At 36.3% G+C, this 144,179-nt stretch overlaps 1 protein-coding gene across 4 annotated transcripts; it reads left to right on the top strand.

Annotated features, from left to right (window-relative positions):
• Window positions 1–70,693: 70,693 nt before the first annotated feature.
• HRH2 (histamine receptor H2) lies at window positions 70,694–119,629 on the top strand. Of its 4 annotated transcripts, XM_051978979.1 has the most exons (5): window positions 70,694–70,907; window positions 98,478–100,269; window positions 101,680–101,736; window positions 116,229–116,358; window positions 118,067–119,629. In XM_051978979.1, the coding sequence occupies exons 2-3, from the start codon at window positions 99,188–99,190 to the stop codon at window positions 101,681–101,683; spliced, it is 1,086 nt and encodes a 361-aa protein (XP_051834939.1). In that variant the 5' UTR covers window positions 70,694–70,907; window positions 98,478–99,187; the 3' UTR covers window positions 101,684–101,736; window positions 116,229–116,358; window positions 118,067–119,629. The 4 variants fall into 4 exon arrangements, 3 of the variants coding, with proteins under 3 accessions (XP_051834939.1, XP_051834938.1, XP_051834940.1); XM_051978978.1 differs by lacking the exon at window positions 101,680–101,736; XR_007950807.1 differs by lacking the exons at window positions 98,478–100,269; window positions 101,680–101,736.
• Window positions 119,630–144,179: the final 24,550 nt, after the last annotated feature.

The raw sequence follows: 144,179 nt of genomic DNA on the forward strand, positions 1-144,179 counted from the left end.
CCCATCAGCTAGGTAACTGGGAAGATGGTGAATGTATTCTTTGTAGTAGACTCTGTCAGTATGGTTTCATGGTTTTCTTGAGCTTCATTTAGCAGCATCTGGATCAGAACAAAAGCAGCAGATAGTAGGAATGGTCCAAGAATCAGCTTTAGGGCAAGAGTTTTGATAGGATAACAAAGCAAGGGATTTGGGAGAAGAGGATAATCGAATTGAACTAATTCATCAATGGATGAAGAGAAAAGAGTATAGTCTGTGCAGGAATAATAGCTGGGGGAAAATTATGGGACTAAAGGAATAGGCATGGTGAGGATCAAAAACAGGTTTTAGGGTTGCAAGGCCGAAGAAGAGATAAAATGTCTACAATTTTGATCCATAAAATCATAACAGACTCTACAAATATTAAATTGGAATACTTATGGGTGATGGCAACATCAAGGTTGTGACCATCTCGGTAATAAGTAGTAACAATAATAATTAGTATTTATAGAGCACCTGCTATGTATCAGGCATTATGATAAGTATTTTACAAAAATTATCTCATTTGATCCTCAAAACAACCCTGTGTGATGGTTGCCATTATCATCCCTACTTGATAATTGAAAAAAACTGAGACAAAATGATGACTTGGCTAAAGTCAACTATATAAAAACCATCTGGTCATAATTTGAACTCAAGTCTTTCTGACTCCAGGCCCATTATACTAATTAGTTGCTTGTAATTACCCAAGCCTCTTTATGTGTTGTTGAGGTAAGTTAAAGATGTCCATCATAGGAAATGATAAGTTGAAGAAGTGAGAGATTAGGACTTTTGAGGAAGTATCAATATGTATGTTGAAGTCCTCTAGTATGACAGTATGAGTTGAGAAGGGAAAAAAAAATTATGGCCAGGCATTGAACTCATTTAGAAAGTAAAAAAGAGTGTCTTGGAGGTCTGTAAACAGCAACTATTAGAATCTTGATTGCCTAATAATTAAGTATTAAATATACCTCAAAGAAGGAGAAAGTATTAAGAGATGAAGGTTGTGCTTTCTCTCTTTAGTTGTGGCCATCACTTTCACCCCTCATGTACTTCCTGCATTTTTCCAGAAGCAGAACAGACAAAGCACCAGACTTGAAACCTAGGGACATGGACTTGAGTCCTGCCTCCCACACTCTCAAGTTAGGCAACTAGAGGTGAATCATTTAGTTTCTCCAACTATTTATCTTTTATCAGATTTGTGATTTCATCCATAATAAAAGGACCCGATAATAAATCACCTCTATCAACAAAGACTGGTAGCTTTGGGGCCACTTAAGCCTTTGAGAGTGACCTGAGATACTGAGAGAAGTTAAGTGATTTTTCAGAATCACATAATCAGTCAGGAACAGAATCAAAACTCAAATACAGATGTTTCTCACTGTTTATTATTCTATGTTGTCTCCTTTCTTCATCTAAAAATTGGGAATTCTCATCTTGCACTAAATCCCTGAAGATATTGTTATAAGGAATGTTTCTAGGATTTTTAAAGCTACATATAAAGATGAACTATTATTATTAAAATCACTGTTGTTCTCATATAGCTACCCATAAAGCATAACTCAGTAACAATTCAGAAATGTCAAAATCAACCCCTGCTCCCAGAACACAAGAAAACATTCAACCTCAAAATGGAATAGCTAAGCCCTATCCAATTTTAATTTTTTTTTTATTTTAGAGACAATCAGGATTAAGTGACTTATGCAGGGTCACATAGTTAATAGATATCTGAGTTCAGATTTGAACTCAGGTCCTCTAGATTACAAGATCAATGTATTGTCTACTATGTCATCTAGCTGACCCCAGACACTTATTCTGAAAGCTGAAAATCTGTTTATCTCCAGACATTGCCACGATAATTCAAATCTCCTTTGTTGTTGTGTGGTTTTGTTGTTTGTTTTGTTCATGTCCAACTTCATGATCCTGTTAGGGGTTTTCTTGGCAAAGATACTAGAGGAGATTGCCATTTCCTTCCCCAAGTTATTTTACAGATGGGGAAACTGAGGCGAACAGGATTAAGTGGCTTGGCTGGGGTCACACAGCTAGGAAGTATGAGGCTAGATTTGAACTCAGGTTCTCCTGATTCCAGGAGCTCTGTCCACTTCAGCACCTATCTAAATACAAATAAATGATAAAAGAGGACCTGAAAAAACCTAAGAGAAAAAAGAACTTTAAAAGATTGACAATAAATTTGCTATACTTTTTCTTTTGCCAATGACTTCATTGTCATTTGATTTTATCTAAGCTTCTAATTGTAACTGAAAGAATTTTTTGGGAGGTTTTTTTGGTTTGTTTTTAGTTTTGTGGCTGGTGTTCCCTATTCTTCTTTATAGATTCAATCAAATGTAAGCTCCTTGGGGGTTGGGTTTTTTTTTTTTATTTTGATGCATTTATATCTTAATTTTTCTCTTGGTATCCTCAGCATTCATCATAATGCTCTGAATATAGTAGGTGCTTAATAAATGGATTGATTTTTCTCATGCAGCATGATAAATGTGGAAATATGTTTAGAAAAACTGCACTTGTTTAATCTGTATTGGATTACTTGCTATTTAAGGGAGGGGGTGGAGGGAAGGAAGGGAGAAAAATTTGGAACACAAGGTTTTGCAAGGGTGAATGTTGAAAAGTATTTTTTCATGAATTTTGAAAATAACCATTATTTAAAAATTTTAATCGATTGAATTACTACTAGGCTGGAAGGGCCCTCACCGGGCCAAGCATATTTAGAAGCTAACATAAACATAAAGATCAAAGTTAGGAGTTGATCATGGGCATTTTATCCACCTTTTATGAGGAAAAACTCTTCTCATTCACTGATACTTCTCCCAGGGGTCCTTAAACTACGGCCCACAGGCCAGGTGCAGCAGCTGAGGATGTTTATCCCCCTCACCCAGGGCTATGAAGTTTCTTTATTTAAAGGCCCACAAAACAAAGTTTTTGTTTTTACTATAGTCTGGCCCTCCAACAGTCTGAGGGACAGTGAACTGGCCCCCTATTTTAAAAGTTTGAGGACCCCTGTTAGACTAATAAAATTCTACTACTCTTACTCCCCTCATCCCTGAGACATTGAATTCTATGCTACCAAAGAGCAAACTCCTCTCTTCAATTCCTGTTGCTCTCTTCTCCATCTCATTCCTACCCAAAAATGTTCCACTTCATATATATATGTTATTTTCCTTGTGTGTCAGAGAAACTTTTCCTCTATAATTTAAAAATCCCCCTTCAACAAATAGCTCTTCTCCTCATGCTACTTTTATTTTCTGTATCTCAATGAAATCCGAATCTTCCTCCTCTTCCTCTCCTCAGATGATGGAGCATCCCCCATGGCCTTTCTAGTATTGGTGACACTTTGTCCAATAATCTCCAACTCAGCCCCAGAGTGAATCAGAATATTATTTGCTCCCCTTGACACTTTCAGACTGTCTCTACCATGATTTGTCATTAACCTCTTCTCCTTTGAGGTTCACTTTATCTAAATGAATCAATCAACCCATATCCTTTTCTCTATTATCTAATGATTCTTCCATCTCTGTGATAGTCTCCCTCCTTTCTTAGTGAGTTCAGTATCTGGCTCATAGTCTTCCTCCATCCCAACTTCTGGCCAAAACTAAAGGACTTTAACATGCAGATTGATGTTCCTTTCAATACCTTAACCTACCAGTCCATTTTACCTCTTATATCCTAATCTCCACTCCATTCCACAAAGGGATGATCACATTCTTGACTTTTCTGTGATATCTCTAGTCACCTTAAACATGATTCCTCTCCACCTGCTCTGTGGTTAATCATAATGGCCTATTTGCTGTTGTTTATACACAACAACAATCCATCTCTTGACTCCATGCCTTCATACCAGATATTTCCCATTCCTTGATTTTATTCTAAAATGATAATTAGTGATACTTGTCTTCCCTACCTAATAAATGGTTTTGTAAAACTCTGAAAACCTTAGAGTTATATAAATATAAGGTATTATCATCATTGTGATGATTATTACTATTCCCTCAACTGTGTCAACTGGAGCAATGTTTCATTAAGACAAGAGGCCAGTCAATCTCAGCAGTGTTTCGACTGGATGTGAGCCAAGACTCAGAAATAATAAAAGCTCTCATTTTTCTAGTGCTCTGCATCTGTTCACCATTTTGATCAATGACTAGAATGAAAGCAGCAATAGCCTGTTTATCAAATTTGCAGATGGCACAAAGCTGGGAGAGATTGCTAGAACACTGGACAAAAGAATCAGGATCTAAAAAGATTTCTCTCATCTAGGATGATGGACTAAGCCTAAAAAGATGAAATTTAATGAAAAGTGAAAAAGAAAACAAAAAAATTAACAATACAAAAACAGGATGGATGGAATGTGATTAGACAATAGGACATGTGAAAAAAAAAAAAAGCTGGACTTAGTGGCATGTTTGCTCAATATAAGTTAACAATATGTCATGAGAACCAGGGAAGCTAGTTAAATCTTAGGCTAATTGGAGATGTTTAATGTCCAGTATGAGGGAGATTCTACTGCAGTTTGCTTGACCAGATCATATCTGGAGGATTATGTATACTGGATGTATTTTTGGAAGAACATAGACAAACAAGATATATCCACAGGAAAATGATCAAATAAGCAGAGTAAGAAGGCTCAGCATTTTAACACAATAATACATAGTAGATATATGACACATTTTTATTAACTGAGAATGTTTACTGATTGTCTGGAAACAATTTTATGCAACATATAATTGACGAAACTGTAAATGTTTTGTATTCTCAGAAGAGAAAAGTTGAGGCTGGAAAAAGAGACATGGTAGCTATTTTCAAGTAGTTAAAGGGCTGTCATGTGCCAAAGGAATTAATCTTGTTCTATTTGATCCCTAAAGGGCCTACATGAGGTACAATGATGTTTCAACTAGCATAGGGTCTACAAAAACTTTCTCCACCATAACACTGTGAGATAAATTATTAGATATTGTCTTCATTTCATAGATGAGGAAGCTGAGGCTCAGAGAGTTTACATGGCCAGTAAATGCCAAAACTCATCATTTTGATTATTGAACTTTTACCACAATAGCTCTATAGCTTTGAAGAAACCACAAAGAGGAAACTTATATTCAACATAAGCAGAAACTTTATAGTAAGTAAAAATATGTGATCATGAAATTTACCAGTTCTTCAACTGGAGACTAGATGAACCCTTGTCAAGGATGTTATTTAGAGGGGGTTCTTGCTGGGTTTGAATTAGACAATATATCCCCACTACGGTCTTTTCCAGTTCTGAGACAATCAAACTGGTCTACTTGCTTTTTACTATATACTATATGCCAAAAACAACTTCCAAACCTCTGTATGTTGGTCACTTATGTCTGGAATGCATGTTGTCATGTCTTCATAGCAAAATCCCCAGCTTCCTTCAAAGCATAGTGCCGGCATCAGCTCCCTTGCTCCCTTTCTTGTTCTATCCAGGTGTTAGAACTCTCTCCTTCATATTACAAATAATAAGAATAGCCAACATTTATATGGTACCTGGGCAGATAGATGGCACAGTGGATACAGCACTGGACTTAGAAACAGGAAGATTCAACTTCATGAGGTCAAAATACAGCCTTAAACACTTACAAGATATGTGATTCTGAGCAACTCACTTAACCTTTTTGCCTCAGTTTCTCATCTAGAAAATGAGTTGGAGAAGAAAATGGCAAACCATCCAGTATCTCTGCCAAGAAAGACCCAAGTGGAATCATGAAGGGTGAGACATGACTGAAAAATGACTTACGAACAATTGTGTGGGCTAGATAGTGTGCTAAAAATTTTAGAAACGTAATCTTGTTTTATCCTCATAATAGCCCTAGGAAGTAGATGTTCTCAATATCCCCATTTTACAAATAAAGAAACTGAGGCAAATAAAGGTTAAGTGACTTATCCAGGATCATCATAGTTATTCCTCATACATATTGTTTTCTTAGCTCCATTTACTTTTCTTTATATCAATTCATGTAGGTCTTCAATTGCTTCCTCTGTATTCATCATACTTGATTTCTTATTCTGAGTATCAAAAACCTAGTTTGAGCCCATATCTTCCTAATTACAGACCTGTGCTATCTGGCAGTTTTTTAAATACTTTAACTTCAGTTCTCAGATATATGTTTTATTTTTCCTGTCTCCAGTAGAATAGAAACTCCTTTTGTATTTGCATAGACTAGGACAGCATCTGAACTAAAGGAATAATAATAGCTACAGGGGCTACGATTTCCCTGGTAAGGGAAATTCCATGGTGAAGAAATTTTCCTATCAAGACAGGTCAGCATTTTCTTTGAATTTGTGGTATTAGAGTTGTCCAGAACACTGAGAGATTAAGTGACCACGCAGTTTCTATCAGAGACACGTTGTAAATTCAAATCTTCCTGGCAACAAGGTCAGTTCTCTACTATATCTACACTAAGCTCTCTCCACTCCTAGGTCATAATAAGTAATTTATAGATATTTATTGAATCAACTTGAATCAAATCAACTGTCTTATTTGAGCCTTAGAACAGCTCTCTAAAGCAATAAGAAAGGGGCTATGACTCCACTTTTACATAGGAAGAAACTTATACTCAATCAATCAGCCAACCAATAAATTGGCACTATGTGCCAGGCACTGTGGTAAGCACTGAAGATACAAATAAAAAGCAATAAAAGACCTTGCCCTTGAGGAACCTAATTCTAAAAGAGAGACAACAGATATGAATTGGAACCTAGGAGACAAACACAGAGTAGATAGAAGACAGTTCTTAAGAGATTGGCACTAATAGAAGGAAGGACCAGGAAAAGCCCTCTAAAGCAGGTAGCATCTGAACTGAGTCTTGAAGGAAGAAAAGGGCTTTAAGAATCAGAGGTGGAAAGGAAAAACATTCCAAGTATGGAGAACAGCCATTTTAAAAACTTGGAGATAAGAGAGTGTCTTGTGAGAGGAATGCCAGATAAGCTCATATGGCTAGTTCATAGAATCAGAATGAACACGACAGTCCCGATCATACAATTAATAATTGCATATCTGGAATTTGAAACTAGATTTTTCTGACTACAAATCTAAGATGCTTTGTGTTGTACTATGATGCCTTTCATAATAAAAACTCAGAATAGGCAAAGGAACTAGATTTGTTTTTTAATTGATAAAGGGAATTCTTAACTGATAAAACTCAACTAATGCAAATCAGTCTAGGCAACTTATCATTTTAAAGAGATGCTTAGGGTGACTAAGTGCTGCAATAGATAGAGAGCTAGATCTGGACTAAGTAAAATTCCTCTTTGTAAGTTCAAATTCAGTCTAAATACCTGTGCAACCCTGAGAAAATCATTTAACTCTATTTGCCTCAGTTTCCTCATCTGCAAAATGAGCTGGAGAGGGAAATGGCAGAATACTCCAGTATTTTTTGCCAAGGAAACCCCAAATGGGGCCATGGAGAGTTGAACATAATGAAATAATTGAACAACAACAATAAGAGCATTGAGATGTTAAGTGACTTGCCCAAGGTGAACTCAGATGTTCTTGGCTGCAAGACCAGTTTTCTCTCCTGCAACTCCATATTAGAAATAATCCCTATTATATAGAATGAAGCATTACAGCATTTATTGAAACAGAATTATCTCTTAAGCATCCTGTCCCTCCTATTCCCTTGAAACCCCACTCACTTGAGATTGAAATCATCTGCAAGCTAGTTATTTCCACGGCAACCAGCTTCATCAGTGGGAGCCTGAAAATCAAAACAATAGCTTGAAAATTCATGACTGGCACAAAATTAAACAATGACACTGCAGCTGTGACCATTAGTAGCTTTTTAAAACCCTGTGCATTTTCACTACAAAAAGGCAAAATTAGTTGACTTGAGAGGTAGAGATAGGATTAGTGTGGTGTCCTGGCTTGGGCATTTAGAAAGCCCTAACTCCACCACTTATTATTGTGTGAACATGGAAAAGACAATCACCTTCTTTGAATCTGTTTCCTCCTCTCAGAAATAAGAGAAATGGATATCCAGGATCTTCTAGATCTAAAATCTTTTATCATTCTGATCCTTTATTCTGCCTCTAACACAGAGCTGATAAAAAATCAAGTGCTATAATGTATGTGAAAGTTCTTCATTGTCCCAAAAAGCTCAATACATGTGAGCTGTTATCATTTATCAAAAAATAATTGTTTCTATTAATTAATACTAATTAATATTATAAATTATGAATTTGAATCAACTAAGAATATTATTAATTTATAGCTTATTAATAATGACTTTGAGTTGCCAATAGTCAAAAACTTTTTAAAAATATGCAGTTATATCTCTGATATTTATAAGCTGTTTGCTGTTAGGCAAGTTTCTTTTCCATTCCAGATTTCAGTGTTCTTATGTATAAAATAATGCTTTTTCTAGGTTCTTTTGTCTAGGCTCTTTGCAGCTCTGATAATTTATGTTCTATCTTCTGAGATCCATTCCACCTCAGAAATTCTGTACTATAAGATCACTTCCACTTCTGACATTATGTGTTCTGTATTCTTCAGTTCCTTCTAGCTCTTACATTCTTTTTTTTTTTTTTTAATCTTTAAAATCTTAAACTCCATAATTCTAAAACCTGGGGACAATCTTGATTGTTGATGAAGAAAAGAGATGGTACTAATCCCCATTTGGGATCCTCCATTTGGAGGCCATGTCTTTCTGTTCAGGCTTCTCTCTACCTTCTTCTCAAGGCCTTTTCTTTCCTTCAAAATGTCACACTTCCATTCTTCTCAAGCTTTTCCAGAGGCCAGGACAAAGAACGGAAGATGAGTCAGATGGAAAATGTGAAGATATTCTATAGGCCAAGGGACAGATTAGTTGTTCTGGGACAAAAATTAAAGCTGAAACCTAAGCTAACGGAATGAGCCTGACCCCATACCTCATAAGACTAGAGAGAAAAGAATGAATTGTTTAGCATTCAATGATAGCTCTTTTCTACCAGAAGGATGTAATTTTGTTTAATATGTTTATTTTCCCCAGTTACATGTAAAACAAATTTTTTTACATTTGTTTTTAAAACTTTGAGTTCCAGATTCTCTCCTTTTCTGTATAATCACACTTCCTATTAAGAAGTTATGCATGTGAAGTTATGCAAAACATTTCCATAAAAGTCATATTATGAAAGAAAACAGATTCCCCCCCAAAAAAAAAAACACTCAAGAAAAATAAAGTTTAAAAAAAAGATTATGCTTCAATCTGTATTCAAACACAATCAGTTCTTTCTCTGGGTATGGATAGCATTTTTCACTATTAAGTCCTTTAAAGTAGTCTTTAATCATTATATTGCAGAGAATAGCAAAGTTGTTCACAGTTGATCATCCCACATTACTATAACTTTGTACACAGCAAGCATATTTCACTTTGCTTGAGTTCATGGAGGACTTTCTAGGTTTTTCTAAGAGCATTCTGCTTATCATTATCCAAAGAACAATAATATTCCACAATAATCACACATCACAATTTATTCAGGCTACAATTTTAGTAACAGTTTTTTTTTTTTTTGTGATATCAGTCAAAAGAGCTACCTGGTTTGAGTGATGGTTCCCCCACAAAGATATGAATATTGAAAAGAGACATAGGCAGTGATATGGACAAGAAATGAAATTATATTAGGGCAGTGAATAGAATGCTAGAAATGTTTAGAAGTGCAAATTCATTTCACCAACCATGTCTAGCCAACCCTGGATCAGATCATGTTTAATATTTCATCCAACAATCCCCAGGACCATTTTTCCATCTGCTCTGTTACCATATACATATCTATGCTCTCCCTTCCCACCTCCCATTTTCCTCCTCCTGTTCTAGGTGCAACAATCAAATCAATAGTACCATAGCTTCTGGAAAAGGGGGGTTAATCAGGTGATCAAGTACAGATCTACTCATCCTCCCAGTTATTTCTCATACCAAAACTATCTTCTTTGGCCATCATTCCCCAATATGGATTGTTTCCTCCCTAGTAGAATAGAGTTCGCTTAAGGACAAGGATGGATTTTTCACTTTTGTGTTTGTATTTCCAGAATTTAGCACAGGGCCTTTTACATTGTAAGTATTTAATAAATGATTTTTCATTCACTCACTTCCCATTTCCGATGCTAACTATGTGATCTTAGACAAATTACTTAACCTCTCTGAAACTGGGTTACTTCACATGTAAAATGAGAACCTATTTGTGAAGCTGAAATGATATAATTATCCAAAGCACTTTTCAAATCTTAAAAGTAATGTGATACAGTCTGCTATCATAATAACTGTTTAGTAGTGAAATGTGAGAAGTAAGGCTAATGATAACACATTACAAGAGATGGAACTAATGCCACCTGACACATGGGTGTAAATAATTTAAGTGTAAATGCTTATGACATGTAAACAATATCATGGATTGGACAAGGTTTAAGAGTTTGATTGACAATGTAGGAATCAAAATGCTGAGACGAGTCAATACAATTTTAATTCTTTTGTTAATTAGACCCACTGACATTCTCAGCTAGTACAAGAAAGAGCTACTCAGGTCAGGATCCTTTTTCTTAATGCATTCCCATCTTCTTCAATAGAGAATCTTCCAAGTTTCTCAAAAAATTAAGTTGAAACAAGTATATTCCTTTCATTCTCTGTTTGGAGCTTCCAAGGCCATGAAAATTACCTTGAGACTTTGGTAAATTTTAAGAATGTACTTGACAATACTGAAAGGGACAAGAAGAGTTGGTAACTTTTATTCTGCCACTATCTCTGCCAGCATTTACAGATCCTTGTTTGCTTACACTTTTTATCTATTAAACATTGTAAAATGTGTAATATTGCCAATATTTACTGGGTAAAGAGTCTGAGCAAGAAATTTGCCCTACTTGTTGCTTCTCGCATCTGAAAACTGATCTTTTGACTTAGTGCCATTGCAGAGCCCCATGCCTCGAATGCTTTCCTTCCTCTCCTCCACCTCTTAACTTCTTTGGCTTCTTTGAATCTCAACTTAAACTCTACCTTCTGCATGAGCTTTCCATCTGAGATTCTAGCCCATAATCCAGTTCACTTGCATTTCATGGCATCACCTCTGTGAAGTCTTGGTCCTCTTTGAGAACGAAACAAACAACCATCTGAGGTTACCTCTGTATATATTTTTGTATGTACCTAGTTATTTACATGTTGTCTCCCCCATTAAGATGTGAGCTCCTTGAGGGCTGGGATCATATATTTCCCTTTTTTGAATTCCAGGCACTTAGCACAGTGCCTGGCATATACATATTAAATATTATAAAAGTGTTTCTTGACTTACTGACACTGGAATCCTTGAGACATCAAAAGTGGGACAAACCCCCAGTATGCTGGAAAGACCACATTATATATACTATACTGCCCATCCCTGCCAATAGTGCACTTATAGGAATTAAAGGCATAAATAGATGGGTTGTAATATATATCTTTAGAAAGAACTTCTATTTTATAAGATCACAGATCCATTTGAATTACTTATTATATATAATCCACCATTAATCACAAGTCTGACCATATCACTCACTCTATTCAAAGACGATGATTCCCTATAGCCTCTAGGACCTAAGATTAAAAAACTTCTGAGCTCATAGAAAATAGGGTCCTCACTGCTCCTTTTCCTGTATTCAGCTACATAATCAAGACTAGATTCAGTCCTAGACAGCTATTTTTTGTGAGAATGGTTTCCTTCTTCATATTCTTTGACCTGTCAACTTCTCCACTTTGAATATAACATTTCTGGATAATTTTATAATAATAAATAAGATTATGCCTACATAAATAGTTGGGACAGGGTCACTATGATATCCAGATAGAACGAGAATCCTCCTTCTCTACTTCTCACTGGAATCACAAGAAGCTACCTTAAAAGATAAAATCCAAAAGAGACAATATAGAATCTGTTTCTTCCTTTAAAAGATATAGCAACTGCCTCCTTGCCACCATCTTGGATTGAGGATTGACCAAGTGACCATTAAGAGGTTTCTACATCATTCCAAAATGACAACTATTTTCATGGCTTGACCACTACATAACCCTAAAATTCCAGGAAATTGATCATTTCCAAAAAGCTCAAGCAATGGACAATCATATTTTAAGGTATCTAAAAGTTGGGTGCTTATTCCATGGAATTCCTGTCTCCCTCCCTCCTCACCTCCCATCCCTGCCAAAAACCTCTTCAGCCTCTGCTGCAAAAATATAAAGCAAAATCTTTATCCTGGCATTTGAAGCCCTTTACAATCTGTCTCAAGTTTTTCTCTTCAGGCTTATTATATATCATTCTCCCTTTCACATTTTTTCAGTCTATCTGACCTACTTGCTGCTCCCTGTAATAGCATTAAATCTCCTGCCTCTATATATTACACAGGCTATCTTCCATATAAGGAATATTCTCTTTCATTCTTTAGCTCTTGGTATCCCTCTACCTTAGTGGACCCCCAAAATTACTTTGTATTTTTTGTATTTGTATTACCCCCTTAGAAATTGTAATGGAAAGACTTCCCTCCTTCTTCAGAGGTAAACATGTTCAGGAGTTCTTTCTATCAGGCAGAAGGAATCTTAATTGGATGCTAAATCAGAATTCCATGGATATAATGGAATGATTTTTGCCACTCAGCTTTCTTCTTCCTGCTGTTCCTGATATATAAGGGTGACTTCTCTAAACCCTGGAGGGAGGAAGTGGGGAGGTTCCCTTAACCTCCTAGACAAGCCTGTATCTTGGATGGTGACACCTCCTATTTGTTTCTTCTTTCTTTTGGTACTTGATACTGGGTATCAAAAGCTACGAAAGCAATTGCATCAGCAACAGTGGCAGAGAGAGCAGCCAAAAGGGAAAGAATCATTCACAGAAAGAGGGAGAGAGATCTTTGGAGGAAAGATTTTTCTTGACACTGATCAGAATGTACTTGGTGCCGTGTTCTTTTCAAATGTCCTGATGAGACATATATTGCTCTCTCAACTGATTGTAATCATTCTATGCTTTATTGTTTAGTGTCTCCTTTCTTGTGTGGGGATAAAAATGCCTGCTCCATCCTTGATTTGTGTTTCCAGAGTACTCAGGGCATTCTCCTTTTTACTTCCTCCCACCTTCCCTTTCTGAGGAGAATCCTTTAGACTAGAAATGAAAATAGAATTATTCCTCAGGAATCTGAAGTGGAAGGGATTTAGAATAAATGTTGGGAGCGTAATTCCCTTATTGAGAAAACAGGTGAACACAGATCAGTAAAAGCAGAGCAAACCATGAGGACAGGTTAAGAACAGGGGTTGGCAGAGGTCACCCTCAGCCTATTAGTGCCTGCCTAACTGGTTAGTAAATTAAAGAGGAGGAGAGAGAGAGGAAGGGAGAGAGATAGAGATAAAGATGAGAGAAAGGAAGAGAGAGAGAGAGAGAGAGAGAGAGAGAGAGAGAGAGAGAAATTCATTTACCTGTGAATCTAATTAAATGTAAATCTTTTGAGAGTAGGTTCTCAGTTTTCTATTATAGACTCCCTCAGCATCCATTATAGACTTGGCACATAGTAGGTGCCTAATTAATTATTGTTGGTTGGTTGATTCATGAATTAGTCAATAAACATTCATTAAATGCCTATGATGCCCCACACTGTGCTAAATTCTAGGAATACAAATATAAAATATGGTCCCTACCTTCAAAGAACTTACAGTCTAATAGGGGAAATGCATATAATCCTGGTTAGGGAATCTACATGCATGTATGTAATAAGTATCACATGTACTTAATAGACCAAGCACAGAAACTATATGCAATATATAACATTATGGGTTGAAGTCACATAAAAAGTCCATATAATATTCCATTTGTAGGCACCATCCAGGACATATGTAACTTTTTTATTTATTACCCCCTGAAGCATTATGTACAAGCCCAACCATTGACCAGATAGTCCTGGTACCTTTATGTATTTCTGGCATCCTCCAACCTACTGTCCTGTAGGCCCGATCTAGGCTGAAGTCTAGTTCAACTATTAGAGAGTTAACTCTGTAAAGAGGTTCTATTCCCTCAGGGTAACCTTGTTGTTGTTTAATCATGTCTGACTTTTGAGTCTATTTAAGAAGTTTGGCAAAGATACTGGTGTGATTTGTCATTCCATCTTCAGCTCATTTTGCAGACAAGAAAATTAAGGTGAACAGCGTTAAGTGGCTTATCCAGCTAAGGTCACACAGCTAGTGTCTGAGGTCAGATTTGAACTCAGTAAGATGAGTCTTCCTGACTCTAGATCTGGTGCTCTATCCACTGCACCACCTCACTGCTCTTGGAGTCTCTTACTGTTGGAATATTAAATTAGAAATAGGAGTCAGCCCTTCCCTCCCAATCAGTACTGAGGTCCTCCTGAGACAAGACAATTTGAGCAGTCCTCTCCATCCTTTAACACACAGTTCCCTCCTCATCTGGATCTTAATCTAGGCTCTCCCCATGTGATCTTTTTCTGATGTCAATCATATAGGAGTAACTATTCATTGAAGCTCTACATCACTTGAAGGCTTATCGTCTAGCAGGTGTTCCCTCTTTCCCTTCTGCTCCCTACCTCTAAATACTTGTAGTATCACAAGAGTGTGTTATCTAGGATTCGTTTATAAGAGAAAAGAGGATGGAGCAATTCAGAATAAGGCAGGAGGGGAAAGCCATTAATGGTTCACATAAAAGAAAATGCCTCGGTTCAAGACTGGACAGCCAGTAAGCTACTGAGTTCCCCCAACCTAACTTGGTCCATGCTCCTCCTTGGTCTAAGAACTCCTCATCATGACATCTTACATGGCCCATAAGAAAGCAGAAGAATAAATCATAGGATCCATGACTGTCTAGTGCAACTCTCTTATCTTACAAATAAGAAAACTAATGCCCAAAAAGAGAAGTAATTTTAAGGACATACAAGTAGTAAATAACCAGGGTGCTATTTGAACACGGGGCCTTTACCTCCAAATCCAGTGCTTTTTCTGCCACCACCCCACCTCCCATCACCACCACAACCACCGCCACCAACAGCACAGCTGCTTCTCTCAAGGGCATAAATCTGAAGTGAGCTGCAGCCTCCATTTTTTTGTGTCTAGAACAAGTTGTTCAATGCGGCTGCCTCCACGCCTACAGCTTTTTCTATTCTTGCTGCAATGAGGGCAATTTACATAAATTGCATATAATTTATTCCTTTGGGGTGGAAATTAGATGTAGAACTACAAAATCAAAAGGGTACATTAGCATGTTAACTCCTGGCCAAGTCTCCCAAAGAAACCAGAGTTGGGTGTGTTCTAGGCAAGCAGTAAAGAGAAAGAAAGGACCAAAGGAATGGTCAGCAACTAATAGAATCACATATTAGGTGTTGATTCTTCTCCCAGGACCAATGAGGGACTCACACCTATCACTAATTACCCCATCTCTTTATATTTATGTGAGTTCAACTAAGAGGGCAAGGCAGCTGAACTGTGAGAGCAGAAAGACTTCAGCTGCTGTCCATATCCCCAAGAAGCTTACTAGCCAGTCTGAAACTAATTATAGCAACCAGATCAAAGCAAAAATAGCCCAAATCTTTGGACTGTTGTTTCTTAAATTGCAGGTATAAAAATAATGTTATTGAAGGAGCCCAGAGCTAGAGATTGAAACCATTGAAACCTAGTCCTAGCAAAATGTGCAGATTTTCCTTATGCTTGTATTCCCTAATGCTGTGCAAGTTTATGATTAAAGTCTTGTGTACAGAAGTCTTCTGCAAGCTGCCCAAGATCTAAGAGACAGAGAATACCAATGGGTTTTATAGATTCAGTCGCAGCTATTTCCTTGACATCAACATCTGAGCCCTTTCCCATTTTCTCAGACATGTCTGAATCAGCAATCAAGGGATCTTGATATCTCTCAAATTTAGGAGTCATAAGGAAAGAAAAATTGAAAAGGTAGCATGTTGTGCTGGCATTAGAACAGAAAGGATGATGAGAATAAGAAGGGTTCCTCAAAAAACCAACCCAATAAGTCAGAGACTTTCACACCCTGGGAATTTCATCTACCCCATGCAACATTTCTTTTCAAGATAGATATTGTGGTATAATGTGGACAAAACATGTAGAAGTTAACTTACTTGGATTCATACCTCAAGTCTATTGTTTACTAGCTATGTGATCTTGAACAAATCATTGAATCTCCCTAAAATTCAATCTTTATATTTATCTGGTGCACACTGAACCAGATAATCTCCAAGGCCTCTTCTATTCTAAGATTCTATGTATATATATATATCACTCTTCTTCACTGGAACTATTTTGGCATCTGTAAAATGGGGATAGCAGCTTTTGAACTGCCTTCTTGACAAACTTGTAAATTAAACCCCCAAGTTAAAATGAAATAAATAATGCAATTTATGCATTTTGTCATATCTTTTCTATGCTTGAAAATTTCTGGTGTCTTTCATTGCTTAATAAGCAAATATTAAACTCAAGCCTAAGCACTCAAAGTTTCCCAACTTGAAATTGGTACTTTTTCCTACTATACTAAATACAGACTCTGGTCCTAAGATCATTTGAATTCAATCCAGGAGCCCTTACTATAAACCAATACAATTCTATCTTCTTGCTTCCATCTAATATTCAAATCAGAATCAACAATTCAACAATTCAAATCAGATCAAATAGAAGGTTTCTGGTGTATTGGATAGATCCTAAATTAGATGTAAAACTGTCCAAGTAATCACTCTGCCTTCTTTATGAGGGAAAAACACTCTCTCCTCAATCTCCTTTTGGACAACCTAATTGTAAAGAAGTTTTCAGACCTAAATCTATCCTTCTGTAATTATAGTAATCCTTTCCACTTGCAATTTTCCCCATTGTGACTTTGATATATCATGGGTCAAAATCGGAAATTAAATTGGCATTTTGGGAGAGTTTTGCAGAAGCCACAGATAATATGCAAAGGCCAGCAGATAACACAGAAAAAGTTTAGGAACTCAGAAATGCATAAAATATATGTACAGTATTATATACTATCTCTTTTAATGCCATAATAATTCAGACTTTTCTGGAACACAGGGAGGGCCAAAAAAAGTTATGTGAATTTTTCAATTGTAGGGATTATTATACCTATAACTCCCTATAATGAAGAAAGGATATTCTTCCTATTTCTGTCATCTAGGGACAAGCAGATCAAGTCTAACCCTGACTCCATTCTACAGACCTCCAAATATTTAAAATCATCTATCTGGTGTCCCATAAGACTTCCAAGTTAAACATTCCAAGTTACTGCAACTGCACTTTATATGGACACGTCTGTAAATACTCTTAGCACCCACAATAGTCCTCTTCTAGATGTGCTCCTAAAAAAGAGAGCATCCAAAACAAATATAACATTTCTTCTCAAGAGAACAAAAGGGTCCACAAAGTACATCCCAGTGACTCTAAGAACATGGAAGGAGATGTAACTATTAAATGGGGTGAGACCTCCGAGTTCATAGGTGCCAAGTAGGTGTAAAGATTTTAGAGTAAAAATTCCAGAAAAAAGGCTCCAAGTTTTGAATGCTCCCAACTGCCACAGATATAAAGGGAAAGTGAATCTCTCCAAAGTTCCTTGTCTTCCTTGACTGTAATATTAGAAATTGACAAGAGTAGAATTTCCTGCTGAAAACATTGTCCTCTGAATTGATCTGAGTAGAACAGCTCATTTTCTCTGGTGTATTCTATTGTCAATCCTAATATGAATAACCTCTCTGCTTCCTGTTTATTACTCACTTTGATATAAAAAAGGGTTTACCAGCCATCTGGGATTGTCTTTTGAATAGCCAGAATTTGGTGGGAGGAAATAAATTGGTAGAGCACAAGCCAACTATGGCCCTCCCTTTGAAATGAACATGAAAAGTGGCTTCTAGTCTGAATTTCTGAAAGAAAGCATTATAGCCCTAATCTACAAATATTGAATAATTGGTAAATAGGTCAAATTATAGTATAATTACTTTCTTGAAGATGAGAAAGCAAAGGGATGATCCAGCTATGAATTCTGCCTTCCCTTTCTTATGCTAGGTTCCTGGTGGTACAACCTTCTGCTTACCTTTCAAAGGGAAATCTCCATTCTTCAGAAAGAAATTTGTGACCAAAGATGAACTAGAGACCATTACTGATCACAAAATAGAAAATTTTGATTATATCAAATTAAAAAGCCTTTGTACAAACAAAACTAATGCAAACAAGATTAGAAGGGAAGCAACAAACTGGGAAAACATCTTTACAGTTAAAGGTTCTGATAAAGCCCTCATTTCCAAAATATATAGAGAACTAACCCTAATTTATAAGAAATCAAGCCATTCTCCAATTGATAAATGGTCAAAGGATATGAACAGACAATTTTCAGATGATGAAATTGAAACTATTACCACTCATATGAAAGTGTTCCAAATCACTAGTGATCAGAGAAATGCAAATTAAGACAACTCTGAGATATCACTACACACCTGTCAGATTGGCTAAGATGACAGGAAAAAATAATGATGAATGTTGGAGGGGATGCAGGAAAACTGGGATACTGATGCATTGTTGGTGGAGTTGTGAACAAATCCAACCATTCTGGAGAGCAATCTGGAATTATGCCCAAAAAGTTATCAAATTGTGCATACCCTTTGATCCAGCAGTGCTACTACTGGGCTTATACCCCAAAGAAATACTAAAGAAGGGAAAGGGACCTGTATGTGCCAAAAAGTTTGTTTCAGCCCTGTTTGTAGTGGCTAGAAACTGGAAAATGAATGGATGCCCATTAATTGGAGAATGGCTGGGTAAATTGTGGTATATGAATGTTATGGATTATTATTGTTCTGTAAGGAATGACCAGCAGGATGGATACAGAGAGGCTTGGAGAGACTTACATGAACTGATGCTAAGTGAAATGAGCAGAACCAGGAGATCATTATACACTTCGACAACGATATTGTATGAGGATGTATTCTGATGGAAGTGGATTTCTTTAAAAAAGAGGCCTGAGTTCCAATTGATAAATGATGGACAGAAGCAGCTATACCCAAAGAAAGAACACTGGGAAACGAATATGAACTATTTGTATCTTTGATTTTCTTCCTGGGTTATTTTTACCTTCTGAATCCAATTCTCCCTGTGCAACAAGAGAACTGTTCGGTTCTGCAAACATATAATGTATCTAGGATATACTGCAACATATCTAACATATATAGGACTGCTTGCCATCTAGGGGAGGGAGTGGAGGGAGAGAGGGGAAAAATCGGAACAGAAGTGAGTGCAAGGGATAATGTTGTAAAAAAAAATTACCCTAGCATGGATTCTGTCAATATAAAGTTATTATTAAATAAAATTAAGGAAAAAAAAGGAAATCTCCATTCTTCAGAGACAGTTGGACCAGTGTTATGGATATAACCTGCCAGCAGCTGCTGGGTACTATGGGAGCCACCTGCTAGTGGCTGCTGGGGATCTAATTCTGACCAGCAGAATAAATCCCTTCATGTAAAAGGATGATAACAATACAAGGAGACTGAGAGGCAGTTGAATTCTCTGACCTCTCTCCTCTTCCCTCTAGCCTCTAATTTATTTCATTCCCAATTCACAAGCAACATCTATGTCAGTAAAGGCTGACTTGCAATTCCTTCAAGTTATGATTCACAGCTGTGGGGACTCTCAGGAATTGACCTGCCCCTTTGCACTTAGGCGTGATCCTTAACAATTCCTCATTTCTTGTTTTATGGGAACATGATTATTTTTCCCCCAACAGCATGGTCAGTAAATTTGTCCAATATTGTGAAGAGGCTGTTATCTGAGTCCACATACTGAGGAATGCAAACAGCACTATCAAAGTCTTTTCCATCCTATTCCTCAGGATGGTTGCAGGGTAAGACTTTATAGCAGATGTTGAATCTTGTGAAATGTCACAGAGGCAAACTTTCTGACAAATGGAAGAGTAAAATTGTAGTCAGAGTAGCCATTTTTCATAAGAACCTCACCAGTCTCCTGGCTTGGCACATTGATGTATTAATCCATTTTAATTACCAGGTCACTTCTTCCTTTCCTTCCCCTCAGGTTACCAAAGGAACTCTTTTGGGAAGATCCTACTCATGAATAGCTCTCAAGTGTTGCTGCTTCTTTGTTTCTTGTGTTTCTTATGCCCACATTGGGCGCCATTTGTACGGGAGCCACCTACTAGTGGTTGCTGGGGATCTAATTCTGACCAGCAGAATAGATGCAATGTGAGATCTATATCTCACATATCTAGATGTGAGAGGATGATAACAATACAAGGAGACTGAGAGGTAGTTGCATTCTCTGACCTCGCTCCTTTTCCCTCTTGCCTCCAATTTATTTTATTCCCAATTCACAAGCAATATCTGCATCAGTAAAGGCTGATTTGAAATTTTTTAAGTGTGTTATACTCATAGTTGTAGGGGATTTTGGAGAATTGACCTGTCCCTTAACAGGTCAAGTCACAGACTATCTCTACCCATGTCAGTCAACCTGTACCAGTATTCATCATATTATATAAACATGGTGCAGACTGCAAGATATAGTCTGATCGAGGAGGTACAATGGCATTATCATCTTCCTTGTTCTAGACATGATCCTTACCTTAACGTTGTCTAAGCTTTGGCTGATCCATCTCACTGTGCAGTCATATGGAACTTAAAGGGCTCCCAACACTCTGAATTTTGTTTCTTAGAGTAAGGCTATACTTAGGTTTGAATTACTATGGCTCAGATCTTTGAGTTTATTAATGTGATGCCATAGATTTAGATTTACAGCTGCCAAAAAAAACCTCAGAAACCATCTAGTTCTTCTTTTTATATGATGAAACTATAGTCCAGTGAAACCATGAATTTCCCAAACCCATGTCATCTGACTTCAACCAATTCAACCAGTATACTTTCCACTCCATCAATTTGTTATTGTTCTATAATATCTTAGTTGTCTGGGGCATTAAGAGATTAGCTAACTTGCTTTGGTTACTTAGCTAGGATGTATCAGAGGCATATCTTGACCCAAGTGTTCTCTTTCCCAGGACAATCCATTCATCACTGCACCATATTTTCTCTTCACATGTGAGTATAGTAAAGAAATACATACTGTAAATAAATAAATAAATGAATGAAAGTTTTTCTTTTGCAATTTCACTGCCTTAGATCAATCCAAATTTCCAGTACATCATAATTTCTGTATCCAACATATGGGACTTGTTCTCATAATTGTTTCGCCTATAATTCTATTGCTTCCTCAATTTAACACCAGCACATTGAAGGTACAAAATATATCCTTCTTTTGCAGTCTCTACCCATCCAACCCAGATTTTGTTTTTCTTGCTTTTTAAATGGGTAGAAAACGAGAGGTGGAAAAGAGATCACTCCAAATGAAAAATTAAATTAAATTTCTAAAAAGGAAAGGCTTCAATAGAATAGAATTTCCTAACCTATAGTCCAGAGAACCCAAAGTGATCTATATATAGATTTTGGGTAATCTATGAACTTTAGATGGGAAAAAAATATGTCTTTATTTTAATTGACCTCTAACTAAAATTTAGCATTTCCTCCAATTATCTAAAAAACTTTATTCTAAAACAGAAACTATAGGCTTCACCAAATAGTCAAAGAGACCTATTAAAAAAAAGTTAAGAATCTCTGATGAAAAGAATGGTCCTTTAACTAAGTCTTGAAAGAAGCAACTGATTCTAAGTGGTGGAAGGGAGGAGAAAGTACATTTGGGCAGAAGGCACTGGCAGTACAAAAGGCACAGAGATGGAGATGGAACCAATTTGACTAAACCACAGAGTGAGGGCAAAGAAGGTTCAGCCAAAAGCTGGAGAGAACATCTATGCTTGTGACTTCCCAATCTGGCTCCAGTCTACCTATCCAGGCTAATTGCACATTATTCCTCTTCACTCACTCTACATTCTAGCCAAATTGTCCTACATGCTGGTTCCCAAACATGACCATTTTTATGCCTGGGTACAGGCTGTCCCCTCTATCTGAAATGCACTCCCTCCTTACCTTTGCTTCTTAAAATCTTTAGATTCCTTCTAAGCTAATTCAAGCCCCACCTCCTACTATGTGAGACATTTCCTGATACCCACCAGTTTTTTTCTACTCCCTCCAATATTGCCTTATATTTATTTTTTAATTTATTTAACTGAGTATAGTGATTCCCCAATATCTTCCCCAAATAGAATATAATATTGAAAGTAGGGTTTGTCTCAATTTTTCCTTTGCATATTCAGTACTCCACATACTACCTGATATGTCACACATGCTTAATAGATTTTTGTAAAGGCAGAATAAAAAATTATTAAATGAAAATAGAAGTTACAACAGAAATACATTGTCTAATGGAAGAGTCTCTTTGGGGGAATGGAAAGTGTTAGTGGAACTAGATGAGCTAGATTGCATGAATGGCATATAAACTGGCCTCTTCCTCATTCCCTATTTTCCAACCTTCATTCCAAATCTTTTTCCCAGTATTCAAAGCTATCTACATTATGACTTCACTTAACCCTTTCTGGCTTTATGTCTTACTATACCCCCTCCATGCACTCTTTGCTGTACACACACCCTCCCTATAGGTCCTGTACTTCCCACCTCTATGACTTCACAGGTACAATTCCTTCTTTGTTCCCCTTTGTACTTTTCCATACTTCAACTGATTTATCAATGCATGTCAAACACTTCCTACAGTGGAAAGAGTACAAGACTTGAAGTCATGGACCTGAGTTTGAATTCTAGTTCCAATAAATACCAGCCAGGCAGTTATGCTAAGTCTCTTCCTTCTCTGAGACCTTACCTCTGTGATACATAAAAACTCAAGAGACATAATTTCCAGATAAATAATCATTACAATAATTATTGCTAGTGGATAATTAATAAAAGGAGTCAATTGTACTCTTAATGCCAAATACCCTTCATGTAATTCATTCAATTCTTCTATGCTTTTAAAAGAGTGAATGTTCCTAAGAATGGTAATCAACTATAATTGGTTAATATTCAATGAGAAGATAAATATTATAATGAGAGGTGGACCTACTTTAGTGAGAGATTGGGGAGTGTGACTTTGAAAACTCAGTCTTTAACAAAAGAAATTTATATCTTATCCAGACTATCCCTTCATAGGGGAATCTAGACAAAAGGAGGTCTACCTCTACTTCAAGGAACATAGCCAAAATTCACCTTAGATTTAATTCTTTGTAAAGTGTTCTAGTTGGTTAAGGTCTCCCACCCAGAACCAAAGAGCATGTACCCTAGGGTTCTGGCCAATGTCATCCACCATCAATGTCTTTCAGAGACTAAACAATCTACAAGCTTCTGAAAAAAATCCTGTACCAATTCAATAATTGGTTATTAATATGAGAGAGAAATAATCATTTCTCTCTCATCTTTAATAATATGTATGTTAAATGCTTCATCTAGTTTTTGCAAAAATATTCTTTGTAATCTTAAAAGCACTATAATTTATACATAATTTATGATATGAATTTAGTTATAATTAACATTATTTTGCATTATTGTTAAATTCCTTCAAAACCCAGCTCAAATATAAGCTTCTTTGTGTAGTCTTTTCTAATTCTCTTACTGCTATTCCCCAACTCATCAGGAATAATATTTTCTTCTCTTGATTTCCAATTATATTCTGCATTATAGCTGAAGAGAACAAATTCAGGAAAACATGAAATTTGTATGAACTCATGCAAATTGAAATAATGATTTAAAGTTATAATGAATAATCTTGCTCTCAAAAACTTTTTTTATATTTGATAGTTTGGAGAATTTTTTCTCTTTCATTTTGTGTTTTTAAAAGGTAGCAATGCTATATAAACTAAACCATCATCACTATTTCCAGGTAGGATTTAACTTTAGATACCAATGAAGACTGCTTCAAACCCAGAACCCAAAAACTCTACTTTTATTGGGGTCTTCAACACCATTATTGAGGGTATAATTCCTGTGAAGAAGGAGCCAACCTTACCATCATCACTACCAAACCCTAACTGCCGTTGATTAGCCCAGGTAAACTAACCAAGAACCCGAAGCCTGGAAGTACTTCCTCTCAGACCACCAGACCCATTTCTAGACAGTCCCTACATTTATCATCTTGAGGATGATCCCTTTAAAGCAGACCTAATGACTACTTCTATACATCCTAAAAATCCTGCCTCTCGGTTATCCAGTAAATAACCATTTATTTAGTGTCTACTGTGTGACAAGAATTGTGCTAAATGGAAAGAATGGAAAAGAAAGGCAAAAAATACTCTCCTTTCTCAAGGAGGTCACAGTCTAATTGGAGAAACAATGTATGAACAATGTTGAATCACTATTTGTAAAAACTGCTGGGAAAATTAGAAACTAGTATGGCAGAAAGTAGGCATAGATCCACATCTAATACCATATCCAGGGGTCCTCAAACTACAGCCCATGGACCAGATGCAGCAGCTGAGGATGTTTATCCCCCTCACCCAGGGCTATGAAGTTTCTTTATTTAAAGGCCCACAAAACAAAGTTTTTGTTTTTACTATAGTCCGGCCCTCCAACAGTCTGAGGGAGAGTGAACTGGCCCCCTATTTAAAAAGTTTGAGGACTCCTGCAGATAAGGTCGAAATGGGTTCATGATCTAGACATAAAGAGTGACATTATGAACAAATTAGAAGAGCGTAGGATAGTTTACCTCTCAGATCTGTGGAGGAGAAAGGAATTTGTGACCAAAGAAGAACTATTGATCACAAAATAGATAATTTTGATTATATTAAGTTAAAAAGATTTTATACAAACAAAACTAATGTAGACAAGATTAGAAGGGAAGCAATAAACTGGAAAAACATTTTTATATTCAAGGGTTCTGATAAAAGTCTCATTTCTAAAATATACAGAGAATTGACTCAAATTTGTTGAGTCAATTGGAGAATTCAAGCCATTCTCTAATTAATAAAGGATCAAAAGATATGAACAGAAAGTTTTCAGATGAAGAAATTAAAACTATTTCTAGTTATATGAAAAGGTTTTCTAAATCATTATTGATCAGAGAAATGCAAATTAAGACCATTCTAAGATACCACTACATACCTCTCAGATTGGCTAAGATGACAAGAAAAGATAATGATGAATGTTGGAGGGGATGTGAGAAAACTGGGACATTAATGCGTTGTTGGTGGAATTGTGAATGGATCCAACCATTCTGGAGAGTAATTTGGAACTTTGCCCAAAGAGTAATCAAACTGTGCATATCCTTTGATCCAGCAGTGTCTCTACTGGGCTTATATTTCAAAGAGATCTTAAAGGAGGGAGAGGGACCCACATGTGCAAAAATGTTTGTGACAGCCCTTTCTGTAGGAAACTGAGCAGATGCCCATCAGTTGGAGAATGGTTGAATAAATTATAGTATATGAACGTTTTGGAAGATTATTGTTTTATAAGAAATGATCAGTAGGATGATTTCAGAGAGACCTGGAGAGACTTACATGAACTGATGCTCAATAAAATGAGCAGAACCAGGAGATTATTGTACATGACAACAACAATCAGGGGTCCTCAAACGACAGCCTGCAGGCCAGATGCAGCAGCTGAGGACGATTATCGCCCTCACCCAGGGCTATGAAGTTTCTTTATTTAAAGGTCCATAAAATAAAGTTTTTGTTTTTACTATAGTCCTGCCCTCCAGCGGTCTGAGGGACAGTGAACTGGCCCCCTATTTTAAAAGTTTGAGGACTCCTGAAGATTATGCAATGCTCAATTCTGATGGACATGACTGTCTTCAACAATGAGGTGATTCAGACCAGTTACAATAATCTTGTGATGAAGAGAGAGGATTGTAGGAACTGAGTGTGGATCTCAACCTAGAGTTTTCACTTTTTGTTGTTGTTTGCTAGCATTTTATTTTTTTTCTCTTTTTTACTTTTTGATTTGATTTTTCTGTGCAGCAAGATAATTGTATAAATATGTATGCATATATTGGATTTAACATATAATTTCTACCATATTTAACATATATTGGACTACATGCCATCTAGAGGAGGAGTTGGGAGAAGGGGAAAATTGGAACATCAGGTTTTGCAAGGGTTAATGTTAAAGAATACCCATGCATAAGTTTTGAAAAATAAAAAGCTTTAATTTAAAAAATGTTCATATGAGATATATACAGGACAAACTGCAAACAACCACAAAAGGAAAACACTTTCATTAAGGAAAATCAACAAAGGCTTCTTAAAATAGGTAGGACTTTAGCGGGGACTTGAAGGAAACCAGGGGAGCCAAGAGACAGAGATGAAAAGAGAGCATGCCAGATATGGGGGAGAGACAGATATGAGAAAGAGGCAGTGAAAATGCTCAGAGTCAGGAGATGAAGTGTCTTGTATTAGGAACAATAAGGAAGACAGCATCCAAGAATACATGGGGGTAAACAAGTTATAAATCTAGAATGGTAGGAACTTAGGTTTAGTGCTTTGAACACTAAATAGGAATTTATATTTTATTCTGGAGGTGAAAAGGAGGCACTAGAGTTTATTGCATAGGAGGTAACAGTTACAAACTTGCCTGCAAGATTAATGTAATAATTTTGCAATAGTCTTTTAGTTGGTCCCTCTACCTCAAGAAGAGGTTTGAAAGAGGAAGACCAGTCATCAGGCCATTGTAATACTCCAAGTATGAGGAAGTGATACAATGTAACAGAGTGGTAGCAGTATTAGAGAAGAAAAGAGAGAGAGCTATTATAAAGGTAAGATCAACAGATTGGAAATGGGGGAGTGAGAGAGAATAAAGTGCTGAGAGGAGAACCTAGGTATCAAGTCTGGATGCCTGGAGGATGATGTTATCCTTCATAATAATAATGAAGTTTGGAAGGTGAAGGGTTTGGGGAGAAGTATGATTTTAGTTTGATATTTAATGTCTATGGGACATTCAAGATGACCACTAGGTTATCAGATATGCAAATCTAGAGGTTAAGAGGAAGGACAAAGAGATAATGGAACTCAACACATATAGATTTGAGAATCATTTTCATGAAGATGCTAAGTGAATTCATGGAACTTGATGAGATCATCAAGTAAAATAATACAGAGAGAAAAGATGAGGTCTCAGGAGAGAGTCCTGGGAGACATTTATCTTTAGTACATATGATTTCAATAAAGATCTAGCAAAAGAAATTAAGGATCAGTCAGACAGTTAGGAAGAGAACCTAGAAAGAGAAGAATATTAAGGAGAGATCAATAGTGCCAAGACTACAGAGAGATCAGGAAAGATGAAGACTGAAAAGTTGATTAGATTTTGTAATTAAGAGACCATTGGTAACTTTGGAGAACACTTTGGGTTGAAAGATGAAGTCAAAAGCCAGGCTGTAAAGAGAGAGAAAAAGGAAGTAGAGGCACTCATTGTAAATAGCCTTCTAAAGTTTAGACACAAAAAGGATACCCTGACAAGAATAAAGGGATTAAGCAAAGGTGTTTTTTTGAGGATGAAGAGATATCAGCATGTTTGTAGTCAGTCAGTTAGGAGTCAGGCAGAAACTGAAGTGAGAAAATGGGGATGACACAGCATGGGGAGAATCGGCTGGATAAGTTCAGATGGAATGATATAATTTGTGTATGTAGATGGGTTTCTCCTGGCACTGAGAAGGGCCATCTCTTTATGGGAGACAGGAATAAAGGAAGAGATAGTGGAAGAAAACATTTGAGTGATGTGAGATAAGGAACAAGGAAGACAATAGTATTCTTGGCAAATGGCCCAATGCTTTCTTTGGAATACAAGGCAACCAAGGTTCTTAGTTGAGAAAAGAAAAAGAAGCTATGGGAAGTTTGAGGAGGCATGAAAAATTTTGGAAAAGCTTCTGTGGTGAGTTGGATAATGAGCTAATTATAGAACTAGAAAATATTACCTTTTCACCATGATGGCCCAATTGAAATTATGTGATATAAATTTTTAGTGAATCCAATCAACATAGTTTCAAGATTTTTTTCTAATTTCATCCAGCTGCACATCCAGGAAAAAAGGCAGAAGATGATAGGAGTGATCCAAAGCTGAGAGTTGGCAATATTGGTGATGTGATGTGTAAGAGGAAAGAACAGTGTAGAGTTGAAATTGGTTCACCAAGGATCAAGATGGAGAAGAAAGAAGCGTGTAGTCAGTGTAGAGATGATGGTCTGGGAAAAAACTGAGGGACTTAGATATTAGAAGTCTTGGTGAGGACAAAGAACAGTATTTGGAGTTGTAGTACCAAGAGAAAAGCAGAATGATGATAAATGATAAATAGATGATAGATTAATTCAGTTACAGAATTTTGAAATTTTGTACATGGAAGTAAAAAACTTAAGGGTAATGACAAGATCTTTCTTTGTGCCTGAGGTCAAGTGTGGGAGTAGATCATGAAAAAGTTGAATAAGTTGGGGAACTGGGGGTGTTTTGAGGTAGCATCAATATGTTTATTGAAGTACTCCTCCTGAAAACAAAAGTTGGGAAAGAGAATAAGAATGTGAGGTAAGCATAACTCATTAAGGAAAGAAAGACATGTTAAAGAAGTGGTTCTCAAAGTGTGGTCCAGAAAATTCTGGGGGGGGGGTCTCTGAAATCTTCAGAGGACCTACAAATTAAAATTTAGTTTTTATTTCTAATATGATAAATATCATTAACTATAATTCATGTAAACAAAGACTCTTTAGAGAGATACTCAATAATTTCTAATAGCATAAAGATACTGAGAACAAAAATTTGAGAACCACTGTCTTAGAAGATGATAGAAAAATACCAAAATATTCTTGGGTGGTAGACATGGATTGAAGGAAAGTTTAATGAGTGATGGTGGCAGAGAGAAAGCCTAGAAATGTCAATAGGAGCAAGGAATATCCCCATCTTGACCAGTGACTGAAGAAGAATGAGTGAAAATCCAACCAGTGCTGAAAAGAATTGCTAGAGAAGCTTTGTCAACAGGAGGGAATCATGTCTCAGTGAGAGCCAGAAGATAAAAGAACTGGGAACAGAAAAGATTTAAAACAAAAGCAAGTTTATAATCTATGAAGTAGTCATTCCATCAAGCACAATGGAAGAGGTAGGTAGGTAGGTAACCTCACAGTGGGGCAATAAGGAGGGAAAGGAGGTGTTAAAGAGTATACGTATAATGAAACAGATACAATGGATATAGGAGGATGAAGTTTGAATAATGACAGATGGAGAGTCAGAATTATATGATGGGGATGAAATGATTGTTATTTAGAGTCTGTTATTGATTGAGGAATGAGTTTGGGTAGGTTATCAAATCCCTAGCAGGTTGAATTCTAAATGGAGTACTCTCAGGGCATTAGACAGTTCAGAAAGGGAACTTATATCAGTTACAGATGGAGTAAAAATTTTATTTTTCTCTATAGAAAGGCCAGTCCGGAGACAAGTGGAGAAAGAAAAATGAAATAACTTTCTCTCCTTATCCTAAAGGCAATAAGGAGTGAGCTGAGGAAACTGGTATCCAATGGAACAGTGGCTCTAACCCTTCCTCCCTTTCAGGGAGGAGCAAAAACTACTGAAGACCCATAAAAGAAAGTTTTCAATGCCAACATCTTTGACACTGCCAAATGGTTAAAAATCAGAAGAAGATAAGGCTTTATCAGTGGAAACAACATTAAAGAAAATGTTTTATCATCTGCTTTATCTCTGTGTCTTAAAGACCATGAGATCTTTACATCTGACTTGCATCTGAAAACTTTGCTTGTTGTTTCTGCCAGTAAAATGTAAGCTCCTTGAGAGCAAGTACTGTATTGTTTTTCTAATGGCATTTCCAGAACTTTGTATATAGTAAAAATGTATCACTTTTTTTTTTTACTATTTCATTTATTCATTAATGAGAGAAAGTTCTCTGTTAGAGACAGAAAAATGAACACATCAGATAATATAGATGATATAAAAGCAAAAGATACCAATAAAAATATTTCTAAAAATTAAAGTTAGCATAATTAATATTATGAGGATAAACTTCATGAGTCCTTTTGTGTTTTCTTATCAAGTTATGAAGGTGATGCTGAGCACTTGAAGGCCATCCCAAACAAGGGCAAGCTCTGGTAGTCCTAATCAACTAGAAGGGATTAAAATATAGTTACTGACAAAGTGGCATAATGGAAAGAACCTTGGGGTTCCAGCTCTGTCACTTTCCTCTCTGGACCTCCTCTGTAATATAAGGAGGCTTCAATCAGATAATTTGAAATTTCCCTCCCTGTTCTAAATCTGCTATCCTGTAACAGACTGTAAGTCTAATATCCCAAGATTAGCCTGCATAAGTCCAAGAAAGCCTCATTGCCAAAGAATTAGCCAATAGTAGAATATTTTTTCTTTGCTACAGAAATGCCCCCCCCCCAATTTTTTTTAATTTACTAAAGCATGAAGGGATAATAGCATGGAGAGATCACCTAATCCAACCTCTTTATTTTCTGTGTTGTGAACTGCACTATTGAAGGAGCACCCACACCAATGAATTCATGCATCCAAATAAGATTTTGAGGCTCTACTCTATATTTTGTCATCAACACTAATTAAGTGACTACTGTATATTGATCATCATGTTAAATATAAAGTTTCAGACACTGACTTTGTTCTCCTAAATATCAGGTTCTTGTAGGAAGATATAATATACATATATCATATATAACACATAATTATTTTGGGAAACCATGATTACCTTCTATGTGGAAACAACTCCTTTACAACTTTTTAGAAACTTTTTATGAATTGTTCTAACTTAATATCCTCTTAGTCTATAGCCAACTTGGTGAAAAGTGTCTTCTAAAAAACTATGGAGCCTAAATGCAGATTGAAGCATATTATTTTCACATGTTTTGGGTTCTCATTTTTTCCCTTTTGTTCTGATTCTTCTTTCACAACACAACTAACGTGGAAATATGTTTAATATGATTGTACTTGTATAATCTATATCAGATTGCTTGCCATCTTGGAGAAAAGGGAAAGGAAAGGAAAATTAAAAATAAAAATCTTATAAAAGTAAATGTGAAAACCATCATTACATGTAATAGGATAAAATAAAATACTATTAAATTGGAAAAAGAAAAAGAAAAGTACTTTCCAACTTAGCTCAACTGATCTTCAGACTTCACCGTGCTTTTATCCAAATAACTGAAATACAGCAGAGAGGATTAAGAACTGACTTTGAAGTCCAAAAGATCCAGATTCCTCTTTTGACAAGTTGCTTCACAGCTCAGTATCCTGGACAGCATTATAAGATGATCAGTTGCAGAGTGATCACCTGCATTAGTAAAGGAAGTTCCTCATCTAGACATTCTTAGTACCAATGATACCTCAAGTCTTATCCATATCTCTAATAATAATTGAATTTGTATCATATATTAAGGTTTATAAAGTGCTTTCCTCATGACAAACTTGTGAAGTAGGCAGTATAAACATTTTTGAAACATTTTTAAAATGAGTAAATTCATTTTGGAGAAACCAAATGATCAAATCACAAAGCTGAAAAGCATTGGAGCAAGAATTCATGCAATCTCTTTTTCTACTATAGGCAAAACTTAACAGTCAGAGACAGGGGCAAGGAAAGGACGGTACCTAACTCCAGTGTCAGATTGGCCTTGAACAAGGAAAAGGAATGTCTGTGCTTAGATTGGTAGAGTCTGGGGTACAATAGTCTAAGGCAAGCAGACCAGTAAAAAGAGTGAAATGAAATCTTTCTGGGATACCAAAATTAAGGACATGCCAACAGCATGTACATTTCTTTGGCAAAGTAGAAATGTTTAATCTTAGCATTAAGAAGAACAACTAGTTTAAAAGGAAGTTATCAAGTAGCAGGTGCTTCTCAATTTTATCAATCCTATGTAACTTTTACCTGTGACTTTTTATAAATCACCTATAAATGAGTTATATATCCATCATGCTGCAGGCTTTCTTCTGATTCTAGTAATATTTCAAGGATATCAGTGCAGTACACGAGTTATCCTGCTATCCCTGAAATCCCAAAACATGACTATCTTTCCTGGGCCAGACCAAGTAAATTACCACAACAAGGGCTCAGAAGAGTATAAGTACCATTTGGGATTAATTAAATGACACAAGTGAAACAACTAGCAAGAATACATCATGGTTGAGGGAAGCTTCCTGTGTTTTCCTCATTCCCCTGGCAAGGAAACCTTCTTAATATCCAGGGAAAGAGAGGCAACAGTACACATGTATGTGGAGCTTAATTATGCCAAAGAAGCTGCTACCCAAGAGTTGATGCTCTGGTACTTTCGTATTTGCCCCTTAGTGTGAGGCAATAACCCACTAGACTCCTGCTTGTGATCCTGGCTCTGCCTTGCCTTCCACAAACCTAGTTTAATTATAACTATACCAGAACTCTGGCAGGCAACCACTACACCAGATCATCTTTGTTTGCAACTTGGCAATCCTTTAAAAAAAAAAAAAAAGTCAAATGGATAAAGGACACACTGACCTAAAAGTTAAAAAATCAAAATTCCGTCAATTTTATCCCTAACTCATTGTGCTTCCTTGGATGAATTCCTTCCCCTCTCTGAGGCTTAATTTCTTCATTTGAAAAATAGGATGATCTCCATAGTCTCTTGACTTACTACCCATTTGAAACTAGACAGATCATTTCACCATTCACAGCATTCATTTGTTTTTGTATAAAATTAAGTGGGATGGACTATTTGATCTCTAAAATCTCTTTCAGCTCTATACCTATAGACCTAGGTTGACAAAACAGGCCATGTGTAGTAATTCTGTACATTTGAGTATTTGGTAATGCCAACAGCCCAGGCTATTTCCAGTCAGCTCTCTCTGACTCATTTCTGAAGAACTCAGACCTTTTGGAGATGATGAAACAATCCCCTTAAAGGCCACTAAAAGAAGATGATAACTTGAGTAGATCTTTAAAAAGAAGTGACTCTGCTTTTCTCTCCCTATTACTCTAATTTTAATGAATAGTTTAATAAGGGGATGGAGAGAGAGTTGCACACATTCCCCATCCACAGAAGTATGTTGGTTCCTTCTACATGGCAGCAAGAGCAGGAGGCTCAACAAGTGTGAGCTTGAGCCCAGGACTCTGATTGGCACTCCCAGTTTGTGTTCCTTCACTGATCAAACATGACTAAATGTGATCTTGTTACAAAAGCATTCAGTCTTAAAAAAAAGACCTTGTAAATTCAAAGGTCCAGAGATACTGGACTATTGTACGGTGTTAAGAATAGTTTCTGCATTAAAGAGACACCAGAGAAATAAATGGAACCCTTGGTATCTTGGTCTAGCTTTTTGGAAGATATGGACTGGGAGAGAATTATTTGGACCTTACAAAATTGATAAATATAAATATGAAAATGCCTATTCAGTAGTCGCACAAACTGCATTATGACTGAATGTTTCAAATATTAACCTCCTAGTTATGTCATTAAAGCTATGTCCATTAAGTTTTCTGTCAATAAATACCTGCAAGTTTGAGGTATGTTAAGCACCCCTTCTATGTCTTTTAAACAAATAATTATCCCATTTCTGATTCATATTGTACATTGGGAACATTTTTACCATCTCCTCAGAGGATCCCAGAAATAAGGCAAATTTAATCTTTAGTAATTTTTCCCCAGAAGGCCAGGGTGTATAATGGGGGTATAATGACAAAAAGTATGATTTTTTAAAAGTTTCTAACCCCTCCTTTTAGGTAGTCAGACCTCTCTAGGGCAGAATATAGTCTGGTTGCATGAGTTTATAGCAAAGGGTCTCTTGGCAGTTGAAGAAAGGACAAGAAACTCCAGCCTCAATGGACCCAGAAGCAATAGTCTGATTGACTGATACAGCTCTAAGTCCATCTAAAATAAACCTATACTTTCTATTTAATTAGTCAATCAAAAAGCCATGTCAGGAATATGAGGATTATGGCTGAAGTGTCAGCATGCATACAAATGCAAAGGACTTTTAAAACCAAAGAAAGAAATGTATATTCTAAGGTTCTTCATTCAGGCATTCTAGGATTCTTCTCTTCTTCCTTCCCAGATAAATTCTATGCCCTCCTCTCTGCAATCATTCAAATTTTGCCCACTCAGACCTCTTGGCTTGAACACATGAACATAAATTCCCTCAGAGCAGCCCTATATGAAGTGGGGCCCTAAAAGGAAGGAGGCCATGGGAAAGGTCAGTTAGCAGAGACTGAGTGACTACAGGTTCCCAGGGAAGGTAAAAAAGCAGAGAAGGAAAACCAGATTTAAAAAAAAAGAAGAAGAAGAAGAAGAAGAAAGAAAATTAGTTAAAGAAAGAAAGAGGGAGTGAACTACTTCTGGACTCTGACCAAGTTCTGGAATCTTTCACCTTCCTCAAAGGTGCTTCACCTTTCCCAGCTAGTATTCAGCTGATTAAGAGGCGCCTAGCCCCTTTCATTAGTGGGCACAAGGGCAGAAAGGCTGTTGAGACTAAATTACTCAAACATGCCAGCAAACACAGGCATGAGACTGAGGGGAGAAGAAAAAGAATACATACATAACATACTATACATAGGCAACTCAGAGTCATTCAGAAAGAACAGAGTGAGGAGACACCTCTCTTTGGCAGAAACCTGACTAAAGCAATAGATCTTGTGGGTTTAGTTGGGTATTGTTTTTTTGTTTTTTATTAATCTTTTTCAACCCAAGGTAAAAAAGCATTTAGATTTTTAGAACACCTTGTTGAAGCCTGAAGGTCATACTTGGGAGTAGAAAATGGGCCAAAGCAAGTTGTTATTTTAAAGCCTGTGGCTGTGCTGCCCTTCAAAACAGCTCACACATCTGGTCTAGCAGAAGTGTGATAGGCTGAGCAGGAAGGAAATGGGACTTGAAAGCCAGCACTGCGGTTAGAGCTGGAAGAGAATTCAGAACATAGAATCTAAGGGGGGGACCTTTAAATACAGAGAGACCTTAGAACACAGAGCCAAGAATGAATACCTAAGGAGACCTTTAGAAAGATAGGTCACAACTGGAAAGAACCTTAGAGGTCAGTATTTTAGAGATTCTTCAATTTATAGAAAAGGAAACTGAGGCCCAGAGAAAAGTAACTGGGATCCAGGTTTACTAACTGCCAATCCTGTATTCATTCATTCATTCAGCATCTACTAAGCACCAGTCACTAGTAAGCACCGAGGATCCAGAGTTTTCATTCTAATGGGAAAATATATATGGAGAAGTACATGTATACATAAAGTACATATAAAAATGCATACATGTTTCGTACATTAAAAAATATGAAATGTAAATGAAGCAAATACAAGGCAATTTGAGGGGCAATGCCATTAGCACCTAGAAGGGCTAAGACTTATATGTTAAATGCTTTCAGTTGTGTCCAGCTCTCTGTGAGTCCATTTGATGTTTTCTTGGCATAGATACTGGATTGGTTTGCCATTTTCTTGTCCAGCTTATTTTACAGATGAGGAAGCTGAGGCAAACAGGATGAAATGACCTGACCAGGTTCACTCAGATAGAAAGTGTCTGAGACTAGATTTACCTCAGAACCTATACTAATTTCAGACCCAGTACTTTATCCACTGAACTACCTAACTGCCCAAGGTTTATGTAGAAGTACCTATCATTTGAGCTGAGCTTGAAAGAAAGTATTCACCTTACATAAAGTGGAAGTAAACAAAGAGGCAGTACAAGCATGAGTGACAGTAAGAAAAGACACTGAGATGGAAAAGTAAATGTCTTATATGAGGGAAAACAAGTAATAGATCTATTTAGTTGAAACTAAGGCGGCATTAATTAGAATAATGTGCAATAAACCTGGAGAGCTAAGTTGCAGCCAGATGATAAAGGGTTTGGCATATGAAACGGGGGAGTTAGTTTTTTATCCTATAAGCAATAAGAAGCTACATTTTGATCAGAACAGCAACATGGTCAGTGTGTATATATATATATATTATATATATATATATATATATATATACACACATATATATATGTATATATATATGGAATATTAATTTGACATCTACATAGAGCATAATTCTTTGGACCTCAGTTTCTCAGATGTAAAACAAGGGACAAAGATGATCACAAACCCCTTCTAGTTCTAATATTTTATGAGCCTACAAAGCATGGGTTCTAGTCCCAGCTTAATCTCTAACTTACTGTGTGACTTGGGACAAGTCACTTTTCTTACAGGGCTATCAACTTCTCCATCTATTAAAAAAGAGAATTGAAGCAAGATGCCAAATGTCTCTTCTAATTCTGATCTGCTGCAATTCTGTTATTCTATGTTGATTAGTAATGTGTCAGACCCCTCTGGTATCCACTCTACCAGCTGATTAGTCCGGCTTACCAATGATGTTCTCGTCTAGTCTCCTGCAGAGAGATATAATCAACAGTCATGATTTCCTTTTAAGGAGGAGTCTTGCTTTCATTGTCTTTAGATTCTGCCTGTTCCAGTCTATCTGCCCTTCAGCTGTGCATATACGTGCTGCCCAGGGACAGGATTTAAGGAGCCAAAATTCAGAGTTGTTGGCCTTAGCACCTAATCCCATGCTGTCCCCTGGGGCTTTGCAGCATGCTGATTTTTGCTTAGTACTGATTCCATTGGCTTTGGACTTGGGAGGAGGGGTCACACTAAAATAGGAAGGACACTCATCTTCCTAGGATCTATTCCAACCCCTTCATTTGACAGATGAGGAAACTGAGGCCCATAAAATTGCCATCCAAGGTGACACAGTTACTAAGCAGCCATTCCAGATACTCAAAGACTCCAGAATCGGTATATTTTCTTACATCATTGGGTCATTGTCTCTCTTAAGAATAATGTGATCTGAATATCATTCCAGTTATTCAGGCCCAGCAAGGCCTTTTGAATAAAAACAGTGAAAAAAGTGTTGAAACTTTGAGCACTGAACTTGAAATCAAGAAACCTGAATTCAGAACTCTGAATCTGCTACTTACTTTTGTCAGCTTAGGCAGATCACTTAACCTCTGTCAATTTCAGTTTCCAGATCTGTAAAATAAGAAGTTGGACTAGACAGCTTCTAAGGTCACTTCTAGCTCAAAATCTCAGAGCCTGTAATGCTCCAGACAATGTGCTAAACATTGGGAATACCAAAAAAAAAAAAAAGCACAGTTCCTGCCTTCAAGAAACTCACAATCTAAAACGGGAGGAGAGGGAACAACCATAAAAAGAAGCTGAAAATAGAGCAGAGAAAACAGAGCACACTAGTGTACAGAGGCATGTGAAAGTTTTGTGGCTGTGGTGGGAAATGATCTAAAGAAGTATGAGTTATCGAGTTGATTTCACCTTTCAAAATGGGAATTTCTAGCGACCATGAATTCTGGTAACTTCAACCAGGTATAAAATGATGAGATTTTTCTAGGTGCCATACTTAAAAGATGAAATATCAGGGAAGAGCTCTCCAATATCTACCCTCTATCTTCTCCAATCAGAAGAAGGAAGGGACTCAGGGACAGGAGATACTGAGGAGATGTGACTTTCAGAATTGATTGTGTCTTGCAGAATGATGAGATCCTGTGTTATAAAGGCTTTACCTTTAAAAAGCTGATTGTTTTCTGTTCTGGAGGAATATTTTATTCTATTTAAGAAGTGATGATGATCACTATAATTAATGTTTTTGATTTCTTAAATTTCAATATTTACAAGTCCCTTTCTTCACAACAAACCAATGAGACAGTGTAAATGTTAATACACCCATTTTGAAGCTAAAGATTAACTGATTTGCCAAGGATAACACAGATTGTGGGTGCTAGAGGTGATATTTGATTTTGACTTATCTAAATTCCAGAATCCAATCTATTGTCCTATATTAATACTTTAACTGAACCATAATTCTTTTTAATCTTTCAACAAAAGGGTAAAGAGAAGGAAGATAAGTTATTTCAATGAAACCATAATAATAGAAGTGGAATTTTTTTTTAAACCATGATCAAGAAACTAAGTGAGAGTGGGATTACAAAATGGACCAATGAGTTTGACCGAGAGTTGACAAATTTTCATAGGGGAAATCAGAAAACATGAATTTCAGCTCTATTTTTACCACCTATGTGATCTTAAGTGCTTCCCATTTGTAAAACAAACAGGTTGAATTTGATGATTTTTAAAGTACTTTAGAGCTCCAAATACTACAATTCAATCCCAAATTAAGAAAACACAGGAAGGAAGGTTTACAGGGACAAAACACATTCTCCTATTCTGGACCTGTAAAAGAGTCTAATATTGTTGTAGATGGGTAGTTAACTATAGAGATTAGGGTAGCTAGGTTGTACAGTGGATAGAGTGCCAGGCCTATAGTCAGGAAAATTCATCTTGATAAGTCTGGCCTCAAAGACCTATAACAGTGTGACCATGGGCAAGTCACTTATCTCTGTTTTCCTCAGTAAAATGAGTTGGAAAAGGAAATGCCAAGCCATTCCAATATCTTTGCCAAGAAAAACCCTAAGAAGATCAAGAAGAGTCAGTCATAACTGAAAAACAACTAGTTGGATTCTTTAGAATTCTATATGCTATTGTTTAGAATAAAAGAATTCTATTGTTTAGAATTCTAATAACTTTTTCTTATATTATTTCTAAATTTTAAGATTCTCTTTTTTTGTAAATAGGGAAGCAAAAAAGGTTACAGACTGGAACTATGGTTTCCTTTTCACTGGAACATCCTAGGTAAAGAAATTCTCTCTACTTTTCTACATCCCTTCAGCATCTTCTCTGCAATTTATAGTCTTCCCTTATAAATAAGCACTACTACATGCTAGACCTCTAGTTGGTCTAGAAAATGTAGAGAATAAAAAGAAAGGGAAAGGAGAAATGTAGTTACTAGAACCAAATTGCAGTGGCAAAAAAATCAGCAGAGTTAAAGAGGGGCAAAACAGGTCTCTGAACCTAACAAGTGAAACAGATTCAAACTCAGGTTCAGACTCAGGCTGGCATTAGGAATAAGAGAAGATTCTAAAAATAATGAAAAAAAAAGTGAGGGACTGAGAAATCATACCTGACTTCAAGCATTAGTTGATGTACTTGGAAGCCAACTTGAATGAGCACAGACCAAACCTCAGTCCATTGATAATGAAAACAATTTAGAGATCATTGCAATATACCAGGGGTGAGATGATATCAGCCTGTCTTTATATAATATAAAACATTAGAATGTAGTCTGAATCACCTATGTGAAATTTTAATTGGTAGTGAAAGTTAAGTAATCAAACTTTTAAGTATAATATCATTTTTAAAGAAAATTATTATTTTAAAAGGCTTATTTAAGATAGCTATATCAGAAATATAGGTATATACTGGTAGAGGTACAGATTATTTCCCTATCTAAAATGTAAGCTCATTGAAGTAAAGATCGATTTCATTTTTGTCTTCATATCTCTAGAATGTAGCACAATATCTGACATTTAGAAGGTACTCAATAAATGCACTGTACTTGAGTGACTGATTGAACTGAAGAGGCAAAATATAGTGAGAATGAAGAGGAGACAGCAAATACCCAATTTTAAAAATCAACTGTATAATTACAAAATGAGAGAAACGCAGCTACATGACAGTTCCCCTGGGAAAAAATGGGGGATTTTAGTGGAATTCAAGCTTAGTAGGAATCCAAAACTGGCAGAATAATATTTTTTTTAAAAAAAGATAATTTCAGGCTGAGTTTTGAACAAAATAAATAATAGCCTACGTAAGGCAAAGTGATCAGATACTCATAGGGGACAATAGTAACAATGGCTTAATAATATAGATTTCAATTTGCAAAAGTGTTCTGCATACACTAAAACTCCACAACAATCCTATAAAGTAGATAGTACAGGCATTATTATCCTCATTTTACAGAAGAAAAACTGAAATTTTGAGAGATTAAATAATTTATTCAAGATCACACAGCTATTATGTGTCAGGGGTAGAACTGAGCTTAGCAAAGGAGATATTCTACCCACTAACCACAAGATTTAAGTAATTTAATGAAGATTTTTTTATGTACACAGTTAAGTATTCAAAAGCTATTATCTATGTAGTCACTTTGGTTCCCTCCCATTCCCAATTTGGAATCACAGTAAATCTAAAGCAAAAAAGCCCATACCATTCAGTCCCATAGTTAGGAATGAATATTTCCCATCCCATCTTATTGCCCTCCTCTAAGATAGTCTCACTAAGTGTGCAAGTTCTTAACTTTTTTGATGTCATGGACCCCACTGACAGTATCATGAAGTCTAGTCATTAGAACTCTTCTTAGATCACTGTTTCTAAATATATGAAGTGCATAAGAATACATATGAAATCAAATATATTGAAACATTTATTAATTTTTTAAATTTATTAGCTTCATTCTAAGAACCTCTTGCCTTAAGAATATAGTTTCTCTGCAAACAGCAGTAAGCCTTTCTCCTTCTTTTCTCTGGATGGTCAGATGGATACATCTTAATCAATAAGTTTTATTATTACTTTAAAAAGGATATGAGCATCAGCTAAAATAACAGTATATAAGGATCATGAGGTAGTCACCAGCTGATCCCAGCTAACAGAGAAATAAGTATGTCTGCCATCCCTCATTCCTAATATCCACTTGTCAATTCTTGACCAGTCATGCATTCCAATAAATTTATTTCCAGCTTAAGTACTTAACTTTAGTCTGTTGGGATGATCAGTTATATCTTCTCCCTTAATCATACCCTCGCTAGAATATTGCATTCATTTGAGAGTGCTACATTGTAGGAAAAGTAATGACATGCTAGAACACACCCACAGAAGAATAACCTGAATAATCAGAGGACTAGAGACCATGCCTTACGATGATTGTTTGAAGGAACTGAGATATTTAGCTTGGAGAAGACTTAAGAGGAGAAGAGAAAACATATGATCATTATATGCAAGTATCAGAAGGACTGAGGTAAAGCCAAGATGGCAGAGAGGAGCCAGGAAGGTAACTGAGTTCTCCCTAATCTCCCTCAGAAACAAGGTTAAATCAGGCCTCCAAAAGCATTCTGGAGTGACAGAATCAAAAAAAAAAAAAAAAAAAAAAAAAAAAAAAAAAAAAAAAAGAGTGAAACAATTTTCCAGTCCAGGATAATTTAGAACTTCAGTAAAGTTTGTTTCACTTGTCTAAAATGGGAACAGAGTTCAGCATAGACAGTCCTGGGAAAGGCTCTTAGCCACAGCACAGATCAGCAACCTTGGCTCCATGGTCTTGGATAAGCAATTGTGAGGACTCCAACGCCAGCACAGAAAACAAATTGCCAGCTCCAGAAACCTGGGCATAAGTAGGCTAAGCCATGTCAGTACCTCAGGCCCTGGAGCAGAAAGCCAGTGACCAGGCCCCTGGTTCCTAACACAATAAGTTTGGAACAGCACCCTCTATGCCCCAGGAGCAGAACTCAGCTTTATAAATGAGGAAAAAATAGAAAAGAAGATTACTATAATGACAGGCAAGATCCAAATACAAAAGCAGCAGATGACAAAAATGTCAAAATCCCTACATGTAAAATCTCAAAGGGAAATTTGAATTATTTTCAATCCCAAAAAGCCTTTTTGGAAGAGCTCAAAAAGAATTTCAAAAATCAAATAAGAGAGATAGAAGAATATTTGAGGAAATAAATGAGAGGTTTACAAGAAAGAGTCAACAGCTTGGTAAAGGAAGAACAAAAATGTACTAAAGAAAAACAATTCCTTAAAAAGGAGAATTGTACAAGAAGGTTAAAGAGATATAAAAGCTAAGTGAAGAAAATGATTCCTTAAAAATTAGAATTGGGACAGTGAAAGCTAATATTTCATAGACAACAAGAGTCAGTTAAATAAAATCCAAAAAAAAATGAACAAAATCCTTCATTGGAAAAACAACTGACCTAGAAAATAGATCTACTAGATATAATTTTAGAATTATTGGATTAGCTAAAAGCCATGGCAAAAAAAAAAAAAAGAGCATGAATAGCATCTTTCAAGAAATTATCAAGAAAAACTGTACTGATATGCTAAAACCAGAGGGTACTAAGTCCTTTATTTCTTCAAATTGGAATGAGCTATCTCAACATAGAATAAAAAGCTTCCCATAAAATGGGCTGCATCCATTTGTAATGAGCCCAAGTGAAAGCTTGACCATTTAGTAGGGGTATTGTAGGGAGATTCCTATTCAGATAAGGGTCAAACTATTGCCTTCTAAAGTTTGTCATAGCTCAGAGAATCTGTGAAATGTCAGACATTGCAAAGTCTGTATTTCCAATGACTTTGTGAATGATGACATTCTAGGATCATAGGACTTAGAAATAGAAAAGACTGAAGTCCAACTCCCTCTTTTTAAAATTGTCTGTCCGATATCACATAACCAATAGCAATGCCAGTACTTAAATCCAAATCCAGGGATATTTTCATTACATCACAATAGATGTAGGATCAAGAAGAAAGGAAAGGAAGGAAACAATTATTTATATGGTCCCTACAAATTTTCTTGTATTTGAAAGGAAAGAAAATAGTCAAAGATGACACTGACGTTTCAGGTCTAAGTTATTGGGAGGATGATAGAGACATTGACTGAAACAGTGAGGTCAAAGATAAGAAAAAATTGGGGAACCCTATGTTGTGAGAATTTTGATGTGCTCATTTGGGGCATTAAGTGACAGTTGTGAGAGCTTCACCTATTCATCAAATTCACCATTCAGGCAGTGACATCTTACAGACAAATGGAGATGCAACACTGGATATTGGGAAAGTGGTAAAGGTTGGAAGCATAGATTTAACTACCCAATCATTCTTTATCAAGAGAGAAGTTATGATAGTAAATAAGTTAATGGAAGGAGTATATTTTTTAAAAATGAATGGCCTGAAGTTGAAACAATGAGAATAAAAAATGGCATGTCCTCCCTACTATCCTCTGGCACAATTAGGAATATCTAGCATAGAGGTTTCCAGGCTCAACTATATTCACAGAATGTCAAAGTCAGGTATTGTGAAGGAATGAGGCTATAGAGTCAGAGAAACATCCCTGAGAATTGTGAGGAAAGGCCAGGAAGTTGGAGGAAAGGAATCAGAGAAGAGAAAGACAGAGAATTATGAGAAATATGGCTACGAATTGGAAAGAAGGTATATAATTATGATAAGTTCATGCAGATAATTATAGGGGACAAAACCAGGAAATCAAAGGGATGGAGCTAAGTGAATAGAGGGGGGAAGGACAGAAAAATTTGGGTGACAAGTCCAGAAAACCATGGCAGAAAAATCACCCACAATCTAACTGCTACAGATTTCTTTTTGGTCATCCATCCTCACTCTTCCACTCTGGTGTTTCTCAAGGTCCTGTTAGCCATTCTCTAAGGGCATCACTTTGCCATTATAGTCTATGAATAACATTGATCCATGGTTACTTAGATGCATATCCTGCCCTGAGAACTCTAATATCTATAAGGCTATTATTATCCTAATTCATGATGAGATTTCCAAGACATAATTGCATTTAGCCTTTTCACTCTGGAGTATAAGGAATAGGAGAAAAGAAACAGGAGAAAGGAGATGAAAAAAATAAGAATTGGTGACCAACCAGAAACAAGATTTTGTATCCCTTTTGTCATACTGTCTACTTTCTGATGACTAGTCTAGTTGTACAAATAAGCCCATTAATGTCCAATTAATGATGGAGTATTTGGCCGTGGCAAGCAAAGATATACAAATACGAAGTGATTCTCATTTCTACATTCTTTCTGTAGTAATGGTAGCAAAGTTGTGCAAAAGGAGGCAGCACAAGAACCATGAAGCATTTAGATCATGAGAAGCATTAATCTAATTGTTCATATTTGAAAGGAAAAGGCAAATCACTCTAGTATCTTTGACCAAGAAAACTCTAGATGGGATCATAAAGAGTAGTAAATGACTGAAAGGACTGAATAATAACAAATATATGTTTGTATATGTATGTATATATGGTTGCATGTGTATCTGCATATCTGTATAGCTTTATGTTTATTGTTGTTTATATTTATTGATACTATACAAACCAATGGTTTTAATATTTATTTAATTATAAAGTAATCACTACTGGAAAAGGACATTTTTCTGCTTTATTATATAATTAATATTTAATGATTTGGTTTGAAACATTAATTACCTAATAAGAAAGAGATTTCCACTTTATTAGTGAGAAATTAATTATCCAAACATGCCCCTATATCTCTTTAGACCTCTGGAAAATAAAATTAATTATATGCCAATAAGTTGAGTGGCAAGCTAAGGTTGGGTGGCCCACAAGTAAAGATGGTTAGGCCCTAGTTTCTATATGACCTGATTCCTATTGGATCTTTTTCCCCACTATACTGCAAGGGGGAAAAATGACCCAAAAAAAATTACCAATCTATATGCCTACTTTCCCAGATATAAATATATGTCTTAGTGTGTATATGATTACAAATATATACTTATATATCATATATATATGTGTGTGTGTGTATATATATACTCTAGAGCCTTTTCTTAATCTCTTTCCTATAACATATTGTACACCTACCATCCATTGTCCCATGGATGATACTCATTTTCATTTTTTCAAATGCTATCATTTTCTAATACTAACAGACTTACAACAATGTGTTTAGAATATCAATCCTAAAAAAAAAGAAGGAATTTTAGGAAGAATTTAGGGCCACTAAAATAACTCTGTAACTTTGCAAAAATGATCCATGAGATTACGTGTGTGTGTGTGTGTGTGTGTGTGTGTGTGTGTACGCATGCAAATTGAAAGTATCCTTGTTGAGAATATTGGAAAGAAATAATCAGGTTTTTGCAAGTTATGTTATAAAATAGACATTATTTTTACCGACTGAAAGGTAGAGAGAATGCAAGATCACATATTTATTCTTTGTTAACTACCAAAAAAAAGTATTTGATTCAGGAAAGAAAAACACTATCTAGAAATCTAAACACTTTCCTAGAACAACTATCTTCTACATATGCATCAAAATTACATAAGATTCTTTGAAAGGCATGAAAATACATATAAGGTGGTTAGACAGTCCTCTGATCATAAAAATTAGACACAGCATAAAATGTATTCCTGTTAAAGATGCTGACTACTATCATGGAAGATATCTAGGGCAGAATCCAAATTAAAGGGAGATTATTTATGGTTAGTGAAGTTTCCCAAATGCTCCTGGAGTTTTGCGTATGAGATTGCCCTGCTTCAAACAAGTCCCACAACTTTGTATATTCCTGGATGAAATCTATAATCACTCAGTAGAGTTTTGCATAAGTACATACACAGGAACAACCAAATGAGTGAAGAAATCCTGTTTATCCAAACTATGATATGTTATTAATATAGACAATCTATAGAGCTCACTCATCAATACATAGATCTCAGACAAACACTGAGAATAATTAAACAGAATTAAACAGAAAAACAGATTGGACCTTTAGAAAATGGCAGTTATTTTAATAAACTTAAATTTCTCCCTAAAGTCCCATATTTTTTAATATCAACATTTTATTGTATGTCTTTGGGTTATAGGAAATTATAATATTTGAAGAAACGAAAATAGTTTCACTCATAGGACAATGAAAACGCATATAGTACTTGTAAATGGGCTCCAACATGTTCAGGAAAGAAATTTTTTTAAAGCCTTGAAACAAGAGATGTGATTTTTAAAAAACCGTATTTAAAAAAAAATGGGTTGATCATAAGGTAAAGACAAGGGAGAATTGATGGACAGTACTTAACACTGGGATTCTCATGAAATGTTAAAATACACATACAAAAACACATTGTGTGAAAATCTATGTTGAACTTATCAACATAAAGAAAAGTCTTTCTTAAAGGATAAACAATTATGAATGGATTACAGCCTACTTCATTGGGAGAATACTAAGTAGTGTTAAAATACTAATACCCCTATATGAGCATTTGAAAACATAGGGCTTTATAAAAAAAACCTTTGAGATCATCAGACTAGAAATCCAATATTATTTTACAGATTAAGAAACCAAAAGCCAAACATGTAAAATGATTCACTTAAGGTCACACAGCTAATAAATATTAACACCAAGACTCAAATCCAGGCCTCTTAACTATGAATTCAGAATTCCACTACAGACAAAAGAAGGTGATTTAATAATTCTTATCTAATACATAAAGATTGATGGGTTCCCCTAGCTGCCCAACCATCTTAGAGCCAGGATCTTTAATTTCTTTGTGAAAAGTGTCATAGACCCACTTGGCAATCTGATGAAATATGTCTATAATGTGAGCACTTGGTGGCTCAGTAGAAAGAGTGTCTGCTCTAAAGTCAGGAAGACCTGAGCTCAAATGCAGCCTCAGATACTTTCTAACTATGTGAGCCTCAGCAAGTTATTTAACTCCATTTGCCTCAGTTTCTTTATATATAAAATAAGCTGAAGAAAATGACAAATCACTACAGTATCATCTTTGCCAAGAAAACTCCAAATGGGGTCATAAAGAGTCATATATGGCTGAAAAAATGACTCAACAACAACAAATGTATCCTTCCTCAGAATAATGTTTTAAATGCTCAAAATATATATAATTAGAAAGAAAACTAATTATATTAAAGTAAAAATGTAATTTTTTTTCTCTATCCAAAACTTCCTAAAATGGTCTGTGGATGCCAGGATAAGAACCCCTATTCAAGATGATGAAATTAGAGTTGCAAGGAAATATTCCTGACTCCAACCTAGAAAAGCTCTTCAGAGGATTTGTGGAAAGAGTTTTCAGAATCCCTGTCCCCAGAGACCTTTAAACCATTAAAAGTTTTATAAACAACATCTGGTTTGGATGAATGCCTGAGGGCAAGGGGCTGTCTCAGAAACCTCATAAGGTCATTTCCAGCTGGATAGATTTAAAAGTCTATGAATAGTGTTGGTCCATGAACTGGCTGCCATCCCAGAGTCCTGAGACCTGAGATAAGAATGTTCTCATCAGTAGGGAGACATTGCAGTCACCTGGGCTAGGGAAAGCTTGCCAGCATAAGAAGTTTTTTTGAGGGATTAGGATTGAGATATCACATCTTAATATAAAATTAAATTAATGTGAATCTATCCTTTGGGAAGTGAGGTCATGAAAGTGTATAATACTTTGTACTCCCCACCTCCCTGTCTTTTCTCTATGATCTGTCTTCCTTCTCCCCTTCCCAACACTACACAATTTTGGCCAAAACAGAGACCAGAAACCAAGGAAACTTCCTGCTTTGGGAAGTAAATTTAATTCATTTCTTTCTTGCTTCCTCCAAAGCTTTCTTGCTTTGAAACATCTCTAGCTTCCTCAAATGAAAAAGTATAATGGGAAAAGCCAAAATAATATGATTTGAATCCTAGTCAACACACATATTGTCTCCTTGACCATAAGCAAATCATTTCTCCTCTCTCAGTCTCAGTTCTCTCACCTATTGCAAAAAAGGTAATGGATTGCATATCTCAAAGGGCTAGTGTGAGGAAAACATTGTATAAACCTTAAAGATATATTTAAATGGATAAATTATTTTATTCAACTGATTCTAGTATAACATGTTCTCCAATCCCTCCACCATCTTGGTCACTGTCATCTGAAAAATTCCAGTTTGTTGATCTCTTTCCTCAAAGATAGTATCCCAAACTCTATGGATTAATTTAGTCTCATATGGCATTACTTTTGCCCCTACCAAAATTTTTGTTGCCTCTGTTGGATTTCTATTGAGTTTGTTAGTCAGCTAAGTGCCCATTCTTTTTCACATGCATTTAAATGCTTCTCTCCAGCTCCAAGAGTCTATTCTTTTATGGATGCTCAAACATCACCATAGGCTAAGAGGTCAAATGGATTTGGGGGTAGCTGGTTAAGAGTAATGACATGATAGTCTCTTTTTTCTCAATATTCTTTTTTCTCTATTTGTATACTCTTTTAGGGCAAAGGGAAGAGAACCACAGGTATCTCAGAGAGAAACAGAGACAAGGATAGAGAAACAGAGAGAGACTCTTGAAGGTGGGACCTTGCCATGCCATGGGAGTGACAAATAGGGGGAGCTCAAAAGACTACCTGAGAGAGCCAAGCTACTTTTCTTTTTTATTATACCTTTTTATTTACAAGATATATGCATGGGTAATTTTTCAGCATTGACAAGTTCCAATTTTTCTCCTCTTCCCCAAGCCTTCCCTCAGATGGCAGGATAACCAATACATGTTAAATATGTTAAAGTATAAGTTAAATACAATATAAGTATACATGCCCATACAGTTATTTTACTGTACAAAAAGAATCGGACTTTGAAATAGTGTACAATTCACCTGTGAAGGAAATAAAAAATGCAGGAGGACAAAAATAGAGGGATTGGGAATTCTATGTAGTGGTTCACACTCATTTCCCTGAGTTCTTTTGCTGGATGTAGCTGGTTCAATTCATTACTGCTCTATTGGAACTGATTTGGTTCATCTCATTGTTGAAGATAGCCACATCTATCAGGATTGATCATCATATAGTATTGTTGAAGTATATAATGATCTCCTGGGCCTGCTCATTTCATAAGTTAGAGACTTTGGGGTTTGGATTCTGGGATATCTGTTGACATTTACTACCTCTGTGATCTTAAGTCATTTAACTTTGCTGGTCTCAGTTTCTCCATCTATAACATGAAGGAGTTAGACTAGGGTTTCCTTCAACTTCTAAAAATATGAAGTAGCACTTGTAACATCTAATATTCAACACATTTAACTCGTCATCTCCCATAGTAAGACCCTTTTCCTAGTTTCTCCACTTAGGATCAAAGATCTGGAGTCAGACAGGAACCATCTAATTTATAGGTTCTCAAACTTTTTTGCTTCACAGAACCCTAAATATCTTGATAATTTTTTATGGCGTCTTTTAGTCAAAGGAATACCTAATAGTTCTGCTGATTAAGGAGTTAGTTCCAAACAAGTTGGTAAATATTTATGGCCTAACAACAAAAATTATACTCACAAGTTGAAAGAAAAACATATCTTATTTCATTTTTCAGATCATTACAATTGCTTATTAATGAAGCATCCATGTCTCTTCAGAAATGGTTAAATGGAGAACTCTATATATACATACAAATATTTAGAAGGGTATAAAAGTCTTCTAAATTGTGAAAGAAGTGAGAGGATAAGGCAATAGGGAAGAGGGAAAAGAAGAGAGAGGGATTTTTAACGGGAACCTTACTCAGAACAGAGTTAAAGCAAGAACAACTAATACATTTAGAGGGGAAGAAAAGTCTTCCAAAATTATAAAGAAATAAGGGTAAAGGAATAGACTAGGGGGAATGGGTATAGAAGGGTGTGTAGATCAACAGGAATGCGATAAAGAGAGACAACATATATAACAGTTTTCAAAATTCAAATAAAAGCAAGAAGACAAAGGGAAAGAATGGGGGAGAAGATAAGAGAGAGGTAGATTAAATAATGAGAAGGCAAGGTAGTAGGAAGAAGTAAAGCAGAAGAGTCAAGAGTAATAGGAAATAAGAAATATACATAAACATAAAATAAAGATAAGTAGAATTCATTATGTAATAAAAGCATGGGTAGTAATTATGATCTCAAAGTTAAAGCTAAAATAGATTTAATCAAAAGAGAAAAACAGGAAAACTTACTATATGTTGCTCACTTGATCAATATTGTTTTAGACTATTTAAAATAACTAGACAGCATAAGATTGGTATATTGCTGTGGTGTGGAAAATGATGAGTAGGTGCAATTAGAAAAAATATGGAAAGACTTGATTTTATGAAGGAAGATGTTATCCACTGTTAGAAAAACAGAGGATACATAAACACAGTACAACCTTACATAGATGCATATGAATGTATATGTGTATAAATGTGTGTGATTATAGATATCTATATAATGTTATATATGTGTGTGTATATACGTATATGTGTATGTATCCATGCTTAATTGTAGTCTTCTTTGGGAAGGAAGGGGAAAAAAGGATAAAGAAAAAAATGCACAGCAGAGAACAAAAGAAAACCTACAAGGAAGCAAATAAGACAGACAGCTCTGAACAGTATTATATAGGCTTTCTTTAAATAGAAATTAATTGCTTTATCTTTTGAATCCCTTCCTTTATTCTGCTGTGCACATGGCAATTTTTTTCTTATTTTGTATTTAAGTTTAAAATTAATTAATTAATTCTAAAATATTATGCAGCACCCCATGAGTTCTCATTGGAGAATCAGAGGTGTGTAATTTGGAAGCATAGATCCAGTCCAACATCTTATTTTATAAAGAAATTGAGGCCTCGGCAGGTTAATTGACTTGTGCCAGCCAAAGATCAGAGGTGTGATTTGAATCTAGGTCCTCTGATTCTGAAATTAATGTTCTTGCTTCTTCCCAAATTCTATCAAAGGCCCCAGCATCTTCAGTCACTCTAGTATGAAACATCAATTTCTTTGACTCCATATTTAGAAGAATAATGTGAGATGAGGCTCACCCCTCACATGCTATTTGCAGTCAAATTTTCTCATTTATCCATATACAATATGTTTCATGAATCCATTCTCCTCTCTCACCCCAATTCAGGTCCTTATCATTCCTCACCTAAACTATTATATCAGTCAATAGATCCTAGGTAAAGCTCATTTGGTCATTGTTTGGGACCTGATAGACTCAATTTGAATGTGAGAATTTTCTAATTCTCTTATATGACCACAGATCATTTCATTGTTCATCAGGATTGTTCAAGTACACTATGTAGTGGTACAACTAGGTCACCTCTGGCTGGGCCTCAGTTTCTATAGTTCAACCTTTGTAAAAGATTGATTCCAATCCTTAGAAGAACATGTTGGAGAGCTGTTCTCTACCTTTTGACTGGGATGGTCATAGATTTAGAGATAAACTAGTTAACCTCTTCATTTTCAAATGAGAATCTGAGATCTGGAAAAATTAGGCAATTTATATCATTTCATACAATTAATAAATAAAATTATTAGGACTCATCTGACTCTAAATCCAGTGTTCTTCTTATCAATTAACTATGTGCTGATGTGTTAATCCAACCAGTAGGTACTCTGCCCACAACCCACATATTTCTTGACATTAAATATTCACCCATAATTATTTTCTTTCAGTTGCCCATATTGAAATTTTCATCTGTAACAGTAAGGTTTTTTCAGGCTGTTCTTTGGGAATAACTACCTATTTCTTTTTTTTTCTTACAATATGCTGGCATTTTATTGCTTTGACTGTATCTTGAAATAAGTAGGTCATTAGCTGAGTCTTTATTCTTATACATTGTAAATCATATTTTTGTTACAGGATGTGGCCTACCTTTATCTATTTATCTATCTACTGTGCAATTTTTTGTGTTGCCATAATTTCTTTTTTTTTCTTATTATTATAGCTTTTTATTGGCAAAATATATGCATGGGTAATTTTTCAACATTGATCCTTGCAAAACTTTTTCCCTCCTTCCCTCCACCCTCTCTCCTAGATGAAGGTAGTCACATACATGTTAAATATGTTAAGATATATGTTAAATACAATATATGTATACATATTTATACAGCTGTCTTGCTACACAAGAAAAATCAGATCTAGAAAGAAAGTAAAAATAACCTGGGAAGATAACAAAAATGCAAGCAAACAGAAAGAGTGTAAATGCTATGTTGTGGTCCACACTTAGTGTTCTTTCACTGGTTCTGTTCATCACTGATCAATTGGAACTGATTTGTATCCTCTCATTGTTGAAGAGAGCCACTTCCATTAGAATTGATCATCATATAGTATTGTTGTTTAAGTGTATAATGATCTCTGGGTTCTGCTCATTTCACTTAGCATCAGTTCATGTAAGTCTCTCCAAGCCTCTCTGTAATCATCCTGCTGGTCATTTCTTACAGAACAATAATATTCCATAACATTCATATACCACAATTTACCCAGCCATTCTCCAATTGATGGGCATCCATTCAATTTCCAGCTTCTAGCCACTACAAAAAGGGCTGCTACAAACATTTTGGCACATACAGGTCCCTTTCCTTTCTTTAGTATCTCTTTGGGGTATAAGCCCAGTAGTAACACTGCTGGATCAAAGGGTATGCACAGTTTGACAACTTTTTGAGCATAGTTCCAAATTTCTCTCCAGAATAGTCGGATCCATTCACATCCAACCATTCTGGAGAGAAATTTGGAACTCCACAAACAATGTATCAGTGTTGTGTTTTTCTTCTTTATAATAGTTCTCTCTGGGAGGGAGTAGGTTTCTCAGGGAGGTTTTCCTGGAGGCAGCCTTAGTTGTAGTTGAAAGTAATAATCACCCAAAACGCAGCCAGCTGGTAAAAATGCAAACGTTTATTTTCTCCTACCAAAATAGCCCTGCTAGTTGAGGCCTATCTCTCTGCTTGGTTCTAAGAGCTCTTGCAGCTTTGTCCTTTGCTTCTGCCTCTGCTTTCTTCAGACTCCAGAGCCAGCACCAAGCTGAATCTGTCTTGCCTCTGAAAAAGGGCTTCTGGCTCTCAATCTCCCAGAGTGCTCCTCTCTGACCCCAGTCAATGTTCCGAAGTAAAACTCCTCACTCCGAGAGGGCTTCTGGCTGAGCTCACTTGATACTCCCCTCTCAATCTAAATTCTACTCCACTCCCCATGTAATTCAGCTGAATTCTGTTGGAGAGCCTCTGTCTGTTTCTTATATATAAGAGAGAGAGGGATTATGGGTTTCTCCCACAATGCTCTCTGGCCCTAAGGGCTTCAAGGGAGATGCGAATTCACAAAGTTACACAGTTAACTTTGTGAATCTCCCATACTTGTGAACTCCAATGAGTAAAGGTGTAAACACAAGTATTGTATCAATTACATTGAGTTAACACTAGGATTCTAACATCTCCCTTGAGTTATCACCTTGTTTCAAGTTGAGTTAACACTAGGATTCCAACATATCAGTGTCCCAGTTTCCCCATATCCCCTCCAACATCATTATCTTTTCTCATCATTTTAGCCAATCTGAGAGGTGTGTAGTGGTCTCTCAGAGTTGTCTTAATTTGCATTAATGACTACCTATTTCAACATCTCTTTCCTGCTTGCTGAAATGGTGTGATAAAACTTTCCTTCTTTCCTTCTACCCTATAACATGGCCCAGCTCCCTCCCATTCTTCTGCCCCATGGATTAGCAAAATTGTTCCCTGGACCTGATTGGCCCCAGCTTTGCTAATATAACTTCTTGGCCACCTCAGAGCTTAAAAGATTCTAGCCACACATAATCTATGCCCCTTGGACTTGGTGAATTTCTGAAAATCATACTAGTTACCATGTCTTTCATTATATTCTGTCTTGACTAGACTGATTGCTATATGCTTATGCATCCAGAAGAGCTAAGTGTACTAGTATATTTGTTACATATGTTAGGGCACATCTGCTGAGTTAGGGCAAAGTAAACTTCCTTTTTCAATGTCTCAGATTCTTCATTTTGTCTCAGTACCAAAATCTAAAATAGTTAAGAGCCACATCTAACAGAAGAACTAGTGGGGTTGGGTATTATTTCACTGGGTCTAACATAGTATTGTCAAGCAACTACAATTTTATTTTCTTTGTGAGCATGAACAAAGACACACATTAAAAATATGACTTAAAATGTCATGTGCTAGTAGTAAATGACATGAAATTGAAACTTGTACCTAGAGAGCACCTGTAGCATCATCCCTGAGAAGTTATCATATTTCCTATATTTGAAACTCCATTTATGGCTCTTACTACCTTCCCAGGACACTGATTTAAGTTTTTTCTTATGCAAATATTTGCTATAAGTAATTTCCACCCATTGATGGAATTCAAGCTCCGAGAGAAAAAGGACTACCTTGTTCAATAGTTTTATCTCCGGTGTTTAGCATAAAGTAGAGGCTTGATAAATCGCTGATTGATTAATCCCAATTCTGCCAAGGAGGTCTAAACAAAATAAGGCTATCTTCTATATGTGCACTCTTCCATGTGAATCTCTTAGGTTGCCTGCTGAATAGAATGCTGAACTTGGGATCAGCAAGACTTAAGTCCTCCCTCATTTATTAGCTCTGTAATTCTGGAAAAGTTACATAACCTGCTTGTCTCATTTATAATAGCATCCCACCCACCAACCAGGGTTGTTGTGAAAAAAAAATGAGATATATGTAAAATGCTTTACAAACCTATATAAATGTTAGCTATTATACAGTAATAATAGTCCTGTAGTTGGGAAAGGAGAAAGAATTTAATAGATTAGCTCAAACCAAATTTAGTAGAAAATCATAGTAATAAAAATAGCAAGAAAAAATTTTCTGCATGAACCTGGGATACAGAGTCCCACAAATATACATGCCATAAGCAAGAAGAACAAACAAAGCTAAGGAATACTTATTGAGAGAAATATGAGAAGTGCATGGTAGAAAGAGCCCTATTAAAGGATGTTTCATATTACCTTTCTGAATTCAGGCAATTCACCACCTCCCTATTCCTTAATTCCCTCATTTACAAAATAAGAAACTTGAAACTTTCAAAAGAAATAGAAATCATCTACTTGCAATACATGATCTTTTCTAAGACAAAAAGTTCCTAAACAGAAGGAAACTATTCATATAAGAAATAGAAGGAAAGGCAGACAATATTTCCAGAAAACTTCAGTTTTTAAAAATCATCCCTCAGGTGTCAGAAAAGGAAGATTGCTCAAAACATAGACTGTCCACACTAGAGAACACTGTAGAAATGATCTAGTCTACTCCTCTATTTTGTAGATTAATAAACAATGTTTTGGTACAATAGATCAAGTTGGGAAAAGGGAAGGGACACAGCAATTATACAGTACCCATCTGGGCAGCTGGTGGTACAGTGGATAGCGTGCCAGCCCTGGCACTGAGTTCAAATTTGGCCTCAGACATTGAGATGTATATAATTGATGTATATAATTGAAATAATTGAATAGAAACAAAATAGCTCCCATTATGTGGCAGACACTGTGCTAAGAATTTTTACAAATATCTCATTGAACCCTTACAACAAGCCTGGGAGGGGTTTTATTATTACCCTCATTTCACAGTTAAAGCAATTGAGGGAAATAGTGACTTGCTTAGGGTCATACAGATAAAGCATTGATCTTATAGTCACAGAACCTGAGATGGAATTCACATTTTGCCAATTTCTACCCAAAAGTAACATAATCTCACTGGGTTTCAATAACTTCACTTGTAAAATGACTAAATTATATGACCTCTGAGGCCCCTTCTAGTTCTACATCTGTGGTCCTAGGAAACATGTGTGACCAGAGTATATGCATGAAAGGGCAACTCATACATTCAACCATACGGGCAATCATCACACATAATCCTGCATGGCACATGGTCTCTGCCAAATATGTAACTGATGTGCAGCCTCATATTGTTCTGTGATAGTCTTGTATGAGGATGTTTGATGATTCTTGTTGGTCCATGGTTGCTCATAGGCATGGTTCCACTGGGCACAAAATCATGAAGTTTATTCTCCCCATGCAGAGTACTCAGCTAAGGTATTAGAGCTTCCTCTATAAGAGGAATAATGAATTCTGCCATTTTTTTAACTTAAAGAATAAAGACTTTTTACTATAATCATGATAGAAAAGAAAAGCTCTCACATATCAAGTCATTAGACTAGGGAGAAAAGTTCTTTTTTTGCATTATATTTTTATTATAGCTTTTTATTTACAAGATATATGCATGGGTAATTTTTCAACATTGATCCTTGCAAAAACTTCTGTTTCAACTTTTCCCCTCCTTTCCTCCACCCCCTCCCCTAGATGGCAGGTAGTCCTATACATGTTAAATATGTTAAAGTATACGCTAAATACAATATATGTATATATATTTATACAGTTATCTTGTTGTACAAGAAAAATCGGACTTAGAAAAAAGGTAAAAATAACCTGGGAAGAAAAACAAAAATGTAAGCAAACAATAACAGAAAGAGTTTAAATGCTATGTTATGATCCACACACATTTCCCACTGTTCTTTCACTGGGTGTAGTTGGTTCTGTTCATCACTGATTAATTGGAACTGATTTAGATCCTCTCATTGTTGAAGAGAGCCACTTCCATCAGAATTGATCATCATATAGTATTGTTGTTGAAGTATATAATGATCTCTTTATTCTGCTCATTTCACTCAGCATCAGTTCATATAAGTCTCTCCAGGCTTTTCTGAAATCATCCTGCTGGTCATTTCTTACAGAACAATAATTTTCCATAACATTCATATACCACAATTTATTCAGCCATTCTCCAATTGATGGGCATCCATTCAATTTCCAGTTTCTGGCCACTACAAAAAGGGCTGCCACAAACATTTTTGCACATGAGGGTCCCTTTCCCGCCTTTAAGATCTCTTTGGCATATAAACTCACTAGTAACACTGCTGGATCAAAGGGTATGTGCATTATTCCTTAGGGTTAGAAAATCTTTCTAAGTCCGATTTTTCTTGTACAACAAGATAACTATATAAATATATATACATATATTGTATTTAACATATACTTTAACATATTTAAAGGGATCAAAAGGGAACTTTTTGAGTATAGTTCCAAATTGTTCTCCAGAATGATTAGATCCATTCATAGTTCCATCAAGTATCCCAGGTTTCCCATATCCCCTGCAATATTCGTCATTATCTTTTCCTGTCATCTTAGCCAATCTGACAGGTGTCTAGTGGTATCTCTGAGTTGTCTTAATTTGAATTAGGAGAATTTCTTCTGTAAGGAGGATCCATTCACTTTCAGAGCCTTAACTAAAATAAGCATTTCCTCTCAGGAAAGAGATTCTTCATCTTCAGGCATAAACTTTTTGAAAACAAAGGATAGTCTCAGATAATAAGTATCAAAAGTAACTTTTTAACCTCTGCTTCCTGACTATCAAGAGATAGGACTATGTCAGAAACCTCCTTCTTCCTTAGGGTTAGAAAGTCTTTATGACTCTCTGATTTCTGCATTGGGCTCTTATGTATCTCCAAATTTATCCAATGGTAATTCTACTTTTAAAAAAACTCTTAAAGAGTCATGTGAGTCAGACCTGTTATAATTTTAATTTTTTATGGATCCCAAAGTAATTTGAAAATACCATACAAATGAACATAAATAACCCAGGCAGGTAACCTTATATATTATATTTATTTCCACACATGTCATTTGCCCTCTAGTAAACTATAAACTACTTGAAGGAAGGTACTATATTATTTTTCATCTTTTTATCTGTGTCATTAATATAACACCTTGGCTATAATAGGTACCAAATTTATTTCTGATTAATTGAATTGAATTGCCAATCAATAAAACAGCAAAGATTTATTTGGCATCTACTATGTATCAGTTAGTATGAAGTGGGCTGGAGGTGCAAAGATGAAAATGCAACTATCCCCATTCTCAACAAGGAGAACAATAACATGGGAGGAAAAAACATGTGTACATGTAAACATATAGAATATAAATATAAAGTTTGTACCAAGTAATTTGGATGGGGGATGTAATAGCAGCTTTGAGAATAAGGTAAGGAAGGCTGAGCTGAGCATTAATGAAAACTGAGTATCATAAGAGGCAGAGATAAAGTGAGATGAGTAAATTCCAGGCATCAGAGACAGGCCATACAAAGGCAAGGAAACTAGAGGTGGACCATCTTGTATGAAGAAGAGTAACAAAGTTGGGAGGTTTGTGGATTATGGAGAATAAAAATGCAAAGTAGGATGTGAAACCTAGAAAGAAACTGCAGCCAGGTGCACAGAGCTTTAAATGCCAAATAAATCTATGTTTCTATAGGTAATTAGGAGTAAAACAGAGTTTACTGAACAAGATAGTATGTCAGATCTGGGTTTGGGAAATTCCACTTTAACACATTGTATGAGTGATGGATTGCAAAGAAGAGCAATTTGAGGCACAAAGGTCATTTACGAGACTCTAGTGATAATCAGTTTTGGAAACTGCAATCCTTGGATGAAAAGAGTAGAGTTTGAAAGACTTTGGGGCTTCATCCGGTCCAACTTTCTCATTTTATAGTTGAGTAAATGGAGGCCCCAGAGAGGTTATGTAATTTGGCAAAGATCCTACAACTAATGACTAGTAGAGTCAGAATTCAAACTTGTATCCCCTCACTTCAAATAGACGAGTCTTTCTACTAACCACTCTATAAACCCTTCCATTTCATAGAGGAGGAAAACAAGGCCCACAGGACACAAAGGTTTGACCAGAGTTACCCCTCTTTTCTGACCTTCCAAAATCACAGAACTTCTTTCCAAATTGAAGGCTTTTTTGTGCATCAAATCTCCAAAATTCATTCTGGGCAAAGCTCCCCATCTGCTCTGCTCCTCAGTGTTATCCTGCATTCTAAGCCAGGCTGAGATAATCCATTCTGAGAAAAGATGTATAAGTGACTTCCAAGGTTTTAAAAGCAGGATGTACTAACAACTCCAGATGAAAACTATGTTTCCATCCTGTTTGCTGAGCAAATACAGCCAGGGAAGAATGCTGCAGAAAATCAGAGATTTTCTTAATGTCACATAGTGATTTATATATTGGAACCAGGACTAGATGCCAGGTCTCCTAACCCCCAAGACATGACTGTTTCCACTACATCATATTTCTTTCATAGGCTCTCAGTTGCAAAATAAACAGAAATCCATGATGTACTTAACAAAGGGTTAGATTTGTATTCAGATTATTTGGGTTCAATTTTGACTGTGTTCCTTTCTTGTGTGACTTTGAGTAAGTTACTTTATTTCTCTGGAACTCAGTTTACCTATTTGTTGTTGAAAAGTTTAGACTAGAAGATCCTAAAGTCTTTCCGTACCTAAATTCCTTTACTCTATGGTCTACTGTACAGCAGAAAAGAATACCAAATTTGAAGTGAGAATGTTTGGCTATGTCACTATTTATATAGGCATTATTATTATTGAATTAAATTGAATTATGTAACTTTAGGCAAATCATTTCATGTCTTGATTTCTCCAAATGTAAAAAGCAAAGGTTGGAATAGAGGGTAGTTTCCATCTCCAAATAGTATGTCTATCTTCCTCACAACTGTCCCACACTGACTAATCCTATTTGTCATCTTTGCCAACTTATAGGATTTGAGGAAAAACCACAAGGATGCTTTGATTTGCATTTCTTTTATTAGTAATTTGGAGCATTCTTTCATGTGGTTATAAAGAGTTTATCACTCTTTTGCAGACTATTCACATCCTTTAACCACTTATCTATTCAGAAATGACTTAATAGACATATAATACATGGATATCCATATATGTGTTACTCTTTTATATGTCTTGTACACCAAAGACTTCCCAGAGAAATTTAATTAAAAGATTTTTTAAATTTTTTATCCTAGAAACATTAATTTTGTTTCTGCATAAACTTTTCTATTTCATGAAATAAAAATCATCAATCTTGCCTTTTATAATCTTTTGGTTAAAAAATAAATTTCCTACTTGTAGTTATAAGAGGTATATGACTTGCTTCTCTTCTCAATTTTTATAGTGGGATCTCTAATGTTAAAAGCACATATCCATTTAGAATGTCTTTTAAAGTGTTGATATAAGCCTAATTTCTGCCAGACTACTCCCCAATTTTCCTGGAAGATTTTTTCAAATAGAAAATTATTTTGTAAGTAATTGATATTTTCTACTTTCTTAAACACTGAGCTATTGAGTTCCATTATTTCTGATTCTTTCTTGTCTACTTTGTTCCATTGATCTACAACCAATACCAAATAGTTTTGATGATTATTGCTTTATTATATAGTTTGAGCACTGAAAATGCTATTCCCATTCATCCCTACCTCATTTTATCTCTCTTGACATTCTAGATATCTTATTATTGATTTGTCAAGTTCTATAAAAAAAAAATAGGCATAGTTTTGTGTCCTTTTTAGCCATCTTTAAATTTTAATTTCTTTCTCTTCTCTTATTTTTATTGCTACATATATCTATATCTATTTTTCTATCAGTCAATAGTGGGAAAAGTGAGTATCCTTAGTTTACTCTCATATTTACTAGAAAAGGCTCCAGTGTATTTCCATTTCATTTTCCTTTCAGTTTTAGATAGATAATTTTATGATATTAAAAACATCCCTTTATACCTGTATTTTGTAGTTTTAACATAAATGAGTATTGCTCTATGTCAACAGATTTTTTACATCTATTAAAATAATCAGTATGGTTTTATTAAATGTTTGCATTAAGAATAAGTTAATACAAAATGTCAGAACTATCATCACTATTATTTAATAGAGATCTGGAATTCTAGTAACAGCAGAAAAGATACAGGGATAAAGATAAGCAAAAAGGACATAAAACTATCCCATTTACTGATTATATAACAGTTTACTTGGAAAATTCCAGAGAATCATCTAAAATTCTAATTGAGATGACAGCAGCAAAGTTTCAGGCTACCAAAAAAATTCTCAAAAATCAGCAACCTTTTTATATAACAATAACACAACAAAAGAAGCAATAATAGGGAAATTTCATTTCAAGTAGCTACAAAATGCATAAAACATTTGTAAATAACTTCCCAAAGCACACAAAGACTTTATAGATTTAATTGAAAAGTACTTCTTAAAGAAAAAAAGAACAATTTAAATAACTCAAGAAATACTCAGTGCTCATGGCTAGGTCAGGTCGATATAATAAAAATGACAATGTTACCAAAATTAATTTACACTTTTAATTAATTAAATTACCAAGGGAATACTTTCCATAACTTGATAAAGTAATAACAAAATTCATTGGAAAAGCAAAAGATCTAGAATGCCAGGGAAATGATGAAAATAGGAACAAAAAGAGATTAGCACTTCCAGAGTATATTAAAAGTCAATAATCAAAACATCTGGTACTGATTAAAGAATAGACAAATAGAGTAATACAAGAGACTAAACAAGAGAGATTCAAAAATGATACAACTCAATAACCATAAATTTAATAAAGTGGAAAGCATAAATTACCTAGAAAAGAAACATCTCATTTGATAAAAACTTCTAGGAAAACTGGGAAACAGTCCAGCAGAAATTAGGCTTAGATCAGCCATATTCCATTATATATTCTAAATAAATATGTAACCTTAATATTAAAAATCACACTAAATAAAAAATGTTAAAAGAAATCCAAACAACACTGAGTTTTACCTGTAACCTGCAAATTGACAAAAAAGACTCCAAAAAATAGCAACTATCAATATTGTAAAAGAGAGACACATTAAGAAGTTGTAGAAGAATAATCACATTAATACATTGTTTATGGAGTTATGAAATGGTACAACTGTTATGGAAAGCAATTTGGAATTATGAAAACAAAATTACTAAAATGTCCATAACCCTTAAACCAGAGGACACATTAATAGGCTTATATTCCTAGGAAGCCATTACTAAGAAGATAGCTCTTCATATGCTCTAAAATATTTGTAGCCACACTTTTTGTGACAACTAAGAATTAGAAACATAGTAGATGCCTATCAATTGGGGAACAGTACATAAATATAATAAAATATTACTATGCTATAGGAAAGGATATAAATGATGAATACAAAGGATCTTGGACATAACTGTATGAACTAATACAGAATGAAGCAAGCAATATATATATATATATATATATATACATATATATATAGTAATTACAATAATATAGATAAATACAATTACACACCAAAAAGTCAAAAGTAAATTTTTTAAAAATAATAACAATAGATCAGAACTTAAGTAAAGAATTATGAGAAAACACCCTCACCAAATTCCTTCATGGAAATGAACAATGCCTAGGCGTTACACATTTCACATTTGAGATCTTTTTCAATGTATTGATCAGTTATGCTGACTTTTTTTTCATTTCTAAAAAAAGTACTATTTGTCAGAAGTAATAGTTCTCTAAGAGAGAGAAGGGATTTAGGATAACTGTGATGATGTAATAAACAGAAAATATCAATAAAAACTATTTTTAAATAAGAACCAAAAGGACTATTAGAATACAGAACATATCTGCAAATATGTATTGTATCTAGGATATACTGCAACATATTTAACATATATAGGACTGCTTGCCATCTTGGGGGGGGGGGGGAAGGGAGGGAGGGGAAAAAACGAAACATAAGCGAGTGCAAGGGATAATGTTGTAAAAAAATTATCCTGGCATGGATTCTGTCAATACAAAGTTATTATTAAATAAAATAAAATTTAAATTAAAAAAAAAGAATACAGAACATAGAATATCAGAGGAGAGAGAGGCTATGAACCATTATCATAGGATGATAATATTATAGGATGATAAGCTGAAAGGAATCTCAGTTGTTCTCAGTCTCTTCATTTTACTGAGTAAATTGAAGACTAGAGTGCATAATTGATTGCTTATGAGAAAGTAATAGAGCTCAGATTCAAACTCAGTTTTTTGACTCCAACTTATTATTTGACTCCAACTTTATCCATCTATAAAATGAGAGGTTTGACTAGATCCTAGAGGTTTGATTAGAAAAGACTTAAGATCCTTTCCAGCTCTGGTATTCTAGGTCCTAAATTCTTTCCCTTCCCTGAGATTTTCTGAGTTTATATTATTCTTTGAATAGTTTGATTGTTTTCATCAGAATTTTCAGGAGGGATTTTCAAATAAATACTCTCATTTCCTTATATTTATTAAAAGTAAGAATTCCTAAAAATTCCCTTAGGGAACTTCCCTGCTTGGCTGAGATCATGAATTATGCGGGTACTTTTTTTTAGCTTGGTTGAAAACAATAATTGGCATTTCCTCTAAAACTGTCTATTCCCGTTTTCTCTGATGGTCTGTCAGGGAACAATTTGGTCAGACCTTGGGACCTAACTTCAAGGTGAGTAACAAAAGGAATTTTCATTTTGAACCTCAAGGTACTAAATAAAAAGGGAATAAGTATTTATATAGCACCTACTATGTGATAAGCACTATCCTAAGCACTTTTTACAAATATTATCTCATTTGGTCCTTCAAACAACTTTGTGGGGAGGAGCAGATTCCTTCTGTTACTCAGCTTAAAGTTAAATCCCAACAGCTGACCAATTTGTTTCCTGACAAGCTAAATCTATATTTAGCCCAATCCATCAAAGATTTCAGACCCTTTCAAGATAGACAGAATATCAAAGCTAGATGCGTTATTAGGGAACCTCTATTTCCTCTCATTTGGCTCATAGGAAAACTAAGGCCTCACAGAAGAAAAGAAAATTGCCCAGAGTCATGCAGTTAGAGGCAGAGCTGGGGTTAGAACCCAGTCTCCTAATATTTAACCCCATGCTTCTGAACACATTTCTGATCAAAATGTTCAGTATTTGCTTAATAGTTGCTATGTAGCTATTCGTAATGATACAAAAGCTCAGTATCTCTAGACCTCTTAAAAGTATTCATCAACTGTCAGATCTAGATGATATAGAACATTAAAAGGGGAAGGGAACTTAGATAAAACTCATTTAGTCAGGTTATTGTGTGGCCCAGTGAAAAGAACCTTTAAAAGTAGATCTTAGAAGCAGGAAAACCTGAATTCAAATCTTATCTGTGATACTTATAACTTTTATCCTCTCTTAACCTCAGATTCCTCATCTGAGCAAATGAAATTACATAAGTGTAATACTGACCAACCAGAAGGTCAGATAGATGACATTTTATACCTGCCTCAGAGTTCTCAAAGTTTCTTAAGAGAAATTAACGAGTCCTTTGTCAATGATTTCAGTCCCACCAATAGTTTTCCCCAAAAGGATCTGCTGTACCCCAGTTCCATTTAACCACTAACAGACTGACTTTTTAAAAGACATCTTTACTTCAAAGGTAAAATCACAAAATAACAAACTTATTCCCAAATATGGGGCTTAATCATCTCCTGGACCACTTTAGTCTCTAAGGAAGAGAAGGAGATTGGGTTCATAGTTTAACTTGATTTCCAACAAAGCACAGTCCAAAATTCCAAATATTACCCATCTTTAATTTGAATCCCAGAATCTTGTTTCGCAGGAATCTGCTGGGAAGTAACTGATTACAACATCCTACTTGTATTCTTATTCCAAGGTCACCATGACTCAAATTCCCTATTCTGGTGGGAAGTATGAACTGGGTGTACTTTTGCTTAAATCTCTACATAAATGTGAGTTATCTATAAAATGAGAATAATAGTACCTGAAATTATAATTGATAGAATTGTTGTGAAAATCAGATAACTTATGCAGAAAATGTTCCAAAACATAGTGAATTCAAAGTGTTGAATAAAAATTCCACTCTAACAGCCAATACTGTCAAATAGTTATATCAAATGAGGAGCCCCAAAAACCTAAGTTCTGCATCAGATACTTATCAACTATCCCTATTCAAGTCAGTTAATGTCCTCTGAGGCTCATTTTGCACCTCTATAAAATGGGAATAATCAAAGAACTTACTTCAAAAGGTTGTGAGGTTCAAATAAGATTTTTAAAATTTCCCCAAGGCAGATGGCTAACTGGTTATGAACCCAAAATGATTTTGTGTTTTCTGCATACTTTAAGTACCTATGGGGAACTGGTCATATTCAGAAGCCCATTTGCATCATGAAAACTTTTTCTCTATGGACCAACTTGTGCTTCTCCCTGCCTTGAATTGCAACTATGGATGAAATGAAGATGCTATTTACCAACTTGTGCCTTAAATTATAACAATTGGTTTGCTGTTTATGACAATACAAGGATGAAAGGTAGCATAGTCTCTGATCTCTTAAATGAAGCTCACATTCTCCTTGGATGAAGAAGAATCATATATACAGAAATAACTATAACACGCATCACATAGGAATTATTCACACAGTATATACTTCTATAAAAATATTTTTCCTCCCAGAGAGAGGTCACCAATGGGAGAAGGGAGCCAAAATGGTGGTGAAATATTCCAGGATGATACAACATCTGAGGCATAGGCACTTTGGACTCTTCAGAATGAAGTATGAAAATATCCATTTTCCAGGATTACTGGCCACTGACCTATTATGCTCAAAGAAGAAAACAAAAGGCAGAGGAAAGTATCTCTTTTGAAGTATCTTGAATCTTGAAGTAAAGATTTCTTTTAAAAAGTCAGTCTGTTAGTGGTTAAATGGTACAGGGATGTAAGATCTAGTGTCAAGCTCATCTAGGTAAGCATACCTTCCAATGTCACACTCTGATTTCTCCAATTTAGACACACTTTTGCTGCTTGAGAAAAGAGGGGGAAAGGGGGATTGAAAAGAAAAGATGATGAATTCAGCTTTGCCCATGATGCTTTTGAGGTTCTATTGGTACAATCAATGGACAACTGGAGATTGTGTTCACCGAACAGAGGTTTAAATCCAGATCTTCTGATTTCAGGTCTAAGACTTTCTATGAAGTTTATGTTCAAAACAAAAATTTTTACCTGGAGAACATAAAAGAAAATGAAAAAAATTTGTCCACTTAAAATTTCAACACTAATCATTTCTGTAACTAAACTCCAATCCAACCAAAGATTAATTTGTTTCTTTCCCAAAAAAAATTCCCGATTTCAGCATTGGGGGAAAAAACTATAGCAAAGACCCAGAAAATAAATGTTTTCCCCATTCATTAGCTGCCTCCAGGCATTGCCTTGATTGTTCCCCATCCTTGACTCTTACTTGCTAATGACACTGCCTTTCCCTTCCATTTTCTTCTTCTAGCCCAACCCCTGGCTTTTCAGAGCTTTGTATATTCCCTCAAATTGGGGTCTCTTTAGCTTGTTTCATTGGAGAGGTAATTTATAGAATCATGGAGTCATAGAGATTTGGAAGGGGTACAAAAACATAGAGAGGAGAATATGAGAATTGAGAGGGTATTTAAAAACCTAAATTGTCAGAGTTCAAAAGTGATTTTGTTGTGGAAAGCCTGATGAATTTGAAATCAGAGGACCTGACTTTTCTTACTTTCCTTTAGATCTTACTACATCTGCCTAAGACATTTTATTTACCTTTATTGAACTTCCTGGCTTCCTGGTCTACAAAATGAGGGGCCCTGAAGAGATGATTTCTAAGAGTTCTTTCAGCTCTAAAATTATAATGACCTTATGAAAAAAAATAGAATCTCAACCTGGGAAAGGATCTTAATCTCTAATTTCAGAAAACACTGAAATCTGGAGAAAAAGAGAAATTATTTTCTCAAAGTCACAAGATAATCAATTTATCAATAATCAGCAAATATTTGTTAAGAACCTACTATGTGTACTACTATGTATTTTAAGCTCTAGGGAAGACACAAAGTTTTGATGAAATATAGTTGACATTAGACAGTATTACAAAGACAGAGCTCTTTCTCACAATTTGCAGTACTAGAATTCATATAGAACAAAGACTTGGGAAATGCTTTTTCCCAAAAATATGCAATATGACAACATAGGGAGATAATAAGACTGGCCTGAATACACAAACAAAGTAAGGGGTTTTCTTGTCCCTGGCAGATACACATAAATGTAAGAGGGTAATGACCTTGTTTCCTTCACTTAGATTTTTTGCTTTCTCAGCTGCATTTTCATGCCAAAGATCATTTTGAGACTAAACCCAGACTTTACATAGCAAGTATTGGAGTCTTTGGTGCAACGACCTTGAAATGGAATTGAGGGTGGGGTGAGGTTCAATATTCTGATCAGGATTGAAAATATAAATATCCTATTCCTAAGTCAGAAAGTTGTATGGGACACTGGACTTCAAATCAGAACCATAAGTAGAACTAATCTTAGTGTGGAAGCATACTGATTGGATATTGTTAGTTGCTTTTAATTAAATACGATGGGTCATAATTGATTCATATCTTAGACAACTAAGTACTAAAAGTACCAAGCTGTTCCTGTCAGAGAAAATCTCTCTGACTACCACATTTTAGCAGATAGGAACAGAAAGTCAATAGATAGTCCTGAAGATATGAGGCACAGAAGATGGTTGAAAAAAGAGCTCTTGGGCCATGAAACTGAAAGAAACACTCAGAAGAGATAATGAAGCAGAGACTCAACACTCAGAATAGAGTTTACACACCCAACAGAGAGAAGAGATGTAATATCTAACAGAGAACAGAATGACTTTATCAGAGAACATCAAAAGCTCTATAGAGCCTTTGTAAAGCAGTAATGGGGTTCTCTTATTTGTGCATTTGTTCTTATTTTGGATCCTGGCTACATAAGTTCCTAATCATGACCCTTCAAGAATATTCCCTATGTATATGCCCTCCATACTTGTCATGTATATTCTCTGAATTGCTCACCTCTCGTTGCTGATATGATAACCCGGTGAAGAATGTATCCCATGTGAGGGAGCAGGAGGAATTATTTTACTGTGACCTTTTTTGCTAGACTGCTTAAAGTGAAATTTTTTTTCAGGGGGGAGAGGTTGTTTTGAACAAATGTGTCTTCTGATTAACTGGTAAAAATAAACACATAGATAGGAGTCCATTAGCTATGTTTTTGAGTTGATGCTGACCCAACAGTCGAACAAATTTAAAGTAGCTTCCTAGTTTCCCCTCTACCCCTTTTATTTGAATTTCATATTCTTTACTGAGCTCTTCCAAGAATTCTTTTTGGTACTGAAACCAATTAACATCTTTCTTTGAGCTTTGGATGTAGCTGTTTTGATTTTGTATTCTTCTTTTGAGTTTATTTTGATTTTTTTTTCTGTCACCATAATAACTTTCCATAGTCAGGTTCTTTTTTGTTGTTGTTTGTTCATTTTTCCATATTTATTTATTGATTTTTAACTTCATTTAAAACTTTACAGGAGTAGAGTAGATTTTTTGTGTGCTGTTATTTACAGAGCTAGTTCTGGGGATCTGTAAGTATTCAGTTCTTCCAAAGTGGTATGATCTAAGGAGAGGTGTTCTCACTGCTCTGCTAGCTTGTGCTTTGATCTGTAAGCAACCACAATCACTTTTTTCTGCCCTGAAACTGTGACCTAGAACTGCTTATGGGCAATGCAATAGAACCTGCCCCTAGTGCCCACAAAGGATCCCTTATAATTTCTTTCTAGTTTTCTGATTCCCTTACAAACTATGGACTAAGTACTACAGAAATCCTGCTGCCAATTAAGCACCCCCAAGATATGTTCCTGGCATGTGCCCACTGTACAATGGCCCAAAACCTTGCTACTGGCTTGCATTGAAGTTCTGACTTTACTGCAGGCTTGCTGGGTGTGATCAGCACTGGATTGTGCTCCACCCTCACTCCAGTGAGACAGACCTTCCCTATCAGTTTTCCAAATTGTTGTAGAGCTGGAAAATTATTTTACACCATGTTTTTGTTGGTTCTGCTGTTTCAGAATTCATTTTGTTGCATTATTTTGAAATTGTTTGGAGAGGATTTTGAGAAAGCTATGGCAAATAAATGCCTACCCTTCTTCAACCATCTTCACTCTGCCCTGTCTAGTCCTTTTAACTGTCTATGTCTGGTACGAATTCCTAATTCCACACAGCTATTTGATTTAATATTAGAAACTTCCTGTAACTTCAGTTTAAACTCTTGTGGAGATCTGTACCCAAAATCTATTTGGGGGGTTTTGCAAAAATAGAAAATAAAATAACTCACAGGATCTATGCAAAGTCCAGAGCATGAATCCCACTTTGCTTCTAACATTCTTTTACTTTGATGAAAAGTTGGGCAGTGATAAACAAAGTACGCAAGATCATTGCTCATATTTCTGACTAAACTATGTCTATGTGCCAGGAAGAACAAGAAAAAAAAAAAAAAAAACCAATCCTGGCTTTTTCCACTGATTTCTGGACAATGTAAAACTTCCCTGTCTCCTTACGGTGACATAGCATCCACAAGCTTGAAATGACCTTTGAAATCACCTAATCCCAACATTTCTTTCTATATTTGCTCCAGAAAAGCAAAGGAATTTTTCAAAGGCCACAGCTATTTTTCAATGCTGAACCTAGATATTTTAGCTGATGGTTAATAGTCTTGGGGCTACTGATAGTTCACCATGGCCTCCCATGGCTCACACAGTCAAATCTCCTTAGTCTGGCATCCAAGGCCCCCTTTAATTCAAACTCCAAGTTGTACAAAGGGGCCAGAGACATTGGAAGAATATCCCTCAATCAGTCCACAAGAATTTATTAAGCACTTACTATATGTCAAACCCTATCCCAAATTCTGGAGATCCATATATGGTCTTTCCTTTAAGGAACTTTTATTCCATATATATATATATATGTAGTTATATGCATGATATTTGCAGAATAGATACAAAGTAATATTAACAGCTGGGGAAGAAAGAAAAAAACTTCTATAGAAGAAAGCATTTTAGTTAATTTTTGAAGAAAAGGAATTGTTCTAGGCATAGGGTGGGGAGGAAGGCAACCAGTCTGAGGGCACAGGAAATACAGAATTGTATAAAAGAAATAGGAAATCAGTATGGATAGTTCAAAGGGAAAATAATACATGAGATAGATAGAAAGTTAGAAGGGGTCCACAGTTGTTAATAGTATTAAAACCAACCAGAAATTTATATCTGATCCTAGAGGTAATAGGGAGCCACTGGAATTTAATGAACAGAAGATGGCATGATCAGATCTGTGCCTTAGGAAAATCAATTTGGTGGCTATGGGGAGAATGAATAGGAAGGGGGAGATATTTGAAGAAGAAAAGGCAATTGGGGGCTGTTGCATTGTTCTGGATGAGAAGTGATAAGGGACTGAACTGGGACAATAGCCAATGAATAGAGAGAAGATAGAGATTTGGCAATTGACTGGATATATGGGGTGATCCACTTTGTAAACAGTCAAGGATTACTTGAAGCTTGAAGGATTATGGTATCTTCAACAAAAAGTTTAAAAGAGGTGGGTTTGAAGGAAAAGATAATCAGTTCTGTTTTAGACAGAGTTTGAAATACCTATAGGGCATCCAGTTAGAAACATTCAATGGGCAATTGATGATGTAGAACTAGAGGAGTTGTCTGTATAGAATTAATAATTGTGCTCATGGATGCTGAGGAGATTATTAAGTGAATGAGTGCTGCAGAGAAGTGCTATCCAAGGACTAGTCATTACATAGTATAGGGGCAAGGGTGAAAGCGGAGTTGGTACCATCTTAATGCTCAAGGTCATAGATGCTCTATATTAGGATTCTCCTCTATCTCTGGAGAACTTCATCAATTTCATATAAAGGTAATCCAAATTCAACTCAACAACTAACTCTGTCTGTCATGGAAAAAGAGATGAGTAAGATATGATATCTGGCCTCCAGGAACTGTCAATCTAAAAGAGAAATAAGTACCTTAAAAGCTCCAATATAAGGGAGTATATAAAAATGATATGTGATACATACTTCAGGGTAGGAGAATTGGGGAAGGCTTCCTGGATAAGGTAGCTTTTGTCATGGACCTTGATGGACAAATAAACAAACCAGCCTTGGCAAAGCCAGAAACACAAAATCCTATGTGTTATTAAACTCCCTCCCTACTGTGGTATTCTGTGTTCAATGACTTAAGGTCCCTTTCACCTTTGATATTCTGTCTTGTGTGTTCTAAGACTCTCCTCTTCTTGCATTCTGGGTTCTCTTTTCTAAATTGCTGTCTCCCTCTAGTATTCTCTAGCCATGACTTTAAGTTTCCATAAAGCTCTGGCATTCTGTGATTCTAAGTTCACTGGGGATATTTTCAACATCTCCACTACTCTGCAGTCAAATATCTGATCCCTCCCACTCTCACTGTGACTCACATATACATGCTGCTTGCCTCTCTCTGTGTGTGTGTGTGTGTGTGTGTGTGTGTGTGTGTGTGTGTATGTGCGCGCGCGCGTGTGTGCAAGTGATAGAAGAAGGAAGAGAGAGGGAGGGAGAGGGGGAGAGAGAGAGAGAGAGAGAGAGAGAGAGAGAGAGAGAGAGAGAGAGAGAGAGAGAGAGAGAGAGAGAGAGAGAGAAAGGACGGGGAGGAGGCAGAGGGAGGGAGTAAACCTCTGTCACTCACTAGAACCACTGCCATCATATTGGGGTCTGGGAGAGCTCCAAGTCGTTAAATCGTGTGCTGCAGGAAGTTGAGCCAGAGAGAGAGACCACGAGAGGCACTGAGAATCAGGGGCTCTGCTATCCTGTAAGCAAGTCCTCCAGCTGCTGACTGCATCAGGTACAGTAGTGTGCACTTTATTGTCTTTTTATATCCCTCCCCCAATTTGGATATTCTTTGGTGCTGAGCAGGAAGTAGGTGCAATATAGGCATAGGAATGAAACCTAAATGGGGCGAGTTGTAGAAAAAAAATCAATGGTCACTTGAGGAGGAGTCTGTATGCCTTAGATCTCTGAAAGGGGTTTGGGAGGGATGGAGTCCCTTGGCAGAGAACTGACCAAGAAGCTGGAAAAGAGGCTGAAAGAAATGAAGTTACCTGAAGGCTGAGGAGATTGGGGAGGGGAGGTCAATTTAGAGGTAGTTTTGGAAAGTAATTGGAATCATTTGAGTGGGTTTATCACAGCATTTCATTAGTCACATTTCTTCTGAAATGCGGCCACATCATCCCTGGTAGAAAAATCTTTTTCCTACCCACGGAGTTTTATTATGGCTTCTCATGCACAGTTTCTCAAGGTGGATCAGTGCTTGGGCCTGAGGAATACCTCTTGCTCTGCTTCCCCCACAGCTTAGGCAGATCCTTGGCAGAAAAGCAGCAACAGTCTGACCCCCTTCCTCCTTATATTCAAGTCTCTTTATTTCAGAGCCATTCATTTATTTGGGCATTAGCAAGTCAAGCATTCAGGTATGTAACTATATATACATACCTTCTGGAGTTGGGAAGTACATCTTCCCCCAAGGTGCCTACTGAATTATGAAACCCAATGACTATTTTCCCATAAGATTATGTGTACCAAAAGCTGGAGACCCCTGTGTACCTGGGTGTAGGGGCTATGTATGCAGAAGCTTTGTGTACAAAAGGCAATAGGCAGCATCTCTCAAGATATAACAACTGATTCTGTGTAATTATTCATAGTTCTTTAAATTTTTAGAAGACTAGAATATTAGGTTCATAAAACTTTGGGATTTTAGATTCTCAGAATTTTAGAAATAGAGTTTTCAAATTTTGAAATCATATAATCTTATAATTGTGAAACCTTAGAATTTTATGAAGACAATCTCTTGGAATATTAGAATCTTGGAATCATAGAGTCATAAGATTTTAAAATTATGGAATCTTAGAATCATGAAGTCTGAGAAGTTTAAAGTCATGAGAGATTTTATATCTCTAAAAGAAGGTATTGGATTCAGGAAGAGGTTAAATTAAATCATCTCTAAGACTTTCTTCCAGCTCTAAAATTCTATGATTCACATTAAGTCTCTAACCAAAGCAGAAATCTAATCTCTGGTTGTTTTCTCCCCTTTTCCCTGAATTTTAATTTAAGGGATCCCAAAAGTTGAGCCCTAAGAGGGTCCCAGGAAACCCATTACCTGCCTGCCCACTTTGGAACTATGTCATTTTTATATTTTTAAGGAACAGATGTGGACAAAGATGAAAAAAAAGAGAGAAGCATACATGTGTGAAGGGCAATCCACTTTCATGCAAACTATTATAGAGCTGAAAGTTACATGAAAGGTAATTTACTTTAACTCACTATATAAATGAGGAAGCAAGGTCACGGAATAAGTTAGTGAAGAAGTTGGGACATATAAATAGGTCTCTTAGTTTCCAGTCTCAATCTCTTCTACCTTGCTATAAATCTGAAATCACCAAATAGAGCCAGGCTAGGCTTACCCACCAAGCAATTTGGAGTTGGGGCAGCTGGATTTTGGTGTTCAGTCTTTGCAAAGACTAATTCCCTGTGCATCCTTTAACAGGTCATATTCCTTCTTTGGGAAAAATTGTCCCACCCAGGTGTAATGTGTCCTAATGTCCTTTCCAGCTCTGATCTAGTCTCAGTGTTCTAGCTCCAGTCCCTTCCATCTCAAACATTCTGTTAGTCTAGAATATACACAGGATCTGACCATTTACGCCAATCTAACGAGGAAAGAGTTCCTGTACATCAATTTCATCTTTAAAATGTTAACAATAACCCTCCATTCCCAGCAGAAATTGCTAAAAAGGCAAAGAGATCAGAACCACTGTTTGAAATGCTTCTTGAAAATCTAAGTGAAATGTAATTGCCACTTAAAACACAAGGCACTTTTCAGGAAGGGTGGATTATATAGGACATGTGGGACCAGTACAGTGTCTGAGGTTTCCTGGGATACTAAGGATTTTAAAGAATTAGCTAAACAAAAAAAAAAAAAAAAAAAAAAAAAAAGAAGAAGAAGAAGAGTTACAAGGAAGCAAGGAGTCATTTAAGGTGGACCTACTTGGTCCACCAAACTCACTGAGGACATTGGGAAATATCTCCTTCAAGTCCTCCGGGCCTCTTCTCTCCTTGAATGCTAACTATGCTCCATCTTCTAAGGTGCTCCTGGTTACTTTTAGTTAATAGGAGTTGCAAAATATTAAAGCTTGTGGGGACCTTGGAAACCACCTATACTCCTACTTCCTTTATTTTACAAATGGAGAAACTGAGAGCCAGAGAGAGAAAGTAATTCCCCCAAAGTCATGCAGTTAGTAGTAGGTAACAGTTGAAAGTCAAATGCAGGTGTTTTTGCTCCAAGTCCAGTGCCCAAATATTGTACCATGTTTCCAGGACAACCAATGATGTTCAGGTTGATGATTACCTGGCCTTGACTCACCAGAAGTCTGCAGAATGTTTGTGAGGAGGGAAGAGAATGACCAACTATTTCCCATCCTATCCCATCCTCACATAGAAGAGGAAGCAGGATTTATCTATTTACAAAAGAATTTAACTCTGTTAAAAGAAGGAAATTCCTGCCAGTGAATCCAGGGAAGTTGGGGATGAACCTATTAAAGTACAAAACAAAGTTAAAGAACACTAAATTGCAGGTCTAGAAAGTTAGAAAAATGTGGCATGTCAAGGTTGAAATAGGACAGAGCATAGAACAGAATGTTAGAGATTAAAGAGACTCTAGAGCATACTTTGTAGATTGTCAGTATTGGTAGGAACCTTAGAGACCCTCAATCCAACCACCCTCATTATACAAATAAAAAAATGAGGTGAAAGTTACTTGCCTATGGGTGATGGGGGATCCAGGACTCAAAACCTCTGTCTCCTTGACTTTCAATGCTCCTTGTACTTGAAGACAATAATCATTCCCTCCCCCAAGTCTTCTCTACTCCAGTCTAGATATTCTAAATTCCTTCAAAAGACCTTTGCATGGCATGGTCCCCAGTCCCAATCAATGATTTAATGGATAGGACCTTAAGCCCGATGTCCAAAATACCTTGCTTCAGCTCCCAACTCAAACACAGTAATTGTGTAACCCTGAGCAAGTCAATTAACTTCTCTGTGGCTCAGAGTCCAGATCTGTAAAGTGAAGGGATCATATTTGTCCTCTAACATTCCTTCCATCTCTAAATCAATGTTACTCTAGTCTTATGATGTTTTTGTGTGTCATAGGACTATAAACTCCCTAGATGACATACACACAGATACACAGACACACACATATACACATGCATACACAATATCCAAAGCTCCAGAAAAACCATATTGAAGGAAAAGAAGTTCAGAGGGGGGTTTCAAAGGGCAGAACAAAGAAATAGAGACATGATTTCTGAAGAAAGATGAAGAGGTGAGCAATATAGAACAGTTTAGGTTGTCCTCTATTCAGTTAACAGACATGGGACTGAGAACTTGGACAAGGATGACACGCATCTGTAGCTGGGCAGGCCAGAAACCTGATATTAGAGCAGAGAGGAAAGAGATTGTTGGTGTCCAAAAGTTGGTATAACCCACAAGGCTTCAGGTAAATGACCAAGAGAGTCCAGGGCAGCCATAAAAGCTCGCTAGTCCAGGGTCTGCACAAGGGGAACTAGTGGCCATCCAGAAATCACCCTCAACCTGATAGCTCCCATGAGAATCCAGTGGCCTCTTATATCTAGAGGATTGGACACATTCATTTTAGACCCAAAGGGAAGAAGTAAGTGTAATGAGAAGGAAGTTGAAAGCAGACAAATTTCAACTTGACATAAGAAAAATCTTCCTAATAATTAGAAGTGTTCAAAAGTAAAATAGGCTCCAGATGATGTCTGGAGACATCATCACATCATCATCATCATTATCATGATATGAATAAAAATAATAATTAGCATTTATCTAGCACTTTAAAAATTTGCCAAGAGTTTATATATATATATATATATAGTCTCATTTGATTCTCAAATAACCCTGTGAGTAAATGCTATTACCTTCATTTTATAAGTGAAGAAACTACTATAGTCAGGAATTGAGTGACTTGAGGCTGAATTCGAATTAAGAGCTTCCTGACTCAGGGTCTGGCACTCTACTAACTGAACTACTTAGATACAATAAGTTCTCTATCACTGGAGGTATATGAGTTCAAGGCTGGAATTCCTGCTCAGTTTCAGAATGCAAGAGATGCCTTATAAAGGACCTAATTCAATTCTAGGATTTTATCATTCTGACTTTTGACTTTGAGCAGGCTATATCTCTCTTCTGACCCTCAGTTCTTACATAAAAATGAAAGGGTTGAACTAGCCAGTCTTTATCATCCTTTCCAGCTCTCAGCTAAAAGGACTGGAGAGAAGGTGCAAAGGAGCTAGCTATGGACTTTGTATCAGGAAAGAAAAATTCTAATTCCAGTGCAATGCCCACTGGTATTATAGGTAGTATCTGGATTCAAGAAGGCATGAGCTAAAAACCAGCCTCATAGATTTACTCAGTGGGCAAGTCACGTAACTCCTACCTACCTCAGTTTCTTTATCTGTAAAATGGATATAAGAATAGCATCTAACTTCTAGGATTGTTGTGATGATCAAGTAGGACGAAACAGAGAAGGCAAATGATTAGCTCATTCTTTAGATGTGTCCTTCCCCACCTCCCTGCCTTAATTCCCTTTCAGAAAGGAAGGAAAGGGAGATTTACATTTGGGAAGGCCTTACTTGCAAACTCTAGAGATCATTATCTTTATACTACTGCTGCTTGTACTTATTAAGCTGAGAAAAGTCTTTGCAAACTTCAAAGTACAAAAGAAAATACAAATCCACCTTACTATATCTTCAAGGCCCCAAGCTCTGCCAGAGATATCATGGGGGAGTGGACCTAGAGCCTCTCCAGCATTCAGTCTACCCATCATAGCCATCCCAGATGAGGATCAGAGTTGTTCCAGAGTCTCCCTACGTATATATGAAAAATCATTCAATCTCCAAAGAAAGACTGTTGGTTTGGGAGTCAGAGAACTTGCTCTGCTAATTACTATTACTAATAATAATAATACCTGATGTGCATGAGTTTGCAAAGTACTTGGCATGTATTACCTTATTTGATCCTAAAAACTATTCTATGAGGAGACTGAAGCTGAAAAAAGCAAAGGCTTTTAAGCCTCTAAGGCTTCCCTTATCCTCAAGGTGACCTACAGACTCAGAAATGCAGAAAGTCTGACCAGGAAATTAGATTTCTTCAGCTGGAAAAGGGTGGAAAGGCTTAACGGATACCCCACCCCAAGCCTGAAAGATTAGGATTAACTGGCTGAGAGTTCCATGAAAGTTACTTCAATAAACACATTGTTCATTTTAATAATAGATATAGGAGGTCTTATCTTAGAAGATTTTTAGCAGATGACTAAAAAAATCTCAGATCTGAACACTTGACATCAGATAGTCAGGAGAAATTTCATGTCTCCATGAGACACTGGAGAGCAGTTTTCTATGAAATGGGATTCTGAATTAGCTAAATTCTAACATACTCTCTACCTCTAAAATTCTATATTCCAAGGTCAGTTGCAATTCTGATATATCTTTTTCTGTGGTCTAAGATCCCTATTAGCCATGATATTCATGTGTCCTATGTGCCAAAGTTCCTCAATATTCTTAGTGCTGTATTCTAAAGCTCCCTACAACTCAATCTGATTTTGGCTTCACTCAGTAATTTTGTGGCTGGCTTATGGACCACAAATTAGATACTTTTGTCCTAAGTCACCTTCTACTAACCAGGAAATTTTTTGTTGTTCAGTCATTTTCAGTTGTTTTCATGGCCCCATTTAGGTTTTGTTTTGTTTTTTAGCAAAGATAATGGATGGTTTGCCATTTTCTTCTCCAGTTCATTTTACATATGGGGAAACTGAGGCAGACAGAAGTAGGTGACTTGCCTAGATTCTCACAGCAAGGAAATGTCTGAGATCAGATTTGAACTCAGAAAGCAGTCTTGCTGATCAGACCTAGAGCTCTGTGCACTCCAGCACCACATAACAGCCCTCCTGCCAATTCTATGAATTGTCACTCTATTGACAATATTGTGACTCTATTGTCACTGTTGTTACTACTGTTGTTATTATTTGTCCTTCATTCTCAAAGAGACCCATGACATCAGGGAGTCGATGCTGTGACATACAAGTGAATTGTATTTGAGAGAGAGCTGTGCAAAGTCCCCTGCCTCACTTTCCACTCTAGAGCAATCTGGATCTGGTGGCCTGATATAGAACAGGACAACTGGAGATGGCCCTGAATTTTGGCTTTTTAAGCTAAGGTCTTCAACAGGTCTCAGTTTAATCACATGAATCTGTAAAAGTATGACTGTAACCCCATAGCAGAAAGTTTCCTTACAGTACCCCCAATAAATGATCAGTCATTCAGCTTTTCCCCTGGACAGTGAAGGCTCTCATTCTGTAGACAGCCAGTTAATTAACTGGACAGCTCTGATAGGAAGGTCTTTCATCTATCAAGCCAAAATGTAACTTCCTACAATTTCCATCTAGTTCTCCCCTGAGAACTCAACAAAATAGGATCATAAATTTAGATCATCAATTAGATCATCAATTTAAAATTGAAAAATATCATGAAGATCATCTCATTCAGGGGCTCTTAAATATTTTCCACTCATGACTCCTTTTCTCCTGAGAAATCTTTAAGTGGCTCTGGGAATATAAGATATATAAGATAGGTCTACAAATCAAATATTTATTCATAATAAATCATAAAAAAAATATTTTAAAACAATTTATCACACATAAAATTTTGCCATTTATTACAGACAAAAGCAGTTTTGCATACTAATGACATTAATGTGTTTATTTTTACATAAAAAATTAAATCTTGACATAACATTTGCTAACTTTTACTGTTGCAAAATTTTTTATGATCCCCACATTCAGTTATGTGACCCCATATGGAGTTGCAACCACAGTTTAAGAAACTTTGATCTAACTCTCACACACATACACGCACACACACACACACACACACACACACACTCATTCTAGGTGAAGAAACCCCAGGAGATTAAATACTTTGCCCAAATTTACATATGGAGAAAGGGACAGTCAGGATTTGAAGTAGGGTCATTTCACTCTTCTCAACTGTCTTCCTTATAATAGTTCTTCAGATATACAAAGGAAAACTATTTTATCTACCTTTCTTTTCTCCAGGTTAAACTTTCCTGTTTCATTCAAGATATCTTAATTTGTCACAATTTTGGGCACCTTTCCCATCTGTTTTGTCCTTTCCTGAAACAGCAACAATAATAAAAATATGGCAACTCCCAGGGGAAAAAACTCTCTTTGCTGATAGTGAGCAATTACAAATCGTAGGAACTTAGATTAGTCAATTGGGGACAATAAGCACTGAACTGCCTGACTCAGGATCACACAACCAGTATGTATTTTTGTACAGGTAGAACTGGAACCTTGGTTTTCCTGAATCTCTTTATCAACTATAGTAGTAGTATTCCTGCACATTAACTTAGAAAATCACAAATTAACATTATCTTTGTAATATTATATTTTTGTTTATTTTGTTAAATACTTCCCAATTATATTTTAATCTGATTCAGACTCAATGGGGAGTTTTGCCAGTCAATTAAAGCCTACAGGCCAAGTCTGACATCATTCTGTTTATCTCCTGGCTGATTCATAGAATATTAGAACACTGAATGTCAGAACTAGAAAAAAGAACATATTTTAAAACTTCATGAATTTGTGATCTCCTTGAAGATGGCACTCATTCTGTTGATGTAGTTATTAGCCAGTTACCCTCTTATGTTTAACAAGAAATCCTCCAGAAAAGATTTACCCAATGTTCTAAAGACTAAAGTCTTTATCTACAATAAATACAATAAATTGTAGGTATTTCTGTATTTCATTAATCTACCTGAGTGATCATCTGGCTATTATTGCTCTCCACACCTCACTATATTTTTTTCTAATCCTTGCATTTTTTAATTGTTATTATTGTCTGTCCTTCGTTCTTGAAAAGGACCATGACATCACAGAAGAAATGTCATGACATGCAAGTGAATTGGATGTCTGGCACATGCATTTGGAAATATCCAATAAGCAGTTGGGGTGTAAGACTGGAGATCAGGAAAGAGACTAGAGCTGGATGTACAGACCTGGGAATCATCTTCATGGAGATGATCATGAACCTATTGGAGTTGATAAGATCACCAAGAAAAAAGGATAGAAACAGATGATGTTCCAGCAAGGGAAACTCAAATAGGTAGAAGAATCAGGTACAAAGACCTAAGAAAGAAAAACTGGCTTGGTTATGTCATATGGCATTTGTTGAGCTCTTACTTAGTGTCAAGCACTGTGCTAAGCACTGTTGTTACTGTTACAAAAGTAAGTCAGTCTTTATCTTCAAGGAGATACATTCTACTGGGGAACATAATGTACACAGATAAATAAGAGATATACAAAATAAATACAAGTTGATTTGGGAAGAAAGGAGGAAGAATGATAATTTTTAAAATCTGGAAAATCCTCTTGAAGGAGATGGCATATGAGCAAGGTCCTTGGATGGAGCAAGGAGTTTCAAGAGATGGAGGGGAGGAAGATGGCTATTCTGAGCATGGGGATGACCTGCACTATGCCCATTCTGTCTGGCCAGTGATAGAGAAGGAAGTGATTCATTTCCCATCACTTCTCATCTACATTTGTCTCTAGGCAAGTTCCTGCAGCTGCTAGAGAAGATAGGAGCCTAGGAGATCTCCATCTGGAGAGAAGTACATTGTGCTGGACTGACCAAGAGACTTTCCATCTAGAGTGCATATGTTAGAATGCCAAGCACACACTTAACAGAGGCCAGATGTGATTTTGTTTGAATAAGAAATAATTGCCCTGAGAAAAGGGAGGAGAGTAGTCATAGAGGGGGAAGAGAAACAGAGAGAAAGATGGGATAGAGGGTAGATATGGGGAAAGGTGAATAGAAATGGGGAAAGGATGGTCACAGCCAGAGGCAAAAAAAAAAAAACAGAGATTGATGCCATAGAAAGAGGAGAGAGAAAAAGATCAGAGGGAAAGAAGGGTGAGTTGATATGGTCACAGAGGAGAAGAGGATTCAGGCGGGAGGTAACATGATAATCAGAGAGCAAGAAGAAGATGGCCCCAGAAAGAGAAGATGAGAGAAAGATAATAGAAATAAGAAAGGGGAGATGGTTTAAGAGAGAGAAGATAGTTATAGAAAGGAAAAATGAGATTTAAGAGAGGAAGGAAAGATTAAAGAGAGAGGAGATGTCATAGAGGAAGAAAGGGAGCAGAGAGAAGAAAAGAGGATTGTAGGAATCATTTCAGGGAGGGGATATAATGAAGACCAAAAAAAAAAAAAAAAAAAGGTAAAAAGGAAGTGCAAGGGAATGATCAGAGAGAAAAACTAATAATCACAAAAGCAAATGGATCATGGGATAAAAGACTCAGGAATGGGGTGACAACAGAGAGAAAGGAATCAAAGGGAAGGGAAAACAATAATCTTCCCAAAGTCTGAGGAGCCTGAAGCTATGATTCTTTCTAAAACCAGCATACAGCTCCTGCTATCCCACTTTCTGGGCTTCTGAAAAAGAAAAGAAGGAAACTGGTCACAGAGAAAGGAGGAGGTGGCAGAATGGAGGGCATGGCCTGAGGTCCAGAGGGAACATTCTGGATGGAAATTATTTTCAAACAAATGAGATTCTTAGTCAGCTTCTTTGCCTAATGAAGTAATGTATCACCCTTTGAAAAGAGAATGAAATCCCCACTGGAACTCTAAGAACTGAAAACAAAATGACAAGAATGTTGTAGCCTTAGAAATCAGACAATGAGGGCTGAGGCTGGAAGATCTGTGAGCTTAGAGTTCTGCTCAGCAGGAAGTCAGAGATTCCCACAAGGAATCCAGGGACCTCAAGCTCTAGGACACTGTGGGGCATCGAGGCTGGTCAGGAGCATCTGGGACTTGGTTAGAAAAAGCCAGGAGGGCTTAGGGAGGGTTAGCCCTCCCCTGTGAGGGGGACGGCTAAAGTGTGGAGCTATCAAGCAGAAAGATCCACCTATAAACCCCAGCTGACGCTCACACATAGAATGGGCTAAGGGAAATGGTTTGTAATAAACTTGGAATAGTAGATTGGAGCCAACTTGTAAAAAATTTTAAACATCAAAAGGATGTCTGCATTCAATCCTATAGAAGCAATAGGGAGCCACAGGAGATAATTGAGCAGAGAAGTGATATAGTTAGTATTATATTTTAGAAATATTTTGACAGCTGTGTAAAGAATCGATTAAAGAGGAGAGAGATGATATTTGAAAACTATTCTAATAGTCCCAGCAAAATGGTCTGAACTATGATAAGTGAAAGGAGATACATCTGAGATACATCATAGAGATAACAAGTGAACAATTTGTGGCAACTTTGGTGGAGCCAGTGACCTCCCAGATCAGTGTGGAACAATAAAAAAAAGCACTGGATTTGGAGTCAGCAAAATTGAGTTGAAATCCTGGCTCTGACATTTATTCCCTGTGTGACCTTGCATATTCTCATCTTCAAGATGACAGACTTGTACTGGATTACCTTTAGAGTCTTTTCCAGTCTGTTTCCATGGCTATATATTCATTCAATTATTCAAGAAGTGGCATGGAACACTAGATAGGAAATTTAGAGGCTATTTAGTCAAAAGGACCTGAGTTCAGGTCCTGACTCTGTAATCCTAAACCAGCAAATTAATCTCTCAGAGCACTAAGCAGCTCTAGTGAAAAGTTACAGAAAAGATACCTGCAATCTACTGCATTGGTAGAGGGAATTCCCTCATCTGGAAGTTGCCTATACTAATGAAATCAAAGGTCCAATCCTAGTCTTCAGTGCACTGCTCAACCCTTCCTAGAAGGTCTTTAGAAACCAAGGAGAGAGGCAGGACCTGGATGCCAGAGAGAGAGCAGTCTGAGTTCTCAGTAAAGGAACATTACCAGAAATTCAATGCTTTTCTTTTTCCTTTAGTAAAATGAGCATATCAGAAAATCTGGATCCATGTCCCTTCTCTGATACATTAAGTTGTGTGATCTTGGGGGATCCATAAATATTTCTTCATGAAAATCCTTTGGAAAGTAGGTGGTCCAAGTATTGCAGCCCCTCCCATTTTACAACTGAAGATTTTATTAAGAGCACCAGAACATGGGTTTTTTGAGAAGGAAACAGAGGAAAAAGTTGAAATAGATGGTTTACTTGCCTTTTAGGACAGAGCTCCAAGAGCCCACTTGATTTCAGTCTCACAAGTAGAAGATGGGGAAGATACAATTACATCAAAGTTTTCATAATTTAAAAAGAGAGAGCTTAAATTCAGGATTAAACTTCATTTCAATATGTGTCAGGAATGTGAAGAGGTAGCCCCAAAACTTAATCTGACCTTAGGCCATATAAACAGTCCCCCATTTGGAGAATCAGGTTCAATTCAGGGCATTACATCCTTTGATTCTGTTCAAAGAAAGGAAGCAAAGATGGTGAGTAAATCAAAAACTGTGTCTTGGAGGAGATGAAGGAAATGGAAATGTTTTGTCTAGACCGGAGAAAATTTAGTGGGGGAGGGGGATGGGGGAGGCGAGGGGAGGGGGGTAATGACAACAATTTCTTGCTTCTAAAGTTTGCCATGTGAAGGGGAATATGATCTGCTCTGGATACTTTCAAAAAAACCTGGAAAGACTTAGATGAACTGATACAAAGTGAAATGAACAGAACCGGGAGAGCATTACACACAGTAACAACAATATTGTGTGAATAACAAGTGTAAATGACTTGGATATTCTCAGTAACACAATGATCCAAGACAATTCTGAAAAACTTATGAAAAATCCTATCCACCTCCAGAGAATGAAATGATACCATCTGAATATAGGCCAAAATATACTGTTTTTTACTTTCTTCCTTTTTTTAATTCCAGTTTTCTTGCACAAAATGACTAATATGGAAATGTTTTGCATGATTGTACATATATAACCTATATCAGATTGCGTACCATCTCAAAGGGAGAGGGGAAATGAGCAAGGGAAGAGAGATAAGATTTAGAATTCAAAAATCTTTTTTTAAATGTTAAAAATTGTTTTTACATTAATTGGGAAAAATAATTTTTTGAAAAAAGACATGTTAGCCTAATGCCAGAAGGCAAACAGAACTAACTGACAGTTAAAGGAGGCTGATTTTGAATTGATTCCAAGATTATTTCTCCCATTTTACAAGTGAGGAAAAGGATGCTCAGAGAGGACATGTGACTTCTCTATGATTGCCTATCTGGTAAGTGTCGGGAACAAAATGGAGCCAAGATTTTTTAACTCTATATTCAATATCCCCAAATTTCTAGAGTTCCTTCTAATTTACCTCCTGCTCCAATAATTCTCTCTCCTTATTGTGACATGTATATGTTTTCCTCTCTTCTATTTGAATGCCTAAAATCCCTGTCAACAACATGGAAGAGAATTTAGAATGAATTATCAGTTGCTTTAAAAGATTTTGAATGGGTTCTTTCCATCTAAGCACAGTACATAACTATCCAAGAATGATGTGATTTTTCACTTATTAATTTAAAAACTCAATGCGTGGAAGTATAAGAGCTGTAGGAAGAGCTTAGGACAAAATGATATGTATAGCAAACAGAGATAATGGACATGGAGTCAGGAGGCCTTGGCTCTCTCTACTCTAGAATCTGCCATATGCTTTCTACTTCGCCATGAACAAAGTATTCTCCTCTCTGGCCTCCAGGTTCCCCATCTATACCAGTTATCAGGGACTAAGTCAAAGGACTTATTTCTAGCATTTTATAATTATACTTAAATTATACTTAAATTAAATTAAATCATGATTCTTAAAAGGCCTAAACCTTTTTCAGGTGGTCAGAGGGCAAAAAGCAAGTAAACTGAGAATAGATTATGATCATCCAGCAAGTGGAAATTCCTGCTCATTCTAGTGGGTGAAGGAAATATCACTCTTGGCCCTGGGATCACTTCCACTTTGTCATAGGCTATAAATTCTCAGAAATTTATTTTTAATGCCACTTAAAATGTTCCAGGTAAGTACTTTAGGTTTATAGCAGCAACCCTCCCTATAAGTTTTCTTAGGAAATGATGAATACACTCACCCACCTTTAATCAGATAATCATAGGGGCAGGAAACTTGGAGATTGTTTAAATGGCACAGTTTTTATTCTAAAGGAGGAAACTTTTCTATTTATTTTCTAAACATCTCAGCATTCTGGTTTAGTGTTTAATTTGAATGTACATCTCAGTCAGAAGCTCAAAGATTACATCAGTTGTAAAGGATAGCAAGATATAAATCATAAAATGTCAGAGTTGGAAAGGCCATTAGAATACAAAATGTCAGAACTCAGAAGGATTTTAGGACATCAAAAGTCAGAACTTGAAATTATTATAGATGGAAGATAGAATGTGAAAGATAGATGCAACCTTATAATCATAGAACACAGAATGATTATAGTTGTGAGGGTTTCCAGAAGACAAACTAGAGAATGTCAGACTGGATGAGACTTTAGAAAGAAAAAAGGAACAAACATCTATTGATTACCTACTGTGTTCTAGACACTGTGCTAAGCATTCTACAAATATTACCTCATTTAATCTTCACTGTAACAACCCAGAGAGGTAGACATTATTATGATCATAACTTTACAGTTGAGGAAATTAAGCCTGCACAAGGTCACATAGCTAATAAGTGCCTGGGCTAGATTTGAATTCATATTTTCCTGACTCCAGGTCCTGGTCCACTATTTGCCTTGGAACACTGAAGCTAAAATTTTAAGACTGGAAAGGATCTTAGAATAACAAAATATACAATATTAGAACTCTAAGTAATCTTAGAGACCATTTAGTCCCTTTCATTCATTTTACATGTTAGGAGAGAACTGGGCTGGACAAAATATTAAAGAAAAATAACTGAGATTCGTGGCAAACATATGCATAATAAAGATAGGAATGGGTAGAGAATGATAATAATGTTCCTTCGATCATCTCTTGGTCTGACTTAAATTCATTTGTACCTTGTGTCAGAGAAAATCTTGAGACTGGCTACCCCTAAGTTAAATAATAATTTGTAAGAGGGAATTATGATCTCTATCTGGACACTAAGTCAAAAAAACTTGACCTAAGCCTAGAGCACTTGGGCTGGCTTTTGAACACTGAGTGACAATGATAAAAGAACTACCAACCTGCCCTTAGAAAAGAAGAGAACCTTCCCTACTGTAGCAGACTACGGCCATATTGGCTCAGTAGTTAATATCAGAAGCTAATAGTAGTAGGGGAGTATTTGAAACCAATGGACTTGGGAATTATTTAATTTCACTGTTTTTATTCTGAAGGAGGATTTTGTTGCTCAGTCATGTCCACCTCTTGGTGTGATCCCATTTGAGATTTTCTTGGTAAAGATATTGCCATTTCCTTCTCATTTTACAGATGAAGAAACTGAGGCAAGTAGGGGTAAATACCTGGCCCAAAGTTACACAGCTAGAAAATGTCTGAGATTGGATTTGAACTCAGAAAGATGATACTTCCTGACTCCAGGTACCAACACACTATCTATGTGACACTTTGCCACTTCCAAAGGGGGAATATATTCCTGTTAATTTTCTAAGTATCTCAGCACCTATATACATACTGGGACAACTCTTTTTAAGAAATATTTTGACCACCAAAACAGTACCCAACTGATACTATGTACTCAGCAATCCCCCATGGTAGGGAACAGCAGAGCAATAAATTTCAGCAGAGATCAGAACCAGTTAAAATAGTGTATTCACATAACCAGAAGACTTCCGTGGTCCTGCAACATCAGAGACATGTTTTGCTCCATATATGTGCCCTGGCCAATACATACCTTACATGTGTGCCCATATACAATCTGGGGATGACATGGGAAAATCAAGGGAATAGAAATAGGAAAGGAGTGAGGATGGGGAAAGGGAACAAGACTGGAAAGTATGAAGCTAGGATGAAATATGAAAAGTGAGACATCCATATGAACCCAAGAAAGATGTGGATAATAGAAGTGAGATGAGCTCTGAAAAAGTTTGCTCAGACCCAGATCCTGACTTTGTCTCTCATAGTCAATTTATCTCACTTGCAGGGTTTGCAGGATTTAAGCCTCTTCCTGTCAAGGAAGACTTAACAGGAAGAGACTCGAATCCTGCATGAGGAAAATGGTGAAGGCAGGAAGCTGTCCAAGGTCTGGGGAAGTGAAAGGGTAGAGTGGGCCATGAAAACCTCCATGAGAGCCTCCTCTCTTCATTGATGGTGTGTATATTTTTCAAAGAATATGCATTGGGAGTTGGGAGTGGAGAGGGAGTATTCCATTGCAAATTTTCATACTGTGCTGTTTCCTTAAAGCCTTTGTGTCGAGAGTTGTGTCATGTGGGCAACTAAAGAAAATCTAAAAACATTAATGAGGGCTCATGAACTATGTATTTTTAGTGAATGCATACTGACAAACTACTTCAAAAAGAAAGTAGCTATTCTGGGATGCCCATGTGTCAGAAGAGCATGCTCCACATATGGAAAACTGGGGTTCAGTGAGGAAAAGTGATTTGCCTAAGTCATAGGATGCTTTCAGAACTAGAACGGCACCCAGTTTTCCTGGCTTTCTGATGTGTACTTCAATTGGCTTCACAGTAGACATGAGCATATAATCATTTAAGCTTTGAAAAGAGAAGTCCCAACGGCTTAAATCTGCATGGAGAAAATCGATTTTCCTGTCACAGCTTTAAAATGTATCTGCTGTCTCTGTGGTGTTTAGTATGCACCTAGTGCTCACCATGGGCTGGGCACTTGGTAAAAACAACTCACTGCTCTAAATGGTTGCTTGCAAATTGGCCAAATAATGCTTGTCAATTAATCAACCTGAATGCAGCATCAGCCTCTATTGTGTGCATTAGAGCCTTTAGAATTCAGAAAGGAAGCTCACCCTACCCAAGCTTGACCTAAGTTCACTCAACACAGAAACACAATCATCATGATGTTCTCTATTTTTGCCAATAGGTGAATGACAGTTTTTATATAACAAAAAGAATCTGAACAATTAGGCAAAAGACCTGGTTTCGAATCTGCTTTCTAACAATATGGAACAATTTAATCTTTCTTGAATCTGCTTCTTTACTATAATTAAGGGAATGAATGATAGATAATACTTGCACTACCCTCATTACAATATTGTGGTGAGGATCAAACTAAAGAATGATATAAACTGCTTTGGAAATGTCCACTAATGGATGTGGAACTAGATCAGGCCATTCTTAACTTTTTGCATGCGTCTTGGACCTCTCTGGAAGTGTGGTGATACTTAAAGACCTCTTCACACACACACACACACACACACACACACACACACAAAATCCCTAAAATAAAAAATAAAAATAAAAAAATAGGATTTCAAAGGAAACAAATTATACTGAAATGTAGTTAAGCTAAATATTCCTTTAAAAGCCCTGACCTCAGGTTAAGAACCTCCAGAGATGTTCTCTAAGATCTCTTAAGGCTCTAAAATACATGATTTTTGTGATCATATTGTTATTATCTATCCCTTCCAATCAATTAATAAGTATTTATTAAGCATCTGGTATTTCCCAGGCACTGCTAATAGTTTGGGGCACTACATATGTGTATGGATATTTATACACACACATATGCCTATACATGCATACATACATGTGCATATAATTATACCTTTGTATGTGTGTATATGTATGTACATATATACCTACAAATCCATACACATACACACACAGATCTATCACTATTTCTTCCAAGTATCCCACTATTCATTCCTCATAGAATTCTCTCTTATAAGCAAAAAGACTTAATTTAAGGAAAAACTTCCTAACTTATCCCAAAATGGAGTAGATCACTTGGAAGGTAGTAAGTTTCCCCATATCAAAGTCTGTAAGGAAAGACTATCATTTGTCCTTTGTTCTCAAAGAAAACATGACATCTGGAGAGGTGATGCCATAATATGCAAGTGAGTTAGATTTAAGTGAGGGTGCAAAGTCACTAGCCTCACTTTCTCCCCCAAAGCCATCTGGATTCCAGGGCAAGATATATATTGGGACATGTTTGGGGGAATATTACAATAGGATTCTTTATCATTTGTGGGTTAGATGTCTACCTCTGAAATTCTGTGAGTCTCTTATTAATATGTTCATACCCCAGCTCCAAGGAAACCTCCAGAAATGTTTTAGATAACAAGCCTATTAATTCAGGAATCTGGGAATCTATATTGAAAGCTAAAAAGCCTTGATTGGTCCTGATTATCCCTTAACTAGGGACGGGGAGACCTCAGGCTTAGCTAAAATGATTCTTCCTACAATGGAGGAGAAGCCAAACCAGCCACCCACCTCTGTCTCCTCTCCTAAATCCATCAATCTATAAAATGTCAACAACAAATTCTGTTCTCCCTGATGGTGACACTATGATGGAAAATATGTTTTTCACTTCCACGCTCTGTATGCTTATGAGAGACTTTAGAGCCTGCTCAAGTCATTAAAGGGAGGAAAAGAGAGTCAATAACACATGAAAATGCTTTGCTAAGTGAACATAGAGCTAATGACACATGTTAGACTAGGTCAAAGGGTAAGCACAGTTTAGTGACACTAGGAACATAATTCCAAATTGCTGTCCAAAATTCTTGGACTAATTTCCTCCAACAGCACGTAACTATGCCTGTGTTCCCAGAACCCCTCCAACATTTGTCATTTTCCTTAGGGGTATGAGGTAGAAACTCAAAATTGCTTTAATTTGTAGTTCTCTAATTATTAGTGATTTAGAATAGTTTTACATGGCTGCTGATGAGAAAATTGTTCATAGCCTTTGACCATTTAATAATTAGGGAATGGTCCTTGTTCTCATAAATTTGAATACATTATATATTTTGGAAATGAGACCTTTATCAAAGAAAGTTTCTGTAAAGTTTTTTTGTTTTTTTGTTTTTTTTTTTTTTTAGTAAATTGTTTCCTTTCCCGTTTTCATTGCATTGATTTAGTTTATACAAAAACTTTTTTAAGGTTATATAATAAAAATCACCTATTTTATCTTCGAGAAAATAAGTCTATTTAGTGATGAAATCTTCCCTTATCTAAAAGGAAATTTTCTTCTTGTTCCTGTGGTTTGTATCTGACGTGACTTTTTTCTTTGATCTATCTAGTTGGAACCTATCTTGCTATGTTAATGTGAAGTGTTGGTCTATACTTAATTTCTGTCAGACACTTTCCTGTGTCCTCAGTAGTTTTTTTTTTTTTAATTAGTCCATATCCCAGTAGCTGGAGTCTGTGAGCTTATAAAACACCAATAGGCTAGAAGGTTAATTTGCTTCTGTTCTTTGTAAACCTAATCTGTGCTACTGACTGACCTCTTTAATTTTTAACCAATTTTGATTGGTTTTGATAATTACTGCTTTATTTTATAATCTGAAATATGGTACTTCTAGGCTCACTTACTTTATACTTTCATTATTTCCTTGAGATTTTTTACTTTTGTTCTTCCACATTAACTTCATTATTTTTCCTGTTCTAAAGTTACCTTTTGGTATTTGATTGGCATGGCACTAAATAAATGAATTAATTTGGGTAGCACTATGATCTGGATCCTATTATGTAGGCCTACCTATAAGCAATTAATATCTCTTGAATTCTTTATGTTTTGTGGATTTATTTGTGTGGCTCCTATGTGTGTAATGGTAGGTAGACTCCGAAATGCTCTATATATTCTACAGGTATTTTAAGTGTAATTTCTCCCTCTCCTTCAAGGGATTTGTTAATAACATAGAGAAATGCTAATGATTTATGTAGAGTTTTTATATCCTGAAACTTTACTGAAGTTATTATTTCAATTAATTTATTGCTTTATTTTCTAAGCAAACTGTCATATCATCTTCAAAAAGCAATGCTTTCCTGTTTGCCTATGCCTATACCCTTGATTTCTTTTTTTTGTCTTAAATGATGCTTTGTCTGCTACTTCTAGTACTATATCAGATATTAGTCGTGATAAGTCATTCTTGTTTTAACCTTGATCTTACTGGAAAGATATTTAATTTATCTCCATTACAGATGCTGGTTCTTGATTTCATATAGATAATATTATTATATTAAGGAAAAGTCCATTTATTCCTAAGCAACTAGATGACTCAGTGGAAAGAGTATTAGGCCTAGAGAGTCTGAAAGATTCATCTGGCCTCAGGAACTTTCTACTGTGTCTCCTTGGGCAAGTCACTTAACCCTGTTTGCCCCAGTTTTCTCATCTGTAAAATAAGATGGAATTGGAAATGAAAACCACTCCAGTATGTTTGCCAAGAAAAGCCCAAATGGGGTCACAGAAAGCCAGACTCGATTGAAATGACTGAATAACAACAGCAAACGTTTAGTCCTAGTATTTTTTAAATAAATTCATGCTGAATTTTGGCAAATGAAATGGATTCATTTTCTGAATCCATATTTATTATCATGATTTTGATTGTTCTTATCAATATGATCTGTTGAGCTTATAGTTGTCCAATATTGTGTCAACCCTGTACTCCTCGTATAAATCCAATTTGGTCACAGTATGCAATCATTTTAATATATTATTGTAGCCTCTTTATTAAATACTTTATTTTAAATGTTTGTGTAGCTATTCCCTAAGGATGATGGTCTATGGTTTTTTTTTTTCCCTCTGTTTTGTTTCTTACTAGTTTAGGTATAAAGACCATATTTATATCATAGAAGGCATTTAGAAGGATCCCTTGTTTTCTAATGTTTGCAAAAAGTTTATGTAATATTTAAATTAATTTCTCTTTGAATGTTGAACAGAACTTGCTTATAAATCCATTTAGTCCTGAGTTGTTTTTTATTCCAATTGGGAACTCATTTGTTGCTTGTTCATTTTTTCTAATATTGACTTATTGAAGATCTCTTTTTTGTTCTATAAATCTGCAATTTTTATAGTTTTGTAAATATTCATCCATTTTATTTAACTTATCAGTTTTATCAAATAACAAGGTAAAACATTTTTATAGGTTCTTTTATTTCTTTCACAATTGTTATAAATTTTTCTTTATTCATTTTTTATATTTGCAATTTTGTTTTCTGTTTCTTTTTCAAGTTAATTTAGCTAATTGTTTATCTGATTTGTATCCTTCCCGACCCCCTAGAAAACCAGCTTTTGCTTCATCTATTAATTCAATTGTTTTTTTCTTTCAACTTTATTAATCTCTTCTTAGATTTTCTATTTTGTTGTTTTATTGAGGTTTTTTAAAATATGTTGGTTTTCTAGGGATTTTTTTTTAGTTCCATGCACGATTCATTGATCTCTTTGTTCTTTCTCTCATTCTTATGAATATTTAGAGATAAAAAGTTTTCCTCTAAGGATTGTTTTGACTGTATCTCACAAATTTTAATATGTGTCTCGTAATTTTCTTAGATTAAATTGTCTAATATGTCTCTGGATTTATTTTTGACATACCAATTTTAATATTATTTAGACTGCAAGTCCTTTCAATGTTTTCATCAAAAAACCTTTACTGCATATAATTTTAATTACATTGATTACTAAAGGATATGTTAAATTTTTCTGCCTTTTTGCATTTGTGTGAAGTTTCATAGCCTAATGCAAGGTAATTTTTTTATAATGGTAGATGCATTTATATCTGAGAAATATAAATACATTTTATATTGCCATTCTGTAATTGCAAGAGAACTGTTGTATTTGAATTTTCTAAAATTCTATAGGTATTTTATTTTTTCATATTTATATTTTTATAATTATGTAGGTCTGAACAGAATAAATTGAGGTCCCAAATATTATAATTGTGTCTATTTCTCCCTATAAGTTATTTAGATTTTCCCTTAAATATCTAGATACTCTCTCATTCAGCACATATCAGCATAAAAATGTTTTCCTCTTTATCTCTTTTAGTCAAATATTTGCTGTGCTTTTTCTGAAATCATGATTGCTACCTTTGCTTTTTGAGGTCAACTAAAGCAGATAGATTTTGTTCTAGCCATTTATTTTAACTGTGAATTTTATGTTTCCAATTATATTTCCTGCAAATATTTTTTGGCTTCTGCTTTTTAATCTATTCTACTATCCTCTTCCATTTTATGACTTCATCTGCATTCAAATACACAGTTATGATTGTTAGTTGTACCTTCCCCACCATCATTACCTCCTTCTTTCTTATGCTTTTGGCTAACTTTGCCCCCTGCCTCCTCTTTACAAATAAGAGGATGATGGAGAGTAGTTAGCATTAGTGATTTACACTTGATGCAATCTCCTTTCACTCCCCTGCTTTTCCTTATCCCCTCATGCAGATGACAATTACAGATTCTTGCCCTTCCCTTCTAAACTTTCCTTTATGATCCACTTCCTGAATTTGAAGTTTGTTTTGCTCATGGTATATCCCTCTCTTCCTCTTCCTCTTATTCCCACCTCTTCTTTCTCCCACTTCCTGTATTGAGTTGAATCTATTTCAACCAAAATTTTTGCATTTGTTTCTTTTCATCCCCCTTTTTCAACAATGTATTCCTCTTTTTCTTCCTTTTCTTACTTTCTTTTTAAGACTATTAAGATACAACACAACCTCTCTTTTTACTTAACTGCTTCTGTGATCATTAATGACATTAGGATTTTTAAGAGACACTTGTTTCTTTAGTCCCTTTCAATTGCTCAAACATATTTACCTTTTGTGGTACTCTTGACCCTTCTGTTTTTATTTCTCAGTTTCTACTCATCTCTGGGCTTTTCTTCAATAATGTTTAAAAGTCTTCTACTTCAAGAAAAATCCATTTTTCTCCTATAAGATTTTACTCAGTGGTGAATTCTAATTTATTCTTGGTTGTAAACCTATATTGTCTATTTTTTGGAACATCATATCTCAAACTATCCTTTTCTATATATGAGAAACAACCAAATTTTATATGAAAGTAACAGTAGTTCCTCAATGTTTGAACTCTATCTTGCTGCTTTTTTCTTTTGCCTGGAAACTATGGATTTGGACTATGATATTCCTAGGAGTTTTCATTTGGGAGTTTCTTCACAGAAATGAATAGTGGATTCTTTCTATTTTTACTTTACTCTCAAATAGAACTTGGCAATTTCCCCTGATTTCTTGACAAATGAAAGAAAAAATGCTTGAAATAACTGTTTTTTGAAATAGTTAACATTTCTGCAGCACTATTTATAAATTTCTTTACATATTTATTATCTATTATACTCAGTTATATGATATAAATAAATAACAGTTCTATGGTATAAATGATATTATTATTCTCATTTTACATATAAGTAATTGAGACTGATAAGGCCATTTGGTTTGCTGAAAATCATATAGCTAATAAGTGTCTAAGGCAAGATGTAAATTCAAGTCTTCTCAATTCTAAGTCCAATATTTTTATCAATTATTCTGTTTACTTCAGGGTCTTTTTTTATTGGTCATAGTTTTAAAGAAATCCAATTATTCTTTTTTTTTTTTTTTTAATAAGGCAGTTGGGATGAAGTGAGTTGCCCAGGGTCACACAACTAGGAAGTGTTAAGTGTCAAGTCCAATAATTCTTATGGTTATTTTTCCCCTTTGAATTTTTTTCCAGATGAGTTCTTTTTGATCTGAAGTACCTCATTTTTTCAATTTTTTTTAATTTGTTTAAATATTTCTCATTATTTCATGAAATCATTAACTTCTATTTGGCCCAATCTGATTTTCAGGGATTCTGTTACTTGAATAAATTTTTACATTTCTTGTATTTAACTATTAACTTTCCTTCTAAATTTTTCATCTACTGCTCTTGTTTCTTTTTCATTTATTCCATCTAGAGATCTAATATAATTTATAATATTTTAAATCTTGCTTCATTCTTTCAAGAATTATAGTTAAACTTGTGGCCCAACTGTATTTTTCCAAGGCTTTGCTGATGGACATGATGGAATTATTCTCTTTTTCTTGAATTTGTGTCTTTGTCATCCCTGGATCTAAAACTACAAAGTGCCTTACATATGTTATCTCCTCCCGACTCTGATGTAGGTACTATTATTATTAGCAGTTTTTTACACATGAGAAAACTGAGCCTGAGATAAATTAAATGACTTAAGCAGGGTCTTACAACTAATAAAGTTCTGAGAGAGGATTTGAAATCAGGTCTTCTTCCCTTCAACTCGAACACTCTACCACTATACCAGCTAGCCCAATAGATAACTGCTAGCCCCAGTGTCTATCACCCAATCAGAAGTTCCTGCAATTTCAAAGAGATAAAACTATCAACTTGTCATTGATCTTAGTGCTCTCTTCTCGTTTCTCAGCTACAAAACTTAGCCTAGGTCTATGGAATTAATGCAAATTCCTGATCCAAGGTCAAAGCAACAGAACTGAGGCTCACACCTAGTTCCATTTTTTCCTGTACTATGTACAAGCCTAGGATCATTCCAATGCATAAATAAATCTATTCCTTGCCCTAGTATGCAGGAGGCAAGTCTCAACCTCCATCCACGTTGGATTTTTGATCCAGCTCCAGAGACAGAGAAACTCATTTGTTCCTCCTCTGGGAGGGTCTTCTATGTCCTTCCCCATGTCCACAGTTTATCTCCCTATACTGGCCTCAATCAGAAAAATAACCCACTAGAATAACTCCTTGGATTTCTTGAAAACACCAATCATTCTGGTACTCCTCTTTGACCTTTGTTGGAATAACTGTGGGAGAGAACCAGGCTATACTGCTTCCTTCCATTCTGACAAATTTACCGATTGTGTGTGTGTGTGTGTGTATAAAACTAAAATATATGTATATATATGCTTATATGTGTGTAGATGCACATATATATGTTTATGTGTATTATAGTTTATGTTTATGTATATGTATGGCAGCTAAGTAGCACAGTGGATATAGTGCAGGACTAGAGGCAGAAAGACCTGGATTCAAATGTAGCTCAAAAACTTACTAGCTATGTGATCCTGAACAAGTCCTTTAATCCTGTTTACTTTAGTTCTCCATTTGTAAAATGAACTGGAAACCATTTCAATATCTTTGCCAAGAAAACCCCAAATGGCGTCACAAAGACTTGGAAATGACTGAAATGCCTAAAGAACAAAAAATATTTATAAGTATTTGTACACATATATATGTGTGTTGCATTGTATATGTGAGTTTGTGTATGTACCTATATTTTTTCCTTTAAAACCGTACATAATAAAAGTTCACAATTTCTTATACAAGACTCTGTTCTGTTCTTTGATATCTTGAAATGTCAGTGTCTGGTAATAATTGTTAAATTCACACTAAAAAATTTTTTTTAAGAAATAAAAGGTAAAAAATAAAATCCCTTTCAACTGTAACATTTGATGTTCTGTATTCCAAGGTCCCTCTAATATTTTAAGGCATCTTCCAGCTCTACCACTCGGGACCTGAGCCTATAAGCTATTTAAAGTCCCCAGAATTAAAATTCTATGCAAATAAGCTATAGGCAAGGGCTGATGGGAAAGAAGGGAAGTGCTGTGAGCAGAAATAGAGACTCTCCAAAATTCATTCTTGCTCACTAACATATCTAAAGTTAATTAGCCCTGGCAGGGTAGACCCAAGAGATTTTTTTTTTTAATGAAGAGAGATATTTTTAACAAAGACTCTTTCACAGGAAACATGAGAAGGATCAAGCATTTTACACCTAATTAATGGGACTGGCTGGAGTGCTGGAACATGTTCCAGATTCATGCTCCCCAAATCTATTAAGTAGTTATGATTAAATGAGGCTGGTGGTATTCATAGAGTAGCAGAGCTTCAGGCAAGGACTCAGTAGAATTTTAATTTTGATTTTAATTTACAGATGCTTCATTGGAAAGGAATATGGAAATAATGCTGCTTCTGGAAGGAGCTGTGATGACTCTTTGATTTCTTACCATTCTGAATTTTCCCTCTCACCTCAATATGAGATTATCGGCTGTAGCTGTTATGATAAAAATCCACTGCAGCCCTCTCCAAAAAAACTGGCAGGTATTAGGGCTCATAGTGTTTTGAATTTCAGGCCTGGAAAGGACCTTAAAGATCATCTGGTACAACCCTTTCATTTTACAAATGAGGAAAACAAGTCCTGAGAGTGAAAGCAACTAGCCTTTAAATTGCATAGATAGTAAATGGCAGACATGGATTTTAAAACTTAGGATTTCAACTCATGTTTTCTTTCTTTTTCATGTCCAGTGTTCTTTCTCCCATGACACGCTTGACTCTGCAGCTCAGTCCCCTTCTCTCTCTCTACATTCCTTCTCTCACTCTCATCTCTTCCCATGCTTCCGCTCCAGCTTCCATGCAGATGACTCCCAAGTATCTATCTATAGTTTTGTAGAAAAGTCTTATAACGACCACTCAAACCTCAATGCCAATTACCCCCAGAACATATCCATCTATAGGTACAACTGGTGCCTCAAACTCAATGTGTTTGAAGGAAGATGGAGTATTGAGGGGTTAAGCGATTTTTCAAGATCACCCAGGAGCAGGATTTGGACAACAGGTCTTCCTGGTTTGGGGACCAGTTCTCTGTCACATTGACTCTAGATCTTTAAAAGCAAGCCTATTCTTCCTATACCAAGTTCTTCTTAAAGGGAGAACTTTCTGTCCTTGGTATCACTATTTAAGTCTTCCTCACTCAAAGCCTCAAAGTCACATTCAATTCTTCTTTCTCACTCTCATCAATCAATAAATAAATTTTTATTTATTAAGAACCTATGTGGGGCAGCTAGATGTTACACTGGATAGAGCACAAACTCTGGAGTCAAAAGGATTTGAGTTCAAATGGGGACTCAGATACTTATTGTGTGATGCTAAAAAGTCATTTAATCTCAATTGCCCCCCCCCAAAAAAAAAAAAAAAACCTAAGCTAGGGGCTTATATTGAACTACTTGCTATGTATTTTGCAATTATTTTGCATGTGCAAATAAATAAGTATATGTATATACACATATATTATCTCCTCCCATTAGAGTATAAGCTCTCTGAAAAGAGGGACTATTTCTTTGTGTTTCAATCACCAGCACCTTAAATAATGCCTGATGTTTAATAAATGCTTATTGGTTAATTGATTAATAGAGATGCAAAAACAGAAATAAAATAATAGCTAGTTCCAGGTAATTTACATTCTGTTGGGGAAGACAAAGTCTATATATAATAACAGACAAAATAAACATATGCAGGATCAATACAAAAACATAAAGTATTTGATAAATCAAATCAAATCTGTGAGCATTTTTTAAGTGCTTACTATGATCCAGGTGCTATGCTAAGTATTGAGAAAAACAAAGTTTTAGGTATAAGTACAAGACAGTCAAGGAGAGCACTAGCAGTTTTGGGTATCAGTAAAGACCAGAGTGTAGAACAAGGCAGACTCTGTAATATAGAAATGAAGAGAAAGTATTTCAAGCATGAGGATGATCAGCACAAATTTCTAAAGATGGGAGAGGGGGTAGCCCATATGGGAAACAAAGTCTAAGGCAGATGGAAATTTGAGTTCAGGACAGAGAATGATACATAATGAAGCATAAGAGGTAAGTTGGGACCAGCTTATAAAGGTTTTAAAAGCCAAACAGAGGAGGTTTTATTCCACACCAAAGGCAACAGTGAGCCACTGGCTGAAGTTAGAAATGACATGGTCTGATCCATGCCTAAGGAAAATCACTTTGGCATCTGTGGCTAAAGGATAGATTATAGGAGAGAGAAACTTGAAGCAGGAAGACCATTTAGGAAGCCATTCAGATAGTAATAAAGATTTAGCTAGCCTTCTTCAACTCAGTCTGTCTATTCTGTCAATTCTACTCCAATAATATCAGCCCCCTCCCACCCACTCCCATTGCAGCAACCTTAATTCGGACTTTCACTGCCAACACTATTTCAGTATATGAATCACAGAATTCTCTCTTTCTACTTCATGCTAAAAAAGGATTAATTTTCTTAACTCACAGACTTCATTATATCAATCCTTTGGTCCCAAAACCTTTAGTTCCTCTTCATTTCCCACTCAGTGAAGAACAAACTCTTTGCCCTTACTTTTGAGGCCTTCCACAATCTAGCTCTATTCCACTTTTCCAGCCTTTTCCCCATGAATTCTCTCACAAACCCTCTGCTTCAGCCCCAATGGGACCACTCACAATTTCCCAAATCCAGTATATGCCTAGGTTTCCTGCCTTCTTTCCACCAATTGAAATCCTGCTTATTTGTCAATGCCCAGATCACATGCTGCTTCCTTAATGAACCTTTCCTGTTTTCCCAAGAGAAAAAGGATCACTCAAACCTTTCAACTTTCAGAAGTTTCTCAAAGTTTTCTTACGCACACTCATGATATACTTGAGTTCTATTTTTCTGAGCTTGTATCATGTTAACAGTTCCTCCATCTTATTGCAAAGTTCTGATTGTTTGACCTTTTTCTTTTCAGATCAAGACCTCTCCACCACAGTTCTACTCTAACCCTCTGGGCTCTTTCCCTCCTTCCACATCAGACCTGAATATGGCCACGCTCTGAAGAAGGAAGTTGCCATGACAAGCCTCCCATCTTCTTTGGGCATGAAGCTATGGCTTCCCATATCTGTCATGGCCTTCATAAGACAAGGAGAATGAAGAACATGGAAAACAAAATGTGGAAAACCAAAGTCATCCCCATTCAGGCCTCAAGCCTTCTCAGTACTCTTTCTTCAGGACACCTGAAGCTTGAATCATACATAGTTTGATCATAAGATATTATCTTCAGGTCTTATCATTATAAGGAGTAAGAACTGAAACTTGAACCTTATTTCACCCAAACTTATTTTACTGATGAAGAAACTGAAACTTGGAAATAAATACTGATTTACTCAAGGTCATGCAGGAAGCCGAGCTGAAATTTAAGTCCTCCATCTCTGAACCTAGAGTCTTCTCCATTCTATCCTGCTCTCATTTATTCAGCCGGGAAGTCCATATCAGCACTGCCTGGTTAGGATCCATTACTCTATCTCTTGATTTAATTAGGAAAGGAAATCTAATGAATCATTAAAGCCTTAATGGGTATGGATATTTAAATAAAAAGACACCATTTATTGAAGAGCTTGCTCAAGAAATCTGATCCCAGAAACTTTGCTGTGTTGTAGTCTTAAAAGTTGGAGGTCCCAGATGGATGCTGACAGCCAAGACTCAAGCTGGCACCAGGTTTTGATTGGCCTGGTGCTCATATTCCTAATCCTCATCACAGTCCTGGGTAATGTGGTGGTGTGCCTGGCTGTGGGGCTGAACCGCAGGCTCCGGAGCCTCACCAACTGCTTCATTGTGTCCTTGGCCATCACCGACCTCCTCCTGGGCCTCCTGGTGCTCCCATTCTCCGCTGCTTGTGAGCTGGGCCAGACATGCAACTTTGAAGAGCCCCTTTGTAAAATTTACACCAGCCTAGATGTGATGCTCTGCACTGCCTCCATCCTCAACCTCTTCATGATCAGCCTGGACCGCTACTACGCCATCACCGCTCCGCTGCGCTACACCATGGTGGTGACGCCCAAGCGGGTGGCCATTGCTCTGATCTTCATCTGGATGATCTCCATCACGTTCTCCTTCCTGCCCATCCATTTAGAGTGGAACACCCAAAACATCACTAACTCGAACTTGACTCCCAGTAAATGCAAACTGCAGGTCAACAAGGCCTACGGCCTGGTAGACGGCCTGGTCACTTTCTACATCCCCCTGCTGGTGATGTGCGCCACCTACTATCGCATTTTCAAAATTGCCCGTGAACAAGCCAAGAGAATTAACCACAGCTACTACAACAAGGCTGTCACCATCCGCGAGCACAAAGCCACCGTCACCTTGGCGGTTGTGATGGGGGCTTTTATCATCTGCTGGTTTCCCTACTTCACGGTGTTTGTTTACCGAGGAATATGGGGTGACATCAATGAGACCTGTGAAACCATCGTCCTGTGGCTTGGCTACGTCAACTCAGCTCTGAACCCCATCCTGTATGCAGCTCTGAACAGGGACTTCCGCACGGCATACCAGTGCCTCTTCTGTTGCAAGGGCAGGGGTATCACTTCCAGGGGGTCCTCCCTGTCTCCTAGCACCTCCCGCCAATCCCAGACCCAGTCCCACCAAGTCACCCTAGGACTTCAGGAAGAGACCTCTCTGAGACTCCCAGTGCAGAACGGAAGCGAAGCCCCGTTCCCCCAGGAGCCAGATAATTTGGAAACTTCAAGTTTGGCTGGCCAGAGGTATGGACAAGGAAGAGGGAGGGAACACTAACTTAGTAGCAATGGTTTCCCAAATGGGCAGTTTTGTATGTCTTCTCCTTGTGCCATATTTCCCTGACCCCACTAGAAAAGGATGCCCAAGAGAGAATAATGCCTGTGGGTCTGAGAATGGTTGAGTGTTAATCCAGTCCTGTTCTCATTCCAGGCCCCAGAGTCTCTTGCCTGGGGTATCTCTTGACCCGTAGAAAGCACAGTGAGGAATGGGTACACCTTGGGGTGGCTAGGTGGTGCAATGGGTAGAAAATGGACTCTGGGCTCAAGAGTGCTTCAGTTCAAATCCAGCCTCCAAAATTTACCAACTGTGTTGACATTGGGCAAGTTTCTTAATACCAGTGGCCAAAAAGAAAAATTTTGGAAAAAAAGGAATAGGTGCCCCTTTGGTTACTTTTTAGGACCCTCAAATGAGACATTCTTCTTCTGGATTTGAGAAATCTAGAATAGAAATAGAAATTCCATTTCTTCAATTTATTATTGGTTTTCTCTTTTTAAAAAATGGTAGCAAGAGACAGAAAGAATCTTAGAGAATAGTACATAATCTTAAAGCAGGAAGAGATCTTAGGACATAAACAGAATGTTAAAATTGAGAAGAACCTTAGAATGTGATTGCAGGAAGAAAATAATGGTAATAGGCACACAAAAATATTAGAGCTGGAAAGAACTTTAGAAAAAAGAACAAAGTTAATAATGGAAGGAATTCTGAAGATCATTTAGACCAATTCCCTTATTTTATAAGGCAGAAAAAAAAACCTAGAGAGGTCCCTTCCCAGAAACCTTTAATCACATTAATGGTAGAACTGAAAGTAGAGGCTCATACCTTGATTCTCTCTCTCATGTGCTTTCTACTTTGCCATTCCCACATATGATAGATGGAGAACAGGTAATTAATTGAGGAAGCTATGTGGTGCAGAGGATAGAGAGCCAGACCTGGAATCCAAGACCTGAGTTCAAATCATCTAGCCTAAAACACTTGCTAGTGAACTTGTGTGAACTTGGGCCAAGTCATGACTTTCTGTTTATTTCAATTTCCTCAACTATAAAAAAATAATAATAATAGCACCTATTACCCAGGGTGGTTGTGAAGATCTATTGAGGTAGTTCTAAAACACTTAGCACATTGCTTGACCTATCATAGGTGTTAGCTATTATTGTTATTTGGTTAGATTTAGGATACTCTCAACTATCTGAGGCAAGTGTTTGTAAAACAACCCTTCTACCATCCAACCACACAACACTGATGCCCCTCTCAGATAGGGACATCCCTGGCTGATCCAATATCACCAGTCAGTCAAACTATCTTGCTTTCACACAACTTCAGATTTAGAGTCACAAAAGACCTCAAGGGCTATCTGTAACAATCCTCTCATTTCACAGATGAGAAACTGAGAACCAAGGAAGAGATTAAATAACGTGACCAAGGTTGTACAAGAAGTAAGTGGCAGAGCTATGATTTCTATCCTGGTCCTTTCCCTTTAGATCAAGTGTTCTAAATGGTTGATGTTAAAGAAAATTTCACATCATATGGGGCAAAATTGTTTTAGTGAATTAAATTATCTCCTTGTCTTGATTTACATACCCTTTGTACACTTAAAAAAAAAATCCGTGCTGATTAACTAGTTTCTTGGATCATTTTCTTTCAGTTGACTAGACAAAAAAAAGCATTTAAATCATATGGTGTTGATGCTGAGTTCAGCAAAGAAGGGGAAAGAAACTACTGTCATCATGAGAAACATTTCTTCTGGTTTGGAATTCCCAATAGAGACATTGCTTCAAAGTTTGTATGTTGTATTTCTAGTAGGAACAAAAACAAGTTCAGAGCTGCAAAAACTTCAACAATTCTGTGATGTTTTAGGTCCAGTTCTCAAATGAAGTGAAAAAATGAGATGTCAGTATTAACAAAAAAGCTTTGATCTTTCATCTTTCATCCAGTTCAGATTGTAGCTTCTCTATAGTCGAAGAGGAAGTTTCAATTTTAGAGCTGGAAGCAATTTAGAGATAGCTAATGTAATCCTCACCACCACCTCTTTTGTTTGACAGAAATGAAAAATGAGATCCTGGAAGTTGTGACTTGCCCAGGGTCACACCAGCTGTAAATAGCAGATGGGAAATTGAAACTGTTGAGCTTGGCAGCTGATTCAGTTGTTCCCATGCTGCTAAATGTAGCTTCTTACCCCTTCCCAACCCATAAAAACTTCTGCCTAGCATTGCAATTGTAGAGAGTCAGTTGTAGTGGGGGGAATAGGGGAAGGGGAGAAGGGAGGGTCGGAAGAGGGAAGTGCTGAATTCAGAGTCAAAGGACCTGGATCAAAGCTCAAACTTAAATCATTTGTGTAATCTTGGCCAAATCACTTAATTTCCCTGGGCCTCATTTTCTTCATCTGTAAAATTAGGGGACTGAACTAAAGCACCTCTAAGGTCCCTTCCAGCTCTGTACATATGTTCCTGTGATCCTGTGAATAACACAAGACAAGATTATTATGAGATTTGTTATGAGAATAGCCATGTCTATCTGCCCTCTCACAATAACCTTGTGAATTGGGTATTTCAGCTATTAGAAATCTCATTTCACAGACAAGGAATTTGAAGCTCAGAAAGTATATAACATCATGTTATATTACAATTAGAAATGTTATATTATTATTAATTATTAATCAATATTCTATTAATAAACCAATTCATTTTCTAAACCAAATATAGAAATAGGAACCATTAAACCATAGGTAAGGATACCTGGGAATTGCATATTGGCTTAGAAAATCACAAAGCAACATTATTGATATTTTATTATATTTTTATTTATTTTATTAAGTATTTTCTGTTACATTTTAATCTGTGTCAGGTCACATTTGAGAGTGTTACTAGCCACATGTTTGACAGCTCTGTTCTAAATAACATGCTGTATTATTATATAGCTTATATTTTATGACACAATATAAAATGTTAGAAAGAGGTTAGAGGTAATTATAACATGAGTACCACAGAGTAATATTATTGATATTTTATCGTGTTTTTATTTATTTTAAGTATTTCTTTATTACATTTTAATCTGTTTCAGGTCACATTTGAGGGTATTATTAGCCACAAGAGTTGACAACTTTTCTAAGTAACATGCTCTATTATTGTATAGCTTGTATTTTATGATAGAATATAAACTGTTAGAAAGAGGTTAGAAATTATCATAACATAATAATATAAGCAAATTCTCATACTCTCATTAATCCAGGTTTTCTCTCCAACAAGGGAAAAACAGTTTCTAAAATCCTTCCCATGTCTAACATTCTACACACACTGATTCTCAGGTCTCTTGCAGATCCAACTTCCTGTATCCAGAGGTCCCTTCTATCTTTCTTGTTTTACATTCCACAATTCTAAGTTCCTTTACAGCTCTAACATTCTATGTTCTAAGGTCTGTTCTAGTGCTAACAACCATATCTTAAAGTTTGTGTTTGATGATTGTTCTATATTAGACTATTTGTCCTCATTCTCCACAAAGTTGACAGGCTCTGGTTGCTATCCAGACATTTATTGGGGTCTTTCCCAAGCAGGTATTCCAATCTCCAGCCAAAGGACATACAAGGCCACGAAAAAGTCGTGAGCATCAGCACACGTTACTTATGCACGAACAGCTGCTACCCAAGAGATCCCGTCCATCTGTGCTGACAGTCCTACCACCTGCAGTGCCCGAGAGAGAGGGAGCTAGGGACCCGATCAGAAATTAGCACCTTCACAGAATTCAGACAAGCTGGTGCTGAGGAACCTTTGACTCAGAGCATTATCACTAGGAGGAACCTTAGAGGTGATCTAGTACAATTAATCCCCTCCTTCTACAGAGGAAAAAGCAAGCCTAGAGAGAAGAGGTCAGAGGGACTTTAGTGGAAGAAACCAGGACAGAGCTTGTCTCCTAATTCCCAAACTGGGGATTTCTCTGCTCCCCCTATGTGACTTCTATAAATGTAAACCCCCACATGATGACTGGCCAATAAGGTCAACCAGCCTGGTCCTGGGGCCATGATTCAACCTGACATCCACAGATCCACATGGTACCAAGTTATGTCATGTGGGTGTTACAGATTGGGAGGAAAGATGATACTGGTGAGATGGGAATACCTGGACTCAGAAGACTTTATGTTCAAAGGCCAATCCTGATATTTACTGCGACCTTTGCATCATCTTATCTCTCTTTCCTACTTTGTACAATAAGAGAATATGGATAGATGATTTCTAAGGGAACCTAGAAAGGAAAATAGTACTCAGAGTGTTTTGAATGTGGCTCTATATTAAGGTCCTCAAATCATAATAACACAAATTTAGAGATAGAAGGGACCTTGAAGACCCTTTAGTTCAATAGTGTCAAATTCAAATGGAAATAGGGGCCAGAAAACCATATTTAAGTGTCCTTGTGGCTGCAAATTGACTTAGAAAACCACATATTTATATTATCTACATTCTGCTATATTTTCATTTTATTAAACATTTCCTAATTGCATTTTAATCTGCTTCAGGCAGTCAGAAGTGCTGCAGGCCACAATAAGGAGATGTGATCTAATCTAAATCTGATCTAATCTAATCTTTACATTTTTCAGGAGTTCTGGTAGAAGGGAAAGCTATAGTTATCCAGACAGGAAATGGCAGAGAATTTTATCCTAGGTGTTTTGCTTCAGGTGCTCTGAATCTAAGAAAGTCTAGTGCTAATTCCAAACCAAATGTAGGAAATTTAAACAGGCAGACAAGAAGAACAGGGGAAAAAAAAAAAAAAATTCTACTTGAACTCCAGAGACCTCAAACTAAGCTGTATTCTCATCATTTAAACTGATTCACTTACTTTCCCTGGATTTGTTTCCCTGGACAATCATGATGCTCATGCTCATGTGGTTTTTGGAGGGAAGAGTTTTGTAAAGTTTAAAATATTGTTGATGATAATAATGATAATGGGTCCTAGATTGGAGGTTGCTGAAGGAGTGAGGGAGAGCTAGCCTTCCCTACTCAGAAGGTCAAGCAGCAATCTGGAAAAAGGGTGGAAGACAAAACAAGCTACTTGGAGTCTTTGACTAACTATTGATAAGCCTGGTTCCTGGCTTCCCACCTGACTGATAACATGTACTTTCCCAGTTTTCATTCCCTAGAGCACAGAACAATGAATTCATTATTGAGCCTTATCACCACCACAATGTGGGAGTGAGGAATGAGGATCCCCAGAAGAATTAACTTTCTGGGTATTGCCCTGGATCCAGAATGGACCAATTCTTTGAGGTTCTGGTCCCAATGAAAGGCATTGGGGTCCAGACTAAAAAGACAAAAATCATAAATTCAGGAACAAAGGTTTGAACCAGAGGAATTCGCAGGATTCTATGATCAAAAGCCTTGCTTGATTAACTAATTATAGTAATCGACCCAGCTTTTCAGCAGCCTGCTGTTTTTTAGCCAACCCTATCTTTGTAGACAGAGCCTCAGGTTCAAATCTTAATTCTGCAACTGACTTGTCAGTACCCCCTCTCAGAGTCCCACTTTCTTGAAAAAGTTAGAAAGCAAGCAATCAATCAACAAACATTTACATAATGTAAATCACGAAACACCACAGAAAGAAGAGTTAGGATGTCTCTTACTGGGTGTCTGTGTGTTTCCCACCATATTCCAGGCTTTAAAGGGGAATAAGTATAATCCATCAGGAAAAAAGCACCAGCCTTGAAATTTTCTGCATCCCTAAGACAAAACACTCTAAGAACAGTAGAGGTCTTTAATTCAATACTTGCTTTGTCATCCTGGTTTAATCACTTCATCTCTCTCTCTCTCTCCGTAGCTATTTCTTCATCTGTAAAATCTGATGATAATGCTGAGTCTATTTCCCAGAGCTCATATAAGGAAAGCATTAACGCATGACAGGAAGATGAGCTGCTTATTATCCTTATTCCCCTTACCATTATTGTTGTTGAGATATTTTACAGATTTCTTCACCTTAAATCCACTTCAAGATTAAGTGTCTTGCCCAAGATCACACAATTAATAAGTGTCTGAGGTCAACTTTGAACTCAGCTCTTTTTGATTCGAAGACTCTATTCACTGCATTAGCTAGCTAGCCCTTCCCAATGTACAGAAGAAATTTCAGCTCCCAATATGGACTGACATGCCTAAGAGTTTTTACTGAGTCTCTTCTTATTTTGTACAGTCTAGTATTTTAATTGATGGGATGACAAGTTGTCATCCACTGTTTCTATTTCCAAATCTATGTTTTATGATCTCTGAAATCACAATTAGTTGAAAGGGCAAAGAAGGTAAAAAGGGAGGGGAGGGCAAGAGGGAAGAAGTCTGGCTCCTCCCAAAGCCTTCGTCTGAAGTCTGAAACATTCTTATCTATACATTCCTAGAATCAAGGAATCCACCCTTCTATAAAGAGATTCATTATTTATATAACTTTTGTTCCAGGAGAATTCCAACATGAGGCTTCATAGCTCAAGTCTCCAAGGGTAGCAAATAGAAAGCACTTGATATTCTTACATGTGTGAGAACAGAATGATAGAACAAAAAGTTCTGGACTATGAGTCAGGAAACCTGGATCCTTGTTATGCTTCTATTGTTGAATGACCTTAACTTCCCCTGAGCCCCTCCTCGACCATCTACAGAAGAAGAAGTCAAGATTAGATGACTTAATTTTTCTGCTAGAGTACACAGAAATTAGACCAACAATGAAAAAGAATCCAGGAAGGAACTTAAAAAGAGAGAAAATTATATTTTTCAATAGGTAAAGGCTCTATAAAACCACAAAAGCAGGAAGGGAGCAATCAGACTAGCCAGTGATTTTCTTTACCCTAATGAAATATAGGAAGGCAAGTCTATAGTGACTGTGGAGCCACGGGTTCTTGTCTTGTTCAGTAATTCAGTCATGTCTGACTATTCATGATCCCATAAAATGCCAGGTTCTTCTATCCTCCACTACCGCTTCAAGTCTGTCCAAACTCATGTTCCTTACTTCCATGACACTATATATTCATTTCATCCTCTGTCATCCTTTTGCCTTCAGTCTTTTCCAGCATCAGAATCTTTTCTAATGAATCTTGTCTTCTCATTATGTGACCAAGGTATTTAAGCTTCAGCTTCAGTATTTGTCCTTCCAATGAATAGTCAGAGTTAATTTCTTTAAGTACTGGTTGATTTTATCTCCTTGCTACCCCCAAAACTCTCAGACGTCTTCATTAACATCACAACTCTAAAGCATGATTCTGCAGCCTTCAGCTTTCCTGATAGTCCAGCTCTCACAACCATAAATTTCTACTTAAAAAAAACATAGCTTTGATTACATGGACCGTTGTTATCAATATGATAGCTCTGCTTTTTAATGTGCAGGCCATATTTGTTATAGGTTCCCTTCCAAAAGGCAAGTATCTTTTAATTTCATGCTATGGCACTATCTGCAGTGATCTTTGAGCCCAAGAATATAAAACCTGACTCTGGTTTCATTTCTTCTCCCTCTATTTGCTAGGAAGTAATGGAACCAAATGCCATTTTCTTGAATTTTTTTTTTTTTAATGTAAACCTTCAAGTCAACTTTACACTCTTGTCTTTCACCCTCATCAAGAAGATTCTTAATTCATTCTGCTATCAGAGTGATATCATCTGCATATCTAAAATTAATACTATTTCTCTAAAGAATCTTAAATCTAGCTGTTGATTCATCTAGCCTGGAATTTTGCATGATGTACTCTTAAAATAAGTTAAATAAATAAGATAACAATATACACCCTTGTCATGCTCCTTTCTCAATCTTGAACCAATCAGTAGTAGAATCAGAGTACCAGGGGCCAAATTTCATCTCTGTTGACTATAACCTGTTTGAGCAAATCGTTTAATCTCTTTGGTCTTCCTCATTCCTGGCCATTGAATGACTTACATCCTTTATAAATTTAAATCCCACAATCCCTGGGTGGTACAAGACTCAATTGAAATAATGAATCAGAAATGCTTTACAAACCTTAAAGTGCTTTGCAAATCTGTGGATGGTTGCTGTTGTTGATGATATTGATGATGATAGCCTATAATCATAAGGCCTCCAGTCTGATGATCATTTCATTACATTGAATTCCTGCTGAGCTCAAGCAAGGTTTATAGAGCAATACATGGTAAATGTTCAATAAAATGGTATGGTTGGGGGAAGTGAAGCATTTTTAAATTCAGTTTTCATTACTAACATTTTCTCAAGTCTAAACAATCAACAAAATAATCAATCAAACCTTGACTGTAGTTTTGTTGATTTTTTTTAGGTGTGATTATTTAGAATGGATTTTTTTAAATCAGTTCAATAACCAATTAGCAGTGGCTCCAGCCACTTACTTATGATACTCTAATAGCCCATATCCTACAACTGTTGGTTCCTCTCCAGTTGCTACCACTTCCAGCCTAACCAGACTATTTCTCTATATAAATCTATGGGAAGGATATGACAGATCACCAGCCCAGCAAATTAAAGAAAGGGAAACCCTAGATCAAGGGTTCTTAATATTAGGTGTTCTTGGACAGATTTCAGGGAATCAATAAATTTGGGCTTTTTTTAATATTTTGGTTAACAGTAATCCGTTATAATTATAATCATCTTTGTAATGCTATGTATTATATTTTTTAAACATTTAAAAACTTTATTCTGAGAAGAAATCCATAGACCTTACCAGACTGCCAAAGAGTTTTATCATACTAAAAAAAGTTTAAGAATTCTCACTCTAAAAGAAGATCCAAGATGAACCAAGGCTGGGGTGGAGTTCTACTCTCAATGTTGGCCTTGTCTGGAAATGCTTTATTTCTTAACTGAATACCGGCAACTCCAGGCACTCAGGAGAATACAGAACTCAGGAGGAGTCAGAGGAGGGAAGAAGGTGGTAGTGGAAATTTGCCCCTCCTCCACCCACTCTATGCATTAAAGAGAAAGCATTGAGAGCCTGCTCTATCCTGGAGAAATAGACAGGCACTTAAGGCACAGCAAGAGAGCAGAAATTGGGTTACCACCCATCCACTTAGAGGGCTTGCTCAGGCAGCCCTTGGGATTAAAAGAGGGGTAGCCAGTATTAGTGTTACTTTATCAGATCAGTGATTTCAGCTTTCTTCTGACCATGTAGGACCAGCTAAAAGTAGTTATATAAGCATGTATTTTCATAGCAACCTCTAGCTACAAAGGACATTAGGACACAGAGTATAGAAAAGGAGAGTTGAAAGATACAAATAGTTCATTGATCAGAAAACATATTAAGCAGCTTTTTTTAAAATAAATTCTTTCAAAGTAGGAATAGTTTCATTTTTTCCATTTGTATTTCTAGCACTTCAATGTTTATTGATTTCCCAGCTGTATGCCCTTCACTGTTTTGGTTGCTAGAGATATAAAAAATGCGACAGTCCTTGCTTTAAAGAGTTTACATTCAATAAGGGAGAAACCGTGTACAGAAATAAGCATATATACACTAGACACAAGGTAAATGAAAAGGAATTGTTGAAGCTGAGAAAATATTAAAGTCCATGAAGAATGGCGGGCTGAACCAGTCCTACCCCCTCACTTGAGAACTGGGAAAACTGAGGATCAGAGTGGGCAAGGGACTTGTCATACTGGTAGTAAATATTTGAGGTGAAATTTGAAAACATGTTTCTGACTATAAAGCTGGTAAACTTTCTATTATATCAGATTCATAGTCTCAAAACAAAGACAATATATGGAAACCTAGAATCACACTTTTTTTTAAGTTAATTTTATTATTAAAACTCTTTATTTTCAAAACATATGCATAAATTTCAACATTCACCTTTGCGAATCCTGGTGTTCCAAATTGTTACCCTCCCTTCTCCTTACCCCATAGGGACTATTTGTGTCCAATCTGTGGCTGAACATTCTGAGCTCATTTTGGTCTAATTGTCGGATATACTAACTTGACTCTAAAATAATGATATCATTTTGGTCCTCTTTGAGAATGAAGCTCCAAGAATATTGCTAATTATTAGAACAAATAAATGAGTCTCCTGATATATTCTTATTTGGGTTTCTCAAAATTTTAATTTCATCAAATGTGGCAAATGGTTCCTGTCCAATCAAAATATGTAATGATATTTCAAACAATGTGACTATTTCAGAGTTTTTCATTCTTATTGGACTAGTTGATTATATGTGTATCTACATGCAAAAATCCTATACTTTTAAACTTCCAATAATTTCTTTTTTTTTTTTAATAGCTTTTTATTTACAAGTTATATGCATGGGTGATTTTACAACATTGACAATTGCCAAACCTTTTGTTCCAATTTTTCCCCTCCTTCCCCCCCATCCCTTCCCCTAGATGGCAAGATGACCAATACATGTTAAATATATTAAAGTATAAATTAAATATAAAATAAGTATACATGACCAAACCGTTATTTTGCTGTACAAAAAGAATCGAACTCTGAAATATTGTACAATTTGTCTGTGAAGAAAATCCAAAATGCAGACAGGCAAAAATATAGGGATTGGGAATTCTATATAATGGTTCTTAGTCATCTCCCAGAGTTCTTTCCCTGGGTGTAGCTGGTTCCGTTCATTTACTGCTCCATTAGAACTGATTTGGTTCATCTCATTGCTGAGGATGGCCAGGTCCATCAGAACTGATCATCAAATAGTATCGTTGTTGAAGTATATAATGATCTCCTGGTCCTGCTCATTTCACTCAGCATTAGTTCGTGTAAGTCTCTCCAGGGCCTTTCTTAAATCATCCTGTTGGTCATTTCTTAACGAACAATAATATTCCATAACATTCATGTACCACAATTTATTCAGCCATTCTCCAATTGATGGGCATCTACTCAGTTTCCAGTTTCTGGCCACTACAAAGAGGGCTGCCACAAACATTTTTGCACATGTGGGTGCCTTTCCCTTCTTTAGTATCTCTTTGGGGTATAAGCCCAGTAGAAACACTGCTGGATCAAAGGGTATGCACAGTTTGATAACTTTTTGAGCATAGTTCCAAATTGCTCTCCAGAATGGCTGGATGTGTTCACAAGTCCACCAACAATGTATCAGAGTCCCTGTTTTCCCACATCCCCTCCAACATTCCTCATTATCTTTCCCTGTCTTTCCAGCCAATCTGACAGGTATGTAGTGGTATCTCAGAGTTGTTTTAATTTGCATTTCTCTGATTAATAATGACTTGGAGCATCTTTTCATAGGGCTAGAAATAGTTTCAATTTCTTTGTCTGAGAATTTTCTGTTTATCAGATCGCACATTTAGAACTGGCAAGCATCTCAGAAGTCATCTAGTGATAGGATTATAGATTTGAAACTGGAAAGAATATCAGAGGTCATCTAGAAAACTACTAGCACTCTCATTTTACAAATGAAGAAATTGAGGCACAGAGATCTTAAGAGACTTGCCAACAGCAAGCTAGAACCCCCGATCCCTTGCTTCTCTCTCCAGAGCTATTTCCATAAAATCACCATGATATTAGGGTGGCAGCACATATGAGAAATGAAGGACACTTCCTCAGAATAGGGATGAACCTCTCATTGTACTCAAAACCACTGAACTCACTGCTGTCTTTCTCTAAGAGTATCTTCCCCAGCTCTTCCATTCCTCACCAGCCCCATTCACTTCACATAATTGCAGAATCACTTTCTAGATTGCTGAGAAAGGAAGTCTCATGAGTCCCAGGATCTACTTATGAGGAACCACAAATTAGAGGAATTGATCTGACTCCCACAAATACTCCCCTCTCCACAACCTCCAGGGAGCACCATTAACTTATCTCCCAATGAGTCCAGACTCTCTAGCAGATCTTCCCTGGACCACTGTTTGACCTCGACATGTGCTGATTTTGATTTTATCTCATCCTTACCTCAGTGCTCTTGCCCAAGCTGGCTGGCCTTATACTCTGAATAGGGTTGAATCCAGGTTGTCCTGGATTTTCCATCAGGCATCCTCTTTTGGAAATAAAAAACATGATGTGAGCTTCTCTGCATCTATAATTCAATTATATTTATAGGAGTCAATGCAGTATAAGGAGCAAAGCCTCTGCTAGGTCAACAACCCTGGGAAGTCAGCAGAATAAATATAATTTTAATACACTGAGGATCTATGGTTTCATCATTGTGAGTGACCTCTTAACTAATGCAGACACCATATATTCCCCATTCCTCATTTGATGAGGTCCGCAGATTTTAGGCTGAAAAACTTAAGAGACTTCTCTTCAATGACAAGGATGCCATACTTATCTAAATAGTCATTGGCTTATAGATATACATTACTAACCCCATTTTGAAAGTCTTTCAAAGCTGGTCAGATCTGCCAGATTTTATTTTATACTAGCAGAGCTCTTTCAAATTCAAGATAATCCTAAGGCCACAATAAGGGTTCAAAGGAGGACCAGAATGAATAATATTAATAAAAGCTGTTCATTCCACTTCTAAGTAATTCTATTTATTTAGACATTTTTCTTTACTTTTAAAAATATGTCTCTCTTCATGGCACCTAGGTGGTACCATAGTGCATAGAATGTTGGGCCTGGAGTCAGACTCATCTTCCTGATTTCAAATCTAGCCTCAGAACTTGCAAGTTGTATGATCCTGGATCAGTCTCTTAACCTTGTTTGTCTCAGTTTCCTCTTTTGTAAAAGGAAATGGAGAAGGAAATGGCAAACTACTTCCATACCTCTGCCAAGAAAAACCCAAATGGAGTCATAAAGAATAGGTCATGACTGAAAAATAATTGATTAAATGTTTCCTCTTCAATATCACCCATTGCCCCTAGTTCTGCCTTCTTAAGTCAAGAAGATAAGTCTACTCTCCCTTCCACAGGACAAATCTTAAAATGCTTGAAGACAACTATCATGTCACTTTCCTCCAAGTCTCTTTTCTAGACCAAACATCCTAGTTCCCTCAAGTGAACCTGACAAAACATGCTCTTAAGGACCTGCACCATCCTGACAACCCTCCTCTGAGCACTCTCCAGGTTATCAGTATCCTTTGCAAAATATAATAGACAAAAGAATGGAACTCATTATAGGAGAAAAAGGCTGATAAGAGTGGAAAGACACAAGAGTACCATTTCTCTCATTTCCCAAATTTGAACTCACAAAGAAGTTTTCCTGATTCCATGTTCAGCATTATATTCATCGCATAACCCATCTGCAAAGAGGTTTTATTAAGGCAAACTTTTAAATCTTATTAGATTCAACTCAGTGTTCTAGCCTATACAGATCTGGCATCGTTTTCTTGAACTCCTCATCCACTTTCTCCTTCTGTCCAGATGGTCTAAAGCAAATCCCAATATCATATTCATTTCTGATCCCCTTTGTTCTTCACTGAAATGCTCTTCACATTTCCCACTCTGGTTCTTTCACATGAGGAAAATTTCTTATTATACAATACTATTCTATTGCCTAATCTCTTTTACCTGTCTTATTACTTTTAAGTAAAATATATTCTTCTTTTATTCTTTTGAACTTTTAAGTTTAAACACCACATAAAATTGGTATTTCCATATATATTGTAGAAAAGAAGCAAATAGTACATGAAACAAATTTCAGTTCTCTTTTATATGAACCTCGCTTTTTTTAAGTATATAATAAATCCAACACAGCTTTTTAAGCTGTCTTGCTTCTGTAAAATTTCTTTAAGCCTTCCAATAATTCTTATTCTTCCAAAACCATGTTCTCTTCATGGTTCCCACTCCACTATGTCCCAGTGATATCTATGAGGTCAAATATGCCTCTTTATATTAGGATTTATATTATTTGGTGCTTTCATGATGATGTCATGAATTATATTGTTCACTCTTTTTCCTTATGATTTTCTGAGCAACTCTATTACTATTATCCTTCCTATATATGGTTACATTTCTGTCATTTATCTTGGTAGGTGTGTGTGTGTGTGTGTGTGTTTGTGTGTGTTTATACATGCATAAATGTACATACAGTGCTTTTCCATCTTACTTCCTATTCAGTTTAATAATCTTTGGATTAGATTTGCCAATACAATTTGCCAGACTCAAAGTACATATATTTTATAGTACTTTTTAGATGTATTCTATCCCTAGATACAAATCCATTATTCCATTATTTTTGTGATCTATAAATCCAAATCCTTTTCTCAATCATCATCTCCTTAGCCAACTAACTGTGCACTTCCCAAAGCTGCCTCTTTTCTGAAGGTTTTGCCTTTCTTTGAAAACAGCAATGAAAACACTGCCTGTACTCCTAAGGCTTTCTTGACAAAGACTTTATACTTGTTTTTAGCACTGATTTCTAGTTGCCTTCTAGTGGCATTACATATGCACAGGTGCATAGTGCATCAGCTAATAGTATTTGATAGCTGCATTGTTGAAAGTTTAGCAAATATTAAATCTGATATCCTCAACCATTCCCTGGATATGTTGCTGAAGAAGACAACAGCTTTCCTACCATATCTACTCCCCTTTTATAGGTGAGCAAATGAGGTTCACAGTGGGGAAGTTACTTTCCCAGCATTACATAGCTTGACAATGTCAGAATTGGGAATCAAACTTAGACCAGCTTACTCCAAGATAAGATCTCTTTCCATTTCATGTGTTAAGGTATTTAGAGCTTGGCTTCCATGAAAAAAAAAAAAAAAAAGAGTGCTGAAATTTATATCCTTGCAACACAATCTTGAGTATAGTCCAGATTCCTTCTTTGCTTTCAGTCAGCCTCTTTTTAAAAATCTCAATCTTGACCTACCCCCATTTTCTCTGCTTCCCATCCTAAGACTGATCAAGCTAGAAGATGGACAGTTCCCTCTTGAATTGCTTAGTTTTGATCTTCCTCCTTCATATCTACCTGGCATAAAACCATGATTTCTGACCCATGACATCATATATTCAATTCAACAAAATTGTGGCAAAATGGAAAAAAAGAATGAATTTGAATTTTAATCAGAAGAGAAGAATTCCAATTCCATTTATGCTTGGACAAGACACAACTTTTCTAAGCTTCTGTTTCTTTATCTAAAATATTAAAGGTTAGAACTAGATAAAAATAATAATAATAGTTAAAATTTACATAGCACTTATGTGTCAGGCAATGTGCTAAGCATAATGTCTGAGATAGAATTTGAACTCAGGTCTTCTTGACCTCAAGCCCAACCTGCTATCTATTGTACCATCTAGGAGCTTCTAACAATCATAGCTAACATTTATATAGTGTTTCCTATGTACCAAGCATTATGCTAAGTATTTGAAATTAAGTGGCTTTCCCAAATTCACCAGTTAGTAAATCTCTGAGATCAGTTTTGAAGTCAAGAAGATGAATCTTCCTGATACTCTTATCTACTGCACTGTCTAGATGCTCATAAAGTGAGAATAGGGAGTACTCATTAATAATAATATCTTACATTTATTTATATAAAGCACATTTATACTGATACATATTTATATTATTCATATAAAGCACATTGAAGTTTTGCAAGTCATGTTTACAGATATTATCTCGTTTGATCTTCAATAAACCTGTGTGTGGTGATATCTCCATTTGAGAGATAAGATTTGTAAGAAGCTAAATGACTTTCTTAATGTCATTCAGCTAATATCTGAGGCAGAATTCAAACTCACGTCTTTCCAATTTCAGCTCCAGTGTTCTCTCCATTATATCATTTAGGCACTGCTAATAGCCTTAGCAAAGGTTTAAAGATACAGTGCACATTCAGAGAAGGGAGAGAAATATGCTAAATTATACTTGTCAGAGTGTGTGGAGGTGAATGATATGAGATAATGCTAGCGAAGGATACTGGTTCAAGGTTACAGAGAATTTCAAATGTCAGCAAAAGAGTTAGAACATTTTCCTTAAACAATAAGAAGTCACTCTTTTTTTTTTTCAAATTGTCCATTATGGTTTGGGTGAAAAGTCTTTGAAATTCAAGTTATGCAAGGGATCCCTGATCAATTTAATTTTTTTATCTGTCATTTAACTTTTTCTAGCTCTGGACAGTTTCCTAAGTCTCCATGATTCCGGTTGTAGAAAATCCCAGTCCTTTCCTATTTCAATTGAAGTTAAGGCCATGCTTACACTTACAACTGGAAACAGGAAAGGCAGAAGCAGGGCTCTTTGGTGAGTATTGGAAGAAATTACAAATGCATGAAAAAAGAGTAAAGATAGTCACCTCTCATCAAGTGTCTTCATTTCTTTGGGCTTCAGTTTACTCATCTGTAAAAGGAAGAACCTAAACTACATGTCATCTGAGTCCTTTCCAGTTCTAACATTCTGTGACTGAAGCATTTACTAGATTGTCATATGAAATGAGAATGTATTTTTCTGTTTGGCCTGGTGACTCCCTTACTCAAAAACCTTTGCAAGCAGAGGTGATCCTACCCCCTCACTCTCCAAAGAATGTAGGATGTGAGTCATAGGGCCAAGTGTAGGAAATGACTACACTGGACCAACCACACTCTCCCCAGGCCTACCTTGCAATAAAGCATAGTGAACAAGGGGTCCCAGTTCCTTTCACTAACTTGACCATATAGATCACACTGATCTATGTGGAATCTCTCTATTGCCTTTATACTCAGTAGTACTCTATCCCACCCAAGGTTGCTCAGCCTTAGGTGGATTTCAAGGAACTATTTTGTCAGTAAGCAGAGCTTGTTTGATCTTGGATTTGTTCTTAAAAAGAAGTCGAAAAAGCACTTTCCATTTTTAAAGATCTTTAAGGTTGGCAAAGTATTTTGCCACCAACATTCTCCAATCACCATCAACCATTTATATATCCATAATTCAGAACCACAGAGTCAGATTTCTAGAGTTGGAACAGACCATGGGTTGTTCAAGTCTTACTCACCACTGAACAGGAATCCCTTCTAGTGTCCAAGACCTTTCCTAAAAGACCTCCAACTTTAAGGAGAAAGCAATAAGCCTCTCACTTCTTCAAAAGGCTAATGAGTTTTCTATAGACAGCTCTTATTGTTAGGAAGGGACTATAGCTGATCAAGTCTAGCCTTATTTTATAGAGGAGGAAACTAAGGCCCAAAGAGTTTTAGTAATGTATCCACTGTCACAAAAGTAACAAGTGGCAGAATCCAGATTTAAAGTTTGGCTCCAGATAAACTTTTGACTCTAGATTCAACATTCTTTCCAATATATCACCCAAGGTAAGATCTTTAACTGTGTAAATAAAAAGCCTGATCTTCAATCAGAATTGTCTAGATATAAATTGTCTTTCATGAGATCCTAGGAAGCCCATTATATGGTGTTCAGTAGCCTCAAGGTTCTCAAAGAGAGTTGTGTCTCCCCTGCTTACTAGAATCTCAACCTACTGCTCCACTCACCATTTTCTATTGTTCCTGAGATGCTCTGAATTAAGCTCATTTTGCAAACCCAGTATCACTCACAGCTCATTAAGGAGCCTCCTGATTGCTAAGCAGAGAATAAAAAGTACTGTCACATAGAATTGGGTACCCATTTTAGTAAGAATAATCACAATCTGAAACTGGTTCAGAGGAGGAAAAGTAGAATGTGAGAAGGGCATAGACCTTTCTAAGGACAATTTGGTCAAAGAAACTGAAAGTGTTTTCCCTAGAAAAAAGAAAACATAGAAAAGAAAAAAATCACTTTCTTAATATATCTGAAGAGATAAGTGGAAGAGAAGGCTTATACTTGTTCTATTTGGCCCCAGAGGACAGAATTAGGAATATTGGTAGAGATAATCCTGGAGATGGATAAGGGTGGGGGTAGAAAATGATGACACCCTGACAGACAGGAATTGGACATTCCGGGATGTGCATTGTCACACTGATCACTGTGCTTATTATCCCTCCTTCAGGAAGCCTTTTCTGGCCTATACTTCCAACTCTAGAATCATCCTTACCTGCTGGGAAAATGTGTGGGACTTGAAGTTCCTCAGGAAGCAAGTGGAGGAATCTGAGGGAGGATTTTCTGACATACTGAGAACACCACCAACCCAGATCACTCAGGACATCACTTCTCAGACCACTGAGGACATCACTCACCAAGATATGTTGGAAACCATCCCTGCCAACGAGGGCAGCATTCCCAAAATCAGCAGGTTACTAAGGACACCATCCCCAGGTCCACAAGGCCATCTTGCTACTCTCAATTCACTGAGTACATTATTTTCCTCTGCATTGTTGACTTTTATTTCCTATGATCTGATCAGGAAATATTCAAGACAAGCCCATATGTCAGTCTGGGAGAAAAATAATTCAGGAGTTTTCAAACTATGAGATCAAAGAACATGAATTTAAATTCCTGGATGTCAGAAAACTGTTTATAAGTCTCCCCTTATTGAGAAATAAGTCTCCAAACATAAGTATGTGCACACTTGTGCACATGTGACTCCTGGCTGAGACAGAGAAAGAATTCACTCATTAAAAACCTTGTCAATCATTTGGGAAATTACAACCTCGAGAGAAGGAAGCAAAAAAAAAAAAAAAGAGAGAGAGAGAGAAAATGTTCCTTTAATCTTCATTCAGCCAGGATAAGAGCTACAGAGGCACCTGTAGGTCCCTGAAATACCTTCCCTTATCTTCCCCACTGAAATCTATAGCCCAGCTCACTTCATATCCAACCACAGCTTAAAGCAAGGAATTCACACCTTCTTTTATCTCATTTAGGCTGAGAAGATCCCACCTTATAATAGTCCAATCAAGAAGGGGCCTCTAAGGAGCTTTTGATCCTGAAACACACACACACACACACACACACACACACACACTGAGAATTGTGAATTCAGAGATGTTCAATAGACTGAGCACTGTCTCAGGGAGAAACTGGGTAATGTAAGGAGACTGGCAGAAGGTAAGAGGGTCAAAAGGAGTATGAGAAGAAGATATGAAGTGAGGGATGTGAGGGGAAAGAAGGGAAATAAGCACTTATGTGATCTGTACTGTGTGCCAGGAATGATGCTAAACACTACTTTTGGATAAATGAAGTAGCAGGCTTAGAAGTGGAGAAGGAAGTGAACACAAGAAGGAAGATGTGAGAGGGAAGATTGGGAGGAGGTGTACCAGTTCAGGAATGAAGAGCATCTGAGATATAAGACAAGGGAGTTTAGGGATAGGGAAAGAAAACAGAGTAAAAGTTGTGAATATGAAAATGATATGAAGGCAAGGGGAAGCAGGGGGAAAGGAAATAAGGAGAATATAAAATGAAACATGAAGAGAATAGATAAGAAATGATAGATTGAGGAACTGAGAGTCTAGAAAGTGAGTTGAAAACATGGAGCTAAGGGACTAAGTAAGCACTACTGAAGTCTCCTTTATGTTCTTATAGATCCTCCTTAAACCCTTGCAGAATTTTTAACTTCTGTAAAGAAAAGATTCTCTTCCTCTCCAAGTAACACACACACACACACACACACACACACACACACACACACACACACACCATCACCACCGCTACCAACAATAGTCTTTCACATGTGCTGAATTTTATAAGAAAACTTTTCTAAAATAAAGGGGAAGGACAAGGGAGGCTCTGATGGAAAGTGTTTTTATAAGAAGTCCCACAGGAAATGTGGATTCAGTTTCCAAACACTGTTGAAAACTGAAGACTGAGCAAGTTGTGCATCAAATGGGCCATGTGCTCAAAAATTCTCCTTTGTTTCCTCTCTCCTGGTCCCTTCAACTTTTCTCACTCACCTAATTGACAGAATTAATGAAACTTCTGAGAAAAGGCACTTTTTTAAAAAATGGAAAACTTGCCTGATGAGAACAGAAAAATCTGCAAATATGGCAGACCAAGAACAATCAAGAAAACAAATCAGCTTTGAGAAGAGCAGTGATCTAGGAGACGTGAAACTCCCAGGCTCCAACCAGGACACTGAAGCTAACTTGATCCATGATTTATAGCCTCTCTTCCTGGAACCCCATCTCCCACATCTGTAAAAGGCAGGAAGGGGTGGAGAGAGCTGTTGACCTAGATATTCTAAGGTCTCTTCCCTTCTCCTGGTCTCAGTTTCCTCTTCTTTAAAATTCAGGAGGCTGGACTCCATTAAGAACCCTGTCAGCACTAACATTCCATGGAAAAAAACAGAAATGCAGAAGGTCTCCTGAGCCAGAGAGCCATGAGACCCCTCCAGGAAACCTGACACTAATGACCTTCCCTCTGACAACCTCACAGAGCACTTGGTTTGCACTTCTCTGATGCATGTATTCTTGTGTATTATACCTATGTGTATTGGTATCTTATCTCCTAAGAGTTCCTTGAGAACAGGAACCACACCTTTCATAAATTTTAAATCTTCTCAAGCAACAAACACAAGACTCTGCACATAGTAGGTGTTTGATAAATGTTTGTTGAATTAATATTATTGAAATCTATCAAGGGTCAGTATTCATTAGGTCTAGTTGAGCTTAAGGAGATAGAAAAAGATTCCATTTTTTTCAGCTATTACTAAAAGAGACTTCTAGGCACCAATTATGTTTTTTAAATGACAAGCTTTTTAAAAAAAATTGAGGAATGAATGAATGAATGAATGTCCAGATCCAAAGCCCTAAAAGTCTCAAAGTAACTGAGGTAGCTAAAATATAGGCTTTGGATGCCAAAGCAGTCTACAAACCAGATAGACACCATTAGAAAGCTGAAGAGGAGCAAAGCGAAAGACAAAAGTGAAAGTTTGACCAAGTATGAGAAATGAGGCCAGTGATTAAAATGAGCTTAAAGTGAGAGAAAAGGTGACAACATGAGCTTGTGTTTGTGCTTCTTTGAAATCGTGTTTCTTGTTGTGTCTCAATGTTGAGCCCACCTTGTATCATGAGTAATTAACTAACTTATGTTGTTATTTTAATAAAGAGTTTATTTTTGTAGAAAACAGCAAGCAGGGCATGAAAATATGCATTCTGTATTTTTTCTCAAGTTATTTATGCCTAGAGAATCATAGAATCTTTGCAGCAAAAGCTATCTTTGAGGCTATCTAGTCCAATTCTTACATTAATACTGAATTCTGTCTACATCTCCATTAAGTGTTCATGCAGGCTTCACTTGAGTACTTCAAGTGACATGAAGCTCATTCTGTCAATTGCTAGATAGTTCTGATTATTATAATATCCTTCCTTGTATCAAGTTGAAATCTGCATTCCAGGAACTCTTCCTACTTCTATTTTCTTACCAACCTGAACTGATCTTTCTACAAAGCAGCCCTTCAGACATTTGAAGACCACTGTCACATCCTCTTTAAAATCTTCTCTTTTCCAGAATAAACACCCTTACTTCATCCATTTGATCCTCACTTGATTTAGTTTCCAGTCCACTCATTACCCAGGTCATCCATCTGTGAATGTCCCAATTTGTCAGCATCCTTCATAAAATGTCATACCCCAACCTGGAAACATTATTCCTTTTGTTATCAATAAGGGCAAAGGACAGTAGGTATCTAGCATCCTTTCCTCTGAGTGCTACATTTCTGTTATTGCAGCTTAAGATGGTACTATCCATAAATAGAGATACCTCCACAGCCATCAGAAAACTGGAAGATAAGGCGTTAGTTATTCCTGTTACCTCCCTAATTGTCCCAAACCAGATTAGCACCTAACTAAAACAGGAATGCCACAAACTCCAAGCCTTACTCAGAAACAGTCTAAGTCTTTGACCTTGCCTTGAGGTTAACCTGCCCATTTAAACAGTAATCTTCTCACCCATCCATGTGCTTCCAAAATGTGGTTGGGAGAGGGATGCAGGTAAGGGTAACCTAAGTAGAGCCCTGCCCTTTATTCCTTACCACATGACTGAGAGAGAAAGCAAAAGGAAGAGAACTTTCTACAATTGAGGTAGACTATGCAGAATACTCAAGGATGAGGAAGTGAGACTGAGGGAGCGGAAAAATTCCCACAAGTCCCCAACATCACCTCCCCCCAACAATACAAACACCCATGGACACAAGGAAGTGACTTTGCTTGGACTGGAGCATGGATTTGACAACACGGGCACACCCATACCACCACATACCCAGGCAAAGTTTGCTGCGTTCCTTTCTAAATTTGGAAAATTTGAGCCTAAAGCTCTATGACTTTGAATTTTCACTTCCCTTCTCTGATTGTATGATTGTAAAATATTTTCTAGGGTTCCTTCCAGCTCTGACAGATTCTAAGATTAGATTTTTCCTTCACATGTCCCTACCCAAGAAATCTCTATTCTCTCACTACAGACTCAGTTCTATTTAGTGACTGGGAGAATCAGCCAGGTCTGTGTATTTGGAAGATGTCAAATGCAGATAATATTCACCTTAACACAGACAGCACTGGCCTCTTGCTCAAAGAAAAGCTTTCCCTCATAAAAATAGTGGTCTCCCCCCACCAAACACACGCACACAGACAGAGATCCCTTCATACAGAGGGATCAGCCCTACCCAAACAATCTTACTTCCTGAAAATGGTCTTCCCAATGGAAATCTGAGTTTCAAAACCAAGGTCTCCTTTTTGTAGCCCCTCCCAGCAACTCCTTCTGGCTCTTGGTAATCAGGGAGGGTGAGGAGGGGGGAAACTAGGTCCTAATTTTACACGAAGTCACATAAAAGCATTACAACCAACATACTATAGGGTCTTAGAATAATGTTCCTCATATACAGGCCTTCCTACTTAGCTCTAGGGCAGATTTTTTCATCAAGAGAAGTGATGCAATAAAAAAGGCACAAAATTATATATACAGGAAATCTGGATTACAACACATAAAATTAATTCTTTTCTCTAAACCTTAGATTACTCATCAATAATATGGGAATAATTACTTGCAACACATAGCTTAGAAGATTTCTCAAATAAGTTAATATATTTAAGCAAGGACTCTACTTCAGTCTTTTTTTTATTATTTTACTTCCTTTTTATTTTAATATAACATTCCAGGGGGAAAAACTAACAGGATTTGTTAGCATTTATTTTCTGAAAGCATTTAAGAAATGTGTTTAAGAATAATTACAACAAATCTATTTTCTTATGTTTAATTTGGACCTAAATTTTGTAGTTATTTGTATTTCCTGTATTTCTGCAATATTTTACATATTCTAGGTCTGGCAAGAAGTTCCTTTCTTTTAGGATTTATTTTCCCTTTTTATAAAATGAGATAGACTCTTGACTCTAGGATACCACTAATAAGCATATATTCCAAAGTTACCCAAGACAGAAAAAGAGGTCTAAAATTTATATATATATACATAGGAGCAAAAAAGGAAAGTAAGTACTCACAAACTGTCAAATGGCTGAACAAAAATTGGTATATGTGACTATAATGGTGTATTATTGAACCATAAGAAATTACATATATGAAGAATTCAGAAAAACTTGGGAAGACTAGATGAGCTCAAACAGAACAAAATAATCAGAACCAGAAAAACAATGCCTATGTTGACCACGATAATAAACAGGAAAATAGTCTAAAAGACGTCAGAGCTCTAATTAATACCATATCCCACCATGACTTCAGAGAAACAATGGTGAAGTATGCCCCCTGCTTCTTGGCAGAGAGGTGATAAAGATATAGAAAGAGACATACAATTTTAGATATAGTTAAATTATTGATTTGTTTTGCCTACCTGTACTTATTTGTTATAAGGGAAAATTTTATTGGCAGGAGGAAGAGAGAATGAATCAGTCATTGGGAAGTAACAACAATGTAAGAAAAAAAGATCAATAAAGCATTTTAAAATAATAATAGCTAGCATTACTTAGAGCTTTAAGATTTTCAAAGTGTTTCACATGTTAGCTCATTTGATTCTCACAACTTTTCTACCTAGTTACTCAAAATAAAATGAGTGGGAAGGGGGTTAAAATAAATGATCCCTTCAGTCCATTCTAGTACTAAAATCCAGAGTCAAAAAGGTTGAGTAATCCATTGGGATAGCAATAGTTCTATCAAAATCAGTTATCACCTTTGCAATTTCCCAATGCCCTGGAAAGACCCAAGAGGAGTAATAGTATTAGCCTCTCTGCCCCATTCTGTCCTGACCTCTATGTAACATTCACAGATAAGTCCTTTTTCCTTTTAGATGTCAAAAAGAAACCCTTATTAGGGTTTATCTTCCCTGACCCCACCTTTGAAAAAGAAACACAGACATTCCCTACTATCACCATGGGAAGTAAGTTTAAGATCATAGTATTTAGAATTAGAAGGAACTTTTAAAAACAACTATTCCAGTTTCCTCATTTTACTGAAACAGAAACACGTGAAAGATCTTGCAAAAGCCTCATATAAGCCTTTAGGTTGGAGCCCCTTCCAACATTAAGCCTAACAGCACAAGTACCAGAGCCTCCTACACAGAATTGGTTATCCCAATAAGTCTTATCCTTCACCATCTTGGGATAAACCTAAAGTGGGATTACACGTTAGTTCAGCCCAATCTGCAGGAAACCAGACCTCTAGCGTGAAATCCCAGTTATTACCATCCCCAAGTCTATGGTGTTTGAAGAGGAAATACTTGCATCCACCGTCCATCATCACAAAAGTTTGGCTGAGAAATGCTCTAACCAAATGATATCACTCTAATCTGAATGTTAAATTTTCGATCTGAACTTTTACATCTTAGAAATCAGCAAACATTTCAAATCAGGCTGGATTTTTTTGTTTTATTATTGTCTATATTTAAGAAAGTGATAGAGAAAATGCTAATAATGCAAACTAAACTTACATGTGCCCTATGTACAGTTTTCTTTTCTAGAAAGTTTGTTGTTAAACATTTGCCAACTCACCTCTCTTATCCCCATCTAGACCTTTATTAATCCTCCTTACACAAGGATCTAGGAGGATTGAACATACTTCTAACTCTTTATTGACACCTCCAAGTCCTTCTTCCAACACCATTAGCCAATCTCTAAAACATCGAGATTCCCACCACTAGTCCATATCCCCTTAGAATTTTTGTTGCTACTATCTGCAGTCTTTTTTTCCACTGGACATCAACATAGAATAGATCTTCTGTCTCCCTTATTCTCCATATTCATTCAGTTGCCATGTATAATCCCTTCTTCCTCTACTACTTGTCTTGCAGCAATCTTGTGCTCTTCATTAATCCAGAAATCACTCTTGTTCAGATCTTCTTTCCTTCTCTCTCAGATGACTATACACTTTCATAATTGTTTTCCCTAACTCGTCTCCACCTTTTCCTATCTATGCTTCATACAGCTGCCAAAATAATCTTTCTAAAGCACAGTTATCCTCATGTCACTTTCCTGCTTTTAAAAAAATGTTCAGTCAGTAGTCTCTGGAATAAAATAACAGCTCCTCAGTCTAACATTTAAGGCCTTCCATCATCAGACCTCTACCTAACTTACCAGCTTTATTGCATAACACTCCATATCATGAACTTTATGTTCCTGTCAGGCTGGATTATGAGCTTTCTCCTAAACTCAATATTCCATCTCTGTCTTCTCCTTATACAACTTTCTTGATTGATTAAAGTTGATTGTTGTAAGAAATTGAATTTCATCCTATTAGATTCAATATGATATTCTAGACTGTCAAAATCTTTTTGAATTCTAATCCTTTCATCCTGTTTATGAGCTATTCCTCCCAGCTTTGTGCCACCTGCAAATTCTATGAACATTGTCATCTATTTCTTTATCCAAGTGACTAACAAAAAGGTTAAACAGTGCAGTGTCTACCATAGATCTCTGGGATATTCCACTGGAAATTTTCTACCATTTTGATATTAAACTATTACCTATTCTTTGAGCCCAATCATCCAACCAAATCTTAATCCATTATAGTATGAAACAATTTATCAAAAGCTTTTCTAAAATCTCAGTGAACTATATTGACAGCTTTCTCATCTATTAGTTTAATAACCCTGTCAAAAAAGGAAATAAAATTAGTCTAATATAACCTGTTCTCAAAGCTCATGCTGATTCTTTGTAATTATTGTTCCCCTTTCTACATATTTTCCAACCATCTTTGGAAAAATACATTTTAGAATTTTCTCAAAAATCAAAGTAAGCTTAGTTTCTTATAATTTGCTGATTATCCTTTTCCCTTTTGTGAAAACTAGAACATTTGCTCTTCTCCAATTTCATGGTACCTCACTTGTTTGCCACAATCTTTCAAATATTACTGATAGTGACTCAGCAGTCATCTAAGCCAGTTCTTTTATTACCTAAAGATATACTTCATCTGAGCAAGGTGACTAGATTTCTTCAAGGACAACAAGATACTATGTCACTATCTCCTTCTTTACCTTGCTTATCAATTCAGTGTTGGCCAATTTTTTGTTCTGTTCTTAGCACAAAGGTCATTCATCTTGGCTGAGACCCTTCAAAAATTTTTCTTTGACTTTGCCAACCATTTAAAGCTATTGTCCCCCAAAAAAGTTTGTTGAATTAATTTGACCAGAGTTAAACAACACATAAATGGATGAGTTGGAATTCAATCCCCCACTGATTCACAATGCCTTACTCTGGTTTCATATAAATTTGTAGAGAGCCTGTATCAGAGGATTTCACTGAGTGGAATGAATGAATGAAAAACATTTCTTAAACCTTTGCACAAAGCATTGTACTAAGCCCTGGGAATACACAAAGGAAAGATCAAAAGTCTCTGTTTTCAAGGAACTCACATTCTAATGGTGGGAACAACATATATAAAAGGTTTTAGCTGTAAGTCAGATTGACCCTATAGTCCTTAGGATCCAAAAGCAAAGCAGATGATAATTCATCTTTTTTCATGTAATTTCCACTGATAAAATCATAACAATGTCTGATGTTGAAATATTTGACAATGTCAATGATCTGATAGTAAGAACCTTTTATTTGCCTAGGTTTTTTAGTAATCATGATTACAGCACCTACAGAAGCAGGCATTCGGCCAAATCACCTTGACAGTTGCCTTTCAGGATGATCGCTGTAGGGCTAAGCTAAAATCAGAACCAGTGATCTGGAGGTAGGAGGATGCTGAATCTCCCAGGGCTTTGGGGCTCACCTACTAACATTTGGGGCAGTAGTGTTCAGGAAGGTGGGTCCCTTCTCCACAGAAATTTTTCCTGTCATTGATGACGGGGGAGTCCAGACTGCAAGCAGTACCAGTAGTCTGGAGGGCACTTATATTCCCACATCTTTCCATTCTCAGCCTTTCTGCCAGACTTTTTAGCCATTCTAAGAAAGCATTTTTTATGAAGGATGGAAGCCTCTGAGAGCTGGCACAAGGTGTAATCAATGTGTAATTTGTCAAGAGCAATTAGAATCTAAAGGCTGAATGTGAGGCAGGCCTGCCCTCTGTTGACCATATCCAGACATACAGGCAAAAAGGAGTGCCTCAGAGAATCATAAAATGAGAAGGGACTTTAATAGTCTCCGACTCATAAGAGTTAAGCCTCGGGGTGAGCTTCAAGCCTTATCACCTAGTCCAACACTCTAATTATATGATGAGGAAAATTGGGCCAAGGAAAGGACAATAATTAAAATTTCTTGATTTTGTCCATTATAACATTCTACCTTCTTCAGTCCAATTCATTCCTGAATAAGAATTCTGTCCACACCATTTCTAACAGGGTGTCAATCAGTTTCTCTTGAAGACTTTCTCGAATAGGGAAGTCACTACCTCATATGATAGGCTCTTTTCACTTTTAAACACCTCTGATTGTTATTCTTGGGAGGAGAAGCCCTATAATATAATGTACTACTGTGGTAAGGAAATCCCCCTCTACTAATGCTAATCAGAACCCTTTTGCAATTTGGAGGTTTAAAAAATTATCTGGGCTACCAGGAGAATCAAATAGGAAGTATGCATCAGAGGCAGAATTTTAACCTTCTCTATTCTGTTACTCCATGAAAGCCTTTCTGTCAGCTAAAACATCCCCCACTGGAACACAATAATTAAAAAAAAGTAACAAAAATAACATTTATGTAACACTTACTATGTCTTGAGTACCGTGCTAAATGCTTTAAAATTATTATTTTATTTGATCCTAATAACAACCCTGAGAAATAGGTATTTCTGTTATCCCCATTTTACAGATGGAGAAACTGAGATAAACTTGCCCAGAACCACACAGTTAGTAAATATTTGAGGTCAAATTTAAACTTAGATTTCCCTGACTCCAGGCCTGCCACTCCATCTGCCACACCATCTAGCTGCTCCCATTTTCTTCATACTGTTCCTTGTTTTTTTCTCTGAGGTCAAGCAGAACAAATAGAATTCCTATTCATCCCTATTCCATAAAACAGCCATCCAAATAATTAAGACAAGATAAATCCCAATCTATCCTTCTCTCCACACTAAACATCTCCAACTATTTCATGGTCTCCAGTTCTCTATTCTAATCAACCTACTTTGAATGTGTCCCAACTTAACCTTTCTAAACTGTGACATCCAAAGCAATTCAATAATCTGATCAAAGATCATCAGAAATATCACTTACATCATTCTGTGCTTCATGTTTCAATTTATGTAGAATAAGACTGTTTTCCCCTATTTACATGCCATGTCACATTACTTCCGCATATAGAGCTTATAATGCACTCAGACTCCCTTGTCTTTGCACATAAACTCCTATTGAGCTAAGCTTCTCCCAGCCTGTGTTTTTGCAATTCATATTTTGAATACAAGTATAAGTCTCCATATTCATAGTGCAGTAGAAAGAGCCTCAGATTGGGAGTCAGGGTTAGAATTTCATATCTGCCACTTATTACCTACACTTTCTCAGACAAATCACCTTCTCTCCTTGGACCTCAATATTTTCATCTGTATAAAGAAAGACTTGGACTGGATAGTCTCTAAATTCACTTCCAACTGTAAATCCTCTGATCTTATTTGTCCCTATTACAATTCATCTTTTACAATTTGTCATTATAACCTATGTAAAATATTTATTTCCTGCCAAGTGACCTAGCTATTCTCAATTGCTGGAGGGAAACAGAGAGAGATTATCAGAGAGAAAGCTGATACCTGGGAAATTGGTAAAATCCCTATCCCTAGGCTGGCACCAAAATATACAGGAAGTTGAAAATTCCAGTTCCATATTCAATAAGCTTGAATATACAAATTAGGAAGAAGGAATTCCTTTTCAACAAGAACTCTTTTTTTAAAATTATAACTTTTTATTTTCAAAATATATACATGGATAATTTTTGACATTCACCCCTACAAAATTCTGTGTTCTAATTTTTTCCCTCTCTTTCTCTCCCTCCCCCAGTTGGCAAGTAATCCAATATATGTCAAATACGTGCAATTCCTCTAGACATGTCTCCACAAATGTCATGCTGCACAAAAAAAATCAGATCCAAAAGGGAAAAAATGAGAAAGAAAACAAATTACAAGGAAACAACAACAAAAAGAGTGAAAATACTATGTTGTGGTCTACATTCAGTTCCCACTATCTGGGTGCACATGGCTCTCTCTTCATCAAAAGACTGTTGGAACTGTTCTGAATTACCTCATTGTTGATGAGAGCCATCTCCATCAGACTTGATCATCATATAATCTTACTGTTGCTGTGTTATAATGATCTCCTAGTTCTGCTCATTTATTTAGCACCAGTTCATGTAAGTCTCTCCAGGCCTCTCTTAAATCATTCTGCTGATCATTTCATATAGAACAATAATATTCCATAACATTCATATACCACAGCTTGTTCAGCCATTCTCCAATTCATAAGCAGCCATTCAGTTTCCAATTTCTTGCCACTACAAAAAAAGGCTGCCATAAACATTTTTGCATGTGTGGGTTCCTTTTCCTCCTTTTTGATCTCTTTAGGCTACAAGCCCAGTAGAGATACTTCAGCAAAAACTCTTAAGGAAAACAGAAAATGATTTGTCCAAAATTGGATTTAAACCAGCTTCTTCTATTACAGGTCATGATAAATTTCAAATAGAGATGAGAACCACACACATATAAAAGATCACATTTTAGCCAAAAACAGATCAAACTGGAAGTTTCCCCTAACAACTATAATTTGAAATAGTGGGTAATTCTTAACTAAAGAAGGAATAGAGGCCATCACAAAATACAAAATAGACAATTTTGAGTGCATAAGAGTAAAAAAACTTTTGTCCAATCAAAATCAATGGAACTAAAATAAAAAGAGAAATCTTTAAATGAAGGAAAAACTTTTATGTCATATATTACTGATTAAAGTGTGATATTCAAGATCAATAATTTGGCACACATATATAAGATCAAAGACTATTTCCAATAAATAAGTGGTCAATGGATATGAATATTTTCAAAAGGAGAATTGTAAACAATAACTTTTTTTTAATTTCCAATCACTAATAAGAAGGGAAATGCAAATTAAATTATTCCCTACCTAAGAAATTGGCAAAGTTGATAAGAGTGAAGGAATAAAAACAATACTTATTAAAGGGACTGTAGGAAATCAACAAATATTTGTTGTAATTGATAGAATCAATTACAACTATTCTGAAAAACAATTTTAATTGAGAGAAAAGAGGCTTAACTATGTATGTACTTCGATCTAGCAATCTCAGTACTGCATAAACTCTCCATGAAGGTCAAAAACAGAAAGGAAAAAAGGACCCATAAATAGCAAAATGCTCATGCAGTAATTTTTGTGATAGCTAAGAATTGGAAGCATCAACTGGGATTTGTTTGAACAAATTGTAGCTACATTAAGGTAATGGAATATTACAGTGCAGTAAGAAATACTATTAAGAATTCAGAGATACATTAAAAAATCTGTGAAGAATGAAAAAAGAAATGAGAGCTATCTATACATTATCTGCCATAATATAAATGAAGAGAATGCACAAGATGAGGAAAAGAACATCAAACTTTGAGAAACTACAATGAGTGATCTTGATCATGAAGAATAGATAATAAAATGTATCCCTCTTCTTGACAGAGAAAAAGGAGTCTATAGGGACCAAATATTGCATATACTGTCAGATTTAATAAATAAATCAGCTATTTCTACATAATTCTTTTTCTTTGTCATAAGAAAGAATTCAGCATTGGGGACAAAGAATTAATTCAGGAAATGACTGTGATATAAACAAAAGCATCAATAAAATGCGGGCTTGTTTTGTTTTATGTTTTAATGATCGGGAAATATTTTCCATATTTCCAATTCATTTGGTATGAAGATGCTTCTCCCTTACTGAAACCTTTCCCCCAGTTTTCTCACAAAAATCTTGTGAGCTAGTACTGTGCCAATTTTACAGATGAGAAGCAACTCATTTTAATGGAGACAAAGTCAAGAAGAACCAGGTTCAAGTCTTGCCTGATACATTCTGGATTTGGGACTAAGGCAACTATAATAATAAAGGGAATCTCTTCACTAGTAGTTTCCTATGCTACTAATGTGAAGGGGGAGAAAGTTACATATGCATACAGACTCCAAAAAGTTAAATAATTTGTAATACAACTATCAGGTGGCAGAAGCTGGATTAGATGCTCATCTGCTTCCACTGTACCACCTGATCCCAAATCTTAATGCTAACAGGACCACTTTAGATATTTGGGGAAAGTACATTCTAAGTGAAAGTAATTCCTCAACCAGTGTCTTCTCTAAACACGGAATGGGCATTGCCTCAGATAAACTGATAAACCTGAGAAAGAGCTTTAAAACACCCAGGTCTTCCACAGCATCCAGGGCCAGCTCCAGTCATCCTGATCTATTACTCGCCACTGAACCCAAATGTCTCTGGAAAGGAAAGTGAGACTGGTAACTTGCACAGCCCTGCTTCATTTAACTATAACTATATAACTATATATAACATCTACCTATAACAATACCTACCTGATGTCATTGGTCTTCTTTGAGAACAAAGGGCAAAGGTTCCTAGAAAGGAGTCATGGCAGAGTACTATTTGATACATGAAGAAAATGAGGGAATGAGAAGTTGAGAACGTGGGCAACTATGTAGCAGCAGAAAGAGCCCCAAATGGTTAGAGAACTTATCCTCACTCCAGCCTTGTTACTATATTACCATGCAGCCTCAGGCACACATCTTCCCATCTCTGGCCCTCAATTTCATACTCTTAGACCAAACAAACACGAAAATGTTGTCAAGTGCCGGCATTCAGTGTGTAAGATGGTACTCCACTAGAGGGCAGAGCAGCCCAATAAATGCTATGCTCAATTACCAAACCACCATTCTCTTTACCCCTTTTTATCACATTCCCAGGGACCCCAGGGAAAAAACTTAGATTCCCTTCCAAAGCTGATATTCTATTTTCTGTGTTCTAGGTCCACTTAATTAAACAAGCATTCTCAATCACATGTTATGTGCCAGGCAGAAAAGAATGACATAGTTCCTGCCCTCAAGTATCCTATAGTCTACTAAAGGAAAATAAAACATACCCAATTTACATATTAAAAGGTAAGGTAAGGTGTTGTGGATGCAAAAGAGAAATCTAGATGAAGTGCTGTAGGAAAATTTAAAGAAGAAAAAAATGCTATTTGTTAAAGGTTAAAAGAAAACTTCATCAGAAGATAACAATTCAGTTCATTCAATCCAATCCAATTGATTTCAACAAATATTAGTAAGTGTTTCCTATGAGACAGGCACATATTCGGCACTGGGAGTACAAAGACAATAAACTAAACAATCCCTACCTTTAAGAAGATTACATTCTATTGGGGATATAGGATGCACACAGACAAAGAAGTTTAAATATATTCAATACCTAAATACTCAATCTGAGATTTCATTGATTTGGAAATTCCTTTCCAATCATACAGATCACAACCTATCTATATCTATCCAATTTGTGCAACTGACATTCATACCCTCTAACAGGCCATTCATTCCCCAGAAATTCAACACAGGAGATTCATATAGATAGATAGATATAGATATAGATATCTATAAATATATAGATATACATAATTTTATTACATATATAATAAAATATATATTATATGCAAAGTAATCACAAATGAAGGTATAATGGAAGATTGGGCAGCTAGGTGGCACCATAGTGTACAGAGTGCTGGGTCCAGAGTCAGGAAGACTTATCTTTCCGAGTTCACATTCACTTACTAGCTGTGTGAACAATTCATTTAAATCTCTGCATCAGTTTTCCTCATCTTTCTGTATTTTTCTATAGCATTTTTGCAGTACAGTAACCAAAATCTTTCCACAGTTTGTTTTTGGTTTTGTTTTTGTTTTGCCAAGCAAACCCCAAATGGGGTGATAAAGGGTCAGACAAGATTAAAAAATAACTGAACAACTACAAAAGAAGATTAGTCAATAAGGGTCAACCTACTTGCTGTCAATCCATTATTGGAGGCTGAATGAAAATTCTTCCTGATAAGAGAGTGAAGGTCCAGAGCTATGTGATGAGGACTTCTTAAATTGGTCTGATGACTGACACAAAGCAAAGGACTGATGACAGAAGCAAAACTAACCATTCATACAGAAGGTTCAAGTGGATGATCTATCTTGCCTGATGACCTTTAAGTGAGTACTGTTGCTGAGGTTAGGGGAGGCAGGGAACCCTATTTCCCATGCAACCACGATTTGATAAATGCATGGCATCTCTTTCTTTTGTCTCTTTATGTTTATTCTTTTTTAATCTAATATAAAGGAATATCTAGAGATAAATCTTACTTTATTAATAGCAGAGAACACTAGAACCTGTAGCTCTAGCAATAACTGGATCTAGAGACGTAGGCCCTGAGGAGCTATCTGGCATGCAAAGTACTACATCCTGGAAAGAGTTAGACCAACTGAACAAGGAAATAGCAACTCCACTGCAACACTTTGCCCCAAAGTGACACTGGTGAGAACAATTTGTAACTATGCCCAAAGGGCAACCAAATGGTGCAAACCCTTTGATCCAGCAATAGCACTAATAGATTTGTATCTCAAAAAGATCATAAAAAAGGGGAAAGGACCTACATATGCAAAAATATTTACATGGTAAAATATTAGAAACTGAGGGGATGCTCATCAATTGGAGAATGGCTGAACACGTTATAGTATATGAATACTATTGGGCATATGGAATACTATTGGGCAATGAGAAATCATGAAGAGATTTCAAAAACATCTAGAAATACTTGTACCAACTGATGCAAAATGAAATGAGCAGCACCAGGAAAATATTGTATACAGTATCAGCAACACTGTGTGATAATTAAGTATGATTGACTCAGTTCTTTTCAGCAACACAGTGATCCAAGACAAATACAAAGGACCCATGAAGGAAAATATTATCTATAACCAGATAAAGAACTGATGGACTCTGAATGCAAATCTAAGTGTATTTTTTCACTTAATTTTTCTTGTCATTTTTTTTTCTTTTATTCTGATTCTTCTTTCAGAACTGTGACTAATATGAAAAGATGTTTTACATGATAGTTCATGTATAAACCATCTACATAAACTGTAAACTTTCTACCATCTTTAGAAGAAAGGAGGGGAGAGAGAAAAATTTGGAACTCAAAATCTTATAAAAATGAATGCTAAAATTTTTCCTGTCATGTGACTGAGGAAAACTAATAAAATTCTATATTTTAAAAAAGTGAATTTGGTGGAGACTACTAGAAAAAAGAAAAGGACACTCAGTATCAAGGTAACTGGATGTCAACCCTTTTGCCCTATATGTATACCTCTCTTACACATGGGAACAAAATCCTAAATATTTATTATAAGCAGACAACCATGTTATATGTACATTTAATCCCATCTGCCCAAACAGATTTATATTTAAGAATCTTTTGCATGAGACTTAATAAAACTAACTAGAGCCCTGAGGGGAGAAGTAGACAACCACCCTCTAGAAACTTATCTCAATGCTATTGGGAATTTTTTAAGTGGCCCAGAGAAGATGTTATAAATATCAGAGATGAAAGGTAGAACTGAGGAGAGAGTACATTCAAAGTTTGAGGTCTATATGCATTCATGAATGAGGGAAATAGCATGTTCATTTTAAGGAGAAACTAATAGCGCAGTTGTCTGGAATTTTGAATTCTTAAGAGAAATAATTAAAAATAAATTTGGAACAGTAGACAAGAGTCAGATTATATAGAGTTTTAATTGCCAGGTTAGGCAATTGTATTTTTCCCTTTATGCAATAGGGACCTACTGATGATTACTGAAGAGAGAAATGGCAATAGTCATATATGTACATTAGGAAGATTACTCTTAAAGCTGTGTGAAGAATGCCTTGGTACATTAGGAAGATTACTCTGAAAGTTGCATGAAAAATGGAACGGAAGAAGACATGGTAGGATATTAGTTAGGAGACTAGTACAATTCCATTTTCCAGTTCTAATATTCTATATTTTAAAGGAAATTTTAAAATTTCCCCTTCTCAGATTTTGTACATCATATTTTAGCTCTTATACATAAGATTATTTTATCAACTGTGAGAAGGATGGGTTGAAAAAGAGAAAGTATGGAGTCAAGAAGACTAGTTAGGGAGTTAGTTATTACAATAGTCCCTTTCAGCTCCAATTTTTTTTTATATTCTAAGATCCATTAAAGGTCTAACATTGTATGAGCTATAAATCTAAGATTTATTAGGTTCTCATTAGTATTCACTTCAATCTATACATTAAAAGAAATATTAATTAACTTCAAATTACAAGGATGTAAGTTAAGTTTAAGTTTTTAAGTTGAACTCATACCCCTCGAAAAAATACTCATTGGACTCACTAATACAAGATATTTTTTTAGACCTGTCTTTTTAGTTTGCCTCCACGAATGCAGATGAGCATTGTAACAATTTTAACATTCATTTTTAGATGAAATTTTAAATTCTAAATTTTCTCTGTCCTTTTCTCCCTCTCCCCACAAGACAGTAAGCATCCCTGAAATGTTAAGTGACTTGCTTTTGGTCATACAGCCAACATATTTCAGAGGCAGAATTTGAACCCAGGTTTTCCTGACTCCAAAGTTGGAGTCAATAAAATTGGTTATAATTAATCAATAAAATATAATATAAAATATATTATAATATATAATATAAACATTATAATATATTATAAAATATAATAAATAAAATGTATTATAAATATAATAATTATAATGACTTAATGTCAGGTGTTAATTACATGCTAGATAAAAATACAAAGATGAAACAGTCACTGTACTCAATAAGCTAATATTATAATGGGAAGGCAACATATATGGGACAATTGTGGTCAAAGAAGGAATTTATAACCTGGAAAATCACAAAAATGGTAAGAGGAACAATATAGCAACCCACTGATACCTCTTTTCTAAAGTCAATAGTAGTGATGAGTTAGTCAAAGTTCTCAGGGAAAACATCAGAAAGATTGGGAAGAGGATAACCAGAAATACAAGATAAAGAGATAACAACCAAGGTTAATATGGGAGGTTGTATAGTCTCGGAGAGTGTTAAGTTAAAGCAGCTTGATGCTTTACAGTCATGGTCCCTTTTCATCGAGTTTGGAGGCTGCAGAAAGGAAAATAATAATAAAAATAAAAATAAATTTAAACGATGTGGAAACAGAACAAAGTGCACATCATCTCCATCATCATAATTGCTACTATATTGTTTATTTTTCATTTGAAAAGGGCCAGTGGCATCATAGGGTAAAGCCTTGATTTGCCCATGAATTGGATTTAAGTGAGGCAAAGTTGCACAGTCATCAGCCTCACTCCTCCACACATCACATTCTAGTGGCAATGGTCCAAGATATAGATATATATCTTCAGTGTCTACCCATGCTCTAAGTACTCCACAGAATCTGCTTCAGCCACTTTCATGACTATTGGAACAAATTATTCTTATCCACATTTTCTTAGGGAAGGAAGTCTTCACGTACTTGGGCTAGAAATCCCCCAGCTCACTGATGGGTTTGAGAATTGTCAGTTGCCCTCAACCTAGTTTAGTCCATCTGCCAAGACAGTTTTACTGGATTGTGGCCACTGCATATGCTACAGCTTCTTGGAGACACAGGTAAGAGTTGAGTGACAAGTGAAACAAGAAAGACAGATGAGTAGCCCTAAAAAAGGTCTGAGCAAACCCTCAAATCAGAGGTGCTAATTCTTCTTGAACACCCATACACCCTTACTCTCTGCTACTAGAATCATCCTAAATATGCTTTCGATGCATGTACTGAAGATGAACTTGCATCCCAACTCTTATTTAATTATAATACAGTCAATTTAGCAAATGTGCAACAATCCAGAGGATATGAGCTATAAAGCAATAACAGCAGGATAGTTAATTCCCCTCACATAATTTTTATCTGAAATCCCATCAAAAAAAAATTAGACAAGTGATAATGATATAAGAGACTGGCCAAGTCCAGTCTCTATGAGCATGAAGAATACTCAAATGATGTAATACCATATGGACTTTGGAATAGGCATAGGTATTTTTCCTATCTGCTTGTCATATAAAGAGAAACCTTTTAATTGACTGCTGAGCCAGAAATGAGAGTGCTCACAAAAGGCATTAACCAGATGAGTTGAAACCTCTTTACAGCTTGACTAGTTTGAGTGAGGAAGGCATTCTATTGCTGTAAACCTCCCTGAAGCTGGGAGAAGCTTCAGGACTTCCCCACCTGGATCAACATGTGGTCCATAAATATAGTACTCTGTCCTTTGTCTCTTTGCTTTCATTCTTTCCTGCAACAATCTGTTGCTAAAGCCTCATGACAATTCCAGTATTTTACTCTCTTCCCTTTACTTAAAGCCAGAACCTTAGTTCAGGCCCTCTTAACAGCTAACTTGTACTCCTGAAATAACCTTCTAACTGGTTTCCTTGCCTCAGATCTATTCTAAACTATCATCAACTCAATTATCAAGGTGATTTTTTTCTAAACTATACATCTAATCATGTCATCTCCCTGCTCAGTAAGTTCCTGTGATTCTCTATTTCCAAAATAAAATATCAAATCCTTTATTTGGCATTTAAAACTCTTTATTACCTGATCCCTTCCTATCATTCCACCCTTTCTATACTTTACTGTCTTTCACAAACTCTGTTGCTATTCAGTCATGTTCAATTCTTCATGATCTCATTTAGAGCAAAGATATTGAAATGATTTGCCATTTCCTTCTCTAGCCCATTTTACAGATGAAAAAAATTGAGGCAAACAGGAGTAAGTGACTTGCCCTGAGTCACACAGCTGGCAAGTGTCTGAGATCATATGTGAGTTTTTAATATTTTATTTTTCCAATTACATGTAAAAAACAATTTTAACATTCATTTTTAGATGAAATTTTAAATTCTAAATTTTTTCTGTCCTTTTCTCCCTCTCCCCACAAGACAGTAAGCAATTTAATATAGGTTATATGTATATAATCATATAAAACATATGATGAAAAAAGAAAACAGAACAAAAGAAAAAAACTGCGGGGGGGGGGGGAGGAAGAGGGAGAGGGAGAAATGAAAATAGTATGTTTGATCTGCATTCAGACTCCATAAGGTCTTTCTTTAGATAGCATTTTCCACTATATAGTTGGAAGAGAAAAACTAAAGCATTGATGGAATTGTTCCCTGGGGCAAGGCAGGAAGAAGGCTCTGAGAGACATCAGTTTAGCTCAGTGGTTCTATCCTCTACAGAGGTCATATAGTCAGAAATCCAAGGTATGTCAAATCTCTCTGTAGAAGTCATGGGCAACCCAGCTACATCATGTCAGAAACCTCAGTCATGTCCCTGAAGTTAAATTTTCCCTATACATCTGCTTATGCCCTTTGCCATTTCTGCTACCCTCCTTTAGGTCAGTCTGCCATAACACTGCCGCATGGTGTCTTTCCCCTCCCTCATGCCCCATAGTGTAACTCCTAATTCCACCATACTTTATGGAATCTTTCCTCTTAGACCCCACTTCTCCTCTTTATAGCTAACTCTTTTAGGGTACAAAATCCCTTTTAGGATTTAGCCTGCCAGCGAAGAGCATGCCCCAGGCTCATGGCAGGATTTCCTTTCTCCTGGTTAATGGCAATTTCCACTTGCCCTTTTCATCATCAATTATTAGAATCTCTTACTATGCTCTCCCAGCTCCGTTTCATATTTACCATTTCTGGTGATGATTGTATCTCTTCATTTTGTCTGTAACCCCTTCTCCTAAATAAACCTATCTTTTGCCAAAGACAACAGCCATTGCGAATTCTTCACATGACCAAACCCCAACATTTGGTGCTTCTCCTAAAAGCATATAACCTGCTACTTACCATCCTCTGGTACCTACATCAAACAATCAATAGTGTCTTTTGGGATTGTTTTAGATTATTGGATTGCTGAGAAGTCACACATAGCTGATCATCTCACAATGTTACTGTTACTGTGTACAATGTTCTCCTGGTTCTGCTGAGGCCATATTTGGACTCAAGTGGATGAATCTCTGCACTACCTAGCTGTCCACTATTCAGCTATTCTGAATTCTTTGTTTCAGCTATTCTGGTCTCCCTGCAGTTCCTCAAACATGATACTCCATCTCTTGCTCCAAGTCTTTGTACCAGCTGTGTCCCATCCCTGAAATTACCTCACTTCTGCCTCTCAGTTTCCTTAGCTTCCTGCAAAACAACTCGAAAAGGAACACATATTCCTCAAGATATGTTTCTTGGTCTTCTAAATGACTAATACTTTCCCTTTTTAGATTACCTTCCATCTATTCTGTATATATTGTATGTGCACCTTGTTATTTACATGTTGTTTCCTCCCCTATTAGAATATTCACTCCTTGAATACAAGGACTATTTATTGCATATATGTGACAAGTGCATATAATAAACACAAGAATGTAAAGCAAGCATTCTGTAATTCTTTCTTTTTCATCTAGCTTTTGTTCTTGTCCCTCACTTTTTTTTTAATAGAAATGGAGGAGAGCAAAGGGAATCTCATAACATGAGCTGAAACACAGCTCCTGTAAGTTTGGGGATAGAGTCCAAAAAAGTGGGACTTAGAATTACAATCAGGTATCAAAAGTTTAAAAATGAATTTCCTAGTCCCATAATATCATTTTTGGGGAAATAAAGGATCTTGAAACTACACCAGAAAAAAGACAATCATCAAAAGTGGAGCCTTTTACTGTGACATTCTACTGGCTTTTTGGGGAGTAGGGGCAGTAATTTCTCATAGCATTACACCAAAAGAGCTAAAGCTATCCTTGTCAGGGAGAGGCTTTGTAAGTACTGCATGACAATAGTTGGTAGCAGAGATAAAAATAAATTCCTAAAAATTTTAAGTAGTTGAACCTTGGAAGATGACAGCAAAAAGCAACTTACCTTACCAAATACAAGACTCCTCAAGGTACCCATCCCAAACATTCCAAGAGAACAGAGATGTGATACAGCAGAGGTATTACAACCTAATAGAGAGCAGAGGCAAGAAAACTATATGACATAACCGCTGGACAATTGTATAGTAGTGATTTAAATCTAACCATTAATGTTTTACCCCTTTACTCCTGGCATCTGCTTCTTTTGTGCATGTTTATTAGGTATACAGATTCTGTCTGTATGTATGTATGTATATATGTGTGTCCTCTTCCACTTCTCCCACCTTTTCTGTAGAAAAGAGTTTTCAATCTACAAATAGGGAGGATTTTTCTTATTACTTTATTCTATCACTCAATGTCTTTTACTCTTAATTAATGTTTGGCTAGGGCATCTAGTTGGCACAGTGGATAGAGTGCCAATTCTGGAGTCAGGGAGACTTTTTTTAATGAACGCAAATGCAACCTTGTATTCTTGCTAGCTATATGTTGATGGGCAAATTCTTGTTTGCCTCAATTTCCTCATCTGTAAAATGAGCTAAAGAAGGAAATGGCAAAGCACTCCAGTATCTGTCAAGAAAACTCTAAATGGGGTCACAAAGAGTCAGAAACAACTGAAAAATATTTGATTTATAAAAGTAAACACATGGTTGAGGGGTTGTGCCCCACACTATGGGTTTTAAGTGAATGTTGACTACCCAATGCTTCAGACCTAGAAAGTAGTTTTTCTGTAGTTACACATGCAAGGAAGTAGGATGTCAGATGCTACATAAAAACAGGAATTTAGGGAAAGCTGGACAGGGTGTTCAATGAGATAAAACGTCTTGAACAAGAAAACTATAATGTGTATTGAGATTAGACTTTAGAATGAAGTCATTATAGGGAATGGATTCCAAACTGACAAAAGAACTGCTTTAATTTTCTAGGGTTGTTCCAACAGCCCATTAGGCCCTTCTCCCAATTTCATTTTTATCTTCCTTCATCCTCTGAATGAGATAAAAGCTAATTCTTTGTTTCTGTTTGTGAAACTTACCATAGAATCATTGAATCCTGGACTATTAGGCTTAGAAGGAACCTAAGAGGTTATCTAATGCAACCCATACCTGAACAGAAATCCCTTTTATAGCAGGTGCCCATTGTAGATATGCTATGGCAGATAGGAGCTTACCACAAGAGACTCCCAGGCAACTGTGACATAGTGGGAAAAGCTCTGGATTTCAGTCAGAAGACCTGGCTTTGTGTCCTGGTTTCACCCTCATTTTAATTGTTTAACTTTGATAAAGTTCCTCTCTAAAACTCAATTTCCTCATCTGTAGAGTGGGGATAACTATTCTTTCACTACCTTCCTCATGGGACTGCTGTGAGGAAAATATTTTGTAAACCTTAAAATACTGTAGAAATAGGAATTATTATTATACAATACTCTTTCTTCTCCTATTCCTATCTCATCATTGCCAAACCAAGAAAGGAGCCATATCTCAAAGTCCCATTCCAAGCTCAGGCAGGTATCTGTCACCTGCTTTCAGCACTAGGGACATCCTTGGAGTCCTGCCTGTTACGTCAGGAATGTTCAATGCAAAACAACCTTGCCAAAAATCTGTGGATCCCCCTTGGAAGGGCCAGATGGTGTTTTGACAAATCTGTATTCAAGGATAAGAGGCAGTCACAAACCAGGACGATTCATGTGGAAAGAAAGAGCTTGGTTTAAAAAAAAGGAGGGGGGATGGATAAGATACCAAAATGCATAATTCCCTAGTCCTTTCCTAGAATCTCAGAGCTGGAAGGGACATAGAAGGCATTCAGTCTCAATTTCCCACCCTCTGAGAACTTGTCCAACGCTGACATTCTGATTTCTGTGTCTTAAGAATTCAGTAAGCTTCTCAAACTGAATATTCCCCCTTCTCTCCTGATTGATAAATCCCCAGATGAGACCACCATTTCATAAGAAAATGGTGCCTAAGCCATCTTGACTTCCCTCTGGCTATAACCTTCACTCTCTAGAATTCTCTACTTCTTTATCAGCAGCCTTTCCCCAGGGATGCCTCTACCCTGGATAAAATATAAGCTCCTTAAGGGAAAGGACTTTTTTAAAATTTATTTGTATCCCTAATGTTTAGCTTACTGCAAAGTATATAGTAAATATTTAATAAATGTTTCATCTATATATCTGTGGTCTAAGGAAACATTCAGCTTCCCAGGGAGAGTTACTCTGATTAAATAAGTTTAAATTTTGCTTTAGAAACTAGCTATTTAAAAGTGCTATTTTGAAAGAGACCCTTCCTCTAAGAAGCTTGTGAGGATGGGGCCCCTCTTTGGAGAAGCAGGGCCAAAACTGTAGGAGATGAGCTGTATCTGTTGCTAGGGAGATGCTAAGAAGGATTTTATGCAAATTTAGGGGACAGTGTTCCGGAACAAGGGGATTGAGTGTTTTTTTCGAAGAAAGGAAAATAAAATCAAAAAACTCTTCGCTATCTCTACATAATTATCATTCTAGGTTAAATATTCCCCACATAAAAAGATTTGCTTTTTTAGCACATGGGACACAACTTTTTATGTAGAACCCCAGAAAGGTTCTGCTAGATTTGAGGCACTCGGTGGGTTAGCACCCACTCAAAAACATAATCCATGAACCCCCCTATTACTGTATTTGTTTTTGCCAGCCAACCCAAATATATATTAGTTCAGAATGAAAGATATTCAACAAAACAGTACAAATAAATGAAAAGGAAAGATCCTTACTATTTCATTATACATAGACATAGGATACACTACTAACACACCACCATTGGAGTAGGGAACACATTAAAGGCATATGTGTAGAGATATGTAACATGGATATATTCATGGATGAGACAACCTGCACCTCTAGTCTATAGAACTCAATGTCTGACACCATCATTTTGTTCTCTGTCTCATCTGAATGTCATCTTCTGGGCTTCAGTTTTTCAGAGCTATCTGTGACTCTCTTCCCATTTACCAAAATCTGGTAACTTAAAGGCCTCTCCCTGAAAAGAGAAAGTTGACAATATTTTTAGCTCATAGCCAAGATTATGATGTACCACACCTAGCCAGAAGAGGAAACAAAAGTCAGCCAAATGCCCTGGGCTAAAATTAAATTTATTCTTTTGATATTCCTCTGTCAAGAGCTGCTAATGGCAGAGTAAATAAAATGTAGATCCTAGAGTTAGTAAGATTTGTTTTCTTCAAATCTGGTCTCAGATATTTTTTAGCTATGTAACCCTGGACAAGCCACTTAACCCTGCTTACCTCAGTTTCCTCATCTGTAAAATGAGCTGAAGGAAATGCAAAACTATTTTAATATCTTTGCCAAGAAAATCCCAAATAGCAGAATGAAGACTCTGACACTACTGAAAAACAACCCAACAACAAAAGTTCTTTGTCTGGTGCTGATTTAAAATCCACAGTCCCAGACTTGTATATCAAAAACCTATTTTGAAAAAAAGTAACAACACAGAAGCTGAAGGGGCTGAGGTGCTGAAATGAACCTTACTCCTTAGAGCCATGTTGATTAGCATTAGAAGTCAGAACAAAAACTAAGTTAAGATAGCCAGGATATTACCCTTCATTCTTCTAGGTTTGAAAAGTCCTGTTTTTATGCGTATTTGCCCACAAGAAAATCCCTGACTTTGAAATTCATTTTGACAAGGAAAAAAAAGCAATTTAAATGGTTTTTCTACACTGTTTCTATTTCTGCTTTCTGTTTCTATAGAACAGAAAGCTCTACAAGATACCTCGGGTTCCAGAAATTCAAGATCATGCTATACTCCCAACTCAGTTTGGTGATCAGATCACCATGATATTAGCAGAATTTGTA

The sequence above is a fragment of the Antechinus flavipes genome, chromosome 2 (genome assembly GCF_016432865.1).
Source record: "Antechinus flavipes isolate AdamAnt ecotype Samford, QLD, Australia chromosome 2, AdamAnt_v2, whole genome shotgun sequence".
Lineage (NCBI taxonomy): Eukaryota > Metazoa > Chordata > Mammalia > Dasyuromorphia > Dasyuridae > Antechinus > Antechinus flavipes.

Coding starts and splice junctions, on each gene's coding strand:
- HRH2 (XM_051978978.1), top strand. CDS start 99,188: ATGGATGCTGACAGCCAAGACTCAAGCTGGCACCAGGTTTTGATTGGC. Junction 100,270..116,228: donor TCAAGTTTGGCTGGCCAGAG/GTATGGACAAGG, acceptor AACTTTTTCTAG/CTCTGGACAGTTTCCTAAGT.